Here is a 131,978-nt window from a genome sequence, read left to right as displayed (position 1 = left end):
CCCTTCCCTTCCCTTCCCTTCCCTTCCCTTCCCTTCCCTTCCCTTCCCTTCCCTTTCCTTCCCTTCCCTTCCCTTCCCTTTCTCTTTTCCTTCTGGTGTATCAACTCATAACGGCTAAATTTGTCTTCCACATCAGATTAGTCAGCAGTCTGTGTTGAAAGTGATAGAAAGCTCAACTCAAATAAAGTTAAGCACAAAAGGAGGTTGACTGGAAGGATCCTGGAGAAGCTCAGAAAATTCCAGAAGGAGCTGCAGGAACCAAGCATCTGGCGGTGCTCCCAGGCCTGAACTGGAGATCTGGTGCCACCAGACTTTGTCTTCATCTTTCATCTCTGCTTGTTTTGCATCTGGTGCTGTGAGGTGAAGTATGTCCTCCAGAAGATGTTCAAGTCCTGACCCCCAGGACCTGGGAATGTGACCTCATTTGGAAAGAGGATTTTAGCAGATGCTTAAATTAAGATGATGTATTAGTTCATTAGGCCTGCCATAACAAAGTGAGTAAGGGACATGTTGGGCTAGGTAGGGAGAAATAGATAGAGGGTTTTAGGATCAGGCTCACAGAAATCCCCAAAATATGGAGGTGTAAGGAAACCAGAGATAAGGGGGCATACCCTGCCCTAGGTATCTGAGGGAGAAATCTTATTTATGACAGTCTCCTGTGGTCAACAGAAAATAACTAGATCCTAGTTATCACTAGTCTTTAATCAATGGTGCAGTCAGTGGAAAAGTCAAAAAGATTTAAGTTCTCTGGTTAGCTTCCTATAAAAGACCAGCCCTAAAAGCCCTCAGTGGCAACCCTGTCAGGACCCCTCTCACTCCTGAGAGCCTTTTTCTGTATAAAACTCTATTGCTTTGCTCATTCACCTTTGTCTGAGAGATTCATTCTTCAACTCCATGAGACAAGAACCTAGCTCTCCTGCTTGAAAAGTACCACAGGCTGGGTGGCTTATACAACCAAAATTTATCTGCAAAATGTTCTGGTGCTTAGTAGTCTAAAATCAAGGTGTTGACAGGGTTGAAATGGTCCTTCAAAATGGTCCTTTCTTTTTACCCAGGAACTACCCTTCTAGGACTCTATTTTTAAAGAGCAATAAAATATGGTGGTAAAAATTTATCTGTAAGGATTTTCATGAGCAGTAGTTATAAAAAATAATAGAAAAACAATTTAAGATGATGGTTCATTCATATAATTGAATATGATTAATATCATTAAAATAATATTTTTGACACTAACGCTCTCAATTTGTTAGAGAAGAAGACAAAGGGATAAAAAATCATATATACTACATCTCCCAATGTTAAAAGAGAGGAGGTGTGTATCTTCTGAGGCCTCTCTGTTTGGCTTACAGATAGGTGTCTTTTCTCTCTATCTTCACATGGTCTTCCATCCGTTCAGGTCTATGTCCTCATCTTCTCTTCTTATAGTGACCCTAGTCATACTAGATGAGGGCCCAACCTTATGACCTCATTTTACATTATTTATCTCTTTAAAGGCTCATCTCCAAATATACTCACATTCTGAAGTATGGGGGTTAGGGCGTAACATATACATTTTGAGGGGGTCATAACTCAGTGCATAACAGATGGGGTCATTAGGGTGGGTCTTAATCCACTGATTGGTGTCCTTATAAGAAGGGAAATTTGGACACAGAGACAGACAAGCATAGAGCACTGATGACATGAAGACAGGCAGCACACCATCTATAAGCAAAGGGATGCCGGAGGCCATCAGAAGCCAGGAGAGAGGCTTGGAACAGATTCTTCCTCAGCCCTCTGAAAGAACAACTCTGCTGACACCTTGATTTCAGACTTCTAGCCTCCAGAACCTCCAGAGATGACAAATTTCTGCATAAGCCTCCCAGTTTCTGGTACTTTGTTTGGGCAGTCCTGGGAAGCGAATACATCTGGCTTTATTTCCTTTTCCAGTCTGGCGGTGTTCCGTATGGCACTGAGACTTCCTTGGCTCTTCTCTCACACCCAACTTCTCATCTTTCAGCATACTTTGCCATCTCTACCTTCACGAAAGATCCAGAATCTAAACGCTGCTCCCTTAGCACCTCCATGATCACTCGTCACCCCCTGTCTACGTTATTACAATGGCCTCCTAGTTGGTTTCTTTCTTCCCCTTGCCTTCTTCCCAAGGTCACTTCACTGTTACTAGCCAGAGTGGTTCTGTGAAAGCAGAGTTCTAATCATGTTTCTGCCCAGCTCAAAGTTCTCAGTATGTCATTACAGAGATAAAGCTAACATCTTCCCAGGGACCTGGAAGACTGTGTGCCTAGATTCTTGTTGCTTTTCTGTGCTTATCTTCCAGGACGCTGCTCCAGCCCCACTGGCCTCCTCCCATTTCTCAAACTCGCCTGGCAAAGAACTGCTGTCTAGGGCCTTGTAACTGGCCACTCCCTCTGCCTGGAATGATAGTCCCCTAAACATAGGCATGACTTGCTGTCTCTCTTCTTAAACTCTTCTTCTTAAATGGCAGCTTGCCAGGGAGGTCTTCCCCTCTGCACCTCCTCCACTTATCATCCTTCTTCCCTACTTTATTTTTCCTCTTTGGTATCCTTACTACTGTAGTATTCCATGTTTTACGTATTTCTCTCACCAGGCACTGGCATGTGAAAGACTTTCTAAGTCCTCTGTAACATGTGGGATGATGTTATGATGACCTAGGAGGAGCTGCTTGCCCTGAAATATTTCCTTGAACTTTCTTGAACTTCTTAAAACTGTCTGATCATTCTCATCTTTAACTGAGGGAAGAAAAGTCTGGCTTAGTGATGCCACACAAGTTATTTACCCTGATAGTGAACTTGTCCTGAGATTTTGCCTTGTTTTCCCAGCAAATTCCTGCTTCATACCCTAGTTCCAGTAACTCTAACTGTGTTGCCTGCCTTGAGTCTCTAGCTCACATCTGAAATCTTGAGGAGCTATAAGGGAAATTAGAGATGATCTTGGCCCTCTTGGTCACTTTGTTGAGGTGCAGGTACAGGAAAGAACTTGCTCACGGTCATATTCTCTGTGAAGTATATTCATGAATTTTGTCAACATATACTGTGTGCCAGATATTTTGCTGGGCATTTATAAGATAATAGAACATATTGGTTTCTGTTTCCTCTCCTCCTCTACCCACTCTCTACTCTCCCCTTCACTCTTTTCCTTTCTCAGTGTTCCTGAAATCCTTGTAGTGTCCTAAATGATAAAAGTACTAGGAGCATCTTTTGTTCTAATATTTGGGTTTTGACCTGGGCTTCTAAGATTTTGAAATTTCCTGGGTCATAGGAGTGTCTTTTGTCCTATGAAGTGACTTTGGGGGGCTCCTGGGTGGGGATTGGTTACCAGAAAGATCAAGCCATGATTAGAAGCTTGGAATGTTAATCCCCCTACCCCATTCTCCAGAGAGTGGAAAAGGGCTGGAAATGGAGTTAATGATCAGTTGTACCTACACTATGCCTCACAGAAATCCCAAAAGTGTGGGTTGGGGAGAGCTTCCAGGTTGGTGAACACACGCAAGTGCTGGAGAGTGGCACACCTAGAGAGGGCCCGGAAGCTCTATGTTCCTTCCCATCTTGCATCTCTCCCATCTGCATGTGCATCTGTATCCTTTATCATATCCTCTAACAATAAAGAGGTAAGCTATAGGTAAATGGTTTCCCTGAGTTCTGTGAGCTTCTCTAACAAGTAAATCAAACTGAGGAAGAGGTCATGGAACCTTTGATTTATAGCTCATCAGTCAGAAGCACAGGTAGCAACCTGGACTTGTGACTGGCACCTGAAGTGGTGTGGGGAGGGGCAGTCTTGTAGGACCGAGCCCTGAAGGTGTGGGATCTGGCACTATGTCCAGATAGAGCTGAATTGTAGGACACCCAGCTGGTATCCAGCGCTACATGGTGTGGGAAAAACCTCCACAGCTGGTGTGAAAAGTATTTTGAGTGTGGTCGCAGCAATAGAATCAAGGAGACACACAGGAGGAGGACTGGGGGTTTTCTCCTCAGCACTGGAGAGGCAAGAGTGAACAGCACACAGTTCTTACCAGTCTGGAGACCCTCACAGTCCAGTGGAGAATTTCCATAAATAGACAGTCATAAGATTGGGTGAAAAAGATCAGTGACAGAGAGATGGTCAGGGTGGTCAGAAGAGTGTAGCGAATCAGCATGAAGAGGGAGAGAAAAGCAAAGAGGGGACAGAGTGAGGAGAGAGGGTCAGGGCTGAAGCCCCCATTCGCTTCAGCCTCATGGCATTTATGAAGAGCCAGTCATCATCCGTTCCCTCAAAGTGAACTGGGTATCTACTATGTTCAACCACTGTGCCGTGCCTTGCAGACACAAGATGGGTGTCTCAAAGACCAAACGAGGAACTTGAGAGGTTTGCAGATTTCCAAACTCGAATCCCTGACTAGTTAAGCCACCCAGTTTCAGAGCAATGGGAATTTGTTTGCAGTTCCTTCTCTCTTCCTTGGGGACACAGCAGGTGAGACTGTTGTGCAAATTGGCTGGGATTCTGAGCCACAAGATTCCTTGGCAGTAGCTTCCCTTGTCAAGCCTGGCACACGTTTCTACCTTCAGAGTACCCCGATGTCCTTGGAGTAGGCAGGTGGCCTGTGTTCTTACAGCCAACCCGCCCAGCTAAAGCCAACAGGTTCTGGGTCCTTTAATCTTTCAGGACACAACCTTGGCCTTTTGTGGGCAGCTAATCAGGAGTCGGCAAGCAGCTGCCCAAGGATACATTCTAGAAGAAAGTGGTGTCAGAGTGGAGTGGGGGTGCAGGACACAGCCTGGCAGGGGTGTCCTGTTTCACACCCAGTGTCCAGCTATTCTCTGGTAGCAGAGGCAGATGAGGGTCACCATCAACTCCACAAGTCAGTTCTCTCTCCTTTGTGGGTCTCTGTAGCCCCCAGGGGAGGCTGGGGTTGGTTTTTTCTGTATAGTATGTATAGTACAGTTGCTCTCTACATATAGTCGACTTTTAAGGGCTTTGACATCCAACCCTCCATTCCACTCCTCATAAGTATTTCAAGAAAATGCTACTCTTAGGTGTAGTAAGGTGAATTAGAATTAATTAGTATTAATTAATTAGAATTAGTAAGGTGAATAAGAATTAACTAGTGAATTTAGCCATTTTGTCATTGATGACCTTGACAATAGTAGTTTCAGTGAACTGGCAGGGACCCAAATTGACTGGAATATGTTCAAGAGATTATAGGCAACTCTTTTGAGGAGCAAAAATGGAGCAGAGAATTAGACTAGAGCTGGAGGGTGGTGTGAGGTTAAGAGTGGCTTTTTTTTAAGATGGAAGAAATCACAGCATATCTGATAGAGTGTGTGGGTTGGAATGATCCAGTAGAGGTAAAACTGATGAGGGAAGAAAGGCCAGGTATGGATAGAGAGATGTCCTTGGATGAGAAAGAGGACAAGGAACTTTTTAGCAATGCAGTACAGCTGTGTAGGGCAGGTAAAAGTTTTTTCTTGACTGTCTTAGGGTTAGTGTACAAATCTAATAGGACAAAGGATATAAGGTAAGTGTAATCAATGTTGGTAAACTTGGCAAGGCATGTTTGTTTGGATTCTTCTGGAAAACTTCCATCTTGGAGATAAGGATGCTACTTTCCTTCTGGTTTGCAGAGAGCACTCCTTAGAAGACAGCTTAGGATCTGCTTGAGGCAAGGGGAGGGGAAGGTCACAGAACTTCCTGCGTCTGCCATTTTCTCAAACACCTTCAACTGTGAAATATTCAATATGCTCTGATGCCATATTTTGGACTACTGTGTTCTGAATCTTATTGGTGGGTTGTTAAATAGACATTATTAAATATTAAATCACATATATTTATTATTAAATAAACTATTTTTAGGTTGGGGTGCCTGTGTGGCTTAATTAAGCGTCTACTTTCGGCTCAGGTCATGATCCCAGGACCCTGGGATCCAGCCGCAGGTAAGATTCCCTGCTCAGTGGGGAATCTGCTTCTCCCTCTCCCTGCTGCTCCCTCTGCTTGTACTCTCTCTGTTAAATAAATAAATAAAATCTAAAAAAAAAAAGGTAATAGGTATTCAAAACTTATCCCTTCTTAATTGTATTACTACATTTACCATTAACTGTTTGCCTTTTTTTTTTTTTTTGAGATTTATTTCTTTATTTTAGAGAGAGAGAGAGAGAGAGAGAGAGAGAACAAGAACAAGAAGGAAGAGGGGCAAAGGGAAAGAATCTCCAAGCTGACTCCCAGATGACTGTGAAGCCCTATGTGGGGCTCGGATCTCATGACCCATGAGATCGTTGCTTAACCAACTGCACCACCCAGGCACCCCTGTGTTCTTTTAAAGAAAGACTTTTTAAAAAATTGGGTATAGTGGGCGCCCGGGTGGCTCAGTGGGTTAATGCCGCTGCCTTCGGCTCAGGTCATGATCTCAGGGTCCTGGGATCGAGTCCCGCATCGGGCTCTCTGCTCAACAGGGAGCCTGCTTCCTCCTCTCTATGCCTGCCTCTCTGCCTACTTGTGATCTGTCTCTATCAAAGAAATAAATAAAATTAAAAAAAATTAAAAAAAATTGGGTATAGTTGATATACAGTGTTACATTAGTTTCTTGTCTATAATTGTCTACTATTGTGATTCAACTTCTCCATGTGTTATGCTCTGCTCCTCGCAAGTGTAGCTATCCTCTGCCACCATACATGGCTGTTCCAGTATTGTTGACGGTATTCTCTGTGCTGTACCTTTTATTACTGCATATGGGACAGGTAGGGGCTGTAGGTAGGGAGAGATAGATAAGGGGCTATGTGATCAGGCTCACAGAAATCCCCAAAATGTGGGGGCGGGGGGAGAACCAGAGATAAGGGGACACATCTGACCATCCTGCCCTAGGCGGGTGGGGTGGGTGTCTTTTTATGATAATCACCTGTGAGCAATGAAGAATAACCAGACCCTAAAACGGAAATAAGCCATTGAAAATGTTATCACTAGTCCTAGCTCAGTGATATTATCAATAGAAATGTTACAAGGATTTAAGTCCCCTGGTTAGTTTTTTATAGAAGACCATAAAAGAGAAGACCATAGAAGACCCTAAAGGCGCTCAGTGGCAACTCTCTCACTCTTGAGAGCTTGTTCTGTGTCTTCACTTAAATTTCTATCGCTCTACTCTCTGTTCTCTGTGAGATTCATTCTTTGACTCTGTGAGACAAGAACCTAGCTCTCCCGGTTCATTACCGTGACTTATTCACTGGAAGCCTATTACCTCCCATTCCCTCTCACCCATTTTGCTCATCCAACCACCCGTGTTTGCTAGGGCAACCATCAATTGTTTTTCTGTATTTATAGGTCTGCTTCTGCTTTTTGTTTACTTGTTGTGTTTTTTTTTTTTCTTCAGATTCCACATATGAGTAAAATCATATGGTATCTGTCTTTTTTGACCTATTTAACTTAGCATAATACTCTCTACTTCCATCCATGTTGTTTCAAATGCCCCAATCTCATCTTTTTTATGATTGTGGAATATTCCATTATATATATATGTTGCAGGATTTCTTTTCCTTTAGTGCCTGTGTTTCTTGGTCTTGCCACTTTGAAGAATGAAGAGGTAGACCAAAGAGTGGTGGGCAGCAAAGCAAAGTTTATTGAGCGATAGTACAAAGCTCCCAAAGAGGGAGGGGACCCAAGAGGGTTGCTGGTTTGAATCTAGGGGTTTTATGGGCTCTTGGGTTTTGACTGTTTTAATCTGATTAACCCTCCACGTGCCTGTCATCCAATCAGGTTTTTGTCCACAGGCTCATCTGTTAGATAGTTGTTCCCATGGGAAAGGGTGAAGGGCTTCTTTTAGGGTGGTATTTTGTAGCGGCTGGGACCAATAGGGTGGTCACCCTCACTGCCTTAAACCATGCCAGCTAGCTGCAGGCTGCCACATCAAGCTCTTTGCTTAAATTCCCTATTGGCTGGGTTGACTGGGTGGCTCATTTGGTTAAGAGTGTCTGCTTTGGCTCAGGTCATGATCCCGGAGTCCTGGGATCTAGCCCCACATCAGGCTCTCCTTTTCGCCCACCTCAAATAAATAAGTAAAATCTTTTTTTTTTTTTTCAAAGATTTTATTTATTTATTTGACACAGAGAGAGAGATCACAGGTAGGCAGAGAAGCAGGCAGTGGGGGCGGGGGGGAAGCAGGCTCCCCGCTGAGCAGAGAGCCCACCGCAGGGCTCCATCTCAGGCCCCTGAGATCATGACCTGAGCCGAAGGCAGAGGCTTAACCCACTGAGCCACCCAGGCGCCCCAAATAAGTAAAATCTTAAAAAAAAAAAAAAATCCTACTGGCTTTTGAGCTGGCTCTTTGGGCCTGGGTTAGGATACCCAAGGCCATTCTTTTTCTTTCTGTTACAGACAAGTTGTAAGTTCTCCTACTTAAAGCTGAGGCATTGAGTAGAGCCTAGAATAACAGGCTGGAGCTTTTTTCCTTCTAAGGCTAGTTTCCTCTTAGGACAGGGGTGGGAGTGCCCTTCTCCCTGCTTACCTTTCTTCCAACTATCCTTTGTTATATACATATGTGTATACATACATATATATGTGTGGATACACACAGTATCTTCCTTATCCATTTGTCTATTGATGAACACTTAGGTTGCTTCCATATATTGGTTATCATAAATAATGCTACAATAAACATAGAGATGCATATATCTTTTAGAGTTAGTGTTTTCAATTTCTTTGGGTAAATGCTTTATAGTGGAATTATTGAATCATATGGTAGGTAGTTATATTTTGAACTTTTTGAGGACCCTCCATACCGTTTTTCACAGTGGCAGCTCCAAGTCACATTCCTACTAACCGTGTATGTACCGTACTGTTTTGATTACGATAGCTTTGTAGTGTGTCTTGAAATCTAGAATTTGTGATACTTCAGCTTTGTTCCCTCTCAAGATTGCACTGGCTCCATTACCTATGTTCTTGCCGTCATGTCTGCTGCATGCGGACGGTAGAAATACCACACACGATTGCATTTTTGCACGTGTCTTTCCCACCTCCATGCTTACTGACATCACTTTGGTATTTTGAAATTGGCGGTGGTGGGAGTGTTTACAGTAACTGCCATCGTTAGGCATCCGGGCCTTGTTTTGGTGGTTTTTCAGAAGGAGAGCTGTCTGTTAACCATTTGTGAGTCCACTGGAGGGCTCAGTGGACCAGTGGAGAGACTGGCCTGAAACTGAACACGGACAGTTCACTCACAGGAACAGAAGAGAGGGCAGGGCATTTGGACAGGTGAGTAGACAGATGTGGTCAAGAGCGTTTTCCTATTTACTAAGTAAAAAAGGAAGCAAGGTAGTCATCTGAGGATATGGCTGGGAAGGAAGTGTGGGGTGTTTGAGGTGAGAAGACTGTGGGACAGTTAGTGGATGAGAGAAATGTAGTTTGTTTGTTTTTTTGTCCAGCACCATTAAAAGGCCCCTTGAGATTAGTGGTTATGAATTTGAAAGCAGGGCTGTTATGGTGGGTGTGTATTTGTCTCCAGCCTCTTGCTGTGGCAGGAGTGAAGCCCTGAGTAATGGGAAGCTGGATTTACCCAAGTATGTGGTTTTGCAGTGCTGCTATGTGTGTCGGTAGCAGGCAAGATAAATGTGAAGGTCACCACCTCAGAGAACTACCTTATTCATTCTAGCTAAAATCACGCCCCATCCCCATAACCATAATCCATTATTCTGTTTGTTTTCCTGTTTTGTTTATTGGATGTCAGATCGCCTGGCTCACCCATCCTCTTTGCCAGCGGGGACCATACTTTATTCACTACGGAATGTGCAGTTCCTACCACAGCGCCTGGCACAGAGTAGATGCTCGGTAAGTGATAGGTCGAGTAATTTACTGAATAAATGAATTCACTTGCTCGATCTTGGAAAATCCGTGCAGTCCAGTGAAAAGTACTCAGATTCTTCCCATGTCCCTTTGTTCCTTGCTCCATGGTGTTTCAACTTTGAGGAGCATAGGAATTCCCTTACAGGGTCGGATATGCTAAGCCGCGAGTTCTTTATTTCCTGAACACTCCCAGGGTATATGAACCCAACTTAAAGCTTTTGAGGCAGCTGCCTGGGTCGTGTGTGTCCTGCAGTTGCTGACCTTTGTCACAGGGGACTCAGCAACACGGAGGAGGGTTATATTACAACCCAGACTTGGAAGCCGGGTAGTTTCCGTATTTATGATCACTTTTCTTAGGGCTGCTGCGTCTGAAGAGGCTCAGGCAGGTGACAACAGAAAAGCAGGGTTCCAGAGGTGCAGAGCCCGGGGCGGTGGCTCCCGGGCCGCGGGCGGAGCGGGCCGCTCCTGACGCCTGCCCGGCCCTGACCCGCGAGGCCGCGCCCCCGCCTCCCGAGGCCCGCCGCCCACACCCCGCGGTGGCGGAAGGGGGCGGGGCCCGACTGCCCGTCTGTTCCTGCCGGAGGACAATAAAGTTTCGAAAGTTTGAAAAGGGAGGAAAAAACCCTCCCCCCGCCCCTTTGGCGGGGCGGGTGTGGGCGCCCGCGGCGGCGGCAGAGCCCGGCGCCGGGCGTGCGGGGATGGGGGTCACGGTGGACGTGCGCCAGGTGTACAAGTACCCCTTCGAGCAGGTGGTCGCCAGCTTCCTCCGCAAGGTACCCGCCCGCTCCGGTCTGGGCCGCGCCCGCGTTCCCCCCAGCCGCCCCGACCCCCGGCCCAGCAGTCTGTGTCCCGGGGCGCCCGCCGTCTGCCCCTGCTCCTTCCCCTGCCCCCGCGGGAGTTCGAGTCCGCGCTCTCGCGCCCCAGCTGCGGGTTTTGCCTCGGGACGTGCGGGGCTTGGGTGGAAGTGCATTTCCTCGAAGGCTCCCCACCGCTCCCTGGAGTGCGGGGAAGGCTCCGTGCGCGGCAGCACGTTCACATCCTGCCCCACAGTCCTAGGGAATGCACGTTCTGGAGCCTGGTTGAGGTTGCACGTGACTTGTTGATCTTTCTAGTACATCATGGACCCCCCGACCCCCCCCCCCCCCCAGTACAAGCCAGTGGGAGCGGTGGAAGCGATCACCCTGGTTTACTCAGCACTGTTGCTCTACTACCTTAATATCTTTTGAAACTGGTAGCTTACCCTCCCTGGGCCTTAGTGTTTTTGATCTGTGAAATGGGGGAAATAAAAGTACTAATGGAAAGGACTGGTTGTGAGGAATCAAGTGAGATAATTCATGTAAGTGCTCAGGCTGGTGTTTAGGCCTCTAAAATGTTAGAGTTGTTCATACTGCGCCCTAGGCTCACTGCTCAGTGGTCCTATTTATCCCAGGGTCTCCTCCTAGGACTATGCTCCTGGCAGTAGAATAGGGAATTTCTTGAGAAATCCAGAGCACCCAGGCCTGGGAGCTGAGACTCCTGAACTGTAGTCTGTCTCTGACACTAGTTACTTCATTGGTCAAGGGTCATCTTCTCTTTTAGGCCTAGCTTTCTTCATCTAAGATAAGAGTGTTGATTAGAAGGCATTTTAGGTTCCCCTTCAGCGTTCACTTTTTAAAGCAAGATTTGCAAGAATTCTAATTTGCCTTGGGCAGCAGCTACCAGGCAGTGTGCCCCATATATAATGCAGAAGCAAAACAGAGAGGCTGGGAGAAGTTAATTTTTTAAGTGGTAAGAGGGGACCTCTATGGGTGATGTGGTTGGGGACCCAGGTCCCAAGGATTGATTAGGACACTGGTTAACATGGTGTTGCCATAGAGCCCTGCCCCCCCATGTCAGATCGTTCGTATTTTTCACCTAGTAAGGTGCTCAATAAAAACTAGTAAATGATGAATGAATAAATGACTGAGAGCATGAATTGTGGATCTGGTGGAGACTTTGCCTTAGGCCAGACTTCTGGGCCCAAAGGAGAAACAGTGCACACTCCATTTTTTTATTAGGACTGGCAGTCTGGAGTGTGGATTCCTTAATGCCTTGGCTCCCTTGGAATGCCTTTCTGGATTATCCTTATCAAGAGCTGATCTCCATCTCGACAGAACTGGGGGAGCACTTGATCTAGGCATCACTGACGATCTTCTCCAGTGTTTGATAGTTACTTCTGCACATACCTTTTCTCCTTATGAGACTAAGCTTCTTGGGGGAGGACTCATTCCCGCAGAAGCACAGAGCACAATGCCAAGCTCTCTTTTAGAGAGGACTTTGAGTGTGGTCATGCTTCTGGGCTAAATGCTTTTCATTTATTCAGCAGGTGTTTAGAGATACTTTTCTCCTGTGTGCCAGGCTCAGTGCTGGGGCCCACTCAATAGGCGCTCTTCTCATGGAGCTGATGGTTTCCAGTTGGGGAGACTGACATTAATAAATGAACAGCTAATGAACACATACTTACAATTGGTGATGTGTATTTATGCAGAGAAAGTTCACGTTGCTGGGACCAAATATGGCAGAGAAGTCCTGCTAAATTCCCCAGGGTGGTCATTGGGAAAGGCTTTCCCAAAAAAGTGGCCTTTATCAAGTGATGGCTGAAGTGTGTATAGGAGTTTCTTAAGGAAGAAGGGAGGGGGAGGAAGTGCTTTCATACATCATCCCGTTTACTTCATCCAGCAGCTGTGGGAAGGATTTAAGGCCCATTTCCATTTCACTACCTAGAGAAACTGAGGTTCAAAGAAGTTTAAATAACTTTTCCAAGTTCCCACAGCCAGCTGTTGGGAAGCCAGGATTTCACATCTGAATCCAGAGTCTCAACCTCCATCTCCAGGCTGTGTGGCCTACCACATAATAGACACTCAGATGATCACTGAGGGGGAAAAATGTTCCGGAATCATCTTTGCTGTGCTCTTTATCCAATCCCAGTGTTCTTTTGTCTAGTCTTTTCTCAGGGTTTATTCATCTGGGACCCTCTGTGCCTGATATAAGGGTATAGTATTGATGTGTGCTAAGGTGAGAAAATACAGTGTTTCAGTTTTCTGTTGCTATGTAACAAATCACCCCTGTTACTTAGTGAATTAAACCAGTGGTAAACTTTTGGGTCTCATGATTTTGTGGGTTGACTGGGATCAGCTGGCTGGTTTTTGTGTGCCATATGTTTACAGGTCAGGTCATTAACAGCACAGAGCTGCATTCAGTTACAGCGTTTTAGTATTCTTACAGAACACTTGGCCAAGTGATAGGCACATAGTAAATAGGATATTTTGGAAGGCAGGGCTAGGGAAAATATTTTCAGAAAAGGCCTAGCAATGGGACAATGCAAACACTATGGGTGACACCATACTTCCATTCTTTTTATTCACAAAACAATGCCTCAGAGGGGCTGTGTGAGTCAATAAGTTATGAGATTTCAGTAAATCTACTTACTGTGAGCATTTCACCTTACATTACATAAAGCCATGAACTGGAAGTCAGTAGATCTGGATTCTAATCTTTGTGCTTTCCCCATTAAAAGTGGTTTTTGGGTGGCCTTGGGACACAGTTTTAAACAGTCTGTACTGTGCCCTTATGCAAATTAGAAAGAGGCCTCATCTGGGTGGTGGGCTCCACAAGCTCACAGACAGTGGGGCTAGTGGACAGGAAATGGGGCTATTTATTGAAAATTAGCAAGAGGAACTATTACCCAGTCAGGCTCTTGGGCTGTCTTAGCTCTAGAATTGGAGGCTGAGTGGGTGTTCCACGCAAGGCTTTATCAGGGCTTAATGCTCCAGTACAAGGGAGACAGAAAAAAGATTCTGCAGTCTGGCTCCCCAAGGAGAGGTCTGGGAGGGTTTTAAGGAGGATTTGGCTGAAAAAGGGTCATCAGTGGGGGTCCGTCTAGGCTTAGATTGGTTTGGTTTTCACAGTCAAGCATCCCTCTTAGGTGGAGGGCTTGCACAGTGTCTGAGGTGGATCAGACCAGTTGAGAAGTGTGTGGGGGGGTGGTGTTTGGAGCCTGTTCCCCTTGGCATCCAGCTGAGTTTCTGATGGCAAGCAGTACCTGCTGGCAGGGCTAGAAAACTGGGTTATTGTAGCTTGTTAGCCTAAGTGTGGTTCCTGCTCTGTCTCAGTGCTTCTTCCACTAGGTGGCTGTAGACCTGTGCCTGCTGACCTGCGACAACCCTACTGCCTTAATTTCGTGTCAGTGAAACAATAATGCCACGTACCTCACCTGTCTCCCAGAATTGTTGTGAGGATCAAATGTGTGCGAGTTTGAGAAGCATGAGCTTTTTATAAGTGTAAGGTAGTAGGAATGATCTTTGTGGGTTAATATACTTTTATTTTTCTTTTAGTCTTTATGTATTTTTTTTCAAAGGAAGGCACTTGGCAGAAGGAACAATCATACGAGGATCTCTGGAAGCATTTAATCTGATTTTGCACAATGGTATGTTTGAAGCTGTTTCAGCACTGAGGATGTTCTATTTTAAATAGAGTCTACTGATCTACGTCTTTTGGTATGTTAGGACTTGCCTTCCAAGTTATTATATACTACTATTTTTAAAACCTGAGGAATGTTTGCTCTTCTTACACCTGCCTGTTGGATACCACAGGCAAAATATTAGCTACATGCTTTCAAAGCTAAGTGGCACCTTGAAAACAAACACCACAGAACTCTTTGTTCATGGAATGTAGTGTTTCTCAGTGAACCCTTATGGAGGAATGCTGTGAAACCCAAAATGGTTTATTCATCAGATGCTAAACTGTAGTTTCTATGCACTATATTGTTCGTGCACCTGACAGTGCATTAGGCTTCTTTGTATGACTCTTAAGCTTTCCAGCTCTTACTGCTTATAGCTGTTTCCTTCCTTTTACTTAAAACCACCTACAAAGAGCAGGCAGGGTTGCGTCCGTTCAGGCCAGAAGCTCACTCATCTCTACCAGCTTCCATGGGTCTGTTTGCTGTGTTTGCATTCATGAGCTGGATTCAAACACTTCTTCAGTGTTGTCTACCTAAAATTTGAAGTAATTGAAAAGGACTCAGAGGGCCCTTGTGTTGACTGGATGTTCTTGTTTATACTCAGTTAAGGCCAGAGAAGTTAGAGTTTTTCTTACTATAGAGTTGTTTGTGTTGATTTTCTTTCTGTGCTGTAGGCAAAGCAGGCATTGTGAATAGGGTGTAAGCTTTATGGGCAGAGATCTTTCATTTGTTCCTGATGCATCCCAAGCACCCAAAGAGATCCTAGAACATAGTAGGTGCTCAACAAATCTTGTGGAACAAGTGAATAAAATGCACTACTCTGGAGTTTAGCCCTTTGTAATTTCAGATGGAAGTTAGTGTGGGGTTCAGTCTTACGGCCCTATAATAAAATGGACAGATTAAAATAATTTCTTTTTGCTTCAACACAGTGGCCTCAGGTTTTTATTTATTCTAGCCAGGAGCCTGCTGTGCTGAACAAAATGGTTGGAGTGTTTACCCTTAAACTCATAAAGGGGATTTATGAATGGCTATTTCCATTTAGAGTAGAAAGTTGATTGGGTGATTAATAATGTTTCCATTTCTGATCCTATCTTTTCTCCCTTGCAAATCTGCCACTTGTGGGGAACATCTCTTCCTGGAAAAAAATCCTGAAATATTTGGGGTAAACTGATATTTCCAAAATAAATGATTTGACAAATTACAGGGCTAGTTTAACATAACAGTCGTTTATCTTTTTACTTACACTGTAATAGTCTTTCTTTTATCTTCTTATCCTCAATCCTGCTAGAAGAAGATTAGGTACGACATGAAGCAGAATGGAAAGAGCACGGGCTCTGACATCAGACGGGGGGACGGAGCGCTTCTAGCTGTGTGAGTTTGGGCAAGTCAGTTCTTTTTCTCTGCCTCAGGGTCCTCATCTGCAGAGTATGATGATAGTAACTGTCTTCTGGCATTGTTGGGGGAAATTAAGTGGATAACACACGTAGTTGCATGTAACCTACTTAACTTCATGTTGGCACACAGTAGGTGCATTAAAGTACTTGGTAAAAATCTTGATAGTAATACTAACCACAATAATTTCTCACATTGATTCTATGAATATGAAAATAAAAAGCTGAGAGAAGTAGTCTGCAGAAATCTTCACCAACCTGGAATAATAAAGAAAAGAAAGAGCATGAATAAATGGTGCACATTTGAATTATGACTTATTTTTTAACTGTTGTTTGAATGACGTGAAGGTGTGCTTGGAAACTTACGTAGTGGTTTAATCAGTTTAAACACAACTTAGTTTTAAAGTTAGTTTTAAAGTTCGTTTTAACTTAAAAGTTAGTTTTAAACAATCAGTTTAAAAACAACTTAGTTGTGGCTTAATCAGTTTATAAAAACTCGGGTAGTTTTTAACTATCAAAGGAGTAATAGTGAAAGTTTCGTATGTCTACTAATGGACATTTATAATAAGTCTGTGTATCATTTTGCCCTTGGGAGATGAGGACATAAATAAAACATGGCCTGAGCCCTCAAGGAGCTCACTGTCAAGGGGACAGAGGGAAATACATAAATTTTTATCATGAATGCTTTGTCAGGGGCATATTACAGACATAGTGTGTGTGGGGCAAGGATCGTAATTTTTTGTAAGATTTTATCTTTAAGTAATTCCTACCCCACTGTGGGGCTCGAACTCACAACTACCAGATCCAGAGTCACATGCTTCACTGACTGAGCCAGCCAGGCACTCCATATATTAATTGTAAATCTATGACAGCTTTTAGAGTACTTAGAGTTTATTGCCTTTTTAAAAAGTAAATATTCTCTCTAGTCCTCCTATTTCTCTGACATGATGCCTTCCCTAATGCTAATAGAAATGTGTCAGGAGTTCTTGTCGCACGGACTTTGAATCAATAAAGCATGAGCTTATGAAGTTTTACAAGTCTGGAAAAGAAGAAATATCTTCTAATAATTTTTAAGTAATCACTTAAATCTGTTTGGTTTCCAGGAAGATACTAGGCATATACTCAGTGCCACACCACAGTGAATTGCAAGATAGGCACTGAAGTCCTGAAACTAAGTTTTAAAAATGTTGGTTTCATTCTTTAGCAGCAAAAACCACCACTGTTTATTGAGCACTGGCCTGGTGTTTGTACTTTATATAACGTTATTCCCTTTAATTTCTCTGACAACTCTTTGAGATGGATTCCCCCCCCCCCACCAGTTGTACAGATGAAGAAACTAAGGCAGGCTGAGATTAAAGTAATTTGCCCAAGACTCACACAGGTGGGCTTCAAACTGAGGTCTCTTGGATTCAAAACTCATTCTGTTTTCAGCACTCTGTATTCTCATTTTCGTTTTGTCTTTTATTTCTTAACTTTTCACTGAGAAATCATTTGACCCAAAACAACATAGTTTTAGGGGCCCTGGCCCCCACACAATTTAAACTCTGCATCTGTGTAACTTGTGACTCCCCCAGAACTTAACCACGAGGACCCCGCCACTGACTGGAAGCCTTACCCGTGATACCAGTAGTCGATGAGCACATTTGTATGCTATGTACATTATGTACTGTATTCTGACAGTAAGAAACCTAGAGAAGAAAAAATGTTAAGGAAACTGTAAGGAAGAGAAAATGCATATGCAGTACTGTATCGTATTTACTGAAAAAACAAAACCCACATAGAAGTAGACCCACGCAGTTCAAACCCATGTTGTTCAAGGGTCAGCAACTATTTGACTTACAAAATATTGCAAAACAGAGGAAGAATTCCTTTACCCAGCTTCCCTAAACCAGTGTATCACTTTTTTTTTTTTTAAAAGATTTTATTTATTTATTTGACAGACAGAGATCACAAGTAGGCAGAGAGGCAGGCAGAGAGAGAGGAGGAAGCAGGCTCCCTGCAGAGCAGAGAACCTGATGTGGGGCTCGATCCCAGGACCCTGGGATCATGACCTGAGCCGAAGGCAGAGGCCTTAACCCACTGAGCCACCCAGGTGCCCCCCCAGTGTATCACTTTTAAAACCAGGGAATTAGCATTGATACGATGTTAACTCATCTACCGACCTTACTGAAATTTCACAGTAGTCCACTCATGTCATTTTTCCAGTCCAGGATCCAAGAATCAGTCCAGGATCCCACATTGCATTTTGTTTCATGTCTTAGTCTCCTGCAATGTGGGATACTTCCTTCCTCTTTTCTCTCTCTCTCTCTCTTTTTTTTTTTTTTTTTTTTTTTGTCTGTTTGGATCATGGTCCTGGTCAGTTATTTTGTAGATTTTGTATCTTTAAGTGCATCTGGTTTATGTATGCATTTCACGTTGAGGTAGGAGAGTTTTCCTTTGTGTCATAATTGTAAGCTGTTTCCTTCTAAAAACTTGACTGTGTGAATTCTGTAAGACTGATGAGTCACAGACCTGTATCCCCAAAACAAATAATACATTATATGTTAAAACAACAACAAAAACTTCATTATGTCATTGCCAATTATTAGGACTTTTTTTTTTTTAAGATTTTATTTATTTGTCAGAGAGACAGACAGTGAGCGAGTGCACAAGAAAGGGGAGGGGCAGAGGGAGAAGGAGGGAGAAGCAGGCTCCCTGCGGAGCAAGGAGCCTGATGCAGGAGTCAATCCCAGGACCCTGGGATCATGACCTGAGCTGAAGGCAGACATTTAACCTACTGAGCCACAGAGGTGTTCCTGTCAGGACGTTTTTGAATGAATAATGGTGATGTGACATCGTCGGCCTTTGTTTAGAACCATAACTTTTCTCAGCCAGACAGGCCTTGGGTATCCCTGGCTTCACAGATGGCAGCATCACTGTCTGTACGTCTTGGCTCCTTGTCCTTTGCTCTTTCTACTTCATTCTCCGGCTGATCTGAAAGGCCAAGAAACAGCCATTCAAAAATTTATTGACTTAAATATGTTTTGTCCTTGATCATTGAAATTTTGATTAATCAATGATTCATTTGATCTTGGTATAAAATTAGCTTTGCTTTCCTCTAAGATACAGCGTTGCGTGTAGCTCATTAATTTGGTGCAGTTCTGGGGCACCTGGGTGGCTCAGTGGGTCAAGCCTCTGCCTTCGGCTCAGGTCATGGTCACAGGGTCCTGGGATCCAGTCCCGCATCGGGCTCTCTGCTCAGCGGGGAGGCTGCTTCCTCCCTCTATCTCTGCCTGCCTCTTCCTTCTTATGATCTCTGTCTCTGTCGAATAAAGGAATAAAATCTTCTTTTCTTTTAAAGATTTTATTCCTTTATTTAATAGACGGAGATCACAAGTAGGCAGAGAGGCAGGCAGAGAAAGAGCTGAGCAGAGAGCCCGATGCAGGGCTCGATCCCAGGGCCCTGGGATCACGACCTGAGCCGAAGGCAGAGGCTTTAACCCATTGAGCCATCCAGGCACCCCAAATGAATAAAATCTTAAAAAAATAAATTGGCGCAGTTCATGGTGATTTCTTTGTTTAGCTCAAGGCCAGGTCTCTCTTCAACAGCTCCATCCCATTTGCACATGCATTTCTGAAAGCAGCAAAGATTTCTCGTGGTGCTTATAAAACAGAAATGTTAATATACAGACTTATTTTAGGTCCGCTTGACCTTTGTGCAACTAATCATATAGACCTGTCAGCTTAGTTGCTTCCTTGTGCTTTCTTGAATGATGCCATTTGGAAGTTGGGAAACAATGGTTCCTTCCGAGGTCATTAACTCTTTTTTTGTGGAGGTGTTATTATAAAAGGCAGGCATTAACTTCTGAGCTTTTTTTGGAAAGTTGGCATTTTAAAAATTCCTTACTTTAAGAACAGGCTTTATGAAAGCTTGTATATTTTCCCCTTGTAAATAAGAAAGGTGAATAACTGTATCTTCAGGAAGCTCCTGCCATAAATATATTGTATCTTAATTCCTGTAATTAGATGGACTCAATTTCTTGGCCTCTCACATTTCATAGTTCTTTGTTTGTCTTAATGTAGATTTTCTTTTTTATCCAGTGTTTTGCAGTTTAGGGCCTCTTAACCTTTCAATGTGTAAAAGGAAATGAAAGCAAAGTATATGACATTGTAGAGAAGTCTACATTTTACCCTTGTTAGACTGTGATATTTGAAGTAGATTTATATCTTGGGGAAAGATAAAGGATTTCTTTTATACATTCTATAAAGGAAATAAGATCATAAGGAAGTTCAAAATGAAGTGAAATATATCTTGGAAAATACTGGAGGTCCCCCAGGATATATGGCACACAGGGCGAATGTACGTGGCCCCACGTGGTAATTGTTATGCCGCTACAGTTTGTGGCTCACTGAGCCAGGTCCTGGGGTGGCAAGCAGTTTTGGCAGATATCTGGTGTTTAGACCACTTTGCTTCTATGAGAGTTGCTGGTTAGGAGTGGGGATTGGGAAATCTTTGTGACTCTGCTTGTATGCAGGCTTTACGCCATTTCTGCTTTTAGTGCAAACTCCTTGTCTTAGTAATAGTGGGCTTACTCCTTTGGGGAAGTACTAAATGAGATAATGCCCAAGATGGCCTCTGATACCCAGTGCAGTAGATCAGCGGATGCTCACCAAGTCTTCGATGGTCTTAGCTTGATCCACTCCATTGTCACACCATGTTTAAAAAGGTGTCCAGAGAAACTGTCTACCGCCCCCTGTCTTCTCAAATTGGCATTCCTGGTGATGACCCTCTCTGAGAGCCTTCCCTCTTTCAACCCCTTATTATCTGACTTCAGAAGGTTCATGAATTAAATCATGAATATTCAAGTTACCACAAGATGGCGTTAGATCATTTCAAGTAATGCCAGGAAGGGGGAGCCTCAGCACAATAAATCTTTAATTTTAAAAAAGTTAGAATATATGCTTTTCACATCATGGTATTTAGCTGTTGTAAATAAACCTCTCATTTCTTTTCCCGTTCTCATGTGGAAACATGAGGCTGTGTCTGTTCAACTCCCCAAAGTAGTTGGGTGAGAAAATGACTTGAATCATGCAGATGATTTTACTAAAGTGAATTGTTTAGGATCACCTGTTGTTTATAAGCATTGTCTAATGGGTGACCCCTCCACAATTTCCCATTTCCCCATTGTCCCTTAGTCTGATGGATTTTTCTCCTGGTATGTTTATTTTTTTGTTTGTTTTCCCCAACTAACATGGAAACTCTGTAAGAGGCTACAGTTTTGTTTGTTTCTTTACTACATCCTCAGTGCCTGGAACCGTGCCTGGTGTGGTAGGTACTCAAAACCTCCTAATTGAAGAAAGAGAATTTTCATTATTGTTTCAGTCAATGCCCTTTGTTTGGCTTACTAAGAAATCTTAAAATTATGTAAAAGTATGAAGTTTCTGAGTTTATATTCTTTAGGAATTTCACTGATAACTTAGTGAAGTAATCTGAACTTTAAAGCTTTTATTACTGTCCTCTTCTGATGATTATATTTCACATCTCTTCCGTAATTTAGTTCAGTAATCTTCCTACAACTTATAGTATATTTGTAATATTCAGTCAGGAAGTATTGATGAATACAAAATGAGCAAACTAGGACTTGTGAAGGAAATACTTTCAGACTTTTATTTTACCTTAGTATGAAAGTTTTTATTCATGCACACAAACACACACGTAATTCAGGGGATCTGTGTAAGACTTACATATTTTCCTTGCTTCAGGAGTGCTCTGTCAGGCCCCTTGCCGAGAAGCAGAGTAGCTAAACCTGACCCTCCCTAGTGGACGTTACTTGAAGGTTAAACTTCAAAAAAGCAGTCATCGTAGTTTTGAGCATTTATTCCTGGAGCAAAAAAATGAATGAATGAATGAATGAATGAGTGAATGAATACTTAAGAATCCACTTTGTGACAAGTTCTCAAGATGGCAGTTGCCAGGATGGAAGTGTGAATGGCAGAGTTTATGGCATGGGGCACAATGAAGTGTCAAGGCTGCTGGGGACTGACCCTCTGGATTCTCTTCATAGATAGGTCCCCAAGCAAAGTGAGGTTTATTTTCCAAATTGACCCCTGAGGTCAGCGAGGTTCATCTTCCTGATTATTCATTCAGCAAAACTTTATTGAGTGCCTACTATGTGCCAGACTCTGTGCTAGTGGTAGGGATAGAGGAGTGAATGAACTAGATCATATTCCGGTTCTCACAGAACCTGTGTTCTCATTCAGTGTCTTTTGAGGCCACAGATACCTTTAATATGTGTGAAAGTAGTTGACCCTTTTCTGTGAAGACCAGTTAGCCAACCTCTCTCTCTCTCTCACACACATGCTCACATGTGCGTGTATAGGTAGCTGCTGTGAGATGAGGAGACCCACACTGAGTTACGTATACCACTTCCTGGGGTTCCGAAGACTTCCCCTGCCTGTCAGCCTCTTCACTGCTTTCTTTCTTTTTTTTTTTTTTTAAAGATTTTATTTATTTATTTATTTGAGAGAGAGACAGTGAGAGAGAGCATGAGCGAGGAGAAGGTCAGAGGGAGAAGCAGACTCCCCATGGAGCTGGGAGCCCGATGTGGGACTCGATCCCGGGACCCCGGGATCATGACCTGAGCCGAAGGCAGTCGTCCAACCAACTGAGCCACCCAGGCGTCCCCTCTTCACTGCTTTCATTCTCCCTCAGCACTTTGTGATGTCCTGGATGAGACTGCCTGTAATTTCCTTTTTAGGTTTGGTCACATCATGTAGCAGTGTGAGCTTCTAGAGAAAGGGCCCAAGGGGTGATCAGCAGGCTCGGATCAGGGACCACCTTGTCCTATGGCTTGGAGGAAGTCACTTCCACTCTGGAAGTCTTTTTCTTTGTATTGGAGCAATAGAAAGGATTGTATTTGAGTAATTCTGAGGAGATTTAAGGATAGGGTAGGTAGGCATGCTTAGAAGGCAGTAGAGAATATCTGAGGGTAAATTAGTCTCGGAGCTCTTGAGCTGGGTGGTTTTGAGCAACTACTTAGTTTATCTGGGCCTTATTTTTCACATGTGAGAGGGAAAAAGCAGCATATACCTCATGGTATTAATTTGAGAATTAAACTGAAATAATGTATGTAAACGGCCAGGACAAAAGTGGTAGCTTTTTTTTTTTTTTTTTTTTTTTTCAGCCTTGTTATATCCAAATTGTCTTTCAGGGGAATTAATAGGTAAATGATTTATTGAGCACCTGGAGTAGACAACTTCTATAATTGTTCTCCTGTGATGGCAGCCCAGCTGCCAGGCAGTGGTATACGATTCGAGGGGAAGATTCACTTTGTATTAGGCCTGGTTTAATTTCACGGCTCTCCCACTGACTAGCTGGGTGATCCTAGACTCTCAGATCTTCATTCAGTTTCCATCTCTGACAGATGAGACAATGATAACACGTGACCTGGTCACAGCAGAGAGGCTCTTTTGGGATTTAAACAAGATGGTCTAAGTAAATAGATTATGTGGCACGGCATGGCACAGAGGACACCCTCCCTTTCTGGTTCCGTAATTAACCTAGTTAAGCTCTCCCTCCCTTCTCTGCCCAGAGCTAGGTTGGATCTCAAGAACGTTTTTCTTGGGTTTATACCGGTTCAGTTGATGATAGCCTCTTCCTTATCTAGTTCCAAGTAGTGAAGTGATGAGTCTTGACTGAAAACGGGCCTTCGAGGTTGCTTGAGAAATATGTACTGTTCCTGCAGAGAACTATGGTTGCTGGGAAAGAACTCACTTTGGTAATTCTTCTTTATGTGTTTTCATTTAGTATCCCAACCCCATGGATAAAAATGTCATCTCTGTAAAAACCGTGGAGGAAAAAAGAGGTAAGTTTTCTGAATGTACCTCACTTCGGTGGTGATCATTAAGTGAAACTGATTTTTGTAGAGGTGTTTGTATATGTGTGTATAGCCTGTTACTTTTGAAACAGGTGTATCTCTGTATTTGAAGTATTAGAAAAGAGTACCCAGCCCTTACAGCAGCAGAAGGCTTGCTTAATATGCTCTTATCAGTCTCTCAGTTAATAACTGATGACAGTAGTAATAGCTAACATTTCTGAGCACTTCATATGTGCCAAGCAGTCTCACTCATATTAACTCATTTAATCTTCAGACTAATGTATGGTGTATGTGTTATTATTACTCCCATTTAATATATGAAGAAACCAAGGTATGGAGAGGTTAAACAAATTGCCCAAGATCGCATGGCTGTATCCCTATAGTATATTCATGTATCATTTTATAGATGGCAAAACAGTTGTGATTAGTAGCATGTATGTAAAATTGACTATAAAGTGATTAGACTATGGAATCAGAACTGTACTTGACAGCGTGGTTCCATATTGACCAGAGCAGGGGCTGATGAACTATGCTTGTCCTGCTTGATGTTGTGAATAAAGTTTTATTGGCATATAACCATGCCCACTTGTTTATATATCGTCTATGGCTTCTTCCTTGCAACAACAGCAGAGTTGAGCTGTTGTGATAAGACTGTCGGGCTCACAAGACCTAAAAATGTACCATCTGGCCCTCTACAGGAGATGTTTACTCACCCCCGAATGAGACTGTAGGAGTTTTCACTGCTTGCTGTCATTCGTATCTCATTGGAAGCGTTTTCACTGTCCTTGCTTGGACTTGAGAACCGGGCCATGCAGGAAGCTTTAGTGATGCACAGAATCAGTATATGAGCCTTTGGAGACACCCAGGCACACTTTTGACATGCTCTTGGACCTTCTGGGAGAACATATAATAAGCCACTGTTCATTACATGAGTCTGAAGTCTTCTCTGTGCTTGGTGAGCACAACGCTGTCTTTTGCTTTTGAGGGTCTTTTCTTCATGTCCATAATTCTAAGTTAAAAAATCTAATTCTAATTAAAAAATCCTTAAAAAAAACCTTTTTTTCCCCATGTATCTGCAGTCAGTGTGGAAGGGATATGTTATTTGGCATCAGAGAAATCTGATTTCAAGCCCTGATTACTACCTGCATAACCTTACTTCTTGAAGACTCAGTTTCTTCATTTATTAAATGGGAAAATAATAATAATCCTGCTTTTAGTTTGCTGTGAAGATCAAATGAGAGAACAGTGTGCACATTGCAAAGTGATATAAGAACATTAATTATAATTTCAACCATTGATGGGGGCGTCTTTGCCTGCAGGAGTGGCTAATCTGTTTTAAGTATGTGTGCCGCAAACCTTGGATGGGATGGCTTAAGGAATGCCAGCGGGCAAGGAGATGATCCCGCTTTTTACCCTGGCAGTGGCTTCTGGGTAGTCTGGGTATTTGCACCAGTGTTCAAGGCTACTCTAGCCAGAGCTTTGAGAAACCCTGTAGGAGCTTGGCTGAGTCACATTAATTTACAGGGCAAAAGACAACACTCAAGGGTTATTTTTTTCTCTGAACCAGTCTCCCTTTTTCTTAATTCACATTTATTTTGTGTTTTTTTACCTTATTGGTGCTATTCTGGAAACTAAGTTCCAAAGCAGAGTAGTACCAGTCACTGGGAAGCTGATTCCCTATGAGTAAAGAGTGTGGCTCATATAATTAATTACAGATTTAAATTTTGTGGCCAGAAGCCTGTTCTTGAAAACATGGTTGGTGTAGAAAGTGGCAAAATCAGATTCTCCATTCTTTGTTAAAACATTCTCTTTGTTGAAGTTGAACAAAAGGCTCACTGGCCCTTGTCATTGGAGGGTTGACATTGATAGTCCATAGCAGTGAACGGTTTGTGATTCTTTATCCTTGACTTCAGAATGTGCAGTGTGAATTAGCTGTCTTACTCTTATTCTTTGATCACAGATGAGTGTATTTGGAATGATTTGGCCCCGAAAAGTGGTCAGGAACACCCGTATTTTGAGTTAAACATTTTTCTTTGGGAATTCTACATATAGAAAATTGACATCGACATGAAAGGTTTTATTGACAAAGGACAAGAATACATTTCCTTAAAAATTTTTTTGAGTGTAAAAATTTTCTGTTTCTAGATGTGTCAACAGGGATCATCTATAGAAAGAGGATTGCAGTCTGTCAGAATGTGGTTCCAGAAATTTTAAGGAAGGTAAATTCATTTTAAGATTTAATCAGATTTGGGTGATTTTCACATAGTCCTGGAAAGAGACAGCATTTTCTGATGTACAGGAGTTTGAGAACTTTCCCAGGTGTACCTTATAGCCCTCAAAGGGAGAAAGCACTCTCATATCCACCTCAGTTTTGGCAGATGCCACCAGAGATAGTTTTTTCCCCTGTCTGTTTCTGCTTCTCTTTGGTGGAGGGCTCTTAGTGGACACAGAGATGGCCTATAATTATTGTAAAGATACCTTGCACATTTTGCGTGAAGTGACCAGCTTTTCTCATCTGTCCATGGTTAAATATGACTTTTAGATAAGAATGATCAGAAATGGGCAGATGGTAAATATTTAGTCTCATCTTTAGCAAGGAAGATAAAAGCTTCAGTTTCTATTTCACTATCAGAGAATAAGTTATTTCAGGGAGTATAATGTTCTCAGTGTTTTCTGTGAGTCTTTTTGTGTGTGTTTCTATAATGGCGGTGATGATGAAATCTTCATGATAGCAAATTGTTTTCTCTCTTTGAAATTCTTAAGCACTCTGGTGATGGTTGGCAAAGGTAAGTGGGAATTTTTAATAACATTACTTAAATCATAGTGGGATTATTGACAAGAGTCCTTTTAGAATCATTAGGAAATAAGACGAGAGCATCTTGAAGTGCATTTCATACGATGTCTCTGGTGGTTGTTTCAACCTGGAGGTGATTCTGTTTGTGATGGAGAAGCCCATTAGCTTGCAGATTACACTGCTGTGCTGTTTGCTGTTTGTAGAAAAAACGGTGGCTTCTGTCACTTCCTGGTCATGCATTAAGACTGTCACATTCTTTGAAGGAAAGAAAGCTGATGTGACAAGGAAAAAGAACTTTATTTTATTTTCCACATGGGAAAATGTGTTGCACTGTATGCAGCAAATTATCATTGGCTTTTTCCATAGGGTGTATACCCTGCCTTTGCCCTATATACAGGCTTTGAATCTATTATTTAAAAAGGCATTCAACTTTGTCTGGTATCTCAGTTCTTAAATAATTTAAGGACACCTCTGACTTGTACAGTGCTGCCTTTGTAGTTTCCCATGTCTCCTCCACCTTGGAAGCCATACATTTCGAGGTATCAGACAGTTTAAAATGAAGAAGATATTTTATCTGATATTGTCCTGCTGCATGCGAGCCCATCAGTGGGCCCAATTAGAATCCATCAATTTAAGAAGGCCATAACCAGCCCTAGAGGAGATACGAAGGAGGTGGATAATTTGCTTAGTGTTTAGCAGTTAGGGGAATGAGGCCATGGACTGTACAGCCTGCATAAATCCTGGGCCATTTGCATGTCCTCACCAGCATTTAGTAAGGTCATGGTGTGTTGGATTATCAAGGACTCAGTTTGCATATGAGCATCACTTGTCCTCTTAATTACCCAAGACTGAAAGCAACTCTGGACTTAGTCTTTAGGTGGCTTGCTCTTCCTCAGTTGAGAGAGCCTTCCACTCTCTGTTGGACAGGTGAGCATTTTAAAGGTCCCTAATATCCAATTGGAAGAGGAATCCTGGCTCAATCCTCAGGAAAGGAACATGGCTATACGGAGTCACTGCCTTACGTGGACACAATATGCATCCATGAAGGAAGAGTCTGTCTTCCGGGAAAGTATGGAAAATCCAAATTGGTAAGATCAGCTGTGTGTGTGTGTGTGTGTGTGTGTGTGTGTAGGTTGGATGCAGGGATGCACGAATGACTGCATACATTAAAAAGCTATGATTCCATACTTAACCTCTGTTTACAACTCACATAAGGTACGTATTATTAATCTTTTTATCTTAGAGAGAGATCATGCACACACGCATGCATGTGGGCAAGTGGGGGGAGGGGCAAAAGGAAAAGGAGGGAAAGAATCTCAAGCAGGCGCTAGTCCAGCATGTGGGCTCAATCTCATGATGCTGAGCTGAAATCAAGAGCTGGACTCTTAACCAACTGAGCCACCCAGGCGCCCCACATTATTAATTTTTAATCTTGAAAGTAATTAATGAATAGATTTCCCTTTGGGGGAAAAAAATAACAGAGTTCAACTCTGTTCTGATCACCCTGTCCAGTCTTGGTGCCTTTTGGCTTTCTTGAGAGGCAGTGAGTGTTAGCAGTGTGCTGAGGATTCTTCCAGACTTTTAAGAGATACAGTTAGGTACTTACATGTGTATTCACAGAGTCTGTATAGCTTGGTTTTGTGTCTTTTTACATAATATGCTTTCATTCTGTGTCAGTCATTGGGTACTTATATTTTTTTGCTTAATAGAACTTTATCCATTTAACATATAAAACCTAGCTTATTCCTTTATACTGTTCGTGGTATTCAACCCTATGATTATACTACATCTGGTTAGCTTTTTTTTTTTTTTAAAGATTTTATTTATCTGAGAGAGAGAGAAAGCATGTACGCACACAAGTGCAGAAACTGGGGAAGGGACAGGGAGAAGCTGACTCCCCGCTGTGCAGGGAGCCTGATGCGAGACTCGATCCCAGGACCCCAGGATCGTGACCTGAGTGGAAGGCAGGTACTTAACCAACTGAGCCATCCAGGCGACCCTCTTCAGCTTATTTTTGGTAGCGATTCAGACAGTTTCCAGTTTATCTGTGTTAGAAATAGTAGTATAGTGTTTGTGAAGCATAGGATCCTTACATAGGCAATACGTGAATGTTTCTTTAAAGGAGAAGTTTTAATTGTTAGGTTTATTGAGTATATTATTTACATGCAGCAAAATTTATTCTTAATGTACAGTTTTATGAGTTTTGACATAGTTGTATAAACACTGCCACTGTCAAGCTTCCGTTTATGGAAGACTTTGAAAAGCTATATGCCAAGACTATTCAATGAAGAAAGAATATTCTTTTTTTTTTTTTTTTAAAGATTTTATTTATTTATTTATTTATTTATTTATTTATTTGACAGACAGAGATCACAAGTAGGCAGAGAGGCAGGCAGAGAGAGAGGAGGAAGTAGGCTCCCTGCTGAGCAGAGAGCCTGATGCGGGACTCGATCCCAGGACCCTGGGATCATGACCTGAGCCAAAGGCAGAGGCTTTAACCCACTGAGCCACTCAGGTGCCCCGCAGAAAGAATATTCTTTTCAACAAACGGTGCTGTCATAACTGGTTATCTACAAACAGAAGAATAAAGTTAGAGCCCTACCTCATTCCAAATACAAAATTAATTGAAGATGGATCAAAGACCTAAATGAGAGTTAAGACCTATAAAACTTTAAGGAGAAAACAGCTGAAGATCTTTGTGAACTTGGATTAGGTAGTGATTTCTTAGATATGATACCAAAAGCCCAAGCAACCGAAGACAAAATAGGTGAAATTGTTTTCATCAAAATTGAAAACTTATGCTTCAGGGGTACTCTCAAGAAGGTCAGAGGACAATGCAGAGAATGAGAATGCTTGTAAACCGTATATCTGATTATATATATATCTCTCCATAATTTGTGAGAGTGTACACTTATTTTGATGAGCCCTGAATAGGGTATAGACTTATTGAATCGTATTGTACACTGAAACTAATACAACACTGCATGTTAATTATACTTGAATTTAAAAAAAATTCACATTAAAACATGAGCAAAAGATTTGAGTAGATATTTCTCCAAAAAAGATGTGTAGATGGCCAGTAAGTATGTGAAAAGATGCTTAGCATCATTCTACATCCAGAAGTGCAAATCAAAATCATGACGAGATACCACAAACCTGCCTGGGATGAGAGCAGTCAAAAAGATATACAGTAACAAGTGTGGGGAATGGTGGGGAGCCATTGGAAGGCTCTCACACCACTGATGGCAGTGTGAATGGTACAGCTGCTGTGCAGACCAGGTTTTTAGGGCCTCAGAAAGTTAAGCATAGAGTTACCCTGGACCCAGCTTTTTCTACTCCGTTGAAAACATACGTGTTTTGTGAAAACACAGAAACTTGTACGGGAATATTTATAATACCATTGTTCCTGATAGGCAGAGTGTGAAAATGTCTACTCATGAATATGTAACCAAATGTGGTATACTTATCAATGGAATATTATTCAGTCATAAGAATGAAGGACAGGGGGTGCCTGGGTGGCTCAGTGGGTTAAAGCCTCTGCCTTCGGCTCAGGTCGTGATCCCAGGGTCCTGGGATCGAGCCCCACATCGGGCTCTCTGCTCTGCAGGGGGCCTGCTTCCTCCTCTCTCTCTGCCTGCCTCTCTGCCTGCTTGTGATCTGTCTGTCAAATAAATAAATAAAATCTTTAAAAAAAAAATGAAGGACAGGTTTTATAATGTGGGGGAAGCTTGATAACAGTATGGAAGAAGCCAGTTAAAACAGGCCACGTAGCCTATGAGTCAACTTACTTGAAATGTGCAGAATTGCTATGTCCATAGCAATGGGAAACATTAGTGGTTGCCATAGTGGGCAGCGACTGCTAATGGACGTGGAGTTTCTTTTTGGTGTGATGAAAATGTTCTGGAACTCCCATTGATGGTTGCCCAATTCTAAGTATAGCAGAACTGTTGAGTTGTACACCTTAAAAGAGTTCGTTTCCCTAAGCCAGCAGTTCCTATTAACATACTTTGAAAAAAATTTTGCCAAAGTAATGGGTGAGAAATCATAATTCCTTTTGAGATAGGCTTAAAAACAAAGGCAAAATATAAGGAGTATCAAGTATTAAGTGATTACTGCTGTGAGCGCAGATTTTAGAAGATCCTGTACTGTTTTTCATTTTTCTGTATGATTTGAATCTTTTATTAACCTGTCATTTTAATGGAGATAGTAAGACTCTCAAGCTCAAATAACTAAAACCCCCGAATTTAAAATTCATTCTGGAGACCCATCACTTGTATGGATTGTTACTGCTCCCCATGATTTTGGTCCTGTGGTGCTAATTCTCAGATGCTCCAGGCTCACCCGAAGGAGTGTGAAGGCCTCGGCTTATTAGTCTCTGAGCGGGTGTGCCTGGAACCACCTACTAGGTGTGTTTCCTCAGCCTCTCCCTTGACAGGAGCTTCACACAGAACATGGGTGTTTGGGATTAAGTATAAAACCTGTGGCCAGAGTATAGGGGAGTCTTTGTGTGTTTGTTTTGTACATGGAAGTAGTAAAAGGACAGAATTGTCTGAATTTTATACAGAAAACACAAAAGTCTTTCATCCACCTTGTTTTAGCCTCAGTTTTCTCAGAGATCCGGGCTATTGGCTAGTCTGCACTGGACCTTTACCAGTGAAATGTAAAGTGATAATTGGCCCTGACGATCCAAGGAAAACATCCTTCAGTACCTTTTCCCTTTGTGTCTTTTTTTAAAAGTTATTTTTCCAGTACCTTGATTCTGGAAAATATAATACATGTGTCTTATAAAAAATATTAATCAGGGTCACCTGGGTGGTTCAGTCATTAAGCGCCTGCCTTCAGCTCAGGTCATGATCCCAGGGTCCTGGGATCGAGCCCTGCATCGGACTCCCTGCTCAGTAGGAAGCCTGCTCCTCCCTCTCCCACTTCCTCTGCTTGTGTTCCCTCTCTTGCTGTCTCTCTCTGTCAAATAAATAAATAAAATCTTTAAAAAAATAAAGCAAGCCAGTGGGCTTATTTGGTTAAAAAAAAAAAGAAATATACATATATATGTATACATATATATATGTTTCATATATGTATATATGAAACAGTTCCAGGGAAAAAAATAGTTTTCATTACCTAGAAATATTGTTCATTTACATAATTTTCTTAGTTCATTCCTAATTGGCATTTAGAATATTTTTTTGCTATTACAGATAATGCTGTGATGAAATCCCTATTATGTATTTTTGTAGTTATTCAATAACCTTTTAAGGTACATGGAGCAAAGTTGGATTTCTGGGTCAAAGGTTATATTTTGATACATATTATCAGATTGTTTTATAAAAAGGTTTGACCAATTATACTTTTTTTCCCCTTTGAATTTTTACATTCTTGTCCTCTCCCAAACACTCTTTTTAGATTTTTGATATAATCAGACCAATATTTTATTGACACCTACCATATCTGGGTCAAAACCAGATCCTTCTCCAGCAGTGTTTTAAAGCTGAGGTTAAATAACTTATGCATAGTGAGAGGAAGTTGCCAAGCCAAGGCGTGAGTCCAGGTATCATGGATGCCACCTTGAGCAAAGTGGTGAGCTAGAAATATGGACATGGGTAAAGGGTGGAGTTATGTCAAACTGTAGAGCGCCTTGGATCCCAAGTTATGGAGGAAGGGTCTTGTTCTTTCAGCAGTCAGCAGCCGCATGAAGGTTTCTGAGCAGGGGATAATGTGATGAAAGCTGTGGTCCAGACTCTAGGATGTTGTCTTAGCTCTTGACATGGATTTAAGGAAGGCATTTTAGACAGACATTCTAAATGAGTGGGTGATCATGGGAGGACATCGAGGAAAGGACATTATTTCTTCCCCCTCCTTTGCCAGGGAATGTGACAATGATGGCTGGCCACTATACCCAGAAGATGACATATGGACAACCCCCGCCCCCGCCTTAAGAGAAAAAGCTGTCAAAGCTGTTGAGTCTAAAATTAGACCCTCAAGCTGTGTGTTGGTTAGCAGGTGTGGGTATGTGATGGGAAACCAGATGTCATTGTGTCCCTATATGTGGCCTGTTGGCTCAACTCAGAGATGGGCTCCAAAAGGGTTCCTTAGAATCTGACTAAGCCTTGATCTCTGTTTTTTTTAACACAGATCCCGCTTTGGCTTCTTGCTGGTGTATTTGCACTTGGGGCACCTTCTTGGGCAAGAGTTACATTATAATTTCACGTTCCCTCAAGCACACCAGCTCTGGGGCTGTAAGCTCCTCAAATGGACAGTCATGGTTTCTGCTTTCTGAAATCTTACATCCCAAGATGAATTTATTAATTTCTTATTATTTTGTTCTATTTTTCCCAGGACTCTGGGATCACGACCTGAGCCAAAGGCAGACGCTTAACCAACTAAGCCACTCAACTAAGCCATCCTCCCTTTATTTATTTGTTTTAAAGATTTTATTTATTTGAGAAAGAGTGATTGAGAAAGAGAGCATGAGTAGGAAGGTGGATCAGAGGGAGAGGGAAAAGCAGAGTCCCCGCTGAGCAGGGAGCCCAATGTGTGGCTTGAGCCAGGACCCCGATATCATGACCTGAGTCAGAGGCAGATGCTTAACTGACTGAGCCCCCCAGGCACTCCTGGCTCTTTTCCTAAAAATAGATTTTTAAAAACTGTACTCTGTGGGCATGTAATTGATACAAATTTGATTTGGCTTTAATGATGGATATTTACTTTATCGAAAAAGATAGTCATCTTGTATTTTCTTGGGCTTTGCTCTTTCACCATAACTCTATGGGTTTTGTGGTCAGCAGTAACTTTTCTGTTATCTTGAAGCAAGGTTGTAGTTATCACCGTCAGTGGAGACTTCGCTTTATTCATGATGTTGCCAAGCTGGATTGCTTTTGCTTCAGGTTAACAAGGCCATGCTCCCATGCTCAGTGCTGAGTATCTTAGTGGTGGGTGTCTTTACCCACCCATGTGGGACAGCTTTTGTTTATTCATTGATGCCTGTAAACCTTATTTCTGAGATTTAAAGGGTGTAGCCTCATACAGTATGTGGGTTAATAACATTGAATGTATTGACCTAACATTTATAAAATATCAAATGAATTTCTCTGGAATGTAGTAAAAGAAACAAGCCAGAATCAAACTTTACACCGGGATTAAATTAATGGGATGAGCAGCTGTTTTCATTTTAATAAATTTTCATTGTAATTGAAGTTACACTTATGAATATTCTTCATTCTTTTAAGATGTACAACATTTTTTATTTTTTATTTTTCAATTTCTGGATTAAAACATCCCAAGCCTTGCGTCTTCATCTGGTGAATCAAAAATACAATAATTTGCGTATTTCAAGAGGCTCATGGTTGGGCAGTGTGTGTGTGCGTGTGTGTGTGTGTGTGTGTGTGTGTGTATCCATTTTTTCCTTGCTTTGAAGTTTTTTTGTTTTTTTTTTTTCCCTCTCTAGTAGCAAATTTGACAGTTTGGTGACTTCCTTGTGTTGGGCACCAGCTTTTTTGGTTGATCTTCAAACTTGCTATCACTGGAATATTAAAATATTGTGGCTTTGTTAACTTTACTTAGGAATTATTTCTAAGCCCCATTCCTGACAATAAAGGGCTTGAGGATGTAGTTATCAAATAACCCAGATAAGTACCACCATATTCATCCCAAGACATAATACCCCATGCTTATATTCACCTTAATTTCCAGGGTAGCAGGGGGTGATCAGACAATTAGAATGCATTGCCAGTTACAGAAAACTGATTAACAAGGCCTTTTCTGTGTAAATATGATATCTGGGCAGGAGCCTTATTTTTGGTACAAAAGACTGCCCTCTAAAAGATAACCATTTGCTTTTTATGTTTGTGTTCCTATCATCCGAGTCTTCTCTGGTTTCCAGTCCTGCTGTATCTTCAGTACAGAGCACAGTGCTCAGATGCTTGCAGAGGGGGCTCTGTGCTGTTTGTTGACAGAACGGCAGATCGTGCTGCTCATGTGCTGAAATGGGGACGAAGAAACTGAGAAGGGGTGGAATTGGCAAGAGGGTCAAGTGCAAACTGGGCAAGTCCAAGATGAATTGGTAGGAAATTCAACATAGAGGAGATCTTGAAATCACCAGTAACACGGAGACCTTGCTCCTGGTTTTTGCTGCTGGGTCACTTACATCGGTTTGACTTTGGGAAAGGCAGGAAGCTGGCCTGAACGCCCTCATAGAGTAATGTGAAGATTTACTGAGATAACAAATAACAAAGGAGAATGCTCTCTACCTGGAGAGCATAAGGCGCTACATGCATGAAAGTTGTTGTTGGAATAAATTTTCAGTTTAGTGGCATAAGCTGTTTGATTGAAAATAGCGGTGATAATTGAACTGGAAACAACGGTTAGTTAGGGGAGCATTCTGTGCCATTTACAAGTAAGAACTTTTGAAATATCTTAGTCAACGCCTGTTGACTTTTTGTTTTCATCTTCTTTCCCCTTTGGGTTGTGTATTAGTGCAGGATTCGGGGGGAAGGTGAAACGGAGATTTGTTGTGTTGGCTCTAGTGTTGTAGGCCTGGGCTGGTGCTCAGGATTCGGTGTTTTAGAAGTTCTTGAGGCGAGTCTGTTGAGCACATAGATTTGGGAGCTCCTGATATCTGGTCTGTATCTTGTGGTCCCAGTGGAAACACACTGCTAGCTCCTCCTCCATTTTTCACAAAGTTCCTGTTAATCTCCGATAGCATGACCAGTTGACAACCTAGCTTGTCAGGCAAACCGTGAGCACTTTTTGGCAGAAGCACCTTCCTGGAAAGTTTAATAGAATTCAGTTGAGGGTCCTCTTAAATTTATGTCAGAAAGGAATTTTCTGTGGAAGTAACAGAGGAAGAAGGAGACTTCAGTGAGTCTGACTACTGTTGAAATTGTGTTGCAGTCTTGGCTCTTATGGATCAGAGATGCTGCGTAAGTTTTCTTTTTCTCTTTTGGTTAGTTTCTTAAATCTGTTGTCAGTAAATATGTTGAGTATTAAAAGTTATAATACTTTATCACCATGCATTGATACCATGCAGAGCAACCTACAGGTCTTAGGAAAACAGAGCAGGAATCTGATGCCCGTCTGCTCATTTAAGGATCTGTCTTCTCCATCGGGTTGAGAATTGACATCTGGGAACTTGGTTGTTGTCTTTCCAATCAAGGATAATATAGGAAATAAGGAAAGAGACGGAAAGTAAAAAAGCCAGGTGGACTTCAGCTTCCTGGTCTGCATTTAAAGCTTCATTTTGAGACATCTCATGTGGAGGTGGAGGCAGCTCCCTTTCTACGTGTCTGACCTCTGGAGGATTGCAGTGCTGAGAGGAATTGAGGCGGTGGTTTCTAGTCCCCTCTGCTCAGAGATGACTCAGCAGCCTTCTGTCTGACGACAGGAAAACCTAACCCTCACATAGTTTTAGTTTGGATGAATCTTACTCCAAATATCCTTTGTTATTATGTGTTCCGATAATCTTTCCTCTTTTTTTCCTACAAGTATTGCCTATTCACCATAGGATGGTTGAAGTATACAGATAAGAAAAAACAGTATGTTCATCCCCTCTTCAGGTATGTGCTCATTCTAGTCTGTGGCCCCAAAGGGAACCTGTATTCTGACCGCCATCTTTATAGATTAATTTTACCTGTTCTTGATCTTCTTGTGGAACAGAATCAGGGTATGTACTCTGCTGTGTCCATTTTCTTTTGTTGAATATTGTGTCTGGGAGCCTCCTCTGGGTGTATCTGTACTCGTTCCAGTGCTGTGTGGCGTACCATCCTAGAGCATGCTGTACTTGCTACAGTTTATTTACTCATTCGGCAGAAAAATCATTTTTACAAACATGGAATCACACTGTACATGGTGTTCTGACTTTTACATTAATTTAACATTACATTTGGGACTGTCTTTCCTTATTAAATATGTCATTTTAAAATGATTTTCCATGGCTGTTTAGATGTATTTGTTGGATAAAATTATTCTGGTGTGTTTTATTAAATGCCCGTATTGGGCATTTGCATTATTTCTCATTATTTGCTCTTCTACATAATGGTGTGATGAATATCTTTATAGGCTGCTCTAAGCCCTCAACTAAGATTATTTGCTGAGGACACATTTTTAGAAGTAGATATATGAGTCTAAGTGTTTGCATGTGTTTGAGGCTTGTATAAGGTTAGGTATTGCTAAACTGAAGCACGCATTTCTTCACATCTCAGAAAACTCCCGAAGGGGATGACACTTGGCAGTGTTGTATAGACCTGCATTGGAAATGGGAGGGGGAATAGCTACCTAATTTGCAGGGCCCAGTGCAAAAACAAAGTCCCAGGACATCTGGGTGGCTCAGTCAGTTGAGCATCTGCCTTTGGCTCAGGTCAGGTCAGGGCCCTGGGATCGAGTACCACATTGGGCTCGTTGGTCAACGGGAAGCCTGCTTCTCCCTCTGCCTGCTGTTCTCTTGCTCGCTCGCTCTCTCTGACAAATGGATGGGTGGAATCTTCAAAAAAAACAAAAACAAAAAAAAAACAAGAAACAAAGTCCCTTGTTCATAGTGGTTGAGAATTTCAGGAATAGGGACATAGATCATTTAACCAAGTGTGTAGCAAACCATGCAACAGCACAGGTGGCATGTCCTTGAAGCCAGCACCAAATGGGATGTGCGCTCCGGGAGGCCTGATATCCCAAGGCAAGACTCCGAATGGACCAGCTCACAAACTGTTGTAGATTTTGAAACTTTGCCCACCACTCAGATGTCAATAAAGCTTGCCCTAAATAGACATTTTTTTTTCTAGGTAGTAGGGTTGCTGGAAGGGATATGGGATCTCAGGTTAACTGTGTGGATTTAAATAGTGGCCCTGTCACTTACTTTTGTGAGGCCTTAGCAAATTTGCCTCTTTGAACCTCAGTTTTTTTTATCTGTACAATGGGGTTAATATTACTTCATAAGACTGTTGTGGGAATTAATGGAAATGTATGCATATAAAGGACTTAATGCAATACCATGGTGGGCTACTAAAAAGTGTTATATGGGGCACGTGGGTGGCTCAGTCGGTTAAGCATCGACTGTTGATCTCAGCTCAGGTCTGGATCTCAGGGTCGTGAGTTCATGCCCTGTGTTGGGTTCCACACTGGATGTGGAGCCTCGTTTAATGAAAAAAAAGTTACCAATTGTAATTGATGATCAGTTCTTAAACCCGCGTTTTAGGAGACTGAGCCACCTTGCCCTGTAATACGTACCTGTGCTAGGCTGTTGGGCTCCTGAGATTCCACCACTTGATAATTCCATAGTATTACGGAATTCCCTGCTGCAGCTCATGATTAATAATTTAGGACTCTGGTCAATAACCCATTCCTGGGACTTGTTAGAGAAGAGCAGCTCAGAGCGGGAGGGCCCCAGGACTGGGGGCTAGAGAGGCTAGTGGGTGTTCGGTTTCACATGGCTGTTGTGCAGAGTGTGTGAGTGTGATATGTGATAGCAGGGTGAGGAGGAGGCTGGTAAGATGGGAGGGCTCCAGTGTGCGAAGAGCTTTGAATGCCAGAATGGGTTGGGAGGGATTCATTGCCAAGTGGGTTAGGGTGATGGAGTGTCACCTAGAATTTACTGAGGTGCACAGGTTTGGGGGTTGACCAGAGTTGGATTTGTGCTGTGAGCATTTAACTGCCCAGACACGCTGTTTGTCTTTGTGTGAATGGGAATACTGATGGTGGTAGTGGCAGATGGCATTATCGTTAGTGGCAGTAATAGCAGTAGGTTAGTATTATTAACTAACATTATGGAATGCTCACCCGGATGACATTGAGTGCTTTACACACACTACCTTATTCCTCCTGTGGAAAACCTATGGAATAGGTATTATTAATCCCATTTTACTGAGGAGGCTGAACCTCACATAGCATTAGGTACTTGCCTATGTTGGCAGGTCTCCATTCTGTGTGAATCCAAAAACTACATCCTTAATTATGTTACCTTTCTCTCTCCGAGTGTGTGTGTGTGTGTGAAGGCTAAGACTGCTTAGCACTTATTGAGAACTCTGCCGATTGGATTGGTTCTCTGAGGGAGCATTATGATATGAGTGGGCTTGGTAAGACGGGGTGGGAGAGTCCCTGTATTCTGGCATGGTGGAATTCATGTAGGAGCCGGACAGTGTCTCCAGCACTGTTGGGCCCACTGAGCAGGAGCAGGCATTCTGACCTGCAGGCCCTGCCTGTCTTTTGGGCTGTCCCTCTGTGTGGTCACAGGAGAAGGCCAGAATCACCATGATTAGAACTGAGATGTCATCACAACAGGAATATCTGTGGAAACTTTTTTCGCCCTCAAAGACACTTTAATTAAATTCCCATCATGAAAACAATTAGGCAAGATTTGCCATACCTAACCAGTCAATAATTCAAGGCCGGGATCTCATTAAGAGCTTTTGCTTTCCCGGAAACTGCCGTTTTGAGGATTCAGAGCTAGTGGCTGCATGATCTGGGAATTAATTTATCCACATATCCCCCAAACTTTTTTATTTTCCCCAATCCGGAAGGAAACACATTTTTAAATGACCTGAAAGTAGGAGACTGGTTGTATAAACTGGCATTCACTTTCACAAAGACGTTCCTAGGTTTGAGGTGTGCATTCTCTGTCATGATTCTTTTGTGTTCTGTGTTGAATTATGCCTACCTGCAGACAGAGCGAGAGATGTGACTCTGATACAGGCGCCACACACCTCAGGGAGCCTCCTCTCCTACCGTAATTTTCCAGATACTGTGGTGACTTATCTTTGAGCCAGGTGAAGGGTGCCCCCTACTGACCTTAGCAGTTAGAAATCTCGAGATACATTGTTCAATTGCCCTGACCAGGGTATTGAGATGTGCTATAAATTCTCTCATTCTTTTGCTTCCTTGTCTTCTCTTCCTGCTCTCCTTCTCTCCATGCTTTTGTTCCTAATGCGTTATTGATTTTTCTACCATAGGCTAACCATTGCAATTGGCACTGAAGAAGTAAAGAAAAAAAAACACACACAAGTATAACCATTTAGAAAGACATTTGCCATCAAGTTGAAACTGCACATGTCCTGTGACCCAGACATTCAGCTCATCTCTATGTTAGAGACACTTGCAGGCCTGTGTACCTGGATTCCCTGTAACATGTTCATCCTCAGTCAGTCGGAGAAATGATGTGGAGTGTTTTCAAGCAAGGGAACACCACGCGCCAGTGAGAACGAACAGACAAGTTACATGAAGTGATACGGATGAATCTCCGCTGAGCACTGCGGGTGTATTCTCTGCGGCTTTGTAAGCGGTCCCTGACAAGATCAGCCAGTGCTTAGGAAACTGATTTGGGCAGTGTGGATTATAGAGAGCGTACACTGGAGACCAGGATCCCCCATGAGAGGCAGTTGTGGTTCTGGAGAGAGAAAATTGCTGGGCTTACCCCAGGCAGTGGCCATGGCAGTGGCAGGGAAGAGAACGGCATGGGCTGCTGAGGGGCCGTTAGAAGTAAAATCAACACTATCTACTGACTGGCTGAGTGTTTGGGTTGTTTAGGAATGGAATACTATAACCCGTTGCTGCGGTCTCTAGTGTCATAGACGAGGAGGATGGCTGTGTCATTAACTGACGTGGGAGCAAGACTGGGGTTTTGAAGCAGTAGGTAATGAATGTCCATCCACCAAACTGTATGACCCTGGGCAAGTTATTGAACAACTTCTTACCACAATATCCTCATGTGTAAAAAAGAGAAAATGTTTTAAGGGTAACAACCTCAGAAGATCATGCGGTGTCTGATACATAATACACACTGTTGAAGAGTGAAAGTGACCCTGGGTATGTAACATCATAAACGTGATTGGTCCTTCCTTTAGGCTTCACAGGGATAAAAGACAGATGTAGGAAAACCTGAATCGTCTTTATGTCTCTTGAGTGAAACATCAAACACTTGAAGCTTGGGGGCAGTGGAAAGTCTCAGGACAAAAGGCACAAAAACCAGAGGTTACACAGTGTGGGAAAAGGGAAATCAAGAGGTGATTTAACAAGATTTAAAGTGAATGATGTCAGAAGTTAGCATGTACCTTTACTGGGAATTGTCCTTGGGATCGTAGAGCCTTTTGAAGAATCACTTTTTATTTATATAGAAATGATCCTCAGGTCCTTATTATTATTGGTTTTGGTGATTACTAAGTAATACATATTATAGAAAATTAGTAAAAGGGAGAAGATTAAAAAAAAAAACCTATAATTCTAACATCCAGAGATTCTTTTCATATTTTAGCTCTCTCCATTCGTCTTTCCATCCATCAGTCCATCTTTTCTTTCGTGCTTCTTTTTTTTTGTTTTTAAGAGCTGAAATTAAATTGTATCTTGTGCAACCTGCTGTGTTTTGCCAGGGAACTTAAAAGAAGGCTTATCTAGCATGAGGGATTTACTTTGGTTATGTGTAGTAAGAAGAAAATGTCTGATGTGCTTTGTCAATGAATTATTGAGGGAAAGTGCAACATGTTCTTCTCTAGCAGGCTTAAAATATACTAGGTTAAACTCATTTCAATGATGGTGAGGGCATGACCCCGCTTTACTGCCCTGTTATCCTCTGATATGTGGGCAAGCCTGGAGAGTGCTTTTCTGAGCACTTACATCTCCCAAAAGTAGCAGAAAGAAATATTGGTTAGAGTATGATGTAACAGAGACTTTTATTAATCCCTCACCTACACTTGCCTTGAGGACTGAAGAGTTTATCTCTCCCAAGAGTGTAAGACTGCTCAACTTTTCATTTTTAAATATTAAAATCACTGTAAAATTCTACTCTGACTAATCTGGAATAAAGACAGGAAAGATTAGTGTCACTAGGATATAGTTTTACATGAACAAATCATTTTAAATAGGCTTAAATCTAAGAGGTGGAAGCTGCTTTGCCTAGACTGACTGTTTGCTTAGACTATTTGTGTCAGATTGGCTAGGATAATTCTGCGTGTGTGAGGGAGAGAAGCTTTCCTTTTATGGAATGCACGATTGAAATGTAGAGGCTCCTGCTACTAGAAAATTAGAAGGTCTAATAAGAGTTATGCTAATTATTTTTTACCCAAATCACAGCTTTTTGGATCCATAATTTTCCTCGAGTATGTATCTTGGTGTGAGCAAATGTGTCATATATATATATATATATGCACACCCCCCACCCCCACCAAATCCACATACAGGAGACATGGCTCTCATCTCTTTTCTGTAGAGATGGATGAAGCTAGAGGAAATATTTTCTTAGTTGAATAGTTTTGGTTACAAAGAAATTTACTATTTATTAATTTATTCACATAATAAATGCTTACTGAACTGAGTGTGGGTACTTTGTTGCAAATGGGGGATAGGAGGTGGTCTGAAAGCATTTAAGGGTGGCAATAAGCTATTTAGTCAGTGGTGCATGTGTAACTGTTTGTCCGCTCCTGTTACTTGGTGGCCTCAGAAGTGGAGTCCTTGCTGCCTGTAGGATAAAGTCTAAACTCCTCAGCATGAGGAAACCATTTGCCATCTGGTGGTCTCCATTTGTCCTCCAGTCTCCTCTCCTAATATCTGCTGTGCCCGTCTTATGCTCTGGTCATTCCTATGAACAGAATTTGTTAAGCTTCTTACTAAGTACTGGGCATTTTCAGATAACGTGGGGCCTCTCAGACATTCTCTGTTTCTTTGTGTTCTCTTGCGTGGATCCTTGTGGTTTTCCTTATTGGAATACTCTGCCTCTGTTCGCTGGTATGACACTCAGCCACTCTGGCCATGAGATTTCTCTGGAAATCTCATTGGAGTTCTCTTATATGTGATAAATTGCTTTTTCCCTTGCTGCTTTCAAGATTTTTACTTGGGGATGGCTTGATTATAATCTGTCTTGATTGTAGGTCTCTTTAGATTTTTTTTTGGTATTCATCGAGCTTCTTGAATTTGGATGTCTATTTCCTTTCTCAGATTTGGCAAGTTTTCAGCCATTATTTCTTCAAATAGGCTACCTGCCCCGTTCTCTCCTTTGCTTTTGGCATTCCCATAATGTGTACAATTGATCATTTGGTGATGTCCTATAAGTCCCTTAAGCTATCTCGCTTTTCTTCATTCTTTTTTCTTTTCACTCCCCTTAACTCCATAATTTCACATGACTTGTGTTTAAGTCTTCTGATTCTTCTGCTTGTTCAAGTCTGCTGTTGAATCTCTCTAGGACATTTCTCAGCTCAATTATTTTTACTTCACCTTGTGAATTTGTTTGTTTGTTTGCTTTTTAAATGGTTACTGTTTGTTCATAATCTCATTTTTGTTCATGCATCATTTTCCTGGTTTTGTTTAGTTGTCTCTCTGTGTTCTCTTTTAGTTTATTGAGGATTTTTTTAAGATGATTGTTTTGCATTATTTGTCAGATAAGTTATAGATCCGTTTCTTTTAGGCTTGGTTTCTAGAGGTGTATTTTGCTCCTTTGAGTGGGCCGTGTTTCTTTGTTTCTTTGTATACTTCATGATCTTTTCTGGAAACTCAAGCATTTGAAAAAAACAGCCGCCTTCCCCAGTCTTAATGGACTGGCTTCATTGAGCGGAAGACCTTCACTAATCAGCCCGGATAGAGATTCTGGAGGTCTTTCAAACCTTTTCTGAGGATGATTGTTCTCTAGCTTTGTGTGTGAAATTTTCTTTTCTTTTTTTCTTTTTAACATCTTAATTTAATTTTTTTTCAGTGTTCCAAGATTCATTGTTTATGCACCACACCCAGTGCTCCATCCAATCCGTGCCCTCCTTAATACCCGCCACCAGGCTCACCCAACCCTCCATCTCCCTCCCCTCCTTCTCTGAGTCCACAGTCTCTCATGCTTCGTCTCCCTCCTGATTCCCCCCAATTCATTTTTCCTCTCCTTCTCCCAGTGTTCTCCATGTTATAGTTAAAGAGGTCTACCCCTGTTCTCCAGTTGCCACGACCTCTTGCTGTACCTGGTATCTGTCTGGAGCACTGCAGAGTCTGGTGCTCTAATAGGCCACCACACTCACCTTTGTTCTCAGCAGCCCCCAAAGTATCCTGCCATTCCTTTCAGCATTCTGAGTCAGGTGAGAGTTGGGCAGCCCCCTTGTAAAGCCAGAATACTGGATATTCCATTCTTCTGCTTGCCTCCCGCAGGAGAAGCTAGAAGTGGGGAGTTTTTCCTCAGTTGCACAGTGCTTTGCTCTGTGGATGGGAGCTAAGCTGGGTAAATGGAGTGAACTTCCTTTCTTACTTTGGTGTGGCTTTCTTGACTTTGTACTCACCTGGCGTGCTGCAAACTGTGGACTTTTCCCAAAGGCAAGTTGGTCCATATACTGTTAACTTGGAACCTCCATGGGGGTAGTGAGGACCTGGAGTTTTCTATTCTGCCATCTTTCTGATGTTACTCTCAAGTGTTACCTAATCCATTTTATGAAGTGGAGATAATTAATACTGGTAGACCTTTGTTTTTTAAAGAATTTATTTATTTGAGAGAGAGCGCAGGAGCAGGGGCAGGGCAGAGGGAGGAGACTCCGCACTGAGCAGGGAACTCGGTGCTGGGCTGAATCCCTGGATGAAGGCAGATGCTTAACTGAGGGAGCCACCCAGATGCCCGTATTGGTAGAACTTTAAATAGCGTAGTGGCACATCTAATCACACCAGCCTCTCCCCTCAAGGATAAAAGAAGTTATCCCAGGCTTCTTTCTAATCTGTCTCTACTGCCTGTCTCTCTGTAGTAATAGTGGCTAACATTTAGTAAATGCTCATTGTTTCTCAGGAACACTTCATGTTCCCATTATGTGTATTAATTGATTTATTTCTCACAGTAGTTATGAAAGGATGATACTATGATTATTCTCATTTTGTACATGAGGAAACTGAGTTAAGAGAGTCTTAGTAATCTAATCAAAGTTACACATCCGTTAATTATCTCAGATTCAATTTTAAGAGCCATTTTGTACATGAATGAATATATATATTCATAATTATATATATAAATGGGAATTAGTTAAGTTTGTTGTGGGTCAAGTAGAGTAACATTTTAAAGATAGAGTACAGACATCAACTATCATAATTTTATCATGGGATTATGTCATAGGTATGACTAAAAATCCTATATTCTGCAGTTGCTATAATTAGAATAACGCAGCTATATGTTTTCTTTTTTCCCTGAGCTTTATTGAGCTATAACTGACATATAGTGTAAGTTTAACATATACAACATAATTTTATATATTTATATTATGAAAATTTATATTATAAAATGTTTACTGTAATAAGGTTAACACATTCATCACCTCTCATAGTTAAAAATATTTTGAGTAAAAAAATTTACTCTTTAACAATATGAAAAAATATCCTTTAATTTGAATAAAATAATTGTATATATAAGCTATAAGTCTCTTTTTAACAAAAATTTTGTTGTAATAGGCAATTATTGAATTGTTATGGACATTGTTTTGTGCTGATCATAAGTGATAATTATGCTGTTGGCAATCTCTGTAGTTTAAATATCCAAACATAGAATGACATTAAAGATGCACTTTGGTTTTTTTTTTTTTTTTTTTTAACAGGACGGAGTTTATTCAGAGAGGCAGGATTTCAATTACAGGGGCTGGCTTTCTCAACTGCATTCTGGAAACTTTCGCCAGCACGTTCTTAAGACAGGGTGCCCAGAAGGTAAGCTTGTTTCTGCTTTGAAACAACTTTCATTTTAAGAAACCACGGATAACCCAATAACCCATTGGGTTATTGAATAAGGCTCATGAGCATATGTCATGAGAAAAAAAATACAGTTAATAAAAATAAATAGATGCAGAAATAATTATGTTTGCTATTGATTACCTAAATCCAAATCACAGTAAACCTTAAGTGCTGTTTTTGACCCATTAAATTAAAAAATATCCCAGTGAAGATTATGTAATTATATGGAAAATACTTTGAGTCTAAATAAGAGATAGAATCAGAACAAACAATTATATTTGCACTATATACAGTATGGTGACAACTATTTCCTAAAAAGAGATAATATTTATTGAGCACTTACTATATACCACTTGCTGTAAAAAGGATTTTTAATTTTTCATCTAATTTAATCCCCACAAACCCTTGAAGTAATTCTTTTTACAGGCTCCTGGTGGTCAATTCTTGTGGTTTTCAGACTCCATGCTTGTGGGAGCTTAGGCTTCCATGAAGGTGATTCAGAGGCTGCCTTACAGTTCTAAGGTCTATACTGTGTTTTAAGTAGTACTATTCTATTTTTACATCTTTTTTTTTTTTAAGATTTTATTTATTTATTTGACAGAAAGAAAGAGATCACAAGGAGGCAGAGGGGCAGGCAGAGAGAGAGGGGGAAACAGGCTCCATGCTGAGCAGGGAACCCGATGTGGGGCTCGATCCCAGGACCCTGAAATCATGACCTGAGCCGAAGGCAGAGGCTTAACCCACTGAGCTACCCAGGTGCCCCTGTAGTACAGTTTTTCTAGTCAGAAAAATGGGATTCTGTTTTGTGGGGGAACATAACAGTTAGGTAAATTGTGACTCAAAGTTAGTGTTTCCTGCCATCAAATTGCAAGTGTTCATTTGTAAAAAACCATTCTTGTGGACCATACAAACACAGGCGGTGGATTGGATTTGGCCTGTGGGCTCCACAGTTTGCCAACCCCCACTTAAAATGTATAAATATTCTTTGATTAATTCAGGTGGGTCTATGTTCGACCTGTCCATCAGTCTGAACCTATCACTGGTTGTATATATTCTGATCCTGTGAGATGCATAAAGTAGGCACTATTAGTCCCATTGTGTTGAAGAGAAATGTCTAGAAGGCATAAGTGTACCTAAAATGTGAGTGGCTGCTAGTCTGCCTTCCTTTTTCTAACATATACATGCTGAGCACCTGCTTTGTGTTAGGCACTGTGGTAAGCATAGGCTAAATGGATTTACCCAAGGTCATGGGACTAGCAAAGGGTGGAGTCTGGACTCACATTCCCATCTTTTGCAACAAGTCTTGCTCCTTGCCCCTTTATTGTGCAAGATATGTTCCGATAAACGAAGCAGAATGTTTGCCTCCTTAGCACCATCCTCTGTATTAGATGCATTTATGTTGTGGTCTTACTCCCTCTGTAGTTATTACTACTCTTTGGTTGCAAATAACAGAAACTACTTTAGGCTCATTCACTGTAAGGGTACAAGGGTTGTGAGGCAGGCAGGCAGGCTTCAGAATGGTCTGCCTGGACAGAGAGCTGCCAGGAGCCCATGCTACTCCTTCTTCAGCAGAGAATGCAACTGTTTGATTCTCTTCTCTGCTCCACAGACTGTAGAGTATGACGTGGGCCTCCACCGTCCAGGTGTGCAAGGTCTGTAGAGCTCTGGCTAGTAAAGAGACTGTCTGCTTATTTTGTTCATCTCCAAATTCCTTGGAAGGGACTCTTATTGTCCTTTCATAGGTCAAGCATGCCAGGTGGGTGGAAGTCAAGTTTTATGAATAAGGCTTGACTTGGGATGTATGTGGGTCAGGGTTGGGATGTCACTTCCCAGGGAAGGGAGGTGGTGGGATGTGCCAATAGTCCCAAAGGTTTCTGGTGTGGTGTCACAGTAGATTCCGTGTTCTTGATGGCAGAGAGGTGGTTTTATTAATCTTAATCCCAGTTCCCCTCAACTCAGAGTAGCTTGGTCAGTGCTCCAACATTTATATGGAAATGAGTAGAAAGGAGATAGAATGCATAGCTCTATCTCAGTTGGTTTCTGATGAATGTGATCTAGAAATCATCAAGTGACTATAAATTTTTAAAGTGAGGAACCCAACTAATTTCTCTTTTTTTCTCACTTTTGCTCAGAAATAAGAATATGTTTTTCCTGCTAGGTTTGCCTTTTTTGACTTTCTTTCTTTCCTTTTCTTTCTTTCTCTCTCTCTCTCTCTCTCTTTTTTTTTTTAACGGAGGCTTAGTTTAATGAGATATTTTTTCAATTTTAGGAGCCACTAGTGCTAAATTGTCTTTTACCTTTTATCCAAGTGCTGATGTTTTCCGGTATCAGCCTCACTTCGTGATAAACCTTCACAGTGGAGCCTGCGTAAATGGCTTTTTGTGGAAGTTACCGTGAAGAGTGTTTTAGGTGACTTTATTTTCACTTTAGGACTTTATCCTTGAGGCTCTTTCGTGATGGTGAAGGTGGGATCTGATACCTATTTTTATCCAGAAAAAGCACAGTGAGGCAGTCACAAAGTTTCTGTCTCTGTCTGTCAGCTAGAAGCTGGCCCTGGATACCGGCGCCCAAGGTGAGGTTGCTTGTATTTCTGTGCCTCCAAAAGTGGTGCGATTGCTTTTCTCTCCTCCCTTCACTCGGAGGTGACTTGTAATTTGGGGGCCTTTCTGAGACAAAAGCTGACTTTTTTCATATATCCCTCGGACCTCACTTTCCTCTTAGAATGAATGGAAGTTTGTGGGCAGGCGAATGACAACTGCCCCCTGTTAGCCAGGTCAACAACTAGGTTTTTGAAATAGAAGCTGTTCTAATGTCTAGCCACTAAAGCCCCTTGTGTTCGTAATGAGGCACAACTCACGTTATCCCTCTGATCCTAAATTTAATTGTCTACAAGGTAGGAATTTAAGATTTTTAAAAAAGATTTTAGTTATTTGAGAGAGTGAGTGAGAGAGCAGGAGCAGGAATAGAGGGAAAGAGAAACAGGCTCCCCACTGAGCAGGGAGCCCGGTATGGGGCTCAATCCCCAGGATCCCGAGCCGATGACCTGAGCTGGAGGCTGACACTTAACCGACTGAGCCACCCAGGCATCCCACAAGGTGGGAATTTTAATGCATTCCACAAATATGTGTGAAAACTATGTTTGAAAGTTTTCAGTTGATTGAAAAACACAGGTTAAATATACATAGTGTTCTTCTTGTTTTCAAGAATTAAAAAAAATTGAAGTCACGTGCTTTTTCATACTTTGTTTTTGTGGTTACATTTTTGTTTCTTCAAACTCATAGGAACACACAAGTAGGTTTTAAACTCAGAAGTTTAGTTCCACAAACACTTTGGGTATCAACTGTGTGCCAGGCACTGGGTGGGATGCTAGAGATACCAATAGGAAGGAGAATTCATGAGAGTAGAATATGTGTCTTATACAGCTTTATTTCACAGGTATCTAAAAGCTTGGGGTGGGCAGCTTGACAGGCAATGAATAAACATCTGATAGTGAGAATTTATTGAGCCCCACTTGGTGCTTGGTGCTTGGCACTATGGACAGTGCTGAGAAGGGTATTAAAATAACAACTGTAGTTAAAAGAGGTTACTAGATGCCAAGCACTATGCATGGTACACATTACCTAAATTACTTTTCTTTCTCTCTCTCTTTTTCTTTTTCTTTCTCTCTTTCTCTCTCTCTCTTTTTTTTTTAAAGATTTATTTATTTGACAGAGAGATCACAGGTAGGCAGAGAGGCAGGCAGAGAGAGAAGGGGAAGCAGGCTCCCTGCTGAGCAGAGAGCCCGATGCGACGACTCTGAGATCATGACCTGAGGCCAAAGGCAGAGGCTTAACCCACTGAGCCACCCAGGCGCCCCCTTTCTTTCTTTCATTTCCTTCCTTCCTCTTTCTTTCAGCTTTATTTACTTTTTTTGGTGGGGAGAGAATGAGTGTGAGCAGGGGGAAGGGGCAGAGGGAGAGAGAGAATCCAGGCAGACTCCCTGCTGAGCCCAGTGTGGGGCTCCATCCCAGGACACTGAGATCATGACCTGAGCCAAAATCAAGAGTCAGACATTTTAACCAACTGAGACACCCAGGCGCCCCCTCCACCCCCAAATTACTTTTCTAAACTCTGTGACATAGGAACTTTTAGTCCTGTTTTATGCATCAGGAAACTGAGGTCCCAGGCCATAAAGCAGTTTTCTCAAGGTCACAGAATTAGTGGTGAACTTGGGATTTGAACCCTGACCTCGTGGGCTGTAGAGTGTGCTGTTAATGATTATATCCCACTGCCACATCTACCCGCTCTGCCCTTAGGCAACCGCGTGTGTGGTGGCAGATGTGGCGTGCTTGCTAGAGCTAGAGCAAGGTGATGTGGTATTTACAGGAAGGACAGAGGAATGCAGAAGCAAGGAATTCATTTGCTATGGAAGAACTTGGAATAGCCAGGGGAATGAGGGGCTCTGATGTTGGTAGTTGAAAGGATTTTGAATGGCTGGAGAGTGTCCTCCCTTCTGGTCAGAGCTCCCTGCTTCTGGTTTTACCCAGCTTCTACCTGGTCTAAATTCCAGAGTGCCAGACAGGTTGAGGGTGTTTTCAGCTGTTAGTTATATCCTTTTTTTCTGCTTTCCTATGGACTGTGAGTTTGTTATTGTGCTGTCTTGGAAGTATCTTCGTATTACAAAAAAAAATTTCAATTGCGTTTTTCACAGAAGTAGAATAAACAGTCCTAGAGTCTGTATGGAAGCAGAGAAGACCTCAAACAGCCAAAGCAGTCTTGAGGAAGAAGCTGGAGGCATTGTGCTCCCTGATGGCAAACTATATGACAGAGTTGTAGTCATCAAACCCTTACGGTATTGCCTAAAAACAGACATACAGATCAAAGGGACAAAATAGAGAGCCCAGAAGTCAACCCATGCTTATTTGGTCAATTAATTTATAACAGAATAACCATGAATATACAGTAGGGAAAGGACAGTCTTTTCAACAAATGGTGCTGGGAAAACTGGAACTCTACATGAGAAAGAATGAAACTGAACCACTTCCTTACACCATACACAAAAAACAATAGCAAAACCCCTAAACAAATGTTTAAAAAAAAAAAATGGGCAGAGGAACCAAATAGACATTTTTCCAAAGAATGCATACAGATGGCTAACAGGTACAGGAAAAAATGTTGAATATCACAAATTATCAGGGAAATGCAAATCAAAACCACAATGAGATACCATCTCCCACCTGTCAGAGTAACTGGTGTCAGTAAACAGGAAATAATCAGTGTTGGCGGTGGGAGAAAAGAGAACTCTTGTGCGTTGCTGGTGGGAATGTAAGTGGTTTTCCAGCCACTGTGGAAAACAGTATGGAAGTTCCTAAAAAAATTAAAAATAGACCTATCCTATGATCTAGCAGTTCCATTTCTGGGTATTCATCCAAAGGAAATGAGAACACTACCTCAAAAGATAGATATACCTCCATGTAATAATGAATTATCTACATTAGCCGAGATATGGAAACAACCTAAATATCCGCTGACAGATGGTATGAGTACATACAAATACCGAATCATCACGTGGTAGACCTGAGACTAATATAATGTGTGTGCCAGGTGCATTTCAATAAGAAGAAAACACACCCGTGAAGGTGATGTGGTGAATAGTGTGGTTGGTGACATAAAGGACGAGGCAAAATGTCACCTGTCAGTTGGAAAGTTCAGGGAATCGTGGATTCTCAGGGTGGAAGGACCTTCACTTCCTGAGCTGCTAATCAAATCCACATTCAAGCACAGCACAGATACTTTCTGGCTTAGACTCCTGGGGGCACGACGGAGTACGAGCTGTTGAGTACATGCGATGGCCTGCGAGTTTGGGAAGTGGGGCCTTAGAGAAGAGGAAGCATGAGTTTTCCAGATGTTATTTGACTTGCCAAAATCATAGATCTAGAAGTGTAGAGGTAAACCTACAGTAAATATTTCCCGGTTTCCCCCACTCTAAATATTAAAAACTATATTAAAGATTTTTTATTGTGATAAAGTATATGTTATATAAAATTTACCAGTTTGACTATTTTTAAATGCACAGTTTACGGTCATTAAGTGTATTCAGTGTTGTGCAGCTATTAGCACCATCCAAATCCAGAACTTTTTCACCTTCCTAAGAATAGCTCAGTAGCTAAAATGTTAACTCCCCATTCCTTGCTTCTCCCAACTCCCAGCAATTGCCCTTTTATTTTTGTCTCTATGAATTGGACTTCTTGAGGTAGTCCATGTAAGTGGAATCGTACAATATTTGTGCTTTTTGTTTCACCTAGCATAATGTTTTCAAGGTTTATCAATGTCATGGTGTGTGTCAGTATTTCTTTTTAAGGCTGAGCATTGTTCCATTATGTATTTGTACCACATCTTATTTATATTCATCTGTCAGTGGACACTTGGGTTTCTTCCACCTTTTGGCTATTGTGAGTAATGCTGCCATGAATATGGGTCTATAAATATCTGTTCAAGTCTTTGCTCTCAATTCTTTTTCTGGATTCTGTGGTAATTCTGTTTAAATTTTTGAGGAACTGCTTAAAAGTTTGTTTTTGAGATAGCTAGCTATCTTTGTCCATGGCAGCAATGGACTGTATACCATTACTCTGTATTTTTCTCAAGTCCGTCCAGAAGAGTGGTGCTATATATACGCTACTGTTGGCTGGTGACACCAGTGAGTGTGCCATATGGTGCTCTCCTTAGTCTGAGAGGCATTCGGTTGTCTCTTGACTCCGCCATAGTCTCTGTCCCTGTTGTAATTTCAGGTTCTCGGGAACAGTTTTGATCCATGAGGGGTTGGAACTGTTGAAAAGTGCCACAGAAAAGTAGCACACTGGATACTACTTAAATACATATTTTAACTTGCCTTGAGGCAAGCAAGCACATTAAAAAAACAGATCCAGAAAACAGAGAGAAATCTCTGACAGAAAATAGAGGTTGAGAGAGGTCTGAGACACATGAAAGGCCTCATACACATTTCTGGAGCCTAGGGGGAATGGCCAACAGCTGTGAAGCAGGGCTGGTGGAGCCCAAGCCAGTCAAGTCCACCTCAGGGATCCTAGAAGAAGGACACAACAGAGAGATCAGGATATTCCATGGGTACGTGCGGCTCTGCAGTTGTCTCCAGTTCTGGGAAGGTAGCCTTTGGGTCTTTATCTTCAGCCTTTTCTTCATTATCATCCACCCATACCCAGTGAATCTTTTTAGACTTTTTTTTTTTTTCCTGTTTGTCCCTTCCCCATGAAATATTAATGCCATGGGTACATGATTATCTGCTTATACATAACATTATGCCTTGGTTTTATACATAAAAAGTATAAGATATTTTTCACTCCTCCAAATAAATTGCCACCTTGTTTTGATAGGTTCCCACTGAGACTGTGTGCTTCATACACACTGGTCTAACTGTCTCCAAATCTCCCAAATTCAGTCTCCAGTCTCCCGGCCCCCAACCTGCAAAATTCCAAACCAAAAGCAAAAGAACTTTTTAGTGATCTCCCTAGTGGTTCTTGCATATTTCCAGTTTTCTTCTTCTGGGCGAGGCTTAGGAGATAATATGGGTGATAACACTCTTGTCTGCAAGTGTGCTTTTTTAGCTCCATTGTCTCTGTGCTTGGAGACACTGCAAAAGCTATGGTAATGCAGAGCTCTCATGATGTACTCAAGTAGAGATTTTTTTTTCTTTCTTTCTTTTTTTTTTTTAAGATTGTGAAATACATTTTCAATGAGTAATAAAATAATTTGTTATCCTAGCCACTCTCCTGGCAAGGCCCCATTATTCTTGCCATCATTATTCTTGTGTTGATCGGGAGGCTGAAGCAGAGAGAAGCTGAATTCAACAGCACATGAAATATTTGTCACTGAAACAATGTGGGCAAGTCAGACAGTTTGAACATCAGTTTAAAGAAGGTCTGGCCTACACATGCTTCAGCTAAAGATATCTGAACATGCTGTTTCCTTAGGGGGTTTATAAAAACCCATTTTAATAGTGGAATATAATTCCCTGAGACGCAAGATGCTATTCTTGTGTACCTACCAGTATATATAAGTGTGTGTGTGTGTTCATGTATACACACACACTGTACACAACACACACACACACACGCACACATGCACAAGTACCCTGAGACACGGTATTTGTAGTAGTCCAAATGGGCATTTGAAAAACCTGGCTACTTTTTGGTCACCTCATTTCTGTAAACTCTGCTAGTCATCTGTGGCAGTATAACACATTATCCTGGCGCCCCACAGCTTACAACAACACGCACTTACTGTCTTTTGGGTTCTATGGGTCTGGAGTCTGAGCATGGCTTAGTCGGGTCTTCTGCTTCATGGTCTTACAGAGATGTAATCAAAGTGTTGGCTGGGGCTGTGATCTCATTGGAAGGCTCTGTGAGGAAGATTCAGTTCCAGATGCATTCACATCGTTGGTGGTAGGAGTCTACCAGCCGCCCTTGGCTCCTTGCCGTATGGGGCTCTCACAACATGGCAGCAGGCAAGAGAGGGGGCAGGGGTTGCTAGCAAGGGAAAAGCCATAGTTTTTGTTACCTAATCATAGAAGTGAAGTCCATTTCTTTTTTTGTATTGTGTGCATTAGATGTAGCCCACCCTCAAGGGAGGGGGATTACACAGGGCATAAACACCAAGAGGCAGGAATCTCTAGGAGCAATGTGAGCACTGCCTACCATCCTGACCTCAGCTGATTGGTATGCCAAGTCGCACGTACAACTGTTAAATTCCTTTTGACACCTGTTGGGAATTGATGATAATTAGAAGTTGTTAAGGGTCAGCTGCACCCTCACAACCTTACTACCAGCTTATAAAAAAATTCTGCAACGCATGCAGACATTTTGTTAACCCTTTGTTTATAAGTAGGCACAAAATAGTTCACCTGTTTTATCAGTTTGATTAAATCTCTGTCCTTTCGGGTGCTCTGACCATGAATTACATAAGCAGCTAGCTCACTGAAAACAGCTGACACTTCCAAAGGCAGGATTCAGCTGTTTTAAAGATATCCTCAGGCAGCCAGATCTTCTGATCCAGTGGGCAGTCATAGAACCACCTAGGCATAAACTTTGGGTGCCAGCCCTAAAGTTGGCTGGTGTAGGGCTTGCTGGATAGAATCTTAGAGCTTCATTGTGCAAGGATGGGTCTGTCTCTGGAATTTTGAGCTGATCCCTGTATCTTAAGTTCCACTAATGAAATTAAGGTGAGTCCATGTGGCACACTCACTAGGAAGTCACTAGCTTTACCAGTGAAAATTCACAATTTTAACATTCCTTATTCCAATTATCAAAGCCCCTGCTGTTTTCAAGGATAGAGGTAACTGAAGTTTCTGGAGAGTAGGTTTGCTGATTAGAATGCTCATAGCCCAACACACAGAGCTTGCAGCCTGCATCAGGACAACTGACACAGGCACCTGAATAAGATACTGTATGTGCTCACATATTTTGAAGCAAATTACAGATATCCTAATAATCATACCAGATACCAATTCCTGAACCTAGTATATTCTGCCTTTAGAAAGATCATTCAGCATGAAACAAGGTTTTGGCTGGCTGTGTGTTTAACACGGGATTGAATGTGAAGCTTCAGAGAAGTCGTCTTTGGTCCATGCTCTGGTGTTTTACTTCCTACACATCACATTTCACATCTTGGACCCTGAATTTTCTCATCTCCAAAACAGAGTGATGGTGGTCGTACTTCATAGGGTTATTTTATTTTTATTTATTTATTAAAGATTTTATTTATTTATTTGACAGAGATCACAAGTAGGCACAGAGGCAGGCAGGGTGGGGGGGGAGCAGGCTCCCCGCTGAGCAGAGAGCCCGATTTGTGGCTCGATCCCAGGACCCTGGGATCATGACCCGAGCCGAAGGCAGAGGCTTTAACCCACTGAACCACCCAGGCGCCCTACATAGGGTTATTTTAAAGATTAAGTGAGGGTACATATATGAAATACGGCTGGCACATAGAGAAGCTTCAAGAATTACTAGCATTAAGAGAAGTTCTCTGATAAGAAAGTTATTTTTATATGTAAGTACCCTCTTAAATACTTATCTGGACAAAAATTTTAGGTTGCAGCAGTTTATTTATTTATTTATTTTAAGATTTTATTTACTTATTTGACAGAGATCACAAGTAGGCAGAGAGGCAGGCAGAGAGAGAGAGAGGAGGAAGCAGACTCCCTGCTTAGCTGAGAGCCCAATGTGGGGCTCTGATCCCAGAACCCTAGTATCATGTCCTGAGCCAAAGGCAGAGGCTTTAACCCACTGAGCCACCCAGGTGTCCAGTTTATGGTGTTTTAAACATTATTTATCATTTGTTTAAATCTGTAATTTTAATACTTACTGTGTCCACATTTAACATTTTGATTTAGTTCCTTCTGTGTGTCTTTGTGTATGTTGGCATACGTATGTATGTATGGAACTTTTTTGGAAGACAAAATTGGGATTATTCTGTTTGTTTATCCCATCTTTTTCATTTATGGATACACTGGTAACATTTTCCTTGAAAACATGAGTTTTGCTGCCTTCATAGTATTCCATTGGCAGAATTGCTTCTGTTGTTCCTATTTTTTCACCATTATAGATAATATTGTGGTAAATCCATGAATACACATACTTGTGTATATTTCTCATCAATTCCTGGGATAAAGAGTGTGCACATTTTTAAGGCCTTTGATGCAAATCACTAGATTTCTTTACAAAAGAATTTTTGCCAGTTTGTAGCTTCCATCAGAAGCCAACTGGGTATTACCAGTTTTCTTGCTGTGTGACTTGAATGAAGGACCTAACCTCTTAGAATTTCCTTTGTCATTAGGAAAGCAGGGTTCGTTATTCTACCCTCACAGGATTATTGCGAAGAGGAAATGAAATTGTTAGCTCCAGTCTTCTGATTCTTCTACAAAGACATTGAAAGTTAATGCTTTTGTCATTAACTAATTGTTTGACCTCAGTCCTCCTCCAAGCTGATGGTGTTACCTCGGACTGGTTGCCCTGAGCTGCTCAGTTCCTCATCTGTGAAATGAATGCCTAGTAGACACACACGCAGGGTAGTCACAACCCTAAAAAAGAGTGGACATTCAAAACCCAGTAATAGAGGAAGACAGCAAATAAAAATGTCATTCAGAAGAATAAATGAAAGTCACAACAAGTATGACATATGAACATCAGTGTAATCATCTGCTGATGGCATGTTGGATACTTATATTTCCTTGGTTATGTGAATCTTTTCAAGACTTTTTACATCACTTGAACCACTTGAAAGAACTGATGAATTATTTTCTGTCCTTACTTCCACAGGGTTTATTTCCTTGCTCTCAATTTACCTCTGTTGATAATACTTTTTAATCCCACTCTTGAGTGCTCAAGTAGATTGATTTATTCCCTATTTATTCATCAGATGCTGTGAGAATATTACCAGGAGTTCTGATTTTTTTTTTTTTAAAGATTTTATTTATTTATTTGTCAGAGAGAGAGAGAGAGAGAGCGAGAGTGAGCACAGGCAGATAGAGTGGCAGGCAGAGGCAGAGGGAGAAACAGGCTCCCTGCTGAGCAAGGAGCCCGATGTGGGACTCGATTCCAGGACCCTGGGATCATGACCTGAGCTGAAGGCAGCGGCTTAACCCACTGAGCCACCCCGGCGTCCCAGGAGTTCTGATTTTCAACAGCTTATTGCTAGATCAGTTGAATGATAGCAACAGCCCTCTGCTTATCTGTCCCTTCCCTGTCAGCTCAGCTTGTCCTGCTAGCTCTGTAGAGTTTTAGTCCCGAGCAAGATAGCCTTTGTAGTGAAAACCTCTAGGTGAAAATGAGTATGCTGTGAGTGGTAACAGTCTTTGGTCCTTTCCCTGGGTTTAAGTCAATGCCTTTACCTTGACTGTGAGACTTGAGGCATTGCCTTCTATGAAACTTGATGAACCTGAGAGGTTAGGTTCTTAGGTGAAATGGCAGAAAGTGGTTTCTTGAGCTCTAGATGAGTCATTGGCATTATTTGCATAGTGATCGGAAGTCACATCTGTGTACATCATACAGCATTTAATGCAGGGGCCGAGAATCAGGAAATCCAGGTGGTGACTCTGCCTTGGCTGCACTCAGTGGGCACATTGCTTGGATTGGTTGCTCTGAACTCCAGGGATTGAACTAGGAGAGTTGGTTTTAATTCTGACATGATAACGATTTTTTTGTTGTTGTTATTTGGAGCCGTTCCTCCTTTCCTTCAGTGTGTAAATACCGAGATTTGAATTTTTTTTCTAACAAATAGTTTTTAAGCCTGCCTAAACATTCAGGAGTTTAAGCTAAGTTGGGATCCAGGACTGTCAGAGATAATTCATGTAACAAGTAGGTAGTCAAGGGTTGAGGTGTTGGTGATAAGATACTTAAAAATAATAAACATGCTTGCATAAAATACTAGTTAGCAAGGGGGGTGGTAAGCATGTGGTAGGGAAGTTACAGTTTCACTTGATAGTCCTACTCAGATGAGCTAAATAAAGTGCTTATTACAAAGATCTGTGGGTGTTGTAGGGGTCTTTGAGCTATGGGTACCCCATTATATATATGTTGCCTTATTTTTAATCATGCTTTCTGAAAGCACAGACTGTTCTGGAAATGTGGAGAAAACTGGATACAATATTAATATTAACTATAATCTATTGAGTATTTACCATGAGCCAAACACTGCACTATTTTATAAGCAGTGGGTTCTCCCAATGATTCTGAGGGAGAGAGAGAGACTATTCTACTTCTCCATTTTGCAGGTGAGGGAGTGGTGGCACAAAAGTTGTTTTACTTGCACGGGGTCATCAGCCAGCAGGTGGCAGAGCTAGAATTCCAGGGGGTCTGACATCAGAGCCCATCCTCTTCACTGCCATACTCTTTGACTCCTTGACCTAGAGGGCAGAATCCTTTCCCCCAAAAAGCTTGGCTGAGGAGACAGGACAAATGCATGGTGGGTCTCCATCAGCATGGGGTATGACCTCTGAGTCTGATGACGTTGAAGTCAACACTTGTCAAACTACAGAGAAAATGTCATTGTCTCATAACACTTACTGTGATACTTGCTTTCCTAATGTTTCTTCACTCTCACTCCCACCCAGGAGTCTCTGGAGATGTGGGAGCCATGTTCTCCCTACTGTTCCAGATAGAATTTGCAACCCATCTATTACTTCTCTGAGCTCACTTTCCCACTCTGTTGTACTAAATTCAAAAACAGAGACAATTATAACATAGGTATTTGTGGCCACCATAAATCTCCACACACCTCATAGAAACCCAAGGCAGACACAGAATTGAAAACTGAAACAGCTCTGGCCAGGTGGCATTGAAATATTGGAAAAATTGGGGCTGTGTCTGCAGATTGTATGGATTAGATGTATTTGAGGCACAGAGTTTTTGTGGATCAAATCTGCTGTCGGACTGGACTTGAATTCAGCTGGGTTCTTTGTGCTAAATTAAGATTCTTAGTTTAACCAACAAGGCCAAGAAAATGTCATTGAGGCTTTTCAGATCAGGAATTAATACAGAACTCTGGGTAGAGCAACTTGAATTGCAAAGGTAATTTAATTTCTTAAAGGTACATCCAATAGTTAAACTTCAGTTGTGTGCTTAAGCCCAGCAGCATACTAATTAAATGCTCTGTGGGTTCTCTGGGGTGTCCAGTTGTTCCCCTTGATCATTCTTCCTCCTCTGTAGGTGGTGATTTCTTACTCTGTCTCCCCACTCTGTGGGATAATTTTATCTCTTGCTGAATGACCCCTTTGGTTTGTGCCCACGCTTTGTGAGACTTGTGGTACCAGGCAGAGCCCCAGCAGGAGAGGGGCACAAGGCTGGAGTGCCTGCCGGGTAAGGAGGAAAGAAGCCTGTGGCTTGTGAACCAACGTTTGTTGGAGTGATATTTCTTTGTCACTTTCCATTTCTTTGGAATTCCCCCTTGCTGCCTGGAATTTGTCCCCTTCCTTCCTCTCCCCTTGAGAGAGTGAGGGGGGAGGGAGGGGCAGAGTGGGAGATGGAGAGAGAGAGGATCTTTTTTTTTTTTTAAAGATTTTATTTATTTATCAGAGAGAGAGTGCCCTCCAGCACAAGCAGGCAGAGGCGGAGAGAGAAGCAGGCTCCCTGCCGAGCAAGGAGCTAGATGTGGGACTTGATCCCAGGACACTGGAATCATGACCTGAGCCCAAGACAGTGGCTTAACCGACTGAGCCACCCAGGCATCCCAAGGGAGAGGATCTTAAGCAGGCTTTAGGCTCATCGTGGAGGCCAACACCGGGCTTGATCTTATGACCCTGAGATCATGACTTGAGCCCAAATCAAGAGTCAGACATTTAACAAACTGAGTCACCTTGACTCCTTAGTTCTTGTCTAGCTTTCTTACTTAGATTCTAGCTAAACTATTTTTCTATTTTTCTCTGAATTTCCTTAGTAAAGGAAAATGGTGGGTTTTTGAGAGTAGCTCCTTTCATATTGACACCAATTTAAGATTTACATCCCTCTGGTGGGGATGTAGCTTTTTTACTTTTCAAGATACTAACATTTTTTAAAGCATACTGTTTTTTCTATTCTCTTCGCTTCTTAATATGTTTGAATATTTCATAATTTTAAAAATGGCTGCACTTCTCCCAAAAAGACTCTTTTAGTCTGTAAACAAACAAAAAAAATTAAGGTTTTGTTTAAAGTGTTTTTGAGTAGGTGCTACCTGCACATAAGTGTCAAAAAATATGTATTTTCAGCAGAGCCATATAGGTTCTTTTGCCCCAGATCTCTTTGAAAATCAGCAGAATGTCCTGTACTGATCAGCTGTGTGACCTTCAGTAAGCCATTTAACTTTCCGAGTCTCGTTTTCCTCCTCTAAAGTAAGGATCATATTAGAACCTATTGCATCAAGTACTTGGGAGAAGTAAATGAGTTACATGCATGAAATGCTCAGGATAAGACTTGGCACACAGCAAATAATCAGTTATTATTTGAAAAGAAAAATGCAAGGAAGTTCTAAGCCAGAACTTGTTTTTCCTATGAAGGCTACAGACAGTTGTTTTTAGAGGTTTTGATGAGCCTATCTTTGGGAGCCCGATCTTAAATCTCTGGGCCCCCTCTCATAGGGTGTGTACAGATTGAGCCTCTGATGGAATGTGAATGATAGTACTTACCTTCGGAGCAGGAGAATAAAAGGGAATGGTATAAAGAAGTGCTTAAAATATCTTGGCACATATTAAATACTCCAGAAATGATAACTGTTATCTTGCTATTATAGCACAAATTGGCATGTTCTTTTCAGTCTTTTATATGCAGATTTTTAAACAGCCATAATTACGGTATAAGTACAATTTCATGTCTTGCTCTTTTCAAGTAATATTATATCACAAATGCCTACCACAGCAACTATAGAAACTGCAAAGCCAACATTTTAATGACCACATAATATTTCGTTAAGTTGTTGTAAAATAACTGATTGCCCTGTTTCTTTAGGATTGAGCATTGAAGTTGTTTCCAGGTTTCCCATTAGCAGCGAGACCATGTGAAACATCTTTAAACATGGAATATTTCATATTGTGTGTCAACACCTTAGAAAAGATTCCCTGAAGTACTGTTACCAAGATGTAACTGTTGTTGTGATTCTTTGTCTTAGTGAATAGGAAGCTTCAGTGTGGGACTGAGCACATGGCGCATAGTCCATGCTCAGTCAGTAGTTACTCAGTTAGTGAACACGTGTGCATGTTACTAGATGATTTTTCCAAATGTTTGAAGACTTCATGTTTCTGTCCTAGTTTTTTTTTTCAAGATTTTATTTATTTATATGTCAGAGAGAGAGAGATCAAGATATTGAGCACAAGCAGGGAGAGTAGCAGGCAGAGGCAGAAGCAGGCACCCTGCTGAGCAAGGAGCCCGATGTGGGACCTGATCCCAGGACCCTGGGATCATGACCTGAGCCAAAAGCAGACACTTAACCAACTGAGCCACCAGGCATCCCTCTATCCTAGTTTTTTAAAAGATTATTTATTAGGGAGTGAAAGAGTGTGCCTGGGCAGTGTAGGGGAGGGACTGGGGGAGAGGAGGGAGCAGACTCCCCACTAAGCAGGGAGCCCAACACGGGACTTGATTTCAGGACCCCGAGATCATGACCTGAGCCGAAGGCAGACACTACACCAACTGAGCCACCCAGGCGTCCCTGTTTCTAGCTTACTTTATTTATTTATTAATAATTTACTAAAATAGTCTTAAAAGCAGTGAAGGGAAGGTAATAACAGGTCCTATTTGTTGAGCACTTCCTTTGCCCCAGGCATCATCCTCAGTACTTAGCTGTGTTACCTCCTTCAATTTGCTTAACAGTGCTCTGCAGTAAGAACCCTTAGGACCGTTTTATAGATGAGGAGACGGGTGAGTCGACTTGCGCCAAACCACCCAGGTGCTGAGTGGTAGAAGCCGTGTTCACGTGAGCCAGTCAGACCCTTAATCTCTGCACTTGATGATCAGGCTACAGAGCCCTCCTGCTTCACTTTACCAGCAGCTCACCCTCTTCCACGTTGGCGGGTCTAACAAATGATCTCCCAGGGAACCTGAGTTTCTTGGCCGGATTCCAGACGAAGTGTGAATCAGGTGTCCCTGCGCCTGGAGGGTTTTGCTTCGGTCTCTGAACGAGAGCCAGAATCCCTTCCAGGGGCCCGTTCTTTAGAAGGAGTCCCACGTTTGCAGTTCACCAAGTGAAGGATGTGCAAATCTATTTTTTCTTTTTTTATAAACCTAAGCCTTTTTTTTTTTTATTGAAGGGAAGAATTTTATTGCACTGTTAAACATTCAAGGCAGCTGGTAGATTTAGAACATCATGCATGTGGGAGTCACTAATTCATGAAGGACTATCTGGGACCAAACAAGACAAAGGATAATATCCTAGGGATTAACCAGTAATGCTTCCATTTAGTTAGCAATTGAAATACAGCAATTTTTAAAGAGTATCAACTGTGTTATTACCACCATTTCTTCACTCTCTCTTTCCCCTTATCAGTTTATTGTCTGATAATAATGGCAATAATGGGGATAATGGCTGGGGATTTTAAAGGATATATGCATCTGTGAACACGGCATGGTATTTTTTTCCCCTTTGCAAATAAATGACTCTTAAAAAAGTGCAGGGGCTATTATTTGCATGTAGTGATTTTAGGTTTTAGTTGTTTATTTGTAGCTTTTGTTCTGGTTGTTTGTGTTCATTTGTAATATTAAATGCTTGTATTTGCCACGGATGTCATGGTTCTGCCGTTGCACAGGTAACGTGAAGGATGGCGGAGTGAAGGTGAGGAGTGAAGGTGAGATTTCTATAGCTAACATTCATGACGGCCCTCCGGCTCAAAGCTGTAACCTCAGACCTCGTTCAGCCTCCCCGGGATTTTACCCCCAAGAAATGATGAAAGGCTTTTTGTGGGAAGTAACAGCCTCACTAGTTACTTGGCTTTCGATAAAACCGAGGAATTCTAACTGGCAGATATTGGGTCAAAATAGAAATGTTTCCTGTGCACGTGCCTGTCCTCCAGCTTCTTCCTGGTGCATGAAGGAGCTTCACTTGGTATCAACAGAAAATGAAGTGCATTTGGAGATGAGGTGAGGTGCTCTTATCCTTAGGCCAGTTTTAAGAATTACCTGTGGCTTGGTCGTCTTAGCCTGCCTCCCTAAGTGGATAAATTAAAATCACCCAGATGTACATGGAAATAACTTTGAGGTGGCAGGAAGGGACTATGCCTAAGGCAACATGTCATTTTTTGGTGATGTGAGAAGAGAACCTTGCAGATGTACTTTTTGAAGGAGGTGGTGTATTGTGGGCTCAGTCACAGAAACCCGGGTGTGAATCTGGATTCTGCGCTTTCATCGCTGGGTGCTATTGGTCAAGTTTCTGAGCCTCTCTAAGTGTCATTTTCTTCATGCCACTGACTCGTACATTGAGCGTGAGGATTAAATGAGACCAGCCTATAATGTGCTCGGCACAGCCTAATAGGGCTGTAGCTTTTCTACAAACAGTTCTTTCCTGTGACCTGGATTCTAGTTCTGTTCTGTTTGCTGAAGACCTTGTGAGCTAGAGAAAGCTGGTTTACCCTGCGGGGCTCAGTGTTGTCAAATAGAAGTTTCAGTAACTCTTAGAGGTGATGTGAAGATCAAGTAAAATGTACCTGGAGAAATCTGATCCAGGCATGAGGTGAGCCTTTGTGCACACTTCCTGTGGGTCACTGACCATCCACTGAACGGGGGATGCCTGGTTGTGGGAGTCCTGTTGTGAGGGGCCCATAGTCAGATTTGGGTCTGCTAAGAAATCAGTAGCCGCTTTTCAGGCCCCAGGGAGAATGGGCAGGAATGCCTAATAAAAGTCTGTCATGTGTCAGGAGCTTTATCTGTTGCTTCCGTGAACCCTCACAGCAACCCTGCAAGGAAATATGCTTCCTCACTTCCTTCCGCCCATTGTATGGGTCCAGAAACAATGAGGTAAATAAATACTCGTTGTGGAAAGAGTTGGAGAAATCCAGGTTTAAATTTCAGGTTGGTCACTTAACTTGCTCTGTGACCCCAAGCAAGTTACTCTCATTATGGCCCAATTTCCTTACCTGGAAATGGTGAAAGTGAACGTGTCTTAGCTGTGGGGACCATTGAGAGGATTAACTGAGATAATGTCACTCAGGTCGCTCAGGTCACTGGCAGGTAGTCAGCCCACTATCCTCAGTATTGGTGAGAGGTGTTGTGATGGATTTTTGACTGAAATATGGCTTTGGAAAATTACATTTTCTTCAAAGGACACATGAGATTTGAAGACAGTAGGCTGGCCTCACATGTAAAGAGAATTGTTGACATATAGAAGTTAATGTGAATATGGGTGAAGAAAAGGGGAGAGGTCAAAGATAAGAGGAGAATTATCTGGGCATCTAGTGGCTTTATTGTTAGAGACAATAAGCATGCTGGTAATCATTTTATCTCTCAGAACAGGGAAGAAGCAAGGCAGAATTATGACTGCACTTAAATTTGATGAATAGTGAATAAATGCCAGTAAAGAGAAATGACAGGAGCCCTGTTGTGTTTTAGTTTGTTTAAAGAGTTGGTACTAGACCCCTTCAGTGTGCCAGCCACTGAGGCAGTGCCATCTCAGTGTTGGGAAGACTGTCTTATAATGAGGACTGACAGATGGAATAGGCGTAGAAAGCTTCTCCTTAGTGGAGGTTTCTAAGTAGGTAACCGAAGATCATTTGTCAGAAATGTCATGGATGGCATGTGGCACTAGGTAGGAGGCTGGTCTGTTGATTAGTCAGTGGTGAGAAAGCCATATAGTCCAAGTCAGGAAAAATAAAATTGTGTGTAGGTTGTTTTTAAAAAATTAAAAATGAAAATAGACTAATGGGGTTACATTGGAGGGTTGGGGAAGGAACTTCATAAAATAGGCAAACACCAGTGCCTGAATGCCTTTTAGCCGCTAAGATGTTTGTGCCAGGTCAGAGTTTGAGAACTGGCAAGATGTAGACGGCTTGGGCCTCTTTCATCTTGATACTTGATCCTGGGATACCTTTCTAAGTCAGGTGGGCCACCTTCGGTTCCTTGAAAAGACTTTCATCTCTGGACTAGGTAATGCAGTGTCTTTTCCAGTTTTTAGATTTTATTATTTGGGGGTATATTCTTTTCCATCACCAATTGTGAGATTAAACATTCTCTTTAAGGAGAGAGGGTGTTTTATCATGTGACGCACAGACATCTGAATTATTATATCTGTTCATGTTCTGCAGTTACACCTAAAGATTTTGGGTTACTTATCAAAATAAAAATGAATCTTACTCAAGAGTTTATTAGCTACTATGGGAAAATTATATTGAGGTCATACATTCTATCAGCTGTGCCTACTTGAAAAGCATTGTATTTAAAATAATTTGTAGAGGTGATTAAATATTGATTCATATATTAAGAATCATGCCATTTAGTTTGGGAGCAGGGCTACAGTGTCTGATTTATTTATCAGGCTTTTTGAACATAGTAAATAGGGAAGGGACGAACAAGCCCTTGCTGTGTAGCCAGCGTTGTAATAGGCGCTTGCACGTACGCAGTCTCATTTATGCCTTCCTCCCCCTTGTGCTGAAACATCCTGGATCCTGGACTCGCAATCCTGATTGCTTTGGGTCAAATCAGGACTCAGCTTCTTAGTTATTGTGTGACTTTGGTCCAGATGCTTAATTTTTCTGAACCTCAGATCTCATCCCCCCACGAGAAAAGGATAATTCTCTAAGGCAGATAGGAGAATGAAGTAAGCCAGCGGCAGGTAAAGCACTCAGCACAGTGCTTGGCATACAGCATGTGCCACTGATTTTGACTATTAGTATTGGTTGGCGTTATCCCAGTTTTATGGATGAGGAAGACCTAAAGACCTAAGGACTTAACCTACATCAGATTGAAGATGCTTTATGGGGCATAAGATGTTCCTGGAGAAGCTTTGAGCAGTGTTTCTGTTACCTTTTTTTTTTTTTTTTAAGATTTTATTTATTTATTTGACAGACAGAGATCACAAGTAGGCAGAGAGGCAGGCAGAGAGAGAGAGAGAGAGAGATAGAGAGAGAGAGAGGAGGAAGCAGGCTCCCTGCTAAGCAGAGAGCCCGATTCAGGGCTTGATCCCAGGACCCTGAGATCATGACCTGAGCTGAAGGCAGAGGCTTTAACCCACTGAGCCACCCAGGCGCCCCATTTTCTGTTACCTTTAATGAGAACACTAGATGCGGATTTGTCCCTTTTTCCCCACGGATGATGTCCCCTGGCCAAGTGTTTCTCCCGTCTCCTGGAGCTTACTTTCTGTTGGGGCAGGGGATGGCTGACAGTACAAAATATTTGAAAAACCATAGTCATTTCCTGTGGTGACGAGTGCTATAAAGAGGAGTAGGGCGCAGCTGTGTGATCCAGGCTGTGGCCAGGCTGTTTCAGGTAGGGCCGTCGGGAGTGTCTGCAGAGGTGCTCGATGAGTTGAGACCTCAGTATGGCAAGGAGGTAGCCGGCCACTGGTAGATTCGGGGATGTTCCTGCTGGAGAGAGCAGCGTGTGGAAGAGAAAGGAGCTGCGCATGTTGCCTGAATGGGAAGCTGGCCTGTGTCTGTGAAGGGCCCTGAGCTGTGTGGGAAAATCCCCGGAGCCATGATAGTGAGTGTGCATGTATTATGAGAGCAATGGGACACTCTGGAAGGGTTTAAGCAGGGAGTGACATATATTCATCCTTTTTTTATTCATACTGTTATTCTACACAGAGGAAATGAAAAGATGCAAAGAAAGTTTTTGTGTAGACCAACTGAATGAAAAAAAAAAAAACAAAAAGAAGTGAGGTCACCTTGATGTAAATTCTTTTTTTTTTTTTTTTAAGATTTTATTTATTAGAGTGTACACAAGCAGGAGGGAGGAGCTGAGGGAGAGGGAGAAGCAGACTCCCACTGAGCAGGGAGCCCAGTGCAGGGCTCCATCCCAGCACCTCAGCATCATGACCCAAGCGGAAGGGAGACGCTTAACCTGCTTAACTGACTGAGCCTCCCAGGTGCCCCGATGTAAATGTTTTTATCGAAGGGTGAATGGTTTTATAATGAGAATTTAAGCATTTGAATTTATTGCCCTTTGTGAACCGCTCATGGCTAATCCAGATTCTCTGGGACCCGTTTTAGGTCCTATCTCTGCTGCCAAATTCTTTTCACATCATTCGTTCCCACTTTTTTTTTCTTTTTCTTTTTTTCTCCATTTCCATTCTTTATTCTTAACTTGTTTTGTTCTTTCATCCCCTGGAGCGCCCTTGTTATCCTGGCCTTTTCCACTGCCCTTTGAAGAATGCTAACCACTGGGCAGACAACAACTGTAAGGCTAAAATTCAGCCTCTTTTCAGCCTGGCATTGGAAAGTAATCAGTGTATCAGCCTTGTAATCCATCAACATCACGTACCTTTTGTGTGCCAAATTCTGCACTGGTCTTTTATCGTTGTGGTAATTAAGTGGGCAGTTCTTGTTTTAAAGGCGTCCTATAGGTGTGTCTTTTGAAAACTGCTTTAAAAGTTTGCAGTTTTTACAGGGTCTGGTATCACTGTCTGTGGGACCTCCTAGGTCAGTCAGGGCTTAAGGAAGCATCCATTGGAGAAGAGAATAAATACTACACTGTCTGGATCGAGCGGCCTGTAGTTCCATTTTTTTCCAGCTCCCCCTTCAGACAGGCCTTTTGTTTCCCACAATAATCAGCTATTTCTCAGAGACGGTTAGCGTGGGGGGGATCGCTGAAGTGTTTTCAATCCGTGAGGCTCTGGGACGCCTTTGTGGGGATGTGCTTGGCCGGCACAGTGTTGTATTAGGGAAATGAGCCCGCGAGAGGCCTCACTTATCTGTACATTGGCACATAGAGAAAGATAGATAGCCTTGTAATAGAAAAAAATCTCAGAGGGGAAAGGAGTCATAAAATCAAGCTGGTTTATGGTTTGTCAGTCCAAAAAGCTTTTAAGCCATATCTATAAAGGTGGATTCACTTAATGTTTGCTCTGCATTTCAGGCATCATTGTGTGATAAGTGGTGTAAATTAACCTCTTTAAGGCTGATCTCCTAGGGGTTGAGTTTTAAGCGTTGGAACTTTATTTGAAAGGACTCTATTGATTGGGCTTTATTTGGTCCCTCCATACTGTAGAGAGGCACTAAGTAATGCTTTGGCCTCCCTGTTAGGTTTTTTTCTCTTTCTTAATTCACTTGATAGGTCTCTCTCTCTCTGCCCCTGTTCTTCACCTTCTATTTCTAACTGTTCTCCTTAAAAAGACTAAAGTGGTATGAGAGAGGGGGGGAAAGGGGAAAGAAAAATCAACTGTCACATTGTGAACATAATTGATTCAATAAATAATGTCTTTCAATTCCCAAGGCAAACCTCAAAGTCTTCACTTAACGTCAATTAGTGTTCAGCTCGGTAAGTGGTGGCATTCTTAATTTGGATGGATAGGGAGAGTTCACCAGTGCTCACTTCCTAAGGAGGGAGTTTGCTTTCCTGTTTTTAAAGACATACCACCAGATTTGTGCAAAGAGATGGTTGCAATGGAATCAACGTGGCCGTTTTTATTTTTCCTGAAAATAGAAGGAAGGCATTCAATTATTGTTCAAGGTTTTGTTGAAACAAACAGATGGAAACAAGGGGAATGAAAACTACTAGATTGTAAGCTCCATGTGGGCAGGGGCCGTGTCTTGTTTGTTCACCCTTTAATCTCTAGTGCACACAGTAGGTGCATCGTATTTATTGAGTGAATCTGTTAATGAGTGAATGAGAGCAGAAATGACCGGTTAAATCTTAGGGAAAGAGTTAGATTAAATTTCATTGCACTGGTGGTTTCGTCCCCACTCTCCTCCTTACCCCCTAAGTCTTTGCAAGGACAGTAGCTCTAAGAGGACCAGAGGGCAGCATGTACCGTTATCTTCCAAAATGTATTCTCAGACTGGCAGGGCTGGGAGGGATCGTTGAGGTGGGGTCAGGCTGCCATTCACAGATTCTAGTAAATGAGCCAGTTTGGCTTCAGAGCCACATGAGGTATATTACAAATCTGCAGGTTCCAAGCCCCAGCCCTAGAAATGCTGACGGTGTGGGTCTCAGCAGGGTGTGGGGATCCGCAGGTGCATCTGTGGGTTCCCCTCCCAGTTCTGGTGTGCAGCTGCACTACCGCTCTGGCCTGGCTGTCCTCTCTGCTCTCCAATCTTAGTTACTCCTTGGTAAAGAATGACTCAGCTAAAAACCCCCAGAATAACTTGGCAGACCAGAACCCGGGTCTCGTGACTCTGACAGCAGTGCTCCTGGTCTTAGAGTTTGCAGCTTTAGTGTCCCCCGACTCTGTGCTGGTCAGCATTCTGTCAGAATTGTTTAACTGATACTTCTTCCATGTAGGATGGGACAGTATTGTGGCGATGGCTAGCCACAATCTGAAGGAGCATCTAAAACCTCAAGGATATGTTACATTTTGTTTGGTGTACTTTAGCACTAAATGTATTTTATGGTCTTTTCTAGAGGCTCACCCGCTTGCTGTGGCAGAGAATAAACCCCTAGTAGGAAGCCCCAGACTTTCTCTTGAAGCTCCCTCAGTGTTTCCCAGACCTGCCTGATCACAGGAATCCCTTGGGTGCTGGCTAACGGTGCACAACTCTGAGGCCTGCTTGAGTCCTGTTAAATCAAAGTCTTCCTGTGTGTAGTCCTGGGATCTGTGTTTGTGGTTAGCTTAGATCATTCCTGTTCCCTGTAGACTGCTTTCTAGTCCCTGGGAACGGTGTCTCCCATTCCCAGATACCAGATCTCTCCACATCCAGCCCTGACTTCCTTAAAACTCTCGTTCATAATTATATCATCATGTTGTCTTTCTCTGTGAAGGTTTGTGCCCTGGTCTGCAGAACTTGTTCTTGAACGAGGAAGGAGGGAATATCTGCTTTCCTCTTTCCTCCAGGGCAGATTTTGACTGGCAAGGTGGGTGCATGGAAGGTCGGGATGTGCAGTCATGGAGGGAGCTTGTGAGAAGGGTCAGGGAACCTCTGAAGCCAGAATAGAATGGCTCTGTTCTTTCCTTGCATTATTACTCAACAGATACATGATTTGGGGGACATTGTTTAAACCTCTTGGAGTTACTGTTTCCTCATCTGTAAAATGGGAGTAAGAATAGTACTTGTTCAGGGGCTTTGTGTGTATCAAACCAGGTGTCCCAGGCTGGCTCTTGGGGGACACAGACTCAGAGATGGAGACTTTGGTGCAGAGGGTGACTGGAGAGAGCCTCTGGGAACAGCCCTTGCGAGGGAGCGGGGGAAACAGGTTTCAGGCAGGAGGGGCTTTAAACTGGGTAATGTTACTGTGAAGGTTTCACCTGATTCCATGAGGACCTCCAGACGTGGGGTGTCCTTCCCAGTTGTCTGGAGTTGAGGGAAGGGACCAGGGCCTATAGACCTCTGTATCTACCAGTCCTTGGATGTGGGCTGCCCCTGGAGAGGGGTTGATGACCTCAGGTAAGGCAGCTCACCTTTGGGTGAGGGTGGCTGTGCCTCCAGTGCTGGCAGATGGGGAAGGGGTGCCCAGGTGCTGGAGGATCTCCGTGGTGCACCCTGCACCCACTGCCCAGGACCATGCTCACGAAAACCTGGGCAGCCAGTGTAGCGCGTTTGTAAGTGCTCGATAAACACTTGTTATTGCTGTTATGATTCAGCTCTGGCAGTGCCACTGAGCGGGCCGCTTTCAAGAAATGACTTACCTTCTCTTGGCCTGTTTTCTTAAGTTTAAAATGGAAATTCTAAACCCCTGTACCCGTTTCCCTTGATTAATTCTGAGCCCATGTAGAGAAAATGTATGTGACTTTGGTGAGAAAAATATTGTAGAAATATAAGGTGTGACTATGAGCTTACTTTTCTGAAATGAGAATAGGGCCCCGACTGGATTCCTTGAAGGGAAAGGGTCACGATGAATGTAAAAGTGCTTGTCCACGAACTGTGGCGTTCTGATGGTTCTTTCTTCTCTCTCTAGGGAATTAGAATAATGGAGATGCTGCTGAAGGAGCAGTGTGGTGCCCCATTAGCCGAATAAAGAATCATCAGTGAGTACCACAAGCAAAATCAGGATTATTTACTCCAGCCATGTTTTCATGCTTTTAAGTCCTGTTACAATGCATTAACCTCCCTGGGCTACTCCCCCGTACACTTCCCAGTTACGGGTGGAGGATACGGCCTCACAGGTGTTTCCTGATCTCTTCAGGACCGTCATTTACTTACTTCTTTGATTTTTGGAGCAGCATGGTGCCATGTGCTGGGTTACAACTGCATTCAAATTGTTCAAACTGCTCAGCACAATCCAGCATGATTGCGACCCTCAGGGTGCCCTCGATTTGTAGACTGTGGTTTAGGATTAACTGAAGCTTAATTGTATTGTTCTGGGAACAATGAAAGGAGGGCATTAAAAGCTGTATTTGAAGCAGGAAGAGAGGTAAGAAAGGGGCATGCTTTGATTGGCCAGTGAAATAAATCTGTTTTATTGGCCATAAATCCTTCCACTGGTTGGGAGTGGCTGCCTGAAATACTATAGAGAAGGATTCTGACATCTAGAGGACACTCTCAGGTCTGTGGGAGGGTGCCGTGTGTAGAGGCTGGTGGATCGGCACTTGCCACATCTAAACCTGGGAAGCAGGTTTAGAATCACTTAATTTTTTTTCCTTTAAGTTTTTATTGTCCACATGAAGGAGAATGGTGTCCATAATGGAAAGGACAGAACAACATTATTTTAGAGAGAAGCAGAGCCTAAAATAAATGATTGTAATGGATTTGCTTCTGACCAAATCTATTGGACTTGGATTTTTAACATGTGAGAAGGTAAAACCTTGGAGTTAAGCAGACATCGTCGTGGGTAATTCATCATTACCTCAGATTTCCTTATGTTGGCTTACTATAGTATACATGGTTTCGTGTAAGCAACCTTAAACTATACCTGTGATACACAGTAAAGTTTGAGGACGGTTAACCAAAGAAGAAGCAAAGTGAACATTTATATACAAGTTCTTCGGCATTGAATGCATGCTAGTCTGGCCTGTGAATGGATTTATGCATGACTGGGGAGGCTAAGTAAGATAATTTCATTTAGCACAAACATGGCACATGGCAGGTGCTCAAAAATACTGAAATGCAATCTAAAAATGCTGTGTTTCATTGCTTCTTGGCCTTTTGGCCAAGACCAAGTGTGATACCTGTTCTTATCAGTTTAATATCTGATACGTCCTCTATCCGAGGACATTATATTAAATGGATTTTTGGAATTAGGAGTTGGAATAGGAGCTGCTCCGTCCACTCCACGCATCTACCTGGTATTGTAGTACTTCCAGGAATGGTGCAGCCCTCTCAGGGGGAATTAACTGTTGTACCAAAAAAAGAACTTAAAAAAAAAAATTGCTGTGTTCCTATATCTGCTCTGTTCTTTGAAAAAAAATTTTTTTGAGGCATTTTTGTGAGACTAACCAAGTAGCTCTAGAGCTCATGTACTTGAGCGTGGATCCCATCTTATTCCAAAGGGTGAGGTCTAAGGTCAGCTCCAAGTTAAATGAGAGAATGTGATGGGACTCCACTTACAAGTATACATTGATTGTCAAACTTCAAATTAATGATTTGGAACGTCCTTGAATATCACAGTCATCTGGAGGATTTGTTCAATGTAGATTGGTGGCCGCCCCCCCCGAGTCGCTGAGTCAGTAAGTCTGGGGTGCTGTCCGAGGATCTGTATTTCCAGTGGGTTCCCAGGTGATGGTGATGCTGCTGGTGGTCCAGGGCCCACAGTTTGAGAACAGTTGCTTTAAATGAGGTCTTGGCCCTGAGTGAAGACAGATAAAATACCAGGGCCCTGAGGAAGCTAATAGCTGGGGTTTTCAAATTGTCATCATGTATTTTATTGCCTTTAGATTAATCAGAGGAATGATTTTCTTGTGTGGCTTTTCCCTGATTTTAGCATCTCAGCCACATCCTGTTTAACTTCTTTTTTCCTGCTTATATGGTGACATGCTCCACCTTGGAGGAAAGACAACTTATAAGAACAGAGATGACACTCACACCAACTTGTGTTTTTGGTTTTAAGTGAAATGAGAAAGTTCAGCAAGCCTCACCTATTGTCATAAATTACCGATGTTCTTGGGCTTTCTGTTTGTTTTGTTTTTACGGTGGTTGAAAGCTAAGCCATGAACTTGGGGCTTTGCATTGTTTCTAAAAGCAACTGACTCTCCTCTTTCAGGTGAAGTGGTTGAGGTGTGGGGACTGCCAGGAGTGTAATGTGGGACAGTTATTTTCAGGGCATATAATGCAACAGAGGTTTTGAAGGATTTACATAATTCAAGCTCTCTTAATTTATGACCCAGGGAGGCAAATGTGAAGTAAAGGATATATATAGATATATTTATATATACCCTTACAACATAAATCTAATCTAGATTAGAGCCTGTTGCTGAGGCTTTAAGCATTTTGTCAATATCCACTTTATTGAAGTATTATTTATGTACAATTAAATTGACCAATTTTTAAGTGTACGGTTTGGTGAGTTTTGACAAATACATAGTTACGTAAGCATGGTACCAAAGATGATATAGAACATTTTACAGCTTTGTTGTTGCTGCCGTGTTTTTGCCAGCTCATTGCTTCCCTTTTTTTTCTTGGCTATTATTACATAGTTTTTGCAAGCTTGAAATATGCCTGTTTTAATGGAACGTCTTTTCTCAAAATTGGCTCTGTGGAAAATGGAAGAGTGGTTGTTTTTATGAGCAATTAAATGTCACCTTTAAAGGAGGGGGCTAGCCAGCAGGTCTAAGGCTGTAGAGGAAGGGTCAGTCAGTTTTTGCCCTCAGGCCAAATCCAACCTGCTATCTGCTTTTGTAAATAAAGTTTTATTGGAACACAGCTATGTCACTGGCTTCGTTATGGCTACAACACTGGAGTAAATAGCTGTGACAGAGAACTCCCCTCCCACAAGGTTTAAAATAGTTTCTGTATGGTCCTTTACGGAAAAGCTTTACTGTCCCCTACGTTTGAGCATGCCCCTTCCTAAGTTATGATCAAGGAGCCTTGTGTGTTTGGTTAGCCTTTTTAATATAGTATTTGACCATATCTTACCAGTATTTCAGAGTTAATACTGTGATAGTTTATTTTCTCTGTATTAGCTCTAACCTCACCACTAGGATGATTTTATTTTGAGGCCTAAGAAAGCATTGAAATTGTCACAACAGTGAAGTTAAAATAGCAACAGTCATATTACCATTGCTTGTGAAGTTCCAGTGCATGTGCCTAAGGGAGTAGAAAAGTAGGCATTTTGTTAATCGGATAAAGCAGCCCAGCCATGTGGCTGGGGTCTAGGTGCTGTGTACAGTGGACTCAGTTTGCCAGTTTGGGAATTTTGTAGTTCTTAATTTAAAAAAAAAAAAAAAGAAAGAAAAGAAAACCATTCTGTGGGATTTGGATGAATGTGCATAAGAAGGCATTATTTCCTTTTTAAATATCATACCACATTTCAGATTTGTGTAATTTAAACTCATATAGACTGTGACCACCTTGTATATGGTGCCCAGTCCTCAAGATCTTCCCCAGAACTCTCTGGCCTTGTATCTTCGTGGGCATTTGAAAATTAGAAAGCTTATTAGAAGGTGGTTTTGTCATGAGCCAAAATGGAGGTGCACAAGTCTCACTAACCAGTATGCTTGTGGTGCTGTTGCTGACATGTCCGTTTGATAGAGTTTTGATTTCCTGTCATTTCTGAATAAAACAGAGAGCCCTGACGTGTGTTTGTTCTTGCCACCGGTAGCCAGGAGACTGGGCTTGCTGAGGGTTGACAACACGGCAGAGTTCTTTCACACTGGAATGATTAAGTCTTCAGTTTTAGCTCTGTCTTAACTCCCTTTGAACCAGCTCCTTTGGTCACAGGACTTAACAAAATAAGGTGCTAGCTTTGTTCGAAGATCTTTAGGAGGCAGAAATGCAGTTTCTTCAAGAATTATCCATAGTGATAGCATTCAAGTGACTTATTTTAAGAGTTGCTTCAGAAAAGAGGCAAGTAAGTATTGATTGGCGAGACATGTTTATTAGGTGATAACACCCGTTTTTCTCTTGCAGGGGACCTGTGTAGTGCTACCTTTGCTCGAGAATCACTTCTTGGCCAGAACCCATCACTGACGCAGTTTTCCAAAAACAGGCTTAAGGAAACAGTGTCAGCAGCTTAAAGAAGAGGAGACCTTCCTGCCAGGGTGTGAAGCTCTTGGACTGGAGACCTTCTAGGTGGATTTTTATGGCACAGTGTCTTTATGATTTACAAATAAAGGAAAAAAACCCATAGAAGGTGACGTCTGCCCTTCTTCAGGATGTCCTGCTGATTGCCCAGTGACGGTGTCAGGGACACCAAGGACAGGCCAGAGGCCTGGCGAGTGGCACTTTTGCCCACATTTATCAGCATCATTGCTCATAGGATGCATGAGAAGGTTTTGAGACAGATAAAGGAGTTGAAGCTGATACCTGATGCTTAGGTGGCCTACAACAGAAAAGAATGTACCAGGCCTGTGTTCAAGCTAAGCCATATTCAGACTAATGTTCTATCCATAAGTACTACCTAAGGGCCATCAGTATAGCTTCTGTAATGTAACATATCAGCTGTGTGATTTGGTCTTCTGGAAGAACGTGGCACGGAGAGCGGGGAGGCAGGGTGTAGCTTTGGCATTGTGAGGGGTGGAGCAGCTTGTTAGCCTCTCTGTGTTTCACTGGCAAGTCGGGAGAACTGGGCGCAGATGTCTCTGTCTCGTGATGGTTAAGCACGGAAGGACAGGGGGGATAGTTCAGTGTGAAGAGCCCAGGTGTGGGAATCTGAGAGACCTGGATTTGAGTGCAAATGTTGCCACCCACTAGCTCAGTGATCGATCATGTACATAATTTCCAATCTTTCTGAAGCTCACTCTTTTTAATTGTACAACGGGTTACAGGATTAACTTCATGTGATTGTGGGACCGATCTGAGGTCACGTTTATCGAGTGCAGCATGCTGTCTCTTGCCTAGAAGTCTTGTAAACAGAAGTTGTTATTAGTGAAACCATTTTGAAAATGTGCTTTTCCGATGTATTGTAAGGTAGTATCACTGTTTGAAAATTAGGTGATGGTAGTTTGCATTTCCCGTGGTTGGAAACCAAAATATAAATGCACACTACCTAACAGAACACTTGAAGAGAGGCAATAATTTGGAATTTATCTGCTTAAGATAAAAATTGGGCCATTACTGGAAAGACCAGGGGAAATTGTTCTTTTTTTTTTTTAACTATTTGAAAATTTTTCACTTAGTGCAGTGATGAATTTCAAAGCACTTTTAAAAATTATTTCATATAAGCCTGCCAGTGTGAGTTTCTTCTTAATGTGTGTGAGCTGTTTGTGCTGCTTGAGTTTTGTCCCTTAGGATAATTCTCCTCATTTTTTTCATTCTTCAGGTGTGTTGCAGGGACAAGGAGTGGTAGGAACCAGAACACACTTTGACTTCCTTTTCCAGTTTGTAAATGGCATTTTGGTAGGCTTTTGGAATAATAGCCCATTTCAAAACACAAAAGGTGATATAAATTATCACAAAGGTGAGAGGTTAGAAGTCCGTATTTGGAGGTTGACATTGGAATGAACTTAATGCTTCGTACTCAACAACTGCATGAAGGCAGGAGTTCTCAGCCTTGGGTGTTCATTAGAACCACCTGGGGAGCTTTACCCCCACCCCCCCACCCCCGTTATGCCCCAGAGCAATACAGCAGAATCTCTGTGGGGGGTGGGTAGACTGTTCAGTGGAACCAGCCTCTCTATCTTTTAAAGCTCCCTGGGTGGTTCCAGTAGACCACTAGGGATGAGAACGCTCTAGTGAATTCTCGGTGATCTTCAGACATTATCTGATTTCTTTTTCAACACTTCTGAAGTAGGAAAGGATCTTTGTAGCAAGAATTTTTGTTAGAACTAGAGAGAGTGAAGGCTGAATTTTGCCCTAATTGCCTGGAGCCAGACTCTTAACTGACTGAGCCACCCCAGTGCCCCTGAGCCTACTCTTCAAGGCAGTGATTTTGTAGAGTGATTCCCACACTTCTTCTTGTACCAGAAATTCTCGGGGAGGAGTGCTCAACTGTAGGTTCCCGGGCCGTCCCCTGGAAATTGTGATTCATGAAATTTCATCGGGGTCTGGGGGATCTATGTTGTAAAGCGAATTCACCAGGAGATTCAGTCGTGCTGTTCCACAGACCTTGTTTTGAGAAACATTGATTTCAGGGGCTGTGGTGTTGCCCTCTGTGTCTCCTAGCATGTAAAAAGGCAGTCATTTGGGTCCACTGATCGATAGAATTGACCGCTCAGGACACAATATAAAGTTCTTAATGCAGAGGTAAGCTGACTGAGGCTATCCATACGTGATGGTGGTGCTTTTACCACGAAGGGGCTTTTATGGTTTCAATCATATGTGGATAAAAAAAGGTGCTGTATTCTTTTTATATAAATCGCTTTGTGTATTTTATAAGCAGTATATGTGTGGTAATGATATCCCATTTGTCAGACATTGGAGGGTACACAGTGCAGACCAGTCAAGGCTGTTTTTGAAGTTAAACCTCTTCTTTGCTTTATTTGAATCATTGACATTGTAACTCTCAGTATACATTTCCCTGCTTTTGTGAACAATCTACTAAAAAATAATGAAAAAATTTTAAGGTCATCCTTTATGTTTTTCATTGTTTCAGACCCTCTTTGAGTTTGTTAAAGCCCCTCCACCGGACGGCTCTGCCCGTCGAGCTCTAGCGGTTCCTTTAGTCTGGAAACTTCAGTTAGGAAACTTCCTTCCGTTCTGTCTGGAGTTGGGAACTCATGTCCCTGCAAACTGTACATCTCAAGTAACACTAAACAGGCTTTGAGGGGCTTTCCTGAGAACAGTAAAATGAACGAACGTTGCTGCATTGACCTGGTGACGGTATTTTTGCTATTTTCCTATAACTTCCTGATTGCCCAAGTACACTTGTCAAACCTTTGACCTCAAGGTCGGTGAGATGTTGCTACAAATGACGTCTTTTGGTCTAGAAGCCAGTGTCTTCCCGAACTGTGTTCATGGTTTTATATGTACAGTTGCATAATGTGAAACGTAAGTAAATTAAATTCAAACGAACATTTCTCAGGGCACGTTTTTGTGCAGGATAAAAGTCTTTTTGATTCAGTGTTACTGTGATTTGGAGCTGTCCGTTAGTTGGATAGCTCTGAAATTCAGTCCTGTGGACATTCTGAAATAAGGGTGTTAAAACTGATACTGCATGATCGTTAGTTTCTGGGGGTATCACGTCACCCAGCAGAGCTTGTGTTTGTCGTTGGTTGTGATGATCCTCGCCCTTCACAACAGTTCCAGATGCGGGTGTTACACTGACCATATGGTGAGCCAGTGAACTTTCTCCCAGGTGAGCCCCGAGATAAGCCAGTAAACTTTCTCCCAGAAATAAGCAGAGGCTCCTTTTACTGGGTGATCTGAGGGGGCCATGTGCTCATGGGGAAAGGTCCAGGATGGGCCGAGAGAGAAGAAACGAAGCACCACACAGACAGGCAGCAGCGGGAAGTCAAATGACCCCCAGAGAGAGAGGGAGACGTGGCCACTGCTTTTTGAGTTGTGGGGCTCAGCTCTGTTTTCTGTACTGTGTTTCCATGAGACTTCATGAGATCCTTTCACTGGCCTGCTTTTCACTTGGATGAATTTGAGTGGCTTTCTCTGCCTGGTTTCCAAAATGCTCTGCCCCAGTTCTGTCGATGCTTTTCTTTTATTAGAGTTGAGTACCTTTAGGGGTAGAATCCTTGGTTCAGCCAACATTTTTGGAGCACCTACTGTGTTCAGGAAAAAGGCAGCCTTTATCTTCTGTTTGGACTTGATCCAGGGGTTTCTAGGAGGCCTGCACTGACGTTCTACAGACAGATGGCAGGGGTGGGCACCAGTTGATGGTAAGACCCAATGCACGGACCTCCTGAATAAATCGAACAATATTTGCTCATTTAAGGGATGCCGGAAAAAATCAGCCCAGGACATGCAGCGAAGAGATCAAACACATAAATATATAGCGTGGTGGCCCTGAAGCCTCACTGGCAGATTGCACCATTGTGGATGGTCCTGCCTGAGTTAGAGGCACACATCGTACCTTTTGGAAGGTAACCAGTTCTCTCTAGGGCAGTCCTTATAGGTAGAAGAGTGGAGCTGCCGTGCATGAGACCACCTCCTCATCTGAGCCACATAGTATATCCCACTGCATAGTGCTTGCCGGGTATGGGGTATTCAGGCATAAACACCTTCTACTTTCAGACTGTTCTATCACAGCTTGTTCCAAGGGGATTCCTGGATTCACGGCTGCAGGGTAGTAGTTCCCTGATGTCTGGGTGGGGCATGCTAACTAGTGTGGATTAATCCTGTGAACTCCAGAGAACCTTCACACAAGCATTGGAGAGATTGGGGCGGGTAGAGAGGTGGAATCCTAACAATGACAAGCCCAGTGTGATGGGAGCTAGGAATAGAAATTATATTAACTTACTGTAACAATTTCTAGAAATGTACAAATAGCAATATTTAAAATTTTAAATGCAGTATTTCTTGCATACCTTGTTGGCCGATCGTAACCCCTTGGGTAGCTTTAAAACACACTGATGCTTTTGTCCCAGCCCCAGAGATTCTAGGTGGTGGCCCTGGCATCAGGATTGTGTAAAACTCCCTAGCTGATCCGGAAGCCATGGGTGGAAATTCCTACCACCTTCAGAAATAATGTCTGTTTTTCCCTAAGTGGGAACCCTTACGTAGCTAGCTGGAGGAGGGAGTTGGCAATATGAGACCTCCCCCTTGCCCTACTCTTTCTGGTGAATTTTCCCTCTAGGCCTTCCAAAAAATGTAATTTACTTTCCAAGAAAAAAGTGCTCCCGTGTCTCTTAAATACTAGTGGAAGAAAAACGATCCCCAAAATACTCTACCATGCGCACTTGGCTTTGTTATGATCAAAAGTTTGAGTTGCATTTGTTGGAACAGAATCCAATGCAGAAGAAGGCTGCTGTAGTAACTCAAGATCCTTGCTCGTCACGAAGGGTTAACCTGTGAGCTTGCACTGCTGGACCCTAGGAGGCAGTTCTCCAAGCTGTGGCCCAGCCTGCTCTGCAGGAGGTGCTGGGCAGAAAACAGCAGCCCCCATCCTGGTAAATTAAACTTCACGGAGCTATTCGCCAGCCTTCTCGGAGAAGGTTACAACCATTTTGTGCCTGCCATCTGTTAGGCTGCTGATGGAATCATTCCTTCTTTGTGTTGGTGCCAGGCTGAACTTTTAGATCCGACGATGAAGGAGAAAATATGAACTGTTCACTTGTATGTTTTTGTTTTCTTATTGTGAGTTTAGATGTCCCCCTGAATTCACAGGTCCATCAATTGCGCCAACTTGGAAATGACCGTGTTGTCGATTTTCTTTAGAAGTTTAGGGGAAATTACTTTCTGGGCTGAAGCTTCTGTTATTTGTGTTTTGGGATGTAGTCATTAATCTCTTCAAAACCAAAGTCATTCTTGCCAATCTGTCAAAAAAAAAAGGACAGGAGGCTTATGTAAAATGCCTAGAAAGAATTTAACAAATGAATTACCCCAGAGTCTAGTCTCTGTCGCTGGAAACAGGGTATGGGGCCAGGAGAGGGAGGAGAAAGGGAGAAAACCTATCGAGGTTATACCTGTCATTGAGTAGGTTAGGGTGACCATGAGGAAACCTAGGGTGACCATTTGAGCCTCAGCTCATGTCTGCATTTCTCTGTATGTATTCATAGAGAGAAAAAGTTCAGTGCAGCTTTCTCCTGGTCTTCATGATTGGATCTAAAGACTTTGGAAAACTTGGAGGCATATTTGAGACACTGCATGGCTACAATTTTTAATTACAGTTTTAAATTGGATTAAACAAAGCATCAGATTACAGTTGGAACTATTCCAGTATGGAAAGTAGTCTTTTTGTATGTGCAAAGTCAGAAGCTAGCTTTATAACTTGTTTCCTTAGGTGTTAATTGTTCTGTCAAGCGCTATGAGAACTATTTCTCCTGGAAAAAATAAGTGCTAACAATGTTTTGGGGCCTTACTAAGGCAAGGATTTTGCAGAGAAGAATTGGGGAAGAGTAGAGGGTCAGGTAGGCATTTATGTCCCCCTGATCTGCTTCAGAAACATCTACCTGAGGAGTGTCACCTGCAATTTCCAAAACAGAGTATTTGTACCCTTGGGAATATATAGCCATCCCCATGAGGGGTGGATGAAGCCATCTACCATGAAGGTATAATGAGCAGAATGCTCCTCTTAAAGCATTCCTTTTTCTCAAAGATTTGTGGGAAACCTTGTTTTTATATTAAACGTCTAACTTTGTAGACTGTAAGATTGGAATGGAACCTTAATTTAGGAAAAAGCAGAAGCCCTCAAGTCCTTTTGCTTGGAGCGCTGCTTAGCGTGCTGCCTAGAACATGGCAGGTGTGATAGGAGGTTGAATCTGTTGAAAATACCAAGAGTGGCCATCACCCGTCCTTCAGCCTGCTGCAAACACTTGGCAGGTAGCATATCCCAAAGGTTCCAGGGCCCTATTCTGCTAGTGGGAGTCAGGTTCCTCTCTGGAAAAGTTTGGGAAACCCTGATGTAGCCCACCCCAGTCCCCAGAACTCCCAGAATTCCTATGTCCCTCAGAGGCAGCCTTGCATCCCAGCAGCATGGCCCTCCCCTGCCAATATCTTGTGATACAAAATGGGGCAAATATCCTGTAAACTTTGGTGGGTCTTGCCATCAGGGGCATCATGGATTATTTTGAGGGTTAAATTAATGCACAACTTCTTGTTGTTGAGAGGGAGATACGTAAGCATGAAGAGTATTTGTTATAGTTTATTTTTCTCGCATCTATTGGGAGGTAGTCATATTTCTTCTTTTGTTAAGAGAAAACACTAGTTGGGAAAATTTTGGTTGTCAGCATAATGTTTTTGACATACCGTATTTTCCTAAATGGAGGCAGTTCAGATATACCTGTATACCACAGCTTTTCTAAGCACTCTGTCTATAGTGCTCGTAAAAATCCATGGGAAGGGGTATAATTCGTTTTGATGGGGTAAAATAACAAACACAAGGAAAAAAATTAATGAAGCGGTGTTTTGATTCTTGATTCTTGTAATTATAGTGGCGCGGCTGGTTCTCCTATAGTGAAGCTTTAACCATTTCCAATAATAAACCTCTCTTCTGGTTGTATTCTCTCAGATATGTCTTAACTGTCATCTAGATGGAAATTGTATGGCAGTTGCCAGCAGGAGTAACCTTTACTTTTGTTTACAAAACACATTTCTATTGAGAATGCCAACTATGGTAGTATCCCAAGTTTCTTGTTGAAAGAACATGTCCTGGCCAGCTCTGAGTTTTCCTTTGAAAAAGTGAATTTTGACTATCTATTGGGTGATAGATGAGGATTAATGTACAAGAAATCTGAGCATTGATTTGTCCAGAAACATCCTAGAAACCTAAATTGGAGTCCTGGTTATGTCATACCCGAGGTGCGTATGTAAATTCTCAGGGCTTTGTTTGTTCATATGGGAGGGAGTAATAATAGGGCCTATTTTTTAGGGTTATCCAAAGGATTAAATGAGCTCAAGACATGTAAAAGCTGTTGGAATAGTGCCTGGCACATAGTGAACACTCCAGTCTCTGGAAGAGATTGTGTTGAGTTGGTGTTCTTTAAATGTCTGCTAGAATTCTCCAGTGAAGCCGTCTAGAGCTTAAGCTTTCTGTTCAAGGAAGATTTTTAATCACAAATGTGGTATTTCTTTAATAGTTGGAGGGAATTCAAATGTCCTATTTCATTTGGGGTGAGTTGTGGTAGTTCGTGTTTTTTGAGGAATTGGTCCATTTTATCTAAATTTTCAAATTTACATGTGTAGGATTGTTTATAGTATTTTCATTTTAACCTTTTGATGTCGGCTCGGTTTTTAATGATAAGCTCTGTTTTATTCTTGATACTAGTAATTTGTGTCTTCTCTTTTTCCTTTGTCAGTTGCTAGGTGTTTGTCAGTTTTATTGATCTTTTCAAAGAACGAGCTTTCCATTTCATTGATTTTCTCTGTTGCTTTACTGGTGTGTTTTATGGATTTCTGCTTTTTATTATTTCTGCCTTCTGCTTGATTTGGGTTTATTTTTCTGTTCTTTTTCTAGGTCTTCAGGTGGGGGGTTAGATTATTGTTTTCAGACCTTTTTACTTTTTTAATGTATATATTTAGCGCTATAAATTTCCCTCCTACCACTGCTTTAACTGTGTTCCACAAAATTTGATATGGTATATTTTCATTTTTATTCCATTCAGTGTATTTTTAAAATATCCCTTGAGATATCTTCTACCCATGGATTATTTAGGAGTGTGTTGTTTAGTTTCCAATTGTTTGGAGATTTTCCAGCTGTCTTTCTGCTATTGATTTCATTTTGATTCCACTCTGGTTGGAGAACACACCTGTATAATTTTATTTCTTTAAATATGGTGAGTCTTCTTTTCTGGCCCAGGATATATAATCTGTCTTCGTATATGTTTCATGGACACTTGAAAAAGAATGGATATTCTGCTCTTGGGTGTAGCATTCTACAAATATTGATTGGATCCTGTTGGTTGATGTTAGTTTCAAATTCTTTTATATATGTATCTTCTGTCTTGTGTTACAAATTGTTGAGAGAAAGATATTGCGGTCTCCATCTACAACTGTAGATTTGTCTGCTTCACATTTTATTTCTATTGATTTTTGCTTCACATATTTGGCAGCTCTTTTGTTTAGTACGTACACATTTAAGTTTGAGGTATCTTCATTTTGGCTTAACCCTTTTCTCTCTTTTCTCTCTCTCTCTATCCCTTTTCTCTCCATCCCTGGTATTTTTAATTGCCCTGAAGTTTCCTCTAGCTAGAGTGCCTTTAATAAGAATTCCTATATTTGTTTTTATTAATATTTGTATGTTAATATCTTTTTCAATTATTTTTCTTTTAATTTGCCTGTATGGTTAGATTTGAAGTGAGTTTCTTGCATACAGTTTGGCCATGTTTTTTAAAGCACTATGCCAATTTCTGGCTTTTAATTAGTGATTTAGACCATTTATACTTAATGTAATTATTGCTATGTTAGGGCTTAAGTCTTCCAGTTTATTAATTGATTTCTGTTTGTTCTGTTTTTGTTTTCCTTCCTTGGCTGTGTGTGTGTGTGTGTGTGTGTGTGTGTGTGTGTATCTTATTGCAGACTACTGGTGTCATCATTTTACCAGTTTGAGTGAAGTGTAGAAACCTTACCTCCCTTTACATTCCTGCCTCTTCATGTTTATAGTTAATTGCCTGAATGAAATATTTCTTCTACATGTGGTGAGAACCATATCAGACTGTGTTACAGCTTTTTGCTTAACCATCAGCTATAATTTAAAAGACTCAGTAGAGAAGGAAAGTTTACTGCATTTACCCATATTTTATTTACTGTATTCTTTCTTCCTTCCTGATATCTTGAATTTTCTTCTTTTATCATTGTTTTTCTGTTTAGAGAACTACTTTAGCCATTCTTTTAGGATAGAATTACTAGAAACAAAGTTTTTCAAGTTTTCATCATCTGAAAACGTCTTGATTTCCACTTAATTCCTTAAAGATATTTTCATCAGATAGACAGGATTCAGGATTGACAGTTCTTCTAGCACTTGAAATATGTTTGTGCCACTTTCTATGGCATCTGTGGCTTTTGATGGGAGAAAAATCACTATTTTTCTATTATAGTTGTCCCACTGTTTTCAAATTTTTTTTTTCTTTTTGCCTTTAATTTTATAAAGTTTGGCTGCATTGTGTTTTGATGTGGATTTCTTTGGATTTAATCTGTTTGGTGTTTGCTTAATTTCTTCAACCTGTCGATTTATGTCTTTTGCCAAATATGTAAAGTTTTCAGTCATTTCTTCAAGTACTCTTTTTAGTACTTCCCAGTCTCTCTCTCCTCTCCTCTGGAACTATGATGACAGGAATGTTAGATGTTTTGTTGTTGCCACATAGGTTCCTGAAGCTCTGTTTATTTTTGTTTCTTCACTTCATTTTTTCTCTGTTGTTCAGATAGAGTAATTTCTATTGCTGTGTCTTTCAGTTTACAAATTGTTGTTTTTGTTGTTGTTCTTCTTGTGTCCTCCATTCTCCTTTTGACCTCATCCATGGAGCTTGTTACTTTGATTATTATTTTTACAGTTCTAAAATTTCTAATTGGTTCTTCTTTCTAATCTTCCTTTCTTCTTGTAGACTATTTTGTTATTTGTGTCATACATCTTTGTAACTGTTCACTGAAGCACATTTATGATTACTCAAAAATATTTGCCAGATTATTCTAATGTCTCTTTCATATTGGTGTTGGCATCTACTGATTATTTTTTGCTTTTGTTCGGAGATCTCTCTGGTTTGTGATATGAAGAATGATTTTTGACTGAATTCTGGCATTTGGAGTATTACATTATGAGATGCTGGATCTTGGTTAGACAGTCTGTTTTAGCTGGCTTGTTGTGATACCACTCCAGCAGGGGAAAGGGTGGGTACTGCTTTATTAACTGGTATATGGGGTAAAAGTTCCCTGCCTAGTCTCCATAGACATCTGTGGGATGGGGAGACCTTCCCTGTTACAGTGTGGTGGGTTTGGGGATTCTGGCTCTCTGCTAGTCCCCACTGATACCTTCTTAGCTAGGAGGGATAAGAGTACCTCATTACTGCTCCCCACCTGGTCTCCACTGTTACTGTGGTATTGTTGCATACTCTGACTCTCCACTGGGTCTCCCCTGACACCACCTCTGCAGAGAGGGAGGAGAATAGCTCCTTCCTGCCAGGTAGAGGTAGAAGTTCAGGCCCCTCACATGGTCTCCACTGAGGGGATGGAGGGGGTTTTCATTACCACTTGGTGGGAATGAAAGTCCCAGCTCCCTATTCACATCGCCCTTCTCTCACATCGCCCTGGCAGGGGGATTGTGAACCTCTGTTAAAGTCCAGTGACAGTGGAAGGCTGGGCTCCTCACTTGGCCTTTGCTGGCATGGGTTGGGGTAGCAGCCATAGTATTTTTTACGGCATGGAGTACAGTGACTGTCTTCTAAATGTTTTCTATCTTGCTGGGTGGCTCCTTTCCTGGTCCTTCGCTGAGAGAGAGCAGAATGTTATATTTTTCTCAGAAAAGAGGCATTTCTAGGTTGCTGGCCTCTCCAGAACTCAGTCTCGCATATATGAAGCAAAATGAAAACCCAGCAAACTCATTGCAGTGTTGTTCTTTGGATCTCAAGTTCCTTAGATAGGCTGCCTTCTTTGCTCCACTTTTCTTATTCATCTTATTTTGTTTCAAATATAATGTCTAGGAGTTTTAGTTGTACCATGACTTGACTCTTTAAAGTCCAAAGCCTTTGGGCTCCTTTCTCTACTTAAGTTCATCTTTCTTTTAAGTCTTCACTGAAGTGTCACTTGCAGGAAACTGTCCTCACTGCACTCTAGGCTGGGTGTCTTACACTCCTCGATAGCACTTTGCGTTTCTCCTTGCAATAACTTTGTTCAGTGTCTATCTCCACCGTTTGACTGTAAGCTTCTTGAGGCCAGGAGCCGGTCCCATCTTGACCAAATGAGTGACATTGTCATTTGCAAAATGAGGCAGCTGGAAGAGATGAATTTAAAGACCCCCAGTCTCTACATTTTCCCTTCTTTCTCTCTCATTCATTCTCTTTTCTCTCTCTCCACCTCCCAAATAATTTCCAAAATAGAGTCATACTGACACTTGCTCTTTCTGTGTCGCGTCAACATCAGGTTTCATCACGAAAAACAAAATAAATTTTGGTTATCTGTTAGATAAATAATGATGATTTAACTATAGTTTTATTTTGTACTTATTTGAACACCAGGGAAGCTCATTTATCCTGTCAGTAAATACTAAGTGTTTGTGGGAGGCTGTGGAGATAGAACTGTTGACCAAACAAAGCCCAAGTTGTCATGGAGCTTATAGTTGAAGGTGTTTTTATTTTTTTAAAAAATATTATTATTGATCACTTACATATATTTTATGAATTGCCTCTTTGCATCAGTTGCTTGTCCACCTGCCACCCTCTCCTTTCTAGTGCTTAGTTAGCAAATATTTTGCTCAGGAGTATGAGAGATCTAAAACTAAGATAGTCCTTTTCACAATTCACTTAGCGTCCATTCCGACTCACCAATTTACACATTCAAACAAAAACACTTCCCTCAGAAAAGAGGTCTGGGCAGCCCAGTCATCACTATATTGTTTATACTTTAAAGAACTTGAGTAAAACTTAAAGGCCAAAGTGCCTGTGATTTTGGCATATTAATTTTATAATGCATGTGTGACTGTATAGCAACAGTTGAAAACCGTACACGGCAAAAGGGCATTGAGCAATTGGATTTAATAAAAGCATTTTAGCAAGAACCAGTTGCAGTGTTAGGTTGTAATTGCAAAGGAACCTGTCTGGACTTCAGTTTCTCATCTTGCTTTCTTTTAAAATGCTACTTAATTTGCATTTCTCAGACATCAGAGGCAGTGATGGGAGGTCCTGGGTGACAAGCCTGTAACGTCAACACGGTTTTAAACAAAACCCAGCATTTTTCTGATGAGCTAAAATTTTACTCCAGAGGGAGCCCTTAGTAGACTGCTTTCATCTCATGATATAGTTGGTTATACTGATCTTCATCTCTCTTATCAGTAGGGGACATTTTAGTTTATTTACTAAGCACTGCCATATCCATTATCTCATTCAATTTTTGAAGCAACCCTGTGAAGACGGTAGGAGATGTTTTACAGATGAGCACTCAAAGGCTCACTGTGGGTTAAGTGACACAGGGAGGAGGTGGCCGAACTGTAGTCCTTGTCTGGCCACATATTTATCAAACCTCAAACGAAATTTCATAGTAGGGCGCCTGGGTGGCTCAGTGGGTTAAGCCTCTGCCCTCAGCTCAGGTCATGATCCCAGGGTCCTGGGATAGAGTCCCTCATCCGGCTCTCTGCTCAGCAGGGAGCCTGCTTCCCCCCAACCCCTCTCTGCTTGCCTCTCTGCCTACTTGTGATCTCTCTCTCTCTGTCAAATAAATAAATAAAATCTTTAAAAAAAAAGAAATTTAATAGTAATGCTGTGTAATGCTAGATACATCAAAGAAAATGTCTCTGTAGCTCGTGATTTATATTTCCTGATTACAAACTGTTACTTACACTGTGTCTCATCCTTGTCATGTGATCTTATTTGCCCTCTTTCCTTGAGATGGAGTAAACTCCATTTTGATCCCTCCCTTCCTTTCTTGAAAGAATGGTGGGAGAGGGGAGCTGGGAGCACAGGGGCCCAGAGGGGGTGGGACTCTCAGGCAGACTCCCTGCTGAGCCCACAGCCCGACACCGATACCGGGCTTGATCCCACAACCGTGAGATTGTGACCTGAGCCCAGACCAAGAGTCTGATGCTTAACTGAGTGAGCCGCCCAGGTGCCCCTTGCTTGATGTGTTTCTGAGTGTGTGTAAAACATGTTTTGTGAGAAGTCCTTTATACACCTTCTTTCAGATTGTCATGTTTGGTTGTTCTATTTCTTGCTATGACCTTGACTACTATGGTGATAGAGCTAGAATTAGTTAGACTAATTGCAATTTTGTCATCTATAAAATGGGGTGTTTGAGTTAGCATCTGGGAATTGTAGAAACTCCAGTTTGGAAGGGCCTTTAAGAGCCTATGCTTTTGAATCAGATGGATCACAGAGCAAGTGTTGGCTAGTAAGTCTGCCATTTACTAGCTGTGAGGTCTGAGGCAAATCATTTCAAGTCTGAATTTAAGCTTTCTCACTGGTGAAAAATAATTGAGTTTAGTGTATATTTACAGAATGGTTGTAAAGTGATTAGCACAGTGCTTGACAAATAATGACCACTTCAAAAGGAGCCAGTAAATAGGTAGTCTCTCTGAGGATTAAGAGCTTGGTTGGCTGGATTGCTGAATGCTCACCATTTCCCCATAGAACATGCTAATTGATGCCTATATCATCTTGAATAATCTTTGCTGGTGTTCCTCACTCATGTTTGTCCACTTCTGGTCTCACTCATTGTATTACATGTTTTGTAAGGGTCGTTTGCATCCTAAATCAGTTTATGCTCATTTATAATCATTTAATTAGCAGTTCTGTAAACTGTGTATTGGTATTCTATTGCCGCTTTAATAGATAAGGACAAACCTGGTGGCTTAAAACAATACAAATTTATGGTCTTACTGGGGGTCAGTCTGAAATGGGTTTTACTGGACTAGAGTCAAGATGCTGTGTTTCTTCCTGAGACTCTAAGGGGGAATTTGTTCCCTTTCCTTTCTAGCTTCTAGATGCCATCTTCATTCCTTGACTTGTGACTGGCTCCTTTCTCCATCTTCAGCCAGTAGCATAGTGTTTTCAGATTTCTGTCTGGTTCTCCATCCTTCTCTTTCACAAGACCTTTATGCATACCTTGGGCTCACCAAATAATCTAGTATGATCTCCCTGTTTCAAGATCTCATTTCCAAAGTTCCTTTTGTCCTGCAAAGTAAGGTATTCTTAGAGTCTGAGGATTAGAGCATGGACATCTTTGGGTGGCAGTTATTTTGCCTACCACATCTGTTGGCATTTGTAGAATGCCAGAGAATGAAGAGAGAGAGGGTATTTTTATGAAATCCAATTTCTTGCTTTGGAAAGAGTCATTAAGTTACAGTGAAAATAATTGGTTTTGAATTACATGAGGGTTAGATAGCTATCACATTTTGGCAAAATTGTGAAAGTCTAGAAGGATTCCACACTTAGATTGCTTCAGAAGTGTCTTTATGTTCTTGGTCTATTTAGAGAAACTCAATGGAAACCAAAAAATGCTTTATGGTTTTGATTTATGGAAGAAATATAATGTAGAAATCTAGTCAGTGCACTCATTCACAAAGAAAAGTCCTTGGCTCCACACCAGAAGACTGGTAAAGGCAAATACATGTATTTTCATTTATTATAAATTGAAATAAAAATATTTTATGAGTACTATTTTTTTATGTCTTCTCACTTTAAGATAAAATTTCTCACTTTTTGGTTAACTAGCCAACTGCCAATCCCAACTGTGTCAGATAAAAATTGTCTATTATATTATTTAACTAACCCACATTCTATTTCCATCCCTCTGTTCTGAGGTTTTTCACCCCAGCTCAGAGATTCTTGACATATTGGTGGAATCTTGCACCTCTTTGAGAATTTGATGAAAGCTAAGTCTGACCTTGAAAAATACCTGTACAGACAATTTTTTCTTTCTTTTTTGTATCTTGGGCACAAAGAGTTGAGTTATTATACTCTTCAGTTCTTGCTCCATTATCATTTTTAGTCTGTGCAGATCCATGCTCTTATTTTTATTTTATTTTATTTTATGTTATTTTATTTTCACCTTCACCTCTCATCCGCACCGCTGTAGATACCCACCCTAATTTCTTTAATACTTAATCTAGAATAACTATGTATTATTGGAAGATAAATAGTATTGCCTTGCATAGTTGACATTTCATACACAGTTTTAGGTCAACTTGTATGTCTTCTGAAGGCTGTTCTTGGACACTGGGAGGTCTGTGGGTCAAAAACCTTCTCTTTAATCTGCACTATTCCATATAGTAGCCCCTAGCCTCATGTGACTATTTAAATTCAAATTTAAATTAAGATGATATAAAATCAAAAGGTAGATTTCTCAGTGACTTTAACCACGTTTCAGGTGCTCAACAGCTGTCTCTGGCTATTGGCTCTTTACTGTGTAGTACAGCATAGATACAGGTCATGCTCATCAACCCAGAAAATTCTGTTGGACAGCCCTTCCCCAAGTGACCCAGAAGAACTCTCCCAGCTTATTTTAGTTGGAAACATTTTCTCTAACTGGCATGACTGTGCTTGTGTGACTAGCTCATTCCTCAAGACTGAGAGAATCCCCGATAAAACAGATGGGAAGAGGGTCTAGGGCGTGAAAACTCTAAGTAATGGTTCTTGATCCAGCAAATTAAAGGACTTCAAATCTGCCCCTACCCAGATGGTCTCTGAGGAATTCTACGCTGACATACACTATAATCCTTGAGGTCATAATGATTTGAAAACCTATTGATTTCAACTGCCTATGGTGATAACAGTTATTATTGTAACCATTGGTTTTTCATGAAATGTCCAGATTGGCATTCAGGTATGAAAAATGCAGAAGGTGATGTATGAGAGGTTTTTACTTTCCTCACTGAACCGCCTTATGGTCTACGCTAAGAGATCATTCAGAGGCAATTCAGTTTCTTTGATCTCCTTCTGTGGAGATCAGGGTTCTTGTTCCCTTATGGTATCAGGGCGTGAGTCCTCTAATCTGGTCCCTGCTGAAAGGTGCAAAGTAGCTCCTTAGGACCTGGTCTCTTTTTAAAGAAGGACACTGGGTATTTAGATTCTTCAGGATGGAGACAAACTTTCCTCTTTCCTAATTTGAGTTTCTCATAGCATAATTTTAATAGGAGTGAGGAGTACAAGGAACAAAATGAGGCAAGGAAGAGGGAAATGATCTGCTGGAGTATAGCCTCATTATCTGATAATGATGCTGAGGCTGAGAATGGGTCAATATCATGCCTAAGATTATTCAGCTAGTGAATCTCTGCTCCATATCTGTTGCCCTTTCCTGTGTCACACTAACAGCGTGGGGTAAAGAAGTCCACAGTTCCCAAACCACTTTGATGGATAACTATGTCTCATACATTGGACTCATTGAATTCCAGTTGGTATATATCTTAGTTACTCTGAATCTTACGAATTGAGAGGTTCTGTGACTGAGAACAGTGGTTGATATGAACATTTGCCACGATCAATAGATGCGACCTATGAATCGGTGAATGGACCCTGATGTTCAAAACTAAATGTCCCAAGAACTCTGATAGTCCTCAAATTTATAGCAGATAATTTCCCCTGGTGGAACTTAAGTTTATTTTATAAGAATGAGTGCATTTGCAACAACAGAGAACAGTGAAGTTGCAGTGTGGTAGGACATGATGTGGCTATTGGGCAGTTACCTTGGTTCATTCTTCAAGATGAAACTTGCTTTGGTGCTCTCTCCAACCATCTTCATCTCATTAACATGCATGATTCAAATTCATGCCTCTGTAAAATCACCAGTGATTCTTTACCATGGGTCTTTATGTCTCTCTTGAACAGTCAAAACCATCTTTACGTTTGGCACTTTGACAGCATGCTAGTGTTAGTGTGACTCATTAAATATTACGTGCTCTCTGCCTTTTGTGCGTATGGTAGGATTGAATTTTTCTTTCATTCATTGCAACTGGGCATGACCAAGTGAATTAGTTTGGCCAGTGGAACGCTGCTGGCCGAGACATAAGTCACTTGCAGACAGAAGCCTTAAGAGCCAGTGTACAATGTGTATGGGAGGACCAAGCTCCACTGTCTGGGAGAAAGCCTTACTTTGCAAAGTTGATAGACACGTAATAGGGTAGGATCCTGTCAGGGTAAAAATCTACAGCTGATGAAAAAATCAGGCCAAAGGGATTTGGTGAGGAATTACATATCATCTCCATAATGTGTACCCACCACATTTGACCTATCCAGGGGCTCCAACTCCTTGATCCTGAGTACAACCTATAGTGGACATACTAGTACATATCTACTTGCCTATCCCCCCCGCCCCCGACCGCCTCTTTCTAGCTCTCTCATCTTTCCATGTTTCCATCATCAGGAGTGAAGTTGCCAGTGGATGTTGTCTAAGACTGCCTTAATATCCCCTTCAGCTTTACTAAACTTCAGAGAAGTTTCCTCCTGATTATAAGTCCCTGACTTTTCTTTTCTCAGTATATTTACTTCCGAAAGCTTGCAGTTGTGTTATAAATATCTACACCCCAGATATGTATTTCTTAAGGAACTATGAAATGTAATCAAGGAAGGATATAGTCTCCGTATCCCAGGGAGGAGAGGAGCCTAACTCTGAAAAGTGACGGTTATCGGACTAGATGTTTTGGTCACATGGACCGACCTTACTGTGAATGTTCTCCAGCAGTTTTCCATTAGCTCACCCCAGCATTTAATTCCCCCACCTTTCATTTCAGAAGATTTGAGTTCAGTCTCTCTTCCCTATTGCAATAGTTTTTAAGTCTTCCTTGACATTTTTAATGAGTGTCCAGTGAAGATCTTCTTTAACAGTGTACATATGTTTAATTTGATTAACTAAGTAGTGCCAGATTGTTATATAGAATGGCTATACTGGTTTATAGTTCCACATATGTGTATGATGTATAAATACCATATATATATCTGTTAGCCAGGCGTAAGGATTCCTACATCTGCATATTTCTGACAATCCTTAGACTTACTTAGATTTCTTATGTTTATAATATAGAGTGAAGTTATACTTCATTGTTTTTTTAAAATTTGCATTTCTCAAATTACCAGTGATTCTGATAACTTGTTTTTTATACATTTGGTAGCTTTGGGGGTTTCTGCCTCTGTAAGTTGTTCATAACCTTTGTCTTTTATTCTATTGGGATAGCTGTTTTTTTGTTCTTGTTTTGTTTTGTTGTTGTTCCTTTGCAGGAATTCCTTTTATAATCAGTCATGTGCTTGTAGATTTTAGACATTCCAAATTTCTTTTCTCATACTTTCAACCACTGGTGAATGTTGTCTGTGTTGTGATTCTTTAAATGGAAATGCATGTTTAAAAACCCATTTTGAACTTCAGACTTGCACAAAAGCTGTAAAACTAATACACAGGAATTCCAGTATATTACTTATTCAGGCTCACTAACTTTAACATTTTACTCCATGTACTTAGCACTGTCTTTCTCCCCACCTCCACACACAGACGCCCATACTTTTTGTTTTTTAAAGAACCATTCACAAATAAATTGCAAACGTATTTCTTTGCTCCTAGTTATTTCAGTGTGCGTTTTCTAAGAACAGAAACAACCTATAATCAGAGTACAAGCATGGAATCAGGGAATTTAACATTGATTCAATATTATCTCATCCACTATGCAAGTTCATATTTTGTCATTTGTCTTGATACTGAGTTTTGTAGTTATTTTCTCCCTCCAATCCAGGATTCTGTCATGTCTCTTTTACTGCCTTCCTGCCTACCTACCTGCCTGCCTGCCTTCCTTCCTGTCTCTCAGGAGTCTTTACTTTTCATACCCTTACCATTTTTTTCTGTACATTGTTCCAAAGCATGTGTTTGTGTGATGTTTTTTCATTATTATGATTTTTTTTTTCAAAGCCGATGTTGTATTCTCAGGACATCACATCAGGAGGCACATGTTACCAATTTATAACATTACTGACAGTGATAACTTTGGTTACTTAATTAAGCTGAGTCTGCCAATGACCATTTTTTCCTTTGTAACTAGCTACTTTTACATCAACACTGTGTCTGTGGGAAAATAAGGGAATATAAATACATCTGCATTTTGTATTTGTCACATCAATATGTGCTGAACTCACTTCATACTGACTCACAGAGATCTTCTATTTTATTCTTTATTATAAAGCACCCCATTGTGAGTATGCATCATAATTGATTTTTACCAATCCCCTATGCAGAGAGATTTAGGTCATTACCAATAGTTTGCATTTACAAATAATGTTCCATTGGGGAACCTAATGCACATGTATTTTCTTACTGCTAGAGGTGTATCTTCAGGGTAAATTCCAAGGACTGGGATTGTTAAATGAAGAGGAAACACACATGTAATTTTGTTAGAGATTGCTGAATTCCCCACTGCAAGGGCTCTATCATCCACCTTCCCACCAGCAGTGAAAGAGAGTGCCCCACAGCCTTGCCAGCACGATGTGGTGCCAAGCTTTTAAAGTTTTTGCCAACCCCAGAGAAGAGAAATGGTATCGTAGTGTAATTTTATTTGCTTTTTTCTTATTACAAGTAAAATCAAGATAGTTTCATGTGACGAAGGACCATTTTTTTTTAATGACTTGTTTGTGCCTTTAATTCATCATTCTATTGAGGTTTTGGTCATTTTTCCCCTTTATGAGTTTTCAAGTGTATTAAGGATAATACCTTTTTATTTGTGATCTATTGTGATGCAAATATTCTTCCTCAGCTGTCATTTGTCATGTGGTTTTTTCCATGAAAAAAAATTTTCGGTTTTTATATAGTCGCATTTATCTTTTAAGAAGTTTTTCAACTGGATTTTAAGTCTTCATTAGAAAGTTTTCTTATATTCATGTTATAGATAAATTCAGCTGTGTTGTCTTATAGGACTCGTACAGTTGAATTTTTTACCTGTATATCTGCATAAATAAATCTTACTTTACATTTTATATCTCTGGATCCGTATGGAGTTTTTTATGTATGATGTGAAGAATGCATTTACTTGCATCTTTTCCAAAAGACCCTCCGGTTGTCTTAATACAATTAAAGAAAATAATGTTCACCTTTGCCCAGGGGTTTGAGAGCCACATTTATCATATGTAACATTTCCAAAGGTGTTTGGGTCTTTCTGTGGGCTTCTCCTCTATGCTTCTGCACCAGTCTGCCTGCTTGTTCATGTGCCGGTACTCTTACACCGTTTTAATGATGGAACCTATATAGACTTTAAAAAAATATATTTATTTGAGAGAGAGACAGAGAGAGAGTAAAAGTAGGGAGGAGAGGGAGAAGCAGGCTCCCTATTGAGCAAGGAGCCTGACGCGGGGCTCGATTCCAGGATCCTGGGATCAGGACCTGAACGGAAGGCAGATGCTTAACCGACTAAACCACCAGGTGCCCCCCCACATAGACTGTTTTAATATCTGATAGGACTAGTCCCTTTTCATTACCATGCACTAGCTAGCTATTCATGCCTATTTGTTTTTCCTTAGGAACTTTTGTTGTGACTTACCTAGCTTCATAAAGACCTTATTGATATTTTTTATTGTGATTGCTTTAAGTTTATAAATTAGAGTAGGGAGAAGTCCTCTTTTTATGATGCTGAGCTGTCCTGTCCAAGAACACGGATTACCTTTCCATTTGTTCACATCTGATTTTGCGTCTTTCAGTGGTGTTTTTAAAGTTGTCTTATACAGGTTGTACTAGTTATCTCTTGCTGCATAACAAATAACCTCTACATTTGGTGTCTGAACACAATAATAACCATTTATTAGCTCACACATTTTCTGTGGGTCACAGTTCAGGAGTGGACTATTCTGGCTTTTGGGAGTTTTGGGAGTTTCATGAAGGGGTCACCAGGATGGTGGTTGGGGCTGTGGATAACTGAGACTAAGCTGTTGGTTCTAAGATGGCTCACTCAAGAGGCTGGCAAGTCGATGGCCACAGTTTTTCACTGTGTGGTCCTCTCCATAGGGCTGTTAGGGTATCCTCAAAACATGGAAGCTGGCTTTCACCAGACAAATGATCTGAGAGGACAGGTGGACACTGCAATTGTTTTTTATAACTTAGCCTTGAATGCCATGCCACATCATTTCTGTGGTTAGTGTACTGGATCCACAGATGAGCACTACTCAGAATGGGGAGAGGTCTATATGCAGAGGTGAATTCATGGGTATAGTGATCATTAAAGCCATCTTGGAGGTACACATCTCATACGTATCTGTGGTGTTTTTACACTGAAGAAGATGTAGTTTTGGAATTATGGTGTATGTGTGTTTATTGGAAATGGGTGTTGAATTTTTAAAAAGTTTTCATCAAAGGGGCACCTGGGTGGCTCAGTGGGTTAAGCCTCTGCCTTCGGCTTGGGTCATGATCTCAGGTCCTGGCATCAAGCCCTGCATCAGGCTCTCTGCTCAGCAGGCAGCTCCCAACCCCGCCTACCTCTCTGCCTACTTGTGATCTCTCTCTCTCTCTGTCAAATAAATAAATAAATAAATAAGTTTTCATCACTTATGAGGGTAATAACATGATTTTTCTCCTTAAATTTATGATATTTTCTGCTAATAGATTTCCCATATTGAGTGTACGTACTTTGAGTGCCTAGAACGAATCCTACCTTGTTAATGCATATTATTTTCACAGTGTGGCGACTGATTCTGTTTGCTAATAAATACTGAATATTTTTGAATCAATAATCACAAATTATATTAGTTGGTAATTTTATTTTAAAAAATTTGGATTATGTTGGGGCACCTGGGTGGCTTAGTCTGTTAACCATCTGTCTTCAGCTCAGGTGGTGTTCCCGGGGTCCTGGGATGGGGCCCTGCTCTGGGCTCCCTGCTCATCAGGGAGTCTGCTTCATCCTCTCCCTCTGCCTGTTCCTCCCCCTGCTTGTGCATGTGTGCTCTCTCTCAAATAGACAAACCTTTAAAAAATTTGGACTATGCCAAATTTGGCTATCAACATTATATTTGCTTCATAAAATGATTTAAAAAGTTGTCCTTTATGTTCTGTGCTTAGGGACAAGTTTTATTACATAAGGGTTGTCTGGTTATTGATAGTTTGGTAAAATTTCATTGTGAAACTTTTCTGAGCCTGGTGCTCTTTTGTGGGGTATATAAACTTGATACATTTCTCTATTTTTTTTTTTCTAAGAAAATTAGCCCATTTAAGCTTTCTAACTGTACTTAAAGGATTTTGGTAAACTGTATTTCTTTAACAGTTACTCATTTGAGGGGTACCTGGGTGGCTCAGTCAGTCAAACAGCTGCCTTGGGCTCAGGTCTTGATCCCAGAGTCCTGGGATCAAGTCCCACATTGGGCTCTCCTCTCAGTCAGTGGTGAGTCTGCTTCTCCCTTTCCCTCTGTGATCTCTCTCATTTTCTCTCAAAGAAATAAATAAAATCTTAAAACAAAACAAAACAATTATTCATTTGATATGGGTTTTTAAATTTATTTGCCTAGAGGTAAGCGAAGTGGTCTCATGATTTTAGTTTTCTTTTATCTCAGTGGCCATTTCTTATTATTTCTTTATATATTTGTGCTTTCTTTTCTTTTTTTTTCTTGATTAGGCTAACTAATCTAACTAATGGCATCCCCATTATCATTACATTTTAGAGAATTTGAAATTTGGGGTTGTGTTTGCTTTTTTTTTTAAAGATTTTATTTATTTGTGGGGCGCCTGGGTGGCTCAGTGAGTTAAAGCCTCTGCCTTTGGCTCCAGTCATGATCGCAGAGTCCTGGGTCAAGCCCTCCATCTGGCTCTCTCTCAGCAGGGAGTCTGCTTCCCCCACACCCCGCCCCCTGCCTGCCTGCCTTTCTGTCTACTTGTGATCTCTGTCAAATAAAATCTTTTAAAAAAATGATTTTTTTTTTTTTTTGTTAGCAAAAGCACAAGCAAGGGGAGCAGCAGGCAAAGGAAGAAGCAGGCTCCCCACTGAGCAGAGTGCCTGATGTAGGACTCGACACCAGAACCCCGGGATTGTGACCTGAGCTGAAGGCAGATGCTCAACCGACTGAGCCACCCAGGCATCCTGTGTTTGCTTTCTCACTTAAGAGTTAAGAGAAAATTTTTAATTCCCAGGTGCAAGAGTTTTCTTAATTTTAAGAAGAAATTGTAATTAGAGAAACTTTATACTATTTCTTCTGTGTGACTTACTGATGCTTTCTTTGTGACCTAGTATTTGATCCATTTTGTAAGTGTTCCATTAGGGCTTGAGAAGAGAATGTGTTTTCTGTTTGAGGGTTTTAATGTTCGACAGGTTTCTGTAAGATCTGTTTTTTGTTTTTTGTTTTTTTAAGATTTTTTTTTTTTTCCTGAGAGGGAGAGCGCATGAGAGAGCACAAGCGATGGGGAGGGAGAAGCTGGTTCCTTGCTGAGCAAGGAGCCTGATGCAGAACTAGATCCCAGGACCCTGGGGTTGTGACCTGAGCTGAAGGCAGACACTTAATTGCGGAGCCACCCATGACCCTCTAGGATCTGTTTTACTGAGAATGTTATTTAGGTCTTCTATAGCCCTATTAATTTTTTGTCCCCTTGATCTATGTTATAACGAGAATAAGTTGCTCAAGTACATTAGCAGTTTCCTTTATGTATTTGTATTTGCTTCTCCTGTAGTTTCTGCTTTATAAAGATGGTTGCTGTGTTATTTGGTATATAGATATTTCTAAATGTTTATCTCTGTTTTGAATTGCAGCTTGTAGTATTAATAGTGGTCTTTTTGTTTCCTTAATTTGTTTTTGGCTTGCATTCTACTTTGCTATCAGCATTGCAGACACTGTTTTCTTACTGATTTCCTTTGCCTATTGTGTCCGTATCCATCCATTTGTGTTTCGTCCTTCTGAGTTGCTGGTTTTCAGGCATAACTCTTGTATACATCATAGATTTGATATTTCTTTGTGAGTCATTTTGGAAATATTTTTATTTTTTATTTTATTTATTTTTTTTAAATTTTATTTATTTATTTGACAGAGATCACAATTAGGTAGAGAGGCAGGCAGAGAGAGAGATTATGTATTTCAGTGATAACCTTTGTACTTACACCTTTTTAAATGCCCTTCTCCACTGTTTTCTTAACCTTCATTATCTAATTTGTCAGTTGTTTGCTTGCTTGCTTTTTTTTTTTTTTTAATATTTTAATTTTTAAGTAAACACTGCAACCAGTGTGGGGCTGGAAATCACAACTCCAAGATCAAGAGTCACATGTTCTACCTACTGAGCCAGTCAGGTGTCCCTAATTTGTCAGTTTCTAGTGTATCCTCCCACTCTTTCCTTTCCTGTGCACAATGAAGGTTCTCAAACTGTTGTCTCCTGAGGTCTCAGAAATCCTTTCAGGAAGTCCGTGAGTCCAACCGTTTTCATAATAACACTAAGACATCATTTTGCTTTCCTGCTCACTTTTTCTCAAGAATTCACATGAATGCTTTCCAGAGGCTATATGATACTGGAAAATGTTATCACCCTGATGGCTAATGAAATGTGTGAAGCATTATGGAATCCCAGCTATCTTCTATTAAGCCAGACCTTAAAGGGATTTGCAAAAAAATGTAGATGATGCCACTGTTCTCACTGTATTTCAGGGGAACAGTATTATTTTTCATAAAACTGTTACTAATGTTACCATGTGATAGGTTTATTATTGTTATTTTTAAGTAAATAGATAACTTCGCAGGTTTAACTGCTAATATGGAAAATATTGCTACCTGTATTAATTGTATTCAACTAATGAATCATTGAACATTATATGAAAAACTAATAATGTACTATACCTTGGCTAATTGAACTTAAATTAAAAAAATTTAATAAGCAGAAACCTTCTGAAGTTCTTAAAAATTTGAGAATTGTAAAGGATTTCAGAGGACAAGAAGTTTGAGAAGTACTTCTGTGTAACCTCAGTGAATTCGTTCTCTTTTCTACTTCTCCCTTTCACTTTTTCTTCACCTCGTATTTCCTTTGTTGGACTATATGGCATTTTATATTATTCTGCTCTTCTCTCCATTTTTGACCTAGCCTTAAATCTAAAATTAGATGTATTAAATCTTTCCTGTCACTCCTTTTGCCTAAACTTCTTTAGTCATAACTTGGTTGGATGAAATTCATCCCTTAGCAGATTCTTCAAGGACTCATGAATCCAGTATTCCCCAAGTTCTTGCATGTGAAAAAATGTTTTTTAAGTTACAGTGTATTTATGGCCTTTTTATTGAACAGCTTAGCTGGATATAAACTCTTTGTTTTGCATGTCTGCCCCTTGAGTTCTTGCAAATGTTGCTTTTGCTTCCTGCCTTGGTTTGTATTTTGCTCTTGGGAAGAGTGATCCCAGGTGAGTTTTCTTGCTCTTTTAAAATTTTTAGTTCTTTTTGCCTGAGCGGAGGCTACAGGTTTTTTCTTCATCTCTCAAGTCTAATAGTTTTGTTAGGGTATATCTGAGTGTTGATTATTCTGGGCTTATTTTCCCATGTACCTCGTGGGCCTGTTCCATATGTGGATTTAGATTTTCTGTCATTTCCTGAATCTTTTCACGGTTATATTTTAGAATATTGGTTCTATTGTATTGTGTTTTTTTAAAATTTCTTTTTTTTTTTTTTTTTTAAGAGAGAGAGTGTGTATGCAAGCGGTTGCGGGGGTGGGGCGGAGGGAGAGACCCTTAAGGAGACTTCCTGTCGAGCTGGAAGCTCAATGTCCCGCTTGATCTTGTAACCCTGAGATCATGACCTGAGTTGAAATCAAGAGTCAGATGCTTAAATGACTGAGACACCCAGGCGCCCCATTGTTATTTTTTTTAAAGATTGTATTTTTAAGTAATCTGGACACCAAACATGGGGCTCCAAATCACAATTCCGAAATCAAGACTTGCTGGCTTTACTGAGCGAGCTAGCCACGTGCCCCTGCATTGTTTTGTTTTTCTCTGTAACTGGATTGCCTTGGTTCATTTTCCATTTAAACGACTTTCTTTTTGACCTTTTCTTATGTTTTTATTTTATATTTATTATCTTAGTTGGTTTTCTATATCCCGTCTACTTATTAAATGTTCATTTGGTTCTAAACTTAGTCGGGCAAATTGCAAGTTAATTTTTGGTTCCCGAGGTGACTTTTTTCTTTTTCTTCTATTCGTTTCATCCACTTTTACTTTTTTTCTTCCTGTTTTATGTCCATTCTGGTTCCTTAGATTTTTAATAATCTGATTCAGGTATGTTTATAGTTCCCTGTGCTTGGTTGAAAATACTGGATTTGGTTTGGAGTATTGTGCTATGTAGTTTGTTCTGCTTTGCTGTTATTTTGGGGTGGTGTGGCAGAATCTTCACCGGTTTAAATGTTTCAGTTTTAGGTTTCAGGTTTATACTTCCAACTGTATAGATGTAGACTGTCCAGGTAGACTGTCTTGGAGTCTGTTTTGCTTTAAAACATCAGGATCAAGTTTGGGAAGACTGAAAGTGTTTATTTCAGGAACTTTCATGACTGTGAAGTGAGATGCAATGTCTGTAATGTGTATCTATCAATAATCTGTCTATCTATCTGTCATAGCAAGAAAACTGCCAGGCATTCTCTGATTTAAAAATGTGTTTTGGAGGCGTCTGGGTGGCTCAGTGGGTTAAGTCTCTGCCTTCAGCTCAGGTCGTGATCTCAGGGTCCTGGGATTGAGCCCCGCATTGGGCTCTCTGCACAATGGGGAGCCTGCTTCTCTACCTACTTGTGATCTCTCTCTTAAAAATAAAATAAAGATAAAAAAAATGTGTTTTGGTCTTGTAGGATACCAAATTTCCTCCACATGCTTCTTTTTTCCTTACCAACATAGACTCTAAAATGTTTCTTCTCCCTTCAGATGTTGTTCCTTTCTGAGGCTGCCACCTTGGGTCCTGCAAACCTTTAACTTTCTGTAGTCGTTCTTCTTACTAAGTTTTGTCATAGTTAGTATGGACTTTTTCTTTCTGGAAGTGCTTTTAATTCAGTGTTAGGCAACTACCCCGTATTGAAGGAGGTCATCAAGAGGACATGACCTTTGGTTGACCCATAGGCTGGAACCTAGGCAATCAGAGGTTCTCCCTTCCTCCCACCTTCCCCCAGCTGGAGTCATTTTCAAGGACACAGCGTGGAGGGAGCTTTGTGCTATTGAGAACATCTGTGTGATGTTCACAGTGGAAGCCAGTCAAGGCCTCTTTATAAACTCATCAGACGGGGCAGTTGGGGGTGGAGTTCTCCCAATTTTGCAGCGTCTAAGAGAAGCTTCCTAGGTAAGTTATCTTGTTTTTTAGTATCTGTCCCCTACTAGTGTGGGGGGGGCTTACGCCTGTTTACTTCTTCAGTCTCCGCCTGCCCTCTGGGTATAGGGCTAGTATCATCCTTGTCTGTCCCTCCCCAGTTTTCCTGGGTTTCTGTCATTTTCCATAAGAGCTTTTTGGGGGAATTGCGGTTGTTGATCTAGCAGTGAGGCCGAAGTCTTGAGCAGTTTGCGGTTTTATTTGTTCTTACAGGTGATCTGTGGACTTCAGTCCAATTGTGGAGTGATGCCGATTTACATGCTCTCGGTGCTCTCGACCCACCCCGGATGCAACCAAATCAATCATCTTTTCCCTCCTTCCCCGACTAGTCGGTACCTTTTTTTTTTTTTTAACTTAAGTTTACTTAAGTTATTGCTACACACAACATGTATCTCTACACACAGCATGGGGCTCAAACTCACTACCCCAGGGTGGAGAGTTATATGCTCCACCCACCGAGCCACCTGGGCTCCCTGCATATGTTTTTATTTTATTTGTTTTGTTTATGAAGCTCAAGAAATTTTTTTTTTCAGTTAACACTATAGTTCTGTTGCTTTTCTATCTCAAGCCTATCCAGAGTCTCCCTATTTATATAGTGTTAGAATTTTTTTTTAAGATTCCATTTATTTATTTGACAGAGATCACAAGCAGGCAGAGAGAGAGAGGAGGAAGCAGGCTCCCCACTGAGCAGAGAGCCCGATGTGGGGCTTGATCCCAGGACCCTGGGATCATGACCGGAGCCGAAGGCAGAGGCTTTAACCCACTGAGCTAGGCGCCCCTGTATAGTGTTAGAATGTTTTTAGAGTTTGATTTTTTTTTTTTTCCCCCATGTAGTGAACAAATTTTCTCTACACCTTCTTTTAAACAACCCCTTTTTAACTTGCATTTTGTTGTATGTGAGGTTTTTCATAGACACATAAGGATTTCTAAGATATTTATTCTGCTCCACTGGTTTATTTCATTATTACGGCTTTAGAGTGTGTTTTAGCATCTGCTTGCCAGCTTTTTCAACTTTCTACTTTAAGGTTGACTGAGCTATATGTGGGCCTATGCATCTTTCTTCCATGTGAATTTTAAAGCAAATACTATTTCTCAAATGTTGAAGTTGAAATTTAGGGATTTACAGATTAGTGATGGCAAATTTTACATGTAAAAAACTGTTGAAATTTCCACGTGTTCTGATCATCCTTGTCCTTCATTAGATTTTACAGTTATTTTTCTAGAGAGGTATTTTGTTTTACTGATCAACAATTCCTTAAATATCTTCTATTTCTGTTCATTTTCTTACTATATTTTCTAGCTGGTTATTACCAATGTTGAGTAGTAAGATTGATCTTTGTAGGCTAATCATATATTAGCACTGCTGAGCTCTCTTACTTATTCTAATAGTTTGTCTCTAGATTATGTCTGTTTTTCTAAGTAGATGATCATAGATAATTGACACAGGAAGCCTCCGCTTTGTCCACCCTCTCAATGGATTTTGAGCATTTCATTGTATATTTTTGGGTGAGATGAAAGTAGGAAAATACACCAGTGTTAGATTTGTTCTTGGCTGTCCATGAACAAATTTCTTTACAATTTACAAAAAGAACATATTCTTTACCCTTACTCTTCAGTGTGATTATCGGAGAGCTGGCAACACCTGTGTGTGTATATTTTTAAATGTAGTGTCCATTAAAGCCATGGAGAAAATGTAGAACTAGAGAGGAAGAAATTCTTACTTTTCAGTCATTGTCTCCAGTTCCTTCCTCCACTATGAACTGTGTTCTGTGCATCCTTTAACCTTTTCCTTGATTTTTAAGTTATTCATGTGTATATTATACCAGTTCTTTATTCAGTTACTTCTTAAATATGTTCTCCATTGTAAAAGAACTCCTATAGCAAGAAGCCCCACTATTGTCAAGTGGACAATTCAGTGCTTTTTGGGGGTGTTCACAAATTACACACTCCTCCCCAGTGTCCACTTCCAGAACATTTTCATCACTCTGAAAAGAAACCCTGTATCTATTAGCAGCCACTCTTCATTTCTCTCCCCTCCCCGCCCCCCCGCCCCGCACCCCCACTTCTGGCAACCACCAATAAAGTTGCTACCATTGTGGATTTGTGTGAATGGAATTAAACAACATGTGGTCTTCCTTAGCTGTACATGACTTTTTAAAGCAAGTCTTAATGGGATACTTCTTATTTTTCTCTTATGTATTTTTATTTTTACATCTACTTTTTTTTCTACTTGGGTTAGAAGGTTTAAACCTATCTTCTGTATGTGTGAGTAATTATTTTTAAAAGAGGTATAATCTCTACAGATGAGCCGCATCATTGTTGACTGACACTTTCCATTGATGGATATAAGCTGTAGCCAGTCATTCTTAAAAAGAATTTCCTATTGAAATTGGTTGAGAACTACAGTGTGCGTGTGTACGGGCCTTGTCTGGAAGGGGAATCTACAAAATGGAAATAATATACCTACCTTTAACTTACTATGCAGATAAAACAAGGTAATACCAGGCTTTGAACAGTGCCTGGCAAATAAACTCTGCAATGGTGGCTATCATTAATATTATAAAAATACTCAGTAGCCTAGAAAATGTGTATCCTAGTAAGTATAAAAAGCAACCCAGTAAAATGGTGAACATTCTTTGGCTGTAATTTTGTGAAAACTGTACGTATCTGCTTATGAATAAAATCTGAAAGGAAATATTTCATGTGTGAACAGAAGTGCTTTGCTTTGATGATGGTATTATGGGTTGCCGTTTCATGTTTTCAAAATCTTTAGTGTTACCGCAGTGTAACATGAAAAGGAAATGTAGAGAGATGAAGTCTTGACTTGCCCTTGAAGATGAGAAAGCGGTTCCTAAGCGCTCTGAGATGGGGGGGGCCCATCCAAGTCAGTTTGGCTCTGTAAGGGGTGAGTCAAGACCATCCATTCATTCAGTGCATATTTGTTGAGCACTCACAGTGTGTGAGGCAGTGTTTGACATAAACTATGGTGGGCAGTGGGGAAGTTCTTGGATTTTGTGTTTTAACATTCCGAGACTTACAGCAACAAATAAGAAAAAAAAAAAAAAAGGACAGGTCTACACAGATAAAGTGCAAGAATGCATGGCAAGAACTGGTGCTGGTACCTGACTTGGTAGGTCCATGGGGAAGCAGCACTAACCTCTCAAATTCATGGTGGAGGAGATGGGTGAGGGAAGGGCCTTGGTGGGCCAAGAAAAGCCACACCCACACAATGGAGACTGAAAGTCTAATACCAGACTTCTCTTACACAAGGTTTGCTCAGTATGGTCTTGGAGTCAGCTCAAGAACTGTCACTCATGTTTACGCTATGGGATCAAGGGATGGAGCAGATTTTTCTTTCACTTGCCCCAGCAGAACTCATGGCATCTCACAACTTCTGTGTGGTTTTCTGGCCATACATGGTGGCAGCTGTAGACCGTGTCCTTGATGCCAGTTTGGGGAATTTTCCACAAAAGCACACAAGGATTTGTCCCACCCGACTGAGAAGGCTGTTTTTCTGGATGGATCTCTATTTATGCATGAGAAAACTTGGCACTGGTGAAGCGGTAGCTTATTTCTCTTTTTTGTTTGGTTTTATTTCGTGCTTCAGAAATAGAACAGATTAAGCATTACTTGCTTTTGAAGGCTCCAGCTCTCCCTACAGCTTGACTTTAAATTCTCTGCTCCCCAGGCGAGAACGTGGAAAACATCTCTGCTAGCTTTTGTTAAAAGCAATGCAAATTCAGGGTATACTTGGGAGGGATTTTTTAGTTTAATTTAATTTATATGTCTTTGAAAATAAGTCTTCCTACAAAAAAAAAGGCTTGTTGTAAAGAAAATAAAGCAAAAGAAAAAATGAAATTGGATGGTAACTAAAATGATGAAATAAAGCTACATCAGAACACAAAGGACCTTAAAAATAATGGAACCAGACTTGCACTGTCTTATGAAGGATGAACATGGGGTCCCAGGAGGTGAAACCATTTGCTCAGGGTTCCATAGCTAGTACCGTTAGAATCCTCTTCTTTCTTGATCCATCTTGTTTTCTTGAACTGGATTGCCAACATTTTAGTGACTTTGTAGTGAGGAGAGTCTGGATGGTAAATGTAAGTTACAAGCCAGGTACTGGGAGAGGTGACGTTGTAGCTGGATGTGGGGGGGAGCTCCGGCATGCCTGCTGTATCCACCCAGGGTCCCCCAGCATTCTCTAGAGACACCGCTGTGGAAGGCCTCGGATTTCCTGGGGGCAGTGTTGGATGTATTTAGTAGTAATTGCCTGATACCACTTATTTACTTGTTAACAAGTAAATGCCCCCACCCTCCTGACCTAATTAGAAAATAGTTCAGTCTTTCCTTGTTTTGAAAAGATCCAGTATTTCTCAGCGTTCATTCAGACATTTCTCTTTAGCTGACTGAGGGTTTAATAGTTGCCCTGAGACTAATTTCTGTTTCCACTTTTATTACCGATGAGGAACTTGACCATTCCAAAGGCTGCCATTTCAGCATCTTTTGGACAAACCTCATAAGAATACTATACATCCTTAATTAGAAGAGGTTAAAAAAATTTCTCATGGACAAAATTAAGTACCCTATACCTCTTGTGCCCTAATGCAGCCTATTAAAATTAAAAATTGAATGTATAAAATAGAAATGATTCTGTTTACGACATCAGTTGTAAACTCCATTTCCAATGGTCACCTGAACCATCTTCCAAGTTGGCTGTGTGGTCCTCTACCTCCTTTGAGTCCCTGATATGAAAGTAGGAAGGGCAGATGGAGAGGTGTTGGGGTTCTTGGAGTCAAATCCCCTGCTTTTCACAGGCTGTGATTGTTGGCAAGGTACTTCCTTCAGCCTGTGGTTCCTCACCTATATATTAACATTAATGGGTATGAAATGGAGATAATTTTGTCATTAAAAAATCTCTTCAAGTGCACAATGCCTGACCCACAGGCACTTAGTACAGCCTGTTTCTTTCCTTTCCTTGTAATCTGAAGAAGTTTCTTAGGGCAGTGACTTTATTGGGCACATGACACCTGAGGATTGTCAAAATGCAGATTCACTATGAGGTCTGAGGGTGGGGCCTGAAGTTCTGCATTTGTCCTAGGCCCTTGGTCATGGATGCTTAGTGACTTGAAGATCTGTGTTTGAATCCTGACTTGGACACTTGCTGGCTGGGGAGAATCACTGTGCCTTTCTGAGCCTCTTCTTCACAGTTAGGGTGATTAGACATGGAAGGCCAAGTGAAGGCTTAAAATGAGACCCTAGGGGGCACCTGGGTGGCTCAGTGGGTTAAAACCTCTGCTTTCGGCTCAGGTCGTGATCCCAGGGTCCTGGGATAGGGTCCCGCATCGGGCTCTCTGCTCAGCAGGGAGCCTGCTTCCACCTCTCTCTCTATCTGCCTGCCTCTCTGCCTACTTGTGATCTCTGTCAAATAAATGAATAAAATCTTAAAAAAAAAAATGAGATCCTGGGTTCCAGGAGTACTGCACCATTATGGTTGGTGCGCTTTTAACTTCATATTTATTAAAGTAAGCCTTAATAGGAAGGATTGGGGAGCATACTGTACTGCTACTGGTGGAGACAGTGTGTCTTCTGAGTAGCCCTTAGCATCATGCCTGGCACACAGGAGGTAAGCCCTGGACGTTGACACGCAACAGCGCATGTAAGTTCCTTCTGGCCCCTGCTGGGGGGTAAGCCAAAAGGGCTGCTATGCGGTCTTGTGGTTAGTTGGGATGGATGCTCCCTTGAGGAACCCTCTTTTTTTTTTTTTTTTAAAGATTTTTATTTATTTATTTGAGAGAAAGACAGTGAGAGCATGAGCGAGGAGAAGGTCAGAGGGAGAAGCAGACTCCCCATGGAGCTGGGAGCCCGATGTGGGACTCGATCCCAGGACCCCAGGATCATGACCCGAGCTGAAGGCAGTCGTCCAACCAACTGAGCCACCCAGGCGTCCCGAGGAACCCTCTTTTTAAAAAAATGAACATATAATGTATTTGCCCCAGGGGTACAGGTCTGTGAATCATCAGTCTTACACAATTCACAGAGCTCACCATAGCACATACCCTCCCCAATGTCCATCCCCCAGCCACCCCATCCCTCCTATTCCCATCCCTCCAACAACCCTCAGTTTGTTTCCTGAGACTAAGAGTCTCTTATAGTTTGTCCCCCTCTCTGGCTTCATCTTGTTTCACGTTCTAAAAGAAAAAGCAACTACTCTCTGCTCAATCTGGATCTGCCACAATTAGAAACAGTGTTCTTGGGGCGCCTGGGTGGCTCAGTGGTTAAGCCTCTGCCTTCGGCCCAGGTCGTGATCTCCGGGTCCTGGGATCGAGCCCCTTGTGGGGCTCTCTGCTCATCAGGGAGCCTGCTTCCCCCATCTCTGCCTGCCACTCTGCCTACTTGTGATGTCTCTCTCTGTCAAATAAATAAAATCTTAAAAAAACCCAAACAAACATAAAAAACAAAAACAAAAACTATGTCCTTCCAGGCTGTGGGTTTTTAATATGACTCCTGGAACTGGAGGCTAGGATAGTTGAGGTTGTGAACGTGGTAAAGGATCTCTGTGTTGATGGGGAAGATCATTTCAGAAAGAATTTCCTGCTTTCCCAAGTGGTATAGTCCTGGCTTTCAGTGAGACTTCCTGGACTAGCCCCTAGGATGATGGAGGGCACAGGAGGGCTTGCACATTCCAACCCTGACCTTTTTCTTCCTTCTCCTTGTCTTTGAATGATCTTTCATGACCTCATTTCTTTTTTCTTTTTTAAATATGTAACTAAAACTAATTTAAGTAATACATGCCTATACTAGGAAAACAGAAAATATATGTTATTGTTGGGTCCCCCAATAATGGGTCCATGTTCAAAGGAGCGAGACTGATACAAAGCGAAGGTCAAGCAAAGCTTTATTTCGCGCCAAGCGTGGAGAATCAAACTGACCGGCCAGCGAGGTCCCTTGCAAAGAGGCGACCCCTCCCTGCCTTACAGACTAACTTAGAGAGCAAAGGCCATGTGGTTGGACCTGGCCACACACAGGTGGCCAATGAGATTGTAACACACACAGAAAGCTGCACAGTCATGCTAGGTCACACATAAGTGACCAATTGAATTACAATTTACCCTATAGTAGACATTTGAACTAGCCTATCACTTTGGTGAGAATTGGTGCCCAAAAGGCGGGCCCACACTCCTTGGTAGCTAGGGAGACAGTATGCGCGCTTTACTGATTGGATGTCTCCACCTGACCCGACTCATCCCTGCATACCGGCTGTTATCTCCACCTGACCTGACCCACCCTTGTATTTGGGCTTTGTTACCTGGGACTGGTTTCCCAGACTTGCTTTTAAGTAAATTCCCTGGGTGGGGGGGCAGGGTCAGTTTAAGTTTTACTGCAAAAACAACAAAATCACTGTTAAACCGAGGTGGGGCCCCTCTGGCTAAATAGGCCCCTACAGTTCTCAAAAAGAAAATAAGTATCCCTGAAATGCAGGATTTTAATTTAATTTGATTTTCAAAGCTGTGTGTGTTAGTATGTGTGCAGAGCTCACAGCTAAGAATATGTTTTTGTATCTTTTTAATGGCTGAGAAAAAAAATCAGAAGAATACAATTTTGTGACCTGAAAAACTTAAGTGAAACCCACATTTGTTGTCCATGAATAGCATTTCTGGAATGCAACCACATCTATTTATTAACATATTACTTATGGCTGCTTTCTTGATTCAATAGAGTAGTTAGGACAGAGATCATGTGGCCCAAAAAGCTTCAAATACTTATTTGCAATTTGGCTCTTTACAGAAGTTTGACTCCTGGTACTAAATTCTATTTTGCGAACCTGATGATCAACTTAATGACAAATCTTAAACATCTTTACATGTTAACAGATTCCTTTTGGCCAAATCATTTGTTTTTCATTAAACTTGGAACATTTTGGTCAGATCAGTTGTTGTTGTCAGTCGTGAAATGGATTCTCCTTATCAGTTTTTATAGTAGGTTGCCTATTGCAAATCATTATTATCCCCCTTAACTCTCAGAGCTGCCTAGGGAGTGAGACATGAGGAATTCTTAAAAATTATGTGCTTGAAAGTAGCAGAAACCAACTTAAATGTTTTAACCAGAGCAGGGTATTGAGGAGGATTGATGTAAGATTAAGGGATTCGCCATGGAACACTTTGGCAGGACTGTAGCTGGGATTTTTGCAAGGGCCTAGAATGCAGCTGGGACTCTCCTGATTCCCTTTCAGCTTTTCTGTGTGTCTTTTAAAATCTTTTTGCATAGATTGTTTCTCTCCTCTGGTTAGTACGAGAGATGAACTCTCCGTGATGACAGCATGAGGTTCTGTGTTCCTGGTCCCATCACTCTCAAGGAGCCTAATTATTCCCTTTCAGGCCTAATTCTAAATACTATGTGGGAAAGAAATAGAGTTGGCTCAGTATTGGCCAGATTTTATCCCTGGTCCAATCATGTGCGATGATTATGAAAACGGTTGTTGTATTTACAATGTGGCTCCTTTATAAGCCATGTGGTTGCTTCAGAAGTAACCTATTTCATTATATTGCTCCCATTTTACAGAAGAGGAAATTGAGTCTTATAGATACCCAATGAATTACCCAAGCAGAAAAGTAATTTGTCAAATAAATCTTCTGAATCCAATCCTGGGTGTGTTCAGAGTGCAATCCACTACTACTTGTTGACTGCTGGGGACTCGAGCTGTTGCAATAGTACGTCCTATTTGGGCTATAGGTCCTGGTTTGCTCATTTTTCATCTCCTTGCTTGATAGATCCTTGGAAACTGAGAATTCCCTCCATATTTCTTGCTTTGGGTCTAGGCTGCAGCTGGGAGCTTGATGGATAGATGCAGGTTTTGGAATTTTCTCCTGGTTGATCACTGTGCTCAGAGTTATGCGTGACAGTGACCCATGTGCTAATGTGGGCTGGCATGTCATCCCTTAGCCCAATTTTGGTTTCACATCTTTGTGTCTAATGCCAGCAACTAAATTTTCAAGCTTGATTAGGGATGCTTATAGGACAGGGAGCATGAATCCAGAAACCACTTTGACATGATGTTTCATCTGTGAGAGCTGTAGCCACAAAACCATGAACCAACTGAGGAAGTTGCCTTTGGTATGTTGACTGATTCTAGGATATTTGTGGAATAAATGCCATGGTTTTATTAATCTTTTTTTGTCTTACGTTGAATGAATCATGAGTCCTGTGGTTGGTACAGTGTAGCTCGGAAATATTCCTGGAAATTGGAGGTTTGCTGGAAAAATTCCTCCAAGGAGGTACAAACTCAGATGTGGAGGAGCAATTTGTTGTTTGCTGGACCAATAATCATGGCTTTCTACTCCCTCCCTTGAACTATATTCTGAACATACCCACTTAAGTGTGGCTGGGGGGTGGGACTGATCGCAATGACAGAGGAGAAGATATACTATGACTGACCCATGCCAACCTTCATATTCTTCCCCTTGGTTGCAGTTACTAATTTAGGTTTAGCCAAATAAGACTGTTCTGGACAATGTAAGGTCCTAAGACCTGGCTATGTGCCATGAATTGACTTACTGTTTTCCACAGCTCATTAATGATAAGAATGTGGGATCTAAATCTGAGGCAGCCATTTTGTCATAAGAGTGAAACTTGAGCTGTTGTGTAGGTGGACAGCATGTCTGTCATATGGAGTCTGATGTTGAAGCTATCCCAACTGGAGGAAAAACCAACACGAAATGCCGGGAGTCCTTGGGAAGGATGAATCCATAAGTTTCTTTGAAAGCCCACCCTGGGTAGATTGTTGAAGTCATTTAGCCTGTGTTGTAACAATTTACATTAAAAAAAAACCAAAAAACAAAAAACCAAAAACCTCCTCAGATGCAAATAGTGTCTGTAATTGTCTACTCTGAAAAGATTGTTTGCTTGGTAATTTGACTTCTTCCAAAGGCTTAACATACTTGTTACTTAATGGCCAACAGGTACTGCATGGAAAGTAAAGGAAGGGTTAATCTTGCCCATAATTTGAACACAGCTTCATATTTGCATAGTTAGTGTACATTTTTGTCAGGGTTGAAAGGTGAGTGGTTGGTTTATTTTACAGTGTTTGGTGTCTTTTGACAGAAACGGAAATAAATATCATCTAAATGAGTTGGCATTCTTAAGCTCTACCTTGGTGAACTCGTGTAGTAGATGTAGAATTTAAGTCTAAGAACTCTCCTTTGACTTTGGGCTGAAGTTGTCTTAGGGGTGCTCTGGAATGTAGGGAATACCCTGAATGGCATCACGAGACCCTTTCTTCCCTCATGTGAGTGGTTGGCTTACAAGGTGTATATAGCTCAGTTCTGGCCAACAAGATGTAAATGGAAGGTGGAGGTGGGATTGCTGTGGAAAAGTTTAAGTCTAAGATACCTTGATGGGATTGAACAGCTTTCCCTTTTGTCTTCTTAGATTGTGAGATTGATGTTCCCAGATTCTGACTGTCATACTATGGTATGAGACTGCTTTTTAAAATATTTGTTGTTTTTTTTTAATGCTGTTTAACTCAGGCCATAGGCCACGGAAAGCCTCCTGATGAATTCTGGCTGGACCACATGAAGTAAGGGAGGGTTGATCCCCCTAAGGAGGGATGCTGAGAATCTCCCCTCCCACACCCAAAACAACAACAACAACAGTGCACATCTGTCATTTTCCTTGATCTTTATCTGGATATCCTGATGGTGCACAGCTCTATCCTCAATCATAGACGGGGAGTGGTCTGTGGGACATCCAGATTTGCAGGTGTGTATTGTGCAAAGTGGTGGTGCTTACATAACAACTAAGATGATGATAATTGTGCTAGCTGACCCACCTACACGCTTTTTTGGTTAGTAAATGCCATGGTGGTATGTAAAAATACTTAAGAAGCATTACAGTAGTATAGTTAATGTATAAATCAAGCTATACATAGTGTTCTTTTTAAACTTCTGAACTCAAAAAACTGCTTACCAAGAATGAAATTGTAATACACATAGTTCATTAAAATAAAATTTACTGACCTCGAGATTTTTGTTTTATTTTTTTAGACACTGGTGTTCTCTTTTGGTGGCATGGCTGTGGTGTACTCAATGACACCTTGTGGTCTGACAGGGTATTACATCCAAGTCTTGTACCCACCATTTTGTTCAAGTCATTAGGTGAGTTGCAGTCAAGTACAGAATTTCTTTTAAAATCAGTAATACTGTTTAAGGTCCTCTTTGAGCTTCTGCTGAACTAAGCAATTACATTAAAGTTTCTTCCCCAGATTTAAAAATGTTGCCCAAGATTTTTATATAGCCAAATTCTGTCCTATTAACTAAGCCATGAAAATCGCTTACTAGAATGTCATGTTTAATTAAATTGAAAATACACTTCAGGCCAAATGGTGGTGCAATGGGAAGGTTAAGCATGTACCCTCTGTCTCTGAGATGACCAGGTTTATATTTGGTCTTCGCTATATTCTCTGGGGAGTGTGAGCCATGCAGTTGCAACTTCCTGCCATTGGTCTGAGCCTGCAGTGGCTCCTATCTCCTGGCCTGACCATCTGCTCTACCCATCTTTTTCTGGTTTTCTCAGAACCTGGCTGCCAGTGGCTGAAATTTCCACCAGTGGCCACACAGATAATTGGAGGGAATGTCATCCCAAGGTGGGGAGTCAAAGCCTTCCAGGGGCCAGATAAGCACAGAGGGCATCCTCAGCTGGGTTACAGTGGCTACAGTGCCTCCAAAGGCATACCTACCCCACCATGCCACTCAGGACACCTTCCGGCAGTGGAACAATAATGACATCTGGGAGCATAGTGACTAGACTGCCCTGTATGTGTGTGTCAGGTTGGTCGGGGATCCTCAGCCTGGAGGAGTGCATACGTGAAGCATGGCTAGCCCTTGGGGTCCCTGGAAGCAAGTACAGATACTTTGGGGGCACTTGGAATGTCTTGGGCATCAACGAATCAGAAAGGATACCAGCTGTGGGGTCTTAAAGGTCCCAGATATGTGAGTTAGCCTTTAGGTGCTGGACTAAGAAGAGATTCTGGGGATACTGGGAGGGGCTGTTTCTTGGAAAGCTTAAGGCAGTTGCTCTATACCATGAGAGATAAATTTTAGTAGTCTTTAATCCCTATTACCCTGCTTATGAAAACAAGCAGAATAGCAAGGGGGATCTAGGAAGGTAAATTAATATTTTTTTGAGCATGTGGTATAAAAACTGAGGCTCAGGTGAATCACTTCAGTTGCCCAAGATCAGAGCCAATGTGAACAAGATTAGGGATTTGAATTCTGCTCTTTTGGTTCCAGAATCATTACAGGTGAATGTTCAGAAGAGAGGAAAGTTGGGACCCGTTGGTGACTATAGAATAACCTCTGGGTACCACTGATGCTTGAAGCATCCTCTAAATAGCCATTAGAGTGGTGGAGGTCACATCACTCCTCTCATTATTTTTCTTCCACTGTCAAGTGAGAATTAAGTGACAAATAGATGCGTGGTTATGTCTTTCCACAAACATGTTTGCTGTAAAGGGAGAATGGCTTTCTACTTGGGTGGCTGTAGAGCCTGAGATCCTAGGCTTTGCTTCCTGACTCTGGGTGGCATCCCCTGCAACGAAGAAATAGTGTCAGGACCAGGAAAGCAGGTAAAGGGGAAATGGCATTTCATAAAGCACTAGTGTCTATTTTCATGAATGTCCAAGAGTCCAAAGAATTGATGGTTCTTTCCAGAAAAGAAATACATGGAGCAGCTGTGTTAATGAGGGTGGGGTAAGTGGGCTGCCGAAATTGTAGAGAGCATGGGGTTGAGCTTAAATGACAGCTTTTGACATTTTCTTCTCTTTGCATTTGGAAACCTTAACGTAAAATCCAATGGCTCTGAAATTGATTTCCCTTCAGAATAGTCCAGTGTCCCACAAACTGAAATGGGAGCTGGGTGGTGTTTCCAAGCCTGGCCAGTTTCCTTAGGGTCGAGGAGCTGGGAATGGGTGCACATTGGGACAATGGCAAGCTGCAGTCACAGAGCCAGGCTGAATTAGATGTAGGATTTGCCTTTTTCTGGGTCAGTGGATGTGTTGACTGTTCTTCCAGACTCAGCTGAGCTATTGGTAAGTTTATGTCTGTATGTAGAAGGGTAAAAATAAAATGTCCAACTTTAGTATGTTAAATACTCTATCCTGGTCCCAGTTTAGCCAAATCCTTAGCATTTCAGTGTGTAACTGTTGGAACAAGGGACAAGGGTACTGTTTTACATATAATTTACTTGGCCCCATTCCTCTTGTTGCCATCATGGATGCCAACTCCTCCAAGAAGCTTTCTTGGTCTTCAAATAGGATTGAGATGTCCTATTATTCTCTAGAACCTTCTTCACACATTCTGGACAATTTAAATGATAGGATTATTTATATCTGTGTTTGAATTCTCTATTATTTAGCATGCCATGAAATTCCTAGATAATAGGGACATACTTGTTTCCTGTCACTTATAAGTGAAAATACTAGGGTGCCTGGCTGGCTCAGTCGGAGGAGCACGGGACTCTTCATCTTGAGGTTGAGAGTTCAAGCTCCACATTGGGTGTAGAAATCATTGAAAAATAACTTTTAAAATTAAAAAAAGTGAAAGTGGCATTGGTGAGGGGTATGTAATACTAAATAGACTGATGGTGTCTGAAATGTAACTCTTCTGAATGCAATGGCAATGCTAGGCACCTAGTAGGTTTTGAGTAAAAATTTGGAATGAGTGAATACTTGAGATTTCGTGGAATGTAATTGAAATATGAATTTCCTTTAGACTTAAAATGGAAGTTTCTGTGTTTGAGCCTGCAAAGAGGCATGGATACTATTTTTAGTTAATAATACCCAAAGTCCTGAATTTATAGGTTTTCATTGCCTTGCAAACCACAACATCTCCAAGAAGGATCTCTGTGTTTGAGGGGCATCGGGAGAATCACAGGTCTCCTCTGTGAACTTAGAAGTAAAGTGGGCTGCAAATTTTTAGTGATTTTTATTTTGGAGTGTCAGATAACTGGCAGCTGAAATCGAAACAGCTTCAAATGTCACAAAATGTCTTCTTGTAATTCCTCTCAAGCCTTAAATGTATTAAACCTTAAAGGCACAGTCCGCATTTCCCAACTTTGTGAATGTTTTTATTTAAAAAGATTGTCATGATGGGACGCCTGGGTGGCTCAGTTGGTTAAGCAGCTGCCTTCGGCTCAGGTCATGATCCCAGCATCCTGGGATCAAGTCCTGCATCGGGCTCCTTGCTCATCAGGGAGCCTGCTTCTCCCTCTGCCTCTGCCTGCCATTCTGTCTGCCTGTGCTTGCTCTCTCTCTCTCTCTCTCTCTCTGACAAATAAATAAACAAAATCTTAAAAAAAAAATAAAAAAATAAAAAGATTGTCATGAGAATGATTTTCCCCACATCCTCAAATGAGTTTTTCAGATGAGATCATAGGTAAGAGCAGAGGGTCAAGAAAATTCTCCTGTAAAGGGCCAGATAGTATTGTGACCATACGATTTTTAGACTTAGTTGAGTACGGCGGCACCCGTGACAGCGCGGACACCGCAGCATCTTTGACTTCCAGCCCGGGACCTGACATCGACCAAATGCTCAGTAACTTTTGGTGGAATGATGGAATGAATATTTATATGCACCAGAGAAGTTTTCATCGGTTCTGGTGTATACCAACTTCTTGGCGAGGCTTAGTAACTCCCCTCTTCTAAAACTGTGGCGCTCTCTGTGGTTTCTTCCACTCTGCCCTAGCCTGGCACCTCTGCTTTCTAATTTGCAGATCCAATCATCATCCAACATCCTGCAAATGTTACTGATACTTTGTTTTGGAGCCCCCGCCCCCGCCACTCCCCAAGAGAATGTAAAAATACCTGAGGGCAAGGGCTTTATGCATTCTATCCTCAGAGCAGATACTTAAAATAATTAAGTGAATAAATGAGTGACATTTCTGAATGCCATATAGGGATAATTGATGCCAGGGAATAAAACATTAAACAAAACCATAGTCCTACCTTACTTTATATCATAGACTTTGAATTCTTTAACTTGTGAAATGGGTTTGCGCTTAGTTTCAAGTAAAATCTGCAGATATATTACTTTCTAATGTGCTAGTTTAAAAAGTGTTTTATTAATAGCCAAAAGCATAAATGGAAAGATGATTTTATTTTATTTTTTTATTTTTTTAAAAATATTTTATTTATTTATTTGACGGAGATCACAAGTAGGCAGAGAGGCAGGCAGAGAGAGGAAGGGAAGCAGGCTCCCCGCTGAGCAGAGAGCCTGATGCAGGGCTCCATCTCGGAACTCCGGGATCATGACCTGAGCTGAAGGCAGAGGCTTTAATCCACTGAGCCACCCAGGTGCCCCTGGAAAGGTGATTTTAATTAAAAATTACAAACGTTCAACAAAAAAGTGTTTTCTTTATTCCTGGAGAGTTAAAAAAAATGTGAAAATTGCCCTTATTATGGACTTAATCATTGCTAATATTTGGCATACTCTTTCAAGTTTTTTTTTTTGTGTGTGTGTGTAATATTTTCATTGTATTTAAAAACAAACCTACTCTAAACGTTAAGAAGAGCCAGTGTCGATATTGCACTACATGAACAGCTCTATTCTAAGTTCTAAGCCTCATTTATCCTTTATATGGCGCAACGCCTGATGATGGAAGTGTTAATATTACATCATTTCACAGAGGAGGAAACTGAGGAACCAGGAAGTGAAGTAGCTGGGTTGAAGCCCACCAGCTAGTGAGCGCTAGAACTGGGCTTTGAACAAAGGTAGTTGGGCTCCAGAATCCATGCTTTAAACCATAGTTTTTGCTGCTTCAAATACTGATTATGACTTTTTTTTTTTCCCCTATCACTGAATCAAAACCATCTTCCTGAGGGTTCTCTGTTCCATTGCAATGTTACTTGTAGTGTTGGAGTACTTGAATACTGCAATTCTTCTATATATATATGTATTAAAAGAAAAAGGAATTGTTTGATTCCTTTATTTTCCTTTTTTCCCCCCTACTATGAATAACCTTCCAAAAAAGCAACTTGAAGATAAATGCACACCTATATGATGGTGTATTTAGGTTTAATTTCTCAAACTGGTATATAAAGCTCAACATGAGTATATACAGTAATTTAAGGAATTTATGGGAAATAATTTTGAAAAGTAGGCTTTTTTTTTTTTTTTAATACATCTGGAGTATGAGGCAACTGCCTCGTGAATGTCTTCCAGGGAGGTCCACCTGCATTTCTTCTTACCAAATGGTTGCTTCTCCTGAAAATAGGGTTGGTAATCCACCAAGTACAAGTGAAAATGTGTTCGTTAATGGAGGTATTATATAACTGTGGGAAAAGCTCTGAGTGAGAGTGGAGAATTCAGAATGGAAATTGAGGTAAAGACGGAGCAAGTGAAGTAAACCATAGCTGTATACGTAACACCCTATGCAGATCAGTGTTATTTCAAGCCAAACAGAAGATTTTGCTGTATGAAGACATAGAGCTAATTAATCTCTGTCAAATTGTTTAAATACTTGTCATCTGGATAATCCAAACTCACTATTGCAGGATTAATCTGTCTCTCCTTAGCCATTTGTAACTGTTGACCTGAGAAGCATTTCTTTTTTTTTCTTGGTAGTATAAAGTGTTAATGGTGCAAAATTAACATCATTAGACAAAATGTCATGCTTTGGGTGAAAACACTGAATGTTTTTACCTCCCGAAGTATCAGCCCAAACTCTTGTGACTGATGCGTGGTGCTCTTGTGATTTACCACCCGAAGTATCAGCCCAAACTCTTGTGATTGATGCGTGGCTAAGTCTCCAGCTGGCCAAGAACTCCCTTTGCTAATAGTGAAACATGGAGAGCATACAAGAGAGGCCTCCTGGCATGTGCAAGTATGTCTGTGTCTGTGTACATACAAACTTGCAGGACTGCCTGGACAAGAGTACACAGAAACGTGTTTACCCCAACAGCTTTCAAAATATTCAGGTGCAATCATTGTAAAATGTATTGCTAATTAAACAAGCATTTATTGGCCATGCTTTGTGTCCGTACTGGAATGTGTCCTTGCTGGAATGCAAGGGTAAAAGACAAAGTCTGAGTTCACGGTATTCTGGAAACATTAGCCTGGTAAAGAAGTAATTGGAGGCCAAGCTATGTTGTCACAAATAATAATAAATGCAGGGAACAGCATTCTCCTGCATCCCGGGAAGGAGAGATTTAGAGCAAACAGCACAAAGCAGGCCTCATTGCTGGTAGGCCTTGATGAAGGAATTCATCAGGTAGCCAACGTGGGAAGGGGGATTGTAGGGAGAGAGGAAAATGTTTAAAAACAAAGATTTACAAAAGAGCATGAAGTATCAGGAGATTTCAGTCCCCAAGAACTCCTGCAGTCCTAGGAGCCTAAGCTCCTGCAGAGCCCATCCACGTTCTGCTTCTCCTTGGGCTCCAGAAAGGGGCAACTGAATACGTGTGACCATGGGTCATCTTTGTGTTAAGGTTTTAGTACCATGGGAAAACTTAGGAGTCTGAGATAATTTCTGAAGCTGCTTGGAATTCCATTACAACTGATTCATTTGGGATTAGTCTTGGCTCTCTTTCCCCGTTTTCAGTGCAAATACTCCCAGAAAGACCTTGATCCTAGTCTCTTGATGCTTCACTAGCTGTGACTGGTTCTGTGCTAGCTGCTATGCAGTTTGCGCTGTGTGGTAGGTATGGGCTATGTGTTTGTTGACTGGGATATTGGGGGGTTACAGTGAGGAGAGCTAAGACTTGAAGGAACTTCGAGTCTTCTTGCAGAAGGGCGTTACAAACATGCGAAGGACTCACAAAGCAGGATATGCATAATTTGTTATATGTAAGAGGTTTAACAAGATGAGTATAAACTCCAAAAGAAAAGTTAACCCGTGCTTCGTTAGGACAGAAATCCAATGTAGCATCCTTCATATGGGTAGGAACACCGTATTCTATATGTAGAATGTGGTGTACAGTTTAATGTCATCAAAGGACATGAATCAACTAGAGCTCTATCAGGAGGGTCAAACCAGATAGAGAATTATCTCTGCAACTACTTTCTTAGGATAAATGTATGAGTGTGTGATGACTGGGGGTCAAGGATACTGAGCACTTTTAGGCCATTAATACATGTTACAATGTGGTTTCCCAATAGCTATACCAATTTACCCAGTCATGTGCAATACAGAAATGCACATGTTTTATCATAATTTTGTTAGAGTTGTTATTTTCCTTTTTTAAAGTTTTTTTTTTTCCCAAAAAGATTATGTATATATGTATGTATGTATGTATGTATTTTGAGAGAGAGACAGTGTGCAAGCACACGAGGGAGAAGGAAAAGCTGATTCCTGCTGAGTGGGGAGCCAGACATGTGGCCCATCCCAGGACCCTGACCCTGAGATGCTCAAGCAACTGAGCCGCCCAGATGTCCCTAAAAAAAATTTTAAGGGGGCAATTTAAGAAGCCTTCATTCTCTTTGTAATGTGCTTTTCTTTGGTTACTAGTGAAGTTAAACAATTTTTACTTTAATAGTGTTGTTTTTTATCGTATGAAGACCTTTTCCTGCTGGTACTGTGATCCAGGAGGAGGACAAGGAAAGATTGTTCTGCAAATGGAGAAAAGGTGGAAGACACTGGTGTTACACTTCAAAAGGTTTGAATAATAATAATAAAAAAAAAGGACATTTAATAGTTGACCTACCTGAAAATTGCAGACAATAGATTTGGCTTTAGTTGTAGCTCAAGACTCCATTCATGTCACCAGGATCCATTTCCGGGCACTGGGCTTTGCATTTGGGTGTTGTAGTCCCATGTTTAAGTAGGCTTCCCAGCTGCGGTGGTTCTGTGGCTGCAGCCGTTTCCGGCTTCATATGGCAGAGCCAAGCCTGCTTCTCAGTCTCACGGGGCTGAACCGGAGCCCCAGACCTCCTGAACCACTCACAGTGGCGAGGAGAATGAGGGGTTCCGACGGGCACGGGCTTCGGCATGTGGCAGGTGCTCTTCTGCTAGGCTGATCTGGTATTTCACACTGAGTGTGGTCAGAGAGGTGGTGGTTGCCCAGAGCGGGGAAGGAGGTTAGAGGGTTCCACCTGTATGACAGAGCCGTGGTTAGGGAAAGGTGGAGTTTCAGGAGAGCATCTGCAGTGGGGATTACACCTGAAATTGAAGAGCCCCTGGGTAAACTGCCTGTGGCTGTATGTGGCCTCCAGCTGAGCCTGATGAACCTGAACTTTTCTAGTCCATGGAAGTAGGGCTGCCATGATTCTCCCAATGCCCAGATTCCTTCCCTGTATTTTCGCCCTCCATGATAGGTTTCATTTCCTTCTTTTGCTCTCCTTTCCTGGGAACCAGAAGGCTGCAGACCTTGGAGGTAGTGGTCCGTAACCTTTGTCCCTTAGTAGCAGGTATGCCCATGTTGCTCAGCTTGGTGATACTGGGGCTGGGACTCTGCTAACCTCATTTGTCTCATGGCATCTTGGGAGGCTTTCCTGGTGGGATGGGGGAGCCAAGAAGGTGTGAAGCTGGAGGAGGAAGGCCCTTGCTGTCACCTGTTTATGTAACGCAGCAGTGCTGCATCACCTTGCCAGTGATAGTCGGTTCCAGTCTGTTGGTCTAACACTGGCATGGGCTGTGCCATGGTGACCTCTTGGAAATCTCTGTAGCTCCCAGCCAGCTTTTCTTTGGAAATCTAAATCCCAGCTCTGCGGGGTCTTCTCGACTTGCAACCACGCAGCATCCTCTCCTCAGAGAGCTGGGCTGGAACTCTACAGCGCCCCTCCCTTCAGCTTACACTCTTTGATAATGCCAACTTCTCTTTGCTTCTGTGGGCCTTGAAATGGTAACTGCTTCTGGCAGTTACTACATTGATTCCTCTATGTCTCCTTTTGGTCTTTATGTTTTTCCAACATTTGATTAATAACTCTTTCCTTGAAGATCGCTTTGTTAAAATAAGGGGTGCGGTTTGTTTCCCAAGGAGACCCTGACAGAAGTAGTACCGGTCTCCTTGCAGTGTCGTACGATCCTTCCAAGTAAGCCTGAAGGAAAATCATCCTGATGGAGGATTAATACTGGCTTCCCATTGCCCTTAGGATAAAGTCTAGGCGCTCGGGCCCTGGCTGGTTTTATGGCTACATCTCTTGCTGTGCCTAGCTTACACCTTAAGTTCTTGGCATGGGGAACTCTTTCAGGTTCTTCGGGTGTTCCCTCGGTCACTTCAGACCATTGAAGGTACCATCACTTCTCCTACGAATGCTGAGAATTTCTGGGTAACTGTCACATATCCTTCAGATATCAGCAGAGGTCTCCTTCTCCTCAGAAAGGCTTTTTATTGATTTCTCCCCCCTTCCCGTGTTACCCTGTCCTTTGCTTCTGAAGGCATCCATTTAACTGCTCGATTGCCCTTTTCCCCCACCGGACTGCAAGTTCCTTGTAAGTGGAAACTGGAATTTCATAGGTAGCTTAATAAATCCCTTGCCCAGGACTTCCTTAGAAAATCATGGTGCTTGCTTTTTACTTTACTGGAGCAAGGACAAAAATGCAGTGACCGTTGCTGTTGACGCAAGTCATACCCTATGTGATTACCCGGGGTTTCATCTCCTATCCAAAGGACAAGCTAATGTGGTGAAAATTGCCAAAGTGGGACTCAAGGGCAACAAACAAGATGCCTTAAAGACCTGGGATGTCTCTGAGGCTGCCACATGTCACTCCAGTGATGGAGGTGGACAGGGATCAGCTATTGATTCACCAGGTTAAAAGCCTTCCCATCACCCTCAGCCGCCGAAGGCATTGTGTCAAAGATAAGCAGCAGAGGAAAACGAAGCCTTGTCAAGTCTTCACACATAAAGTTTCCAGATGCTGCTGAGAGGTATCGGATAAGACGGGAAGACTGAACGTGCCTGCTTTTCTGGGGCTGCACCATGTGATGTAAGAACAAAGCCTGTGGCACCAGAACTTCATTCCAGCCTTGGTTTTATCAGTGATGTTAGGGCCCTGGGTGAGATGGTGTGATGATTAATCTGCAAAACGGAGCCGATAGCCTTTCTTTAACTTGATTTATTGATTTGAAGAGAACTAAAAGAAATAACTGATGGTAAAGTACCATGCACAGAACTAAGAAGTCGTGGCGGTTTGTGGAAATGCTTGGATTGGCAGAGCTGATCCCACTCAAGCATTCATTCATGGGTTCAAAGACCTCCTTGAAGGTCTCTTAAATGCTAGTGATACAAAAGCAGACACATTTAATGTTCTTCTCTTCATGAAGTTCTCCCTAGGATTGAAAAATGTGAAAAGGTAACAAATCAGCAGAAGAATGACAACTTTGTCAGTTGCCTTGACATTTTTCCTTATGGAATTTTTTTTTTCTTCTTCCTGATCGAGCATTCTAGTCCAGGATCATGCCTTGGGTTCGGTCTCTTTAGTTGTATTTTCTTTAGAATAGTTCCTTGGCCTTTCCTTGATTTACAAGACATTGACATTTTGAAGAGTCTGGGCCAGTCATTTCGTAGGAGGTCTCTCAGTTCAGGTTTGTCTGTTTTCTACCCATGGGCTTTTTAGGACCATGCAGCCAGCAAATGGTGCAGCTATGCCTGACCTCATGTCTTGTACTCTTTCCTTTTAAATCTGCCAGGAGGCTCAGAGGTCAGAAGACCCTATAGCCCCAGCTCAGAAGAGTTGTCCTGGTGACACAGCCAGCTTGTGGAAATAACAGCAGCTCTGAAATGCTGATAACCATCGGGAACACCTACTTCCCATTTAAACCTCACCATTTGCTTGGTTGTCATCTAGTACCTCCAGGTCTGAGTGACTATTTGTTAAAAAAAAAAAAAATCTGTAGTTATTTTATTTCTTCATTATGTCTTCATCTCAAAGTGACAATTTGTCCTGCTTTAATAGAGCAGACAGGAAAAACATTAGGAAAATTAGACCAAATGTAGTTAAATGCCATGAGACAATTTCAGTTCTATTATGATGTGTTTTTCAAAACTGTAGGACATTGAACAAAATGCACTAAAATTTAAAAAAAAACTTTTTATTTGGAAAATTCTTTTTAAAAGCTGAACAATTGATGCAGCTAATCTATAATTTACCCAAATGTCGGGTCCTTTATTATATTGGCATGCTAGGAGTTAGCTCACTAAATTTTCTCAAAGAAATGGGGGAGACAAAGAGGCAAGTAATTGGTGTTCTGAGCCCATGTTCTACTTTCAAGTTCATGAATTGGACCTCAAGTACATTTAAACATTTGTCTAGATGTTATTAAGAAAAGATGTCCAAACCAGCTCTAAATGAACTCTGCCATTTCACAGCTTTCTAGTTGAGCCTTTATTTTATTTTTTTTTCCTTTTATCCCTAAAGCAGTTGAGGAAGATGTCTCTAGGTGTGCCTGGGGGAAGACCGTCCCCACATTTAGCTCTCGTTGCCACAATTTGTAGTGGGGGTGAGCAGTGAGGGAAAATACTTCAGGTATCGATGTCCCACTGGTGAACAGTGATGGCCATGTGTGGGCTGTTAATGGCATAAACATTTATTCAAAACCACCATTTCCAATGGTGGAACACACCATTAAATGCAGACACCATGGTAGGTAGCGGATTTAACAAATGAATAACTCTGACATGGTTCCCATTTTCAGAGAACTTAGTCCTAAGTATGTGTGTGGGGGGCATTCATGAGGCAATTGTGTAGGCTAACCACAGGATGGTAGGGAGCACGTAATTAGACTTGGAGGGAGGTAGTGTGGGTAGGCTTAAATGTGTATTTTGCTCATTAATGGTTACTTTTATCTCATGGAAAAAGAACAAAGGCAGAACAGCATTTGGCTTGCTTAAGAAGATCCATATCTCCATGCTGTCCATTTGCACTGAACTTGGAAAACTAATGACCAAGGATTTTCAAAGAACGGTGATATCAGGGACCCAGGTGACCAGAGAAATCAAGCAGCTTTTCTGGGTTCTTCCTCAGAAAAGCCTAGAGAAGTTTGCTCAGAATTCTGAGACAGAAGCTGTCAGGGACAAGGGTGTGGAGGATTATCAAGTTTTTGGATTCCTTTTGAAGGTGAACCAGTGATACTGCTCTGTACAGAGCAGGTCCATTTCCCCTTCTGAATTAGTGGCTTTCTCTCCTCCATATGCTCAACCTCTTGTCTTTTCTGGTGATAATTACTTAATATTTATTATAGGTAATTGTTCTCCGGTCTCTGTCTCTCTTTATTCTTCTGATTAATATGCATAACTTCCATCTCTACACCCACAGTTTTTCATAGCACTGTGAAATGGATGTGAGATCATAACAATTATAGTTGCCTTGGTAGTGACTGTTGAGGGTTGAAAGAAACGGTGGTGAGGGAGCTTCTGATGTGACGAAGTTTATCTTTCCAATTCTTACTGTTGCAGAGAAGGCTTCCAAAAAGTGCTGTCCAAGCTGAGACTTGAGGCGTGGTAACAGAAAATGTGCTCTAGACAGCAGGCAGAATACTGCCAAAAACCCGGAGACGAGAGAGAACATTCTGGATGACTTCAGATATACTGATGGGAGAGTGAAAACAGGGCACAAGTGAGAGATGGGGTTGGAAACGGCTGAACCACAGAAAGCCTTGGAAACGTTCTATCCAACACCATCTCTTAAGGACCATGGGGAGCTACAGAAGACATATGGGATGGAAAGTGCTAGAATCAGATTTACGTGACAGAACACTGTGGTGGCAGGAGAATGAAAGTAGTAGTGGGGCAAACCTGGGAGTAGAGAGACCAACTGAGACATCTGGATGAGGTGGGTGGTAGTTGGGAATGAAGGAAAGGCCAAAGAATGATAACTATGTGGGAGGTGAGACCAATATTTTGGGATGAATTAGATGTAGAGAATGAGAGAGAGGAGGAATCAAAGATGAACTACCCAACCTCGTACCTCCTTCTTGCTCTCAGACCTGGAAGCTTCCCTCTGTCTTCAGTTCTTCCTAATACCATGACCTCAAATCTTGGCATTGACCTCAGGCTCCATGGTACCTGTTTATGCCCCGGTGGTGCTGACTGCTCCCACGGCTACAATCTGTCCTCTACATATTACTGCTGCTCACTACCTGGGCCCAGTACCCTGGGCTTGGTCCTTTGACACTTGCTCTGTCCTGGATGTACAGTCACCGGATATCATGATGCTTCAGAGCACAGACTTCAAACTGCGATCTGGTCTCCTGTCCTAACTCTGCCCTTACTTTGTAGTGTGACCCTTGGCGACTCACTAAACGTTACTTGTAAAATAACAGCTGTTGAGGTCACAAGGATGAAATGAAGGCATAAATGAGAGATGCAATGTGGCACATGGACAGAACAGAATAAAGGCCGACCAAGCTGAAGGAGAGAGATAAGAAGATACTGTAAAAGAGGGTGATATGGTTTAGTTCTACAGTCTTCACTCTGACACCCCACAGGAAGGAAACCAAAGCAGTCATTTGGGTTCAGAGGAAAAGGAAGAATCTGTTTGACGTAAATGAGGCATGCGGGGAGTCTTTTTGACCATGTGAAGTTTCTGACTCCTGACCCCTGGACTGCAACCAAATCTGGGTATGGGACTCCTGAAGCATCCCGCACCCAGGATGCTATAACTAGCCCTTTTCATGATGCTTTCCGTCCCTCCACTTAATGTTCTTCTTCTTGGTCTTTGTCTTCAAATACTGATCTTCCCTAGGTCTCCTTCTCCTTTCCCATGCAACTGTTGTCGCCCTGTCTCTTCTCACTAGGTAACTTTTAAAGGCACCAGGTATTTGTCTAATTCCAGGGACAGACAGGGTGTAGAAGTTGACATTGACTGATGAGTATTTTGCTTTCAGGAATCAGGCCTCTAGGAAACATTGGATCTCTCTCCCTGAAAAGATGGCATGTCTCTGAGTAAAGGCAGTGTTAATAAAATTCACTGAATGGTCATAATCATAACAGGAACAATAACTTGTTTGTGTCAGTTCTCTGTGTTCTCTACAATCAGCATTTGCTCTGATTGGCTAGTGGTTAAGCAGCATCTTTTCTGATCCATTAACTTCTGTGGTCAACCTGTGGTTACAGGTTAAATTGTCTACCATCCAAATTAATATATTGTAGCCCTAATCCCTAGTGCCTCCGAATGTGACTGTTTGGAAATAGGACCTGTAAAGAGGTTGTTAAGTTAAAGCAAGGCCTCTGGAATGAGCTGTAACCCATTCTCACTGGTGTCCTTCTAAGAGGAGGAAATTTGGATGCAAGATCTCAGAGATGTGTGTGTACACAGGAGAGAGACTACCACCTTCTTGCTGTGGTCATCGGGAGGTCAAGGAGCAAAGCCTTAGGAAAAACCAACCCTGCCAACACCTTTGTCTTGGACTTAAAGGCTCCAGAGCTGTGAGAAAATAAAATTCTCTTGTTGAAGCCACCTAGTCTATGGTATTTACATGATTGCCTTAGCAAGCTAATGTACCGGTGTGATCTACTTCAGACTCTCATGTCTGAAAATAACAATTGTACTGAAAAGTGCTTATATACTCTAGAGGTAAGATAGAAAACACCATGATATCTTTAGGTATTATTTAGGTATTCTTATTCCCATTTTTGCAAATGAGGGAACTGAAACTTGGAAATGACCTACCCAAAGTCAGAGTCATAGAGAGAGAAAGGGAGCTGGTTTGCATTTAAGTGGAAATCTTTTGGACAACTGTGCCTGGGATCTTAACCACTGTCAAAAAAATGTTGGTCTTCTCTGCCTGTTCACTTTCCCCCAGTGTTAATAATGCCCTTTATTTTTCTCTGTAGCTCTGTTTTTTTTTTTTTTTAACTCCAGAGCACTAGCTGTGGTTTGTAATTATAAATTTAATTCTCTAATCATTTTTTCAATTTCTACCTCCTCTACTAGTCCTATAGTGTATAATCATAGAAGACGGGGTTGGTTTTGGAACGAACCTCTTGATTTCTCTGCCAGGTGAAAAGCAGCCAACCCTGTGCATATGGTGAAGTGATCAACCTCTGTGGGCACTGGCAAGTAACCAGAACTACTGCTGGGCTTTTCAGTTTATACCTTAATACTGTCCACATGTGGCTTCAGGAGTGGAGTGCATCCTTTAACCTTCCCACATGGTGAACACCTGCGTCTACACTCCTTGCTGCTTCTGAAGAGCCCTGCCTAAGCCCATGTTCTGGAACTTGTTTTTCCATTTTGTAATGTGCTTTAAGAAGGAAGCTGTGAGCCACCTGATACTGCATTGGTAGCTTTGCTTTGCCTTTCCTGACTCTCCACCCTCTTAAGATGTGTGGGTGAAGTGGTAGCTGCTTTTTTTTTTTTTTTTTCCCCTTTAGGAATAATGGAGCCTAAAAAAATGTAGCCCAGTCTATGACACCAGATTGTGGCTTCTCAATGAACAAGATCACTGCAGTCACTTGTTTTAGGGGTCAGACTGTGTTAATCACCTACTTCAGCCAATGTAATGTTATGTTGATGGTCGCTATTATTTTCACAATGATATTTCCCATCAGAGGTGGCAACATATGCGTTTCCCCATAACCCAAACTGATAGAGAAATTCTATATACTTCCCGGGTCCAAATTTTGTAGAGAGATTTTTTTTTTTCCTCTATTGCCCTTTTATTTTTAGTTTCCCTTCTCCCTCTTCTACTTGTTTTTTCTTTTTTTCAAAAAATCATCTAATGCTTTCAAAAAGAATGAATAGTATTCTCCAATTTTTGTATTCTAAACACAACTCCTGCATAATTCTATTGAAATTCTTTGTTGGTCTTCTTTTCTCCCCCCAAGTTATGGTTTTAAAAATAATCTAGAACTAATTTGCCTAATGAATATGCAATTATTTCGAGAGCCTTTTCAAGTTTTTGAAAACCTTCAGTCAGCATCTTTGTGGGACATGGTGATGAATGTAGCATCAGGCACTTAGAAGCCGTTTCTAATTTGGCATGAGCAGGTATAATTTTTGCACATTTCAAAGCTGGGCACAAGGCAGTCATTTACCCTATACTCACTACCATGGTTATCTCATGCTTTCTTCCTAGCCTAGTTCCCCTTACTGGTAGAGTGGATGAATCATGGCTGCTGGGGCACTTGTGGAGTTAAAATAGAAATCAGGCAGGACAGTGATGACAATGTGTAGGAGAGAAGGGGGCACAGTTTGGTTCAGTCACTGATTAGGCTAGTGCTTGCTAATAATGCCTACTACTGGTAGTGTGCTTACCGACATCTTAGTGGTCACTTAGCCATAATCCAAGAGCGAGGGGCTATTAGCTCTGTTACACAGTCAAGGAAGATCAGAGTTGGAGAAGAACATTTTCCAAGATCACACAGGAAGTAAGTGGCAGAGTCTGTGTTCATAAACAGGTTTTCTGTGTGAGGCACTATCCATTCAATTTGGGAAATGAATTTGACCCGGATCCTACTCAGAATGTGTATCTTCTGGTAGAAAGAGGACAAAACAGCATGGTCTGTAGCCAAGAAAATTCAGAGAAGAGACAAGATAGAGGGCCATGTCATGGAAGCAGAAGCAAATAAAAGGGAGGAAGATTTTAACCTAATAGAGATAAAATTTGTCCTCTGAAGGTGACACATAGGCAGGAGTTTTTGTTCACAGCTCCTTGTTTCCTGCTTACCGTGCACATTGTGGTTTGGAACATGGCTCCTGGATAGAATTTTTCAGTAATTGTTTTCGACCTGGGAAACCAGCTTCCTCCTGTGTACTCCTCCCAGCCCCGTGCCTCAGTGAAGCCAGCTGGGCTTTCTCCAGTGCTGAAGGAGACAAAAGCTTCCCAACCCCAACAGTGGGATTCATTAGTCTCTGCTCTCAAATTGCCATGATCATGAGGGTGTGAAAGACACCCTCCAGTGCCTTCCCAGTCCTAGCTGGGGAACAGGCAGTGCTAGCCCCCCCATAAAAGTACACAGACCCGCTGTTGGGTACTGGCACATGCCATCACGTGAACTGTTGCCTTCTGATGGAATTGATTTTGTTTGCTTCACCAAATGGAACGAAGTGTTCAGTGTGTGTCACAATTTTTTTTTTTCTGGTCCTATGTATGTATGTGTGCTCTTCTAGTTGCAGGTAGCAGAAATAGTCTAACTAGCTTAAGAAAACCAAGGAGAGTTTATGGTAAGAATCTAAGGGGACTAGATCCAGGAGCAGAAAAATCATCAGGAGCCAAGACAGTTACCCTCTCGGTAATTCCACCTCTTGTGGGTTACATGGATTTTTGCTTCTGGTTGTTTCTTCATATTTGTTGACGTTTTCTCTCTGCCGGCCAAGTGTTCTCAAATATTCATGCCAGGAAAGGCATTTCATAATTCCCAAATGTCCATCTTCTCAGTTTGAGATACCAAAAGAAGCTGCTGGTCTGGGTCTAATCACCTGCAGGGGTAGGGTCATGTAAGACGGACATAATTTCAGGCCTCCGTCCTTTCCCCAGCTCTAATGGGTGGGGTGAATTTGGCCGAAAAAGAATAAGTCAAAGGACAGGCAGTCACAAGGTAATTGCATATTTATATGCAATTTATGTAAATATATATTGCATATATATGCAAAATATATATGTAATCTTACATAATTTTATACTGGTTTGGGAGTCAGTACAGCATAAAAACTGTCTGGAGTAGTGCAATGTCTATGGAAATTGGTTATTTTCTGGGGAAAAATGGGGTTCACTTGAGCTGTGTAAAGACTAGAACTGATGAAGATATCCCTATAATACAGGAAGAAATCCACTGCTGAGAGAGAATGTTGGGATGTTTTGAATTAATTAGGCTAGTTTATGATACTCAAATATATAAGATAATTGCTTAGGCAGCCTCATCAAGGTATGAACAAGATTTGGGTGGTTCTGACTGTCACTGGGAATCTAAAATTACTTCTTTGTCTCATGCCTCTTCTGCAAGAGTTCTCTTTGGTATCCCAAAGCAAGTCATCTTTCCTCCCTTTAAATTTCCCAGAGATGTTCAGTCTTTCTTGATTCCTTATACTTGGCTTATGCTCTAATCTCCTGATAGATTGTTGCTTCCTTAGAAGAGCATCTGTCTTATTTTATTGTCCCTAAGATCATAGCACTTCATTAATAGTAGATTCCTAAATTATATGTACTGACTACATCAGTGACTCAACCAGACCAACTAGTAGTAACCATAGTAAATCAGACTACTTACATAGTAACTAGTAACTCTGTGTTACTAGTCTATGTAACAGATTAATTACATAGTAACTAGTAACATAGTAAACCAGTAACTCATAGTAAACCAGACCAACATAGTAACCAGACCAACTAATCCTTGAATTAGAGGTTCTTCAACTGGCTGATTAAGTACTTGGTGAAATAAATCTACTAGTAACAACAATGTGCCTAGCACTGTGCTTAGCACTAGTATGTGAGTGGATTTATAGTTTATGAACTATTATGACCTTAAGGAATGTCTTAATGTGAGTCTCAGTGGCCCATCATTAAACTGGGAATAAGGGGAGTGGAGGAAGGACCCTTGACTCATGGGATGATTGTAAAGGTTAGAAATCATACTAGAAAGCACCAAGTACATGGTAATCTTGTTTTTATTTTGTTGTGGGTTTAATTGTAGTTACTGCTTACTGTGGTTTGCTATGAATTTTCTTATATAATTCTCAAGGGCAGGAAAAGTCACATTTCTTTATTTTTCTGATTTTTACTGACTTTTTTGATCTCTGTATTTTTCTAGGAGAGACGCTCAATTTCAGTTGTATTCTCAAGGCTTCTACACCTTCCAAGGGTGTGAAAATTCTCTGTAGATTTTAGCAGTTCTCTGCAATTGGAAAGAGGCTCTAACCTTCTGCCTACTCTGCTTCCCACAGATGAACTTGTCCAAGCCTTTCTTGGCCCATGAAGGTCAGTGCCTTTCCATCTTTTTGGTTCAATTTGGGTTTGAAGA

At 41.5% G+C, this 131,978-nt stretch overlaps 1 protein-coding gene across 1 annotated transcript; it reads left to right on the top strand.

The window, feature by feature from the left end:
• Positions 1–10,401: 10,401 nt before the first annotated feature.
• Positions 10,402–75,749, top strand: LOC111156943 (PRELI domain containing 2). The gene is made up of 7 exons (XM_022518111.1): positions 10,402–10,589; positions 23,471–23,528; positions 25,686–25,759; positions 27,262–27,422; positions 44,844–44,949; positions 70,461–70,530; positions 74,567–75,749. The coding sequence occupies exons 1-6, from the start codon at positions 10,515–10,517 to the stop codon at positions 70,518–70,520; spliced, it is 534 nt and encodes a 177-aa protein (XP_022373819.1). The 5' UTR covers positions 10,402–10,514; the 3' UTR covers positions 70,521–70,530; positions 74,567–75,749.
• Positions 75,750–131,978: the final 56,229 nt, after the last annotated feature.

The sequence above is a fragment of the Enhydra lutris genome, unplaced genomic scaffold (assembly GCF_002288905.1).
Source record: "Enhydra lutris kenyoni isolate GAN:26980312 unplaced genomic scaffold, ASM228890v2 scaffoldscaffold50, whole genome shotgun sequence".
NCBI classification, from domain to species: Eukaryota; Metazoa; Chordata; class Mammalia; order Carnivora; family Mustelidae; genus Enhydra; species Enhydra lutris.
Note: the sequence above shows the minus strand (reverse complement) of the source record. Positions and strands in the feature narration are given on the sequence as shown.

What these genes read in the sequence shown, in the direction of transcription:
- LOC111156943 (XM_022518111.1), top strand. Translation starts at nt 10,515, where the DNA reads ATGGGGGTCACGGTGGACGTGCGCCAGGTGTACAAGTACCCCTTCGAG. An exon ending in TCGCCAGCTTCCTCCGCAAG is followed by an intron (nt 10,590 to 23,470) that starts GTACCCGCCCGC and finishes GTTTTCATTTAG; the next exon opens with TATCCCAACCCCATGGATAA. An exon ending in AACCGTGGAGGAAAAAAGAG is followed by an intron (nt 23,529 to 25,685) that starts GTAAGTTTTCTG and finishes TTCTGTTTCTAG; the next exon opens with ATGTGTCAACAGGGATCATC.